At 36.8% G+C, this 144,179-nt stretch overlaps 4 protein-coding genes and 1 long non-coding RNA gene across 13 annotated transcripts in view; 1 reads left to right on the top strand and 4 right to left on the bottom strand.

Annotated features, from left to right (window-relative positions):
• The window catches only part of ca4a (carbonic anhydrase IV a), a 24,103-nt gene extending 14,215 nt beyond the window's left edge, over window positions 1-9,888 (bottom strand). The window contains exon 1 of the mRNA XM_077222916.1: window positions 9,739-9,888. Coding sequence (XP_077079031.1) covers window positions 9,739-9,799 — 61 coding nt within the window. The 5' untranslated portion in view covers window positions 9,800-9,888. The remainder of the gene's footprint in view (window positions 1-9,738) is intronic.
• Window positions 9,889-27,205: 17,317 nt separating this feature from the next.
• On the bottom strand, window positions 27,206-122,018 carry mtmr4 (myotubularin related protein 4). 6 transcript variants are annotated; one of them, XM_077222459.1, is made up of 20 exons: window positions 121,929-122,018; window positions 110,153-110,255; window positions 78,589-78,678; window positions 64,247-64,363; window positions 61,813-61,842; window positions 60,876-60,958; window positions 59,789-59,955; window positions 56,923-57,019; window positions 54,059-54,172; window positions 51,686-51,867; window positions 46,786-46,914; window positions 45,763-45,874; window positions 44,103-44,298; window positions 42,954-43,139; window positions 41,652-41,822; window positions 35,995-36,149; window positions 33,345-34,587; window positions 32,145-32,255; window positions 30,240-30,328; window positions 27,206-29,045 (listed from the first exon to the last, which is right to left on the bottom strand). In XM_077222459.1, the coding sequence occupies exons 2-20, from the start codon at window positions 110,153-110,155 to the stop codon at window positions 28,868-28,870; spliced, it is 3,453 nt and encodes a 1,150-aa protein (XP_077078574.1). In that variant the 5' UTR covers window positions 110,156-110,255; window positions 121,929-122,018; the 3' UTR covers window positions 27,206-28,867. The 6 variants fall into 6 exon arrangements, with proteins under 6 accessions (XP_077078574.1, XP_077078577.1, XP_077078582.1 ...); XM_077222462.1 differs by lacking the exon at window positions 121,929-122,018 and adding an exon at window positions 112,222-112,417; XM_077222467.1 differs by lacking the exon at window positions 61,813-61,842.
• LOC143732404 (uncharacterized) lies at window positions 68,785-72,623 on the bottom strand. Of its 3 annotated transcripts, XR_013201104.1 has the most exons (7): window positions 72,345-72,623; window positions 71,919-72,059; window positions 71,583-71,625; window positions 71,331-71,399; window positions 70,224-70,325; window positions 70,018-70,145; window positions 68,785-68,870 (listed from the first exon to the last, which is right to left on the bottom strand). It is a non-coding gene; the product is annotated as an uncharacterized LOC143732404 (long non-coding RNA). The 3 variants fall into 3 exon arrangements; XR_013201106.1 differs by lacking the exon at window positions 72,345-72,623 and having other exon boundaries at window positions 70,224-70,322; window positions 71,919-72,111; XR_013201105.1 differs by lacking the exons at window positions 70,018-70,145; window positions 72,345-72,623 and having other exon boundaries at window positions 71,919-72,111.
• A 4,571-nt stretch (window positions 122,019-126,589) lies between the features above and the next one.
• On the top strand, window positions 126,590-137,276 carry hpda (4-hydroxyphenylpyruvate dioxygenase a). The gene is made up of 14 exons (XM_077222736.1): window positions 126,590-126,705; window positions 127,094-127,120; window positions 127,401-127,463; window positions 128,332-128,436; window positions 129,401-129,443; window positions 129,700-129,782; window positions 130,708-130,797; window positions 130,884-130,990; window positions 132,453-132,530; window positions 132,626-132,788; window positions 134,131-134,202; window positions 134,289-134,411; window positions 134,508-134,624; window positions 137,038-137,276. Exons 1-14 carry the CDS (start codon window positions 126,703-126,705, stop codon window positions 137,155-137,157), a joined length of 1,194 nt encoding a protein of 397 aa, XP_077078851.1. The 5' UTR covers window positions 126,590-126,702; the 3' UTR covers window positions 137,158-137,276.
• Window positions 137,277-143,518: 6,242 nt separating this feature from the next.
• Window positions 143,519-144,179, bottom strand: part of rnf43 (ring finger protein 43) — a 155,797-nt gene continuing 155,136 nt past the window's right edge. For both annotated transcript variants that reach the window (XM_077222483.1, XM_077222485.1), the window contains exon 9: window positions 143,519-144,179. This exon is cut by the window's right edge and continues 415 nt beyond it. The gene's annotated coding sequence lies outside the window, so the exon portion shown is untranslated.

Here is a 144,179-nt window from a genome sequence, read left to right as displayed (position 1 = left end):
CCGGAGGGGAATGGGCCCTTAGAGCTGACCTGGATCGCCAGCTAAAGTTCCTTCAGGAGATTGCCATAACCTCCCTCCGACCAGACATCGTGATTTGGTCCATCGTTACGAAGACCGTCGTTATGGCTGAACTGACTGTGCCATGGGAGGATGGGCTGGAGGCTGCCTTTGAAAGGAAAAAGGAGAGGTATGCGGAACTAGCAGCTGCATGCGCACAAGCTGGGTGGAGAGCATACACCTACCCAGTGGAAGTTGGTTGCAGGGGCTTCACTGGAACCTCCATCCAGGGACTCCTCAAGACTCTTGGCATCAGAGGTGCCAAACTGGAGAGAGTCCTCAAAGTGCTGGCAGAAGAGACAGAGCAAGGGAGTTTTTGGCTCTGGCTCCGTAGACAGGACAAGGCTTGGGGTAAAGACGGGTCCTAAGGCTGGCTGCAGGGGGCGGCAGGGAGACGTCCCTGCCGCTGCTCCACCACCCGGAGGTGTTCCGGGATTAAAGGAGCGAAACATCAGTGAAGGCCGGCTCCCGGCTGACGACCCTGCAGCCGGTCCAAAGGCACTGGCGGAAGTGCGTCAGGCAGAAATGCCTTGCAGGTGGTCTCACCTGTGCTTTTAACTGGATATTTTTAACATTGATAATAAGAACTATTATTAATGATTGAGCACCAATAATAATTGAGTAAATAGAAAACAGTTATTTTTAATTGTAATAATATTCACAGTATTACCGTTTTTACTGTATTTTGTTAATGCATCATTGGTGAGCAGAAAATACTTCTTTCAAAAACATTTAAAAATCTGAATTATTCCAAGATTTTGTTTATTAGCGTATTAAACAAGACCTTAATTCTAATGACTTCATTCTATTGTCTCGTCCAACAGGAAAAGCTCTCCCGGTCGCTCACAATGAACACAGATTATATTAAACTGTTATGAGAATTGTTAATAATAAGAAAACTATCTTCTATCTTCAACTAGATATAACTAACGGGATGTTTTGAAGTCTATCTGGCGACTGAAAGAAGTTACTCAGTCGTGACTCGTGACCCTACATCTCAATGCGATCCTGTTATTTTAGGAATTAAAGAGAAATGTCACTGATGACCCAAATGTTATTGCTTGGAAATTGCACTTGGTTCTCATTTGTTTAACATTTGAGTCTTAGATGGTGTAGTGATTCTTCTAAAATTTCTTATGGGAGAAATAAAAAGACACAAACGAGTCAATTACTGTCATCCAGTAAGAGTAACCATCAAACACATGTGAAGCGGCTCCGATCATTGGATAAGAAATGTTTGATTTTGAGATCTCTGAGATTTGAAAGCAGACGTTGATAACTTGGCAAATCTGAGCATATTCGAGACATTTTTGAGATCTCTCTGAAATAAAATCTGAAATAGATAAGCATATGAAGCCATCCAAACCTCTTTAAAGACCCTTACAAAAAATAAGTACTTCAAGCTGATTTTATTAAATATACTTAAGTAAAGTTTAAGTATATTTTAAGTGAAGTTTAAGTATATTTTAAATAAAGTCAATGTACTAGTATACTATTTCAATAAGGCTTGGGACTATATTGTCCCCCTTTTTTTCTGTATAAAAGTATACTTTTAAGTGTAAAAATATAACTATAGGCCTACTACAATAGGTATACTGATAGTTTACTAGTTAAATACTTGTTTTTTAGTTTATAAAATTACACTTTTTTAAGTGTACTCTCAGTTTAGTAGTTTTATACTGCAAGTATACTTGTTTTTTTTAAGATAACCTAATAGTTTTACTTTTTATATGTTATTTTTGGACTTTAAGTATACTGCTATGCTCCTATAGGTATTAATTTTTATACTTAAAATATACCTTGAACTGTACTAGCATTTTTGATCATTTTCACAAAGCCTTCATGTCTTATCAAGCTTAATACTTCACGTTTGGCACAAAACTTGTTTTTAGTCACAGTGTCAATCAACTTTATCATTTCATGTTTATTAAACTCGTCCTCGATTGTGAACTTGTTTGGTTTTTCTCCCTCACAAACACAGAGCTGTTCCCATGTCTCCAATGCATTAGCTGTTATTCTCTGCCATTCAATCGCTTCTGATACACAGGAATTGCTTTTCTATTGTTTGAGAGCTGGAAAGACACACATCTCTCTTTCTGTCTCTGTTATCTGCTCATAGCATCGCAAGGGTCACATTCTTCTTATTATTTTATTAATATTTCACAATGGAGACGCACGACTCCACCTTGGTGGTGGAACAAATATTTTCACCCTGTCTCCGAAATCAAATAGTTATGAAAAACACGCACGGCGTTGAAACGAATGGGTCGGGTTGTTATTTCTAAGTTCGGTCCCACAGACTGGAAGGTAAAGGAAGTGCCAGTAAAATGGCACCGCCAGCAGGTCTTTCTAGTTTCTACCATGATGCCGTTTCCTTCTGCGGGCACATGATAATCAGGCTCACAAACAAACCCAACGTGTGAACAGCAGCGAAAGCCAAAGCATCCCAGTTTCTCCACATGAGGCGTCTGGAGCTCAAAGCCAGGAATGTGAGGAGATCAGCGTAAGACTGTGATCATAACAGACCCGTGTTTATCGTCTCCCATTGTGTGACGCAGATGATGTCATTTCCCTCACAGTAGCATCCTCTTGGACAGAGCCGGAGAGTGCAAACTTCCACGCTTCGTCAACTTATAAACAGACTGGCTGATTCTCAACTTTCAAATGTAGAGGACCTGTTACAACTACTAGAATAAATGCAAAAAGTGAGTTTCTTGTTTTATTAACGTTTTTTTTACCAGAACACATTTACAAAGAAGAAAAATGACCTAACAGAACAAGTCCTATTTTCTGGAAAAAATAAAATAAAAAGAAAAAAGCATGGAAATTACGTGAATTTATGCTTTAGACTAGAAAAAAAGTATAAAGATTTAAGGTCAGAAAATAATCTTGTTTTCCCTTTAAGTTAAGTTTATTTTTTTGACCACATTGGCAATTTATTTTTATTTTATTTTAAGTGTAATGCCGGTTTAATATATATTATAATTTTGCCTGAATGTAAATGTTTCTTAATTTAAGAATGTTTAGTGAAAAAGAAGCGCATGGTTGCAAGTTAAAAATACAAATTTGTTGAATTGTTACGATCTGTGAGTGTGTTTTCTTTGTTTGGTCCCTCCCTTGTTGTTCTTGGCGTCGCTCTATCTCTATGGCGCGTGTGCGCGCGCGCGCTCTCTCTCTTAGGTGGACGCACCTGTTCGAGATTTGAGTGGCTGATTGACGGAGCTGACTGATATAAGCGCCAGCGAGGAGGAGAAAGAAAAGGACGACAGATCTTGTGGGCTAACCAGCAAACCAGTGTTTCTTTAGATTTGTATTTTGTTTCTTCTCTGTTAGTTGTTGTCTGTTTATTTAAGTTCGTCCCGTGTTTGGTAGCCTACGTTCGTTATTGTGACGTCTGTTGTGAGTAAATAAATAGATTTGATGGATTTTGTCGTTTACTCGTTCTTGTTTATGTTACATAGTCTATCTTCTCTTAGAGTAGATACTTCGTTATGAGAAGTCGTAACATGAATTAATTCAACCTTTTAAGTTGCAAACCTTATTTTGATGAGTTTTTTACAACTTAAAATTGTGTGTAATTTAAACTTGAATTTTGGCTTCTTTTTTTGTAATCGAGTTGTTGTAACTTAATGAAGTTGTCTTGATAAGTTTAAAAACTGGGTAGTGGATTTCTAGTTCCCAGCATGCATTATTGTATTGCATTTCATTAAGAAAGGGACAGACCTGAGAGTATTTAATGCAGTTGACTTTCTCTAATGGTTTTTTGGGACAAGTTATATCTTATTCAATTGAAATGTTATGCAAGTTATTTTCAGTAAGCTATGCTGTTGATTTTATCTGAGACAATATTAATTGGTTCCAGGGCCACGAATCAGTTTGTGTTAATGCTGTTTCTCCAACTCGGTGTAGTTTGTTAGTTGAATCATTTAATCAACTCATATAGATTGATGCACACTGTTGCATTGAGCCTTGATGAAGTTTGCATCATTGACTCTGTCGTTCTCCAGTTTATCACTATAATGCCGAGTTCAGACTGCACGATTTTGGCCCCGATTTAGGCTCGCCGACAGGTTTTGAGAAATCGCAGACAAATGCCCGAAATCACAGGCAAATCGGTGCTCGTTCACGCAGTGTGAATGAGCAAAGACGCGTCCTGAGAGAGAATCGCCGACGAGTCACCGACGCCTGTGAGATATTTGGCATGCTAAATATCTGGACCTGTCGGTGATTCACAATCCCGCTGTGTGAAAAGTGTTCTGACTGAAAACTACATCGGCGATGACCGACAGCCAATGAAAGAGCACGATACAGCATGCAAGGACAGCAGGCTGTTCGGGGAGGAGTTTTACACCACAATATTAGTATTTTAATACATACGCCTATATTTACAATTATATCAAACAGAAACAAAGCACAAACATTTGCATGACCAGCAGGACATTTGTAAAATTATTTATTTACCCCCACCTCTCTTTGCAAAACACAGTCCTTGCTCCCCTCGTCTTCCCAACCATTTCCTCCTGCATAAACTGTTTATTTTTCTCATTTTCGCTGCAAATCATCGCACAGACAATTTGGATCGCAATCTTCTTGTAGGCTATCATTTTTAAATACAAATTCAGTGTCGCGCGAGAATTCCGGTCTTACGCACGCGTGATCTTCCGTTATTTCCTTATCACTTCTCGCGTTTGTTTGGTTGTGAAACGTAGTTTGCGGACCAGGGAGAAGTTGTCGGCGATTCTTTCTTTTGTAAAGTCATGCAGTGTGAAACCTCCTGTCGCCGATCCATCGTGCTGTGTGAACACACCAGCAACTGAATGTTACCCCAGATAGTCACGCAGTGTGAAAACAACACTAGCCATGTTTCCATCCTCTTGTCAACCGAATTATCTGAAGTTCGGTAAAAAAACCTCATGCGAATAAAGCTGGTGAAAGTGTGTTTCCATCCAACGGCTTTAAAGCGAATAAAAACCTGTACGTAATGACGTCACATGCTGTTTTGCGATCAAATTGGTATATCGAATTGATTTGAGACATTTTAAGGTGTTTCCATTCATTTTCGCACTGAATCGAACAACATTGAAGCAAACTTTTGCGAACAAAGTTTTGCTAGACAAAACGGAGCCTAATAGTGCTTATGTGCCAGCTGATAGCGACATATGTAAGGGAAAATGTATATGCCAGGCGGTTGTTAGCCTGAAGGGGTTGTATTCGCTAACAACCGCCTCGCTATACATTATCCTGCTTATTACATGGCTACCTACCAAATAAATCAATAATTTGACACAAAATATTAACTTAAAAAGGAGTTTATTGATTTAAAACGAGTAGTGCTTCTGCTAAAGAAAATAGTCTGTTCCGTCTCTGAACTGCGTCCATGGCAACGGTGTGTTATACTTAGCAGCTCCGCAGTCTGTTAACAAGAAATAACACACCGCATTCTACATTAGAATTCAACCAAGCCACGTAATAACAAGCAAACCTAACATAAGAAAACAACGACTCTATAAACACATTGCTATGATGATGCAGATGCACGTAAATGCCCACGACAACGGAGGCAGCCTGTGGTGTGGGAACGACAGCGCTCCATCAGTTCTGGGAGATCGTGGTTCAGAGACACTTCACGGAAACCCTTTGGTTGAAGCATTTTTTTGCTTTGTCCACTTACATCTGTCTTTGTTGACATCCGCCATGTGTGCGCAAACAGAGCGGGAATACTGGCCGGAAATGAACTCGTCTTCTTCTATGTTTTGTGGCGTGTTGCAACCATAAAAGGGCCTAAAACTTAATCGTAATTGATTATTTATTCGGCAAATAACGTTTCCATCAGCTTTTATCGCATTTGCCGTATATCGATCAAGATAAAATCCGATGAGACCGAACGTATTTCATTTGAGTCGATATTCATGAAATTTAATCGTATTTTACTGTTTCCAAAGGGCATTTTTCATTCGATATCACTTAATTCGGATAAAAAGGTGTGGATGGAAACATGGCTAGTGACACAATTATTTTGAAAATCATGCAGTCTGAACTCGGCATAAGCTGCATTGAAACAGTCTGTTTAAAGGTGACTGACGTCATTTGGATTGAAATGAGCAGCAGGTGTCATTGGTGTGGGCTATCGTACGCGTACGGTCAGTGGAGATTGAGAACAATGCCTGGCTGATATGAATGAACACACGGCGTTTGATCTTCAGAGCAGCTCGAGAAACAAAGTAGGCCTAAGTGTCACAGTAATATCTCCAAGACAAAGATTCAATGCTGTAGCCGTGGATAAACACAAAGCTAAGAAAATACGGTTTCATGCACGTAAACCAAAACACAAATCCTGCCGTGATATTATCTGCTGTGAGTCACACACACTCCATCAGTGTGTGTGTTTGTGTGCGATGAATTTCATCTGAACACGGAAAAGGTTTTAAAATCTGCAAGTTACACAAAGAGTTTCCTTATTTAGATTGCAAGATTGAGTTTTACCTGATCTGGCATTTTGCCACTTACTGTACAGGCGAATATGTTAAAGTGTCTGTGTTTGGACTTCTGTTTGCTGAGGTTAGCTCATATTTACTGCAGAAAACACCTTCATCATAGTGAACTGCACACTTTAGGCTGCCTAATAACACAGCATCGTGTCTCTGTTGTGGTTAAGACAATCTCATAATGCATTTTGACAGATAAACATTCCCAAAAATGTTTTTATCCATCTATTGTTTATTTTCTATATTTTTAGAATATATATAATATTTTACTTTAATATAATATAATTTTTTATTAAAGTACATTTTGCATAATGTTACTGTTTTTTCGTTTATTATTGTTATATTCCCTTTTACAGCCTTATCCCTATGAATATCTTTCACCAAGACAAATTCCGTGTGTGTGTGTGTGTGTGTGTGTGTGTGTGTGTGTGTCATTCTGATTCTAATTATTATTAGCTTAAGTAAAGCATTTCTTGTGTCAGTCCTGGACTTAATGGGTCAGAAGGTTAGGCTACTTGAAGAATATTTCAGATCAGTCACTTTTCCGTTTAGTTTTTTTAACAGGACTCGTCAATGTCAGAATGAATGAAAGGGCCAATCACATCAAGGAAGGCGGGGCTTTACTGTTCACATGATGCATTAGCTCCGTTTTAGCGGTGAAAGAGTGTGAGGTAAAATCTACGTAAACATTAAAGGGATAGTTTACCCACAAATTTTAATTCTGTTATTTATGAATCTCTTCTGTTGAACACAAAAGAATATATTTTAAAGAATATGGTTAATCAAACATGTTAATGGGCCCAGTTTATTTATTTTTTCCCATACTATGGAAGTCCATCAACTGTTACCCATATTCTTCACAATATCTTCTTTTGTGTTCTATAGAAAAAATACATTCATACAGTTTTGAAACAGCTTGAGGACGAGTAAATGAGTAAATTCAATTTTTTGGGTGAACTGACCCTTTAAATATCTTACAACTGTTTCATGATAGGAATGTTAAACAGCCAACGGTAATATGATGCAAGCTATTTACGTAATTCATGTAGGCTAATTCACAAACTTTAAACAGAGACGTTTTCGCATATTAGGCGTATGATTAGACGCAAAGATTGTGTACTGTATTTTGAAATAAGAATACTGTTTGCAAATAGTCATTTCATTGATTTTATTCTCTTTTTATTTTGGTTCTGGTCCACAATGTTCGAGGCTACTCATGCAGTTCTTCATTCCAGCATGTAAATATTCCTATTGGCTTAATTAGTAGCACTTAAGGTCCCATTTAGTTATCAGATGCTTTAATGAAAAGTCATTTACAGTCCACTTTACCTCAGTTATACTCCACAGGGACTGAAGCTGTGATACAATAGTTAATGAATCAACAATGAAATTTCAGTCCTGGCTCTTTAACCTCTTCACACATTACTAAGTGATTGATAATAAGATAAAAGTGGTGATATGAAGAAGATAAGTGTTCGTTTGCCTGTTCTACGCACTTGTAGTTATGTATCTAATTTTGGCTCTTGTATGGAGACCTTGAGCCTTTTGACTTGTTATTGGCATACATTCATGTGCCCTAGAAAGTATATATGGACACTGAAGTCACACTTATCAGAATGTTATGCAAATTATGTCAGTCAAATGCTGTCCGATCTTTCCTCTTCACCAACCTCATCATTTTCAATGTGTTGTAATCGCATTAATATCAACATGTTCAGCTACAAACAAACAAAGTCACACAATACTGTGTCAATCAATCTTCAATTTCAACACTCCACATTGTTTTAGCATTTTTATTGTCAAAAGCTTTTGAAGAGTCTTTGTCATGTACAGGCTTTCACAATACACTGTTTCAGCGTCAGTGTTTAAAAATGTCTTTAGATCTTATAGTGAGCAGGAAATCTAAAATCCAGGCAAGAGATTATGTTTTAATATCTTTAATCCAGAGGCCTTTGTGTCGATTATTCACAATAATTGACACTTGCTTTGAAATTGAGTTGTTTAACACTGAGACATTTTTTTAAGAGTGTCTTAATTTTCCAAGTAGATTCTTTCTTCATAATTTTTTTGTTTTTTTGTTTCACTAACCACAAACGAACGATGAGCGCGCATTTTCACCTGGCGGGAAATAGACGCGTAATCGAATTCGTCTGTGGGAGGAAACCATAGCATTTTGCTTCTGAAAACCGAACCATAGCTACTGTCATTATCACTTTATTCTTCATTTACATATCATGTCACTAAAAACGTTGCGTTTTGTGAAGCTTACTGTACAATTGGCGCCAGAGGACACTTTGGGTTGCGCGTAATGAACCTCATTTCGATGTTTTTTTTTTTTTTAAGTCTAGCTCTGTGATAGTCATAGAAGGCTGTGATTTGCAGGTGTGAATGTTTCAGTTTCAGAGCTTTACTCGTTGGCAAACAATCCGGAAGCCTCCTGGATTTCACGCGCTCCTCCTACACAAGGAACGGGAACAGACCGAGTGTCCTTGAGCAGAAATAAAGATGCTCCTTCCTCCAGAAAATCAGCCAGCGCGCAGGAATTTTTTTTTATGCCGATGACGGACTTTTCTAGGGATTTCGATGTTTTTCTAAATGTATAAGATAAATAACCAGCTGACAGTCTGCATATAGGTGAGAGAGTGTTTGAATCAACTAAATATTTACTGAGAATTACAAAAAGTTAGACTATTCCAAATAACCAAAGACAAGCTTTGCGCATTAATGAATGGGGTCATCTTTATTTTTGGTTTGGGATGAAATTATGTGGTTATTCTTAGTTGTGGATATTCAAAATAAATTAAATGAAAAACGTTAGAAAGCATCATGCGCGTGTACTTTTGAAAAGCTCGAGGCTTTATTGAAATTAAAAAAGTTATTAATGTTAAATGTTAAGATCAGGTATTAATCAGTGACAGTGTTTTACGCATAAAACAATTGACTAAGGAACTCGATTTGTAAGAAACTGTTTACGAATAGCCTGAATGTAAATCTCCACATGTCAATGTCACACGAGTCAGTTTGCTCACCTTTAAATGATGCACATTACTTTAAATAAATGGACACTAATAAATGCAATATGAGGTTTAAGTTCAATCTGATCAGTGCTTTGTCACGTGAATGTCCTTATTAATATCAAACCCTGTAGATCAGTAAATAAGCTTGAATATGAATGCATTATGATGATGAAACTCACCTGCAGCGCTGCATGAATGCAGAAGCAGTGATAGAAGAAAAGCTGGAAGCAGAGCGCGCATTGTGTCTGTCCTGGGACTCCAGCAGTGAGACTGGACCGAGTGTGTGTCCTGTGCGTGTCCTGGGACTCCAGCAGTGAGACTGGACCAAGTGTGTGACCCTTAGAGAGTCTAATCGGCTCTTATATAGTAATATATCTATCAATGAACGGATGGAGTCCGTTGGCCCCTCCCCCTCCCATCATCACATTCCTCTAATACAGTTATAATGAGAGCATCACCGGAACACTTTACATGCTATCTATCTATCTATCTATCTATCTATCTATCTATCTATCTATCTATCTATCTATCTATCATCTATCTATCTATCTATCTATCTAATCAACCCATCCATCCATCAGAATTGAATTATACAGTGGAATTTAATATTGTAATTATAGTAGTTAATAGTGATGATATTGTATATTAAATGATCAACAATGCATACTATTATATGTGAGAAGATGCTTTCTTATCCAGATTAACTTACAGTTAAAATAACTTATTACAGAGGCAATCCAGCTGCACATCATAGGAATCATTCTCTGATTCATGATTCACTGATCTAGAGGTTTCAACCAACAGTCTCTGAATAGCTGGCCATGATATATTACTACTTTACCACTTCGGTCAGGTCAGTCTTGAGCTTTAAGGTAAACTGTCATTGCAGCACATGAAAAAAACAAGTCATTTAGGTCTCAGGTCATCTTATTCAAACTTTATATTTGCATTATTTCTTATTTTATTACTACTTAAAGTTTTCACTCATCAAAGCACGAATAAGCTAAAAAATTGCACTTGTTATAAGAATATTTCAAGTTAGGGTCAAACCCTTTAATAATGATTCCTTCAGTGTTTCTGTCCCAGCGTGTATTTCGGGGAAAGGGAATTATATCATTAAAAAATTAGGAAAGTTCTGTCAGGAAGTAGGAAGTGTTGAATTATTGTTATTGTTTTACTTTTATTGCCTCCCTTCCCTTATCTTGCCTGTCTTATCTTAAAAAATGTTTACTTTACTGCAATCTTAAGTAGCCTACTGTACACATTATTTGTGATTTTCAGATGAAAATGCACTTCCCATTGTTTTATTGGTTAGTTGTTTTGTGTTGTTCATACACTTTATAGCATGGATATGGGAGATTATTATATCTTGTATAAAGTTCATACGCGTAAACACCTGCTATCCACAAACTACTGCCGTTATAAATAGTTGACCAGTCGAGAGCAAAATAATCATTCATTTGGCTTCGGTGACATCTAATGGCCGGTGAAGACACGACAACACAATTAAATCAAAATGACTCAAAACTGTTCAATAGCCTATTATACCATATTATAATAATACAGCAGTAGGCTATAGCTACAATAAATTTAAAATATGTCTATGTATTTATTGTTAAACGTTTCTTTCTTCTAGCCATCTATCTCATAAACAATGTGCACAATAGCCTACATAACACTATTTATAGCCTACTTATATTAGTTTAGCACACCATAACGCCTATTTACATTCACTTAAATTTCTATATGCTATACCATAGCCTAGGCTACTGTACATACACAGATAATATATGTTTATTATCTGTTTCTTTTCGCTCTCTGTTCTGTGGTAGCTTCTTTCACAAAGATAAATTCATCGTATGTGTAAACAGGCTTGGCAATAAAGCTCATTATGATTCTGATTTATTGGCTATTTTCTATTACATCAAGTTTTGTGAGGGTCCAATTTTTCTTGTTTCCAGATGTACTCTTATCCATTCACTTTTTTTTTCCTTAGGGTTTTTAACGATTCTTTAGTAAAGTGGTGCAGGTATGACATAGGCCTACATTTTGTAGTCCAAAACGCGGAAACGAGTTTGCATTTTAGCACTTTCGGTTCGATGGGTTTTTGGTTAAATGGGTGAAATAAGTCTATGGTGGACACAAGCTCAGTAGGCCTATACTTGTCATATGTATAACTGCTCGACGTAAAATAAATCAGTAATAGGCTACCCCACTCGCGATTTTTTAAGCTGTTATGTTACGTGTCTTGTAAATTGTTGCTAATGCTAACAAGTGTCTAAATGACGTGACATACGGAGGCTGTGAGGAGAGTAAACGTCATCACGCCGAACAGGTAAACGCAGTCCTCATTTACAGCCGTGCTAAGCATATAATTGTGCTCTTATAAACTTATAAAAATGTTGCCTGATTAGTGATGGTGATGTTGAAGACTCCGTGGGACTTTGACTTAAATCAATCACTGTTTCTCCTCGCGGTAATCAAGCTCGTTGTGCATTCGTTGCTTTCTTCCAGTCGGTGTTCACTAAAATTCATCAGTCCGTGGAGAAAATGGGTTGGATATCCGGACGGTTGTTGTGCTCTGTGTTAAATGGTTAGTTCACCCCCCAAAAAATAAATAATAATAATAAAAATTTCGGTCATTAGCGGGCACAACGCAACGCGGGGCTAGTTGTAAACTTAGCATGTGAGTCAATCTCGGTCAGCAATCAACAGAAAAGCGTATCAAAAGTAGGCCTACTGTGCACATACGATTGTTATATTTATCATACAGAACATAAGTCAACGTTTAACATAATCCCAGATTTATGAATGTGTAAATGTATGACCAAACAATTTAAATGTTAATTGTGCAAGAAAACCTTGTGTTTTTGTCATTTGAACCACTTATTGAGACGTATTTTATTCATTTAATGATTCGATTAGGCACACGTACGTTTTAATAAAGACAAATCATCTTTTTGTAAAAAGTAGGCCTAGACATACGACATATAAGACTATTTTTCGACACCTGCTGGCGTATTTATGTAATATGAAGAAATGGTCACTGAACGAATCATTTTTGTGAACGAACTGAAAATGAACGGATCTCTTGAAAGAATCAAAATTTACACCATTAAATACATTTGATTTAAATACTTCCACACATGATGCTAGCATGACGAAACTTAGTGTAGCCTATTCACTAGTTGCCATGTCAACACTATAAAAATTATAGAGAAAAAATTGTGCCAAAATTCAGAAATATTTGGAAGATATCACTGAACATTTATTTAACCATAGCAAAAGTAAATTTCTCACTTATGTTAATTTTTCATCTCTATTTTTTGTTTATTTCAAATGAGATGCATCTGATGTTATTTTAATCTCCAATATGTTATTTAACAGTTGATATAGTTCTTGTATGCTTTGCTTACTGGCAAAAGACACTAGCAGGGTTTAAATTAAAACCCTTAAAAATTAAATTAATTAAATTAAAGGAGTTGTGCATGTTGTCACCGCGTTACAGTGAGCTCCTATTCTAACTATTGCTATTCTATTCGATAAATGTATTAATTCTATTGAGAAAACATGAGAAAAAGGTGAATAAAGACTGAGTCAATGTTCAGAAATTATTAATTATTATTATGTTTTGAAGAATATTGTATAGCTGTGTTTTCTGGTGTGTTCATTGTCAAACTTTATTTTTAATTATTTAAAAATGCCTTATTTAAAAGAAAAAGTTAATAATTGTATTTTGAGAAAATATTTTAGTTTGTGTTGTATAATTTTTTTTTATTAGATCAGATAGCATTTTAAGCTGTCATATGGTCATGTTACAGTGTGCACAACCTATGGGGCATGTTGTCACATTCCACTTTCATTCTTTCGGGGTAAATCAAGAAAAAAGTATACACTGTATTCAGGGGCGCATCTACCCAGTGTTAGAGGGGTATGCAGCAACAATTTTGGCACCCCCCAATACACACACACACACACACACACATTATATATATATATATATATATATATATATTAACAATGTAAACAAATTATAAAAAGTTACAGAATAAACAGTTACAAACATATACACATACATACACACAAACATATATATATATATATATATATATATATATATATATATATATATAAAATAATAATAATCATATTGTGTGTAGCTGTCATTTGTATCAAAATGATCATCCATCAAATCTTCCTTATCCCTAAAAAAATTTCTTTTTTTCTTTGCAAATCCCTGTACTTGTGACAATGACAACAATGATGACATACATTATATCAATGAACAACAACAACAACAACAACAAAAAAACAGAAACAGATTTTGTCCAAGTGGTCAACAAAAGCCTCGTTGCTGTTTGCCACTTGATCAGACATATTATATAGCACAGATCTTTAAAGAGAGAGAGAGATGTGACCCTAAATACAGCTTCCATGTCACCCAGCAGATGTAACTATAGCTTGTATGTCTGATAGCACAGCTAACATGAACAGCTAATGGTAAAACAAAATCTATTTGTTTCCATGATAAACCAGCCTTATTGCATAAGTCATGTTTTCCAGCTTCTAGTCATTTATTGTGCATGCTACCTCATATTTCCCAGTTGTTATTTTACTTTAATAAAATTGAGATATGTCATGCATGGGATTGGTACCATAAGGTTTAACCAAAATCTAAATGTAGATATCAGCAATATTATTTTGCATTAAGTTAGCAAACACTTGCTGTTAACATTAATATTTGTAAGCCTCCGCTTGGCAGCAAATCTACGCATGATTCCGTGGTAAACCAGAGATATTGCATTAGTTGTTACTAGCTAGCTCTGGCTGCTACATTCCCAGAGTTAGCAAACGTTAGTCTGTTAACATGAATATTTGCAAGCCTCCTCCAAGCACAAACATCACATACCTGTTGCATTTCACCATCCACTTATTTAGCTGCTGTCTCATCCCTTGACATGCCATCTCCTTTAACCTCCTTCTTTTTCTATTTTTAGCCCCCGACCGCTTTTTTGCTTCATTCATCTTTTTCGAGTTTCAACGATAACGCACTCCTGTGCTGCTCACGCGCGCGCCCCCGACGCTCGCGATACCCTTCTATGTCAAAATAAATTCTATGATGGAATATTATGAGGGCGCCGGCGCCTACTCTAGCCTGTTAGTCCCCTAAAATTTATATAACTTTTATTTATATTTAACTTGTATAACTTTTATATAAATGTATATAACTTATAAAAAATAGATTTTTTTAACCATCGCTTTGGCGCCCCCATGATGCGGCGCCGCATATAGCGCATACCCACTTTTTGCGCCACTGACTGTATTAATAAAACAAAACCATATAATTGTACTAGACGTGTGAAATGAATGTGGGAAAAAATGAATACTCTGAACCTTAAGTAGATTTACACAAACTGAGAAAGTCAAAAAGCGTTACGTTGTGTCCCGCTCTCCTGTACTCACACTCATGTCGTTCCAAACCCATACGGCTTTCGTTCATTTTCAGAACACAAATGAAGAAACTCTTAATGAAATCTGAAAGATTTTCGTCCCTCCATTGACAGTCTACGCAACCATGGGCGTCGGAAGCAAAAAAAAATGTGGGTGGGTCATCCTCCAGATTTTTTTTTTTTACTGGAATAGATTAGGGGTTGTACTACGGAAGCCCTGAACCGCAACGTAAAAAAAAGACTTTATTATTTCGAGAATAAAGTTGAAATATTTTGAGAATAAAGTTGAAAATCCCCTATTAAGGCTACATAAAAAACGCTTTTATCCAAACCGATTTACAAAAAAGGAACATAAAGCACTTCGTCAAATGTCATAATACAGGTTAGACAATAATTATAAAGGGCTGGGATTATCACAAATAGACACAAGATTTTGACGCAAATCATTCATATTAAATCTTCAACTCTATTCCAACATATTATTGCGGGAGCGCGCTTTATGACATGGAGGCGCCGGAGCGAACACTTGAATTCTGCTATCAACAACAGTGGAAACAACTTAAAATACTACATCATTTCTGGTCATACAGAAAAGAATAATACATCATTCGCATCCACTTTTATTTGTGTAAACTCACAATAACAAGAAAACGTTGTGCTTTTGTAAAATAAAAGAAAACAATCAGGGCGCCATGGTCTCCGTGAACTGAAGCGCATCTGATAAATAAACTGAAAAACAACGTATACTAGCCTATACACTTATATAAAGCTTGAAATGTCCACTTTTAAATGAACAAATTCGAATCGAAAGCAAATACCGTCTGATTATGTAGTAATCCGTATGAAAGGTGCATTTCTCTCTAAAGGCGCATCCGGTTTACAGCGGAGATGGAGATATGTTTGCAGTCGACATTGATTTAGAAAACATTAGTTTATTAATAAACAATTCAAATGCCTCGTTACTTTTTCAAACACATTTATTATCGTTAGCCTGCTTTTGCGGCCAGATTATGCAAGTGCTTTAGCGCGGGATTGGCTATATTCCTCCATGCATCCAGTATTTTAGCAGAAGTTAATATAAACCTGAATAGTCGACTAATTACATAAGTGAATGACTACTAGTACTCATCACTAGAAAAATCTTTAGTCTATGGCAATAATCAATACATTTAGCTTACATTATTTAGGCTACTTAATAATTAGTATCCAGCTCTTTATATTAAATTAGTTGACTGTTTTTAAGGCGACAATCCTTTATACACGTGAAGATTGTACTGTAACTTGAAGATTCTTGTATTGTATATTGGTCATTATGGAAATGTCAATTTGTCTGTCCCTAGCCTTTACAGAAACATTACACTTGAAAAACACTTTAGGGTTACAATTTCTTTATATTTTAAAATAAAACAATGTTATTTGAACAATTACACCTTCGTGAGCCATCGTGGCAATATTTGTTTTTAAAATAATTATATAGAATTCCAAGCTCCACATATGTGCTCGTCCTCACAGTCCCCACCAACGACTTTATTCTCGTAGTGTTTCAACTTTAATCTCGAAATGCTAGAATTTTTTTTTTTTTTTTTACGTTGCTGTTCAGGGCTTCCGTACTTCCGTATGTTCCCGAAGCCAAATAGGCTACCTTTTTTTAAATCGCTATGCAATAATGAGTGAAGTGAATGAGTGGGAGTAAAAATGAAACGAGCGCAAATCCGTCTGTGCATCTCAAATCAGAGCTTGGCAAAAATAGGCTACTACATGTTAGTTCTACGATATGATATCGTATAGGCCTACTATTGTATGTATATTTAAATTATTTTAAGCCTTGTAGCCTACAATATGATAGGCTACTCGAATGAATGGAATAAGCACAGCACGGTCACAAATCAAACAGCGCGTCTATTGCCATCTCTGCGCGTCTCCGTCTCAGCAAACAAATCAGCTCTAATAGCCAATAATCAACTAAGAATTAAAAATTAACAATAAAGTCGCTGGAGAAATCGCCCCAGAAAGGCGGGTCTCTGGAGCAGTTTAGCCAATTGCTGATTTAAGATATAAATGTTTGACATAATCTGTAGCCAATCAGCGAGCTCCAATCAGGTCAGCAATGGGCGATTCTTTTAGCGCCCCAAACTGCGCGCGCATCTCTATCAGACAGCAGCACTATCGGAGCTGTACACTAGAAAGGCCTGGCTAGCTGGATGCGTTCATGCTAATGCCTTATTTTGGTGATTACTTTTTAAAACAACAGTGACAGATCCAGCATGGACAGTTACTAGAGTGAGGGAAGCAGCACCTGTCTGAGAAAGTAAACAGTTTGTGTTAAACTTCAAATGCAAATGGAGAGTTTTTGCAATTTGTTCGTTTTTGTGTAAGAATGCCTCAGCCTTGTAATATGGCATTAAATAATTACTGACCAGTGTTGGGGGTAACTTATTACAAGTAACTTGAGTTACGTAATCAGATTACTTTTTCAAGTAACTAGTAAAGTAACGCATTACTTTTTCAATTTACAACAAAATATCTGAGTTACTTTTTCAAATAAGTAACGCTAGTTACTTTTTCACATTTATTGACTGACAGCTCTCCTGTCCCCATGTTGAGAGAAATAAAGTGAGGTGTTGTGTGCATTTGCATTGAGCATGCATTTACTCATCTCACTTGCACAAAAACATTCAGTATTCCTCAAAATGAATAAAAACAGTCAAATGCAATCTCAGAATTTTGTGCAAAAGTTTTATAATTAACTATGTTAAATTACACAAATATACTTTATGTATTTAATCTCACTTTATTAACCAATGTCTTTGCTGATGACCTACAATGATCTAATTCAACCATACTAATAAGCAAAAATGACTTTAGATTAGGTTTAGAAATAAGAGTGTTGACCTTCCTTCTCCTGTATCCTATTGTTATGTAATCAAGAACAGCAGCAGCTGAAAGGTTTGTTTGAGCGGCGCCCTCTACTGTACAGTAGTAAATATGCATTTCCTTCAGCCTTAGGCTTATTCATTTAAAGGGTTAGTTCACCCAAAAATGAAAATTAAGTCATTAATTACTCACCCCCATGCTGTACCAACCCCGTAAGACCTTCGTTCATCTTCGGAACACAAATGAAGATATTTTTGATTAAATCTGAGAGGTGGATCACTGCTACATAGGCTGCCAGAGGGAATGAAACTTGACGGCCCAGAAAGTCATTAAAGAACATGTTTAAATATTCCATGTGCCTACAGTGGCTCAACTATAAGTTTATCAAGCGACGAGAATACTTTTTCCCCGAAAAAAAAAACATAATAACGACTTTATTCGACTACTCCTTTTCTTCCTTGTGGGCCTGAGACGAGAGTTCAAGAGATTTCCACGACGCATGCGCGAGAACTGAGAAGAGGACGTTCTTCTTCTAATACTTCTTGTTCAGTTCTCGCGCATGCGTCGTGGAAATCTCTTGAACTCTCGTCTCAGGCCCACAAGGAAGAAAAGGAGTAGTCGAATAAAGTCGTTATTATGTTTTTTTTTTCGGGGAAAAAGTATTCTCGTCGCTTGATAAACTTATAGTTGAGCCACTGTAGGCACATGGAATATTTAAACATGTTCTTTAATGACTTTCTGGGCCGTCAAGTTTCATTCCCTCTGGCAGCCTATGTAGCAGTGATCCACCTCTCAGATTTAATCAAAAATATCTTCATTTGTGTTCCGAAGATGAACGAAGGTCTTACGGGGTTGGTACAGCATGGGGGTGAGTAATTAATGACTTAATTTTCATTTTTGGGTGAACTAACCCTTTAACTTTTGCTGTGAAAGGGCCTTAACAATTGGCAAAAATTGATTGTTTTAGCTGTTATTAAAAAACAAACAAACAAGCCCATGCAGGTGAGAAAAAGTAACGCAAAAGTAATGTAACGCATTACTTTCCATAAAAAGTAACTAAGTAACGTACTTAGTTACTTTTTTGGGGAGTAACGCAATATTGTAATGCATTACTTTTAAAAGTAACTTTCCCCAACACTGTTACTGACTTTATCACAAAGCACTGGTATCATGCAGTTTGTGTTAAAATGTGTTTGGGTGGTTATTAATAATAATAATTATTATTATTTGTATTTCTATAGTGTCTTTCCAACACCCAAGGTCGCTTTACAAAGATATGTAAGTTAAAGGCAGTGGTTCTCAAACTGTTGTACGTAACATTACACACGTGAGGTGATAGAAGGGGGTACCAGAACAAAATGCTGAATTTTGCCGTTCTTTTAAGTCGACCTCACCTTAAAATAAGATTTAAACTGAGCATGTTTTTCTATCTGGTAAAATGCTGTAATACATGACATCCTCGTGCAGATTGCTGCCTTGGCAACGCGTGTAAATCAAGGCTGCAGCTAAAACGCGGAATGGAGTTAAATTTATTAGGGCTTTTCTCGAGTGGAATGGATTTGACTGACGGCGCTCTGAAAAGTGAACAGACATATGCGCTGAATTAGAGACGGTAGAAGTGAGTGGGTCCAATATCATTGGTCTTAAAAAGTGGGTGGGTCTTGTCCCCAGGGTGGGAAATTAACTTTTTTGCCCACCAGCCACAGTGGCTGCTGGATGCCCAATTTTACCAGCCACTTGTATTATCTACCAGCCACTTTTTCTGGAATTCAAATTTATGAATGAGAACTGTGACTTTGATAACATTGACGTCCATTACAAATATGTAATTCGTTTTATCCATTTAACAATATGAGTTATGCTGCACTCAGGCACCAATTTATGTTTTCCTCCGTGAATGCTCATGGGCGCAGGCCCTTTTTTAAAAATAAAAAAAAGCACTATTTAGCACAAACAGGGCTACCATAATATGTGAGCAACATTTATGTACATGTTTGTATTTTTGAGAGAATTTTATGCATGGTTATTTTACAGTTTAGTTTTTAATATTAGTTAAGTCTGTATGACCATAAATGGAGTATTTAAATATACTTTGTTGCTATTTGAAAAAAAATCCAGCAAAACGCGCCAGCGCGTTTGTCGACCCCAGAGGCTTAACTCGATAATAAAGCCTTAAAGTAGGCTATCTTTCAACTCAGGACAGCACCACTTCTCACAAATACAGATAGGATTGGAGATGAAAAGTTTAACTGAGACATAATCGAGCTCCGGAGCACCCACGGTATCGGCTCCTATCCTCGCGGCTGCTAAAACTATCGCTAAACTAAAAAAACGATAGCTATCTAGCCATCACAAAACACAACTTCAAGTTAGTAATTTACTTGCACAACCAAACGTAGTCCCGAAACGGTCTGCCCTTTTTGCCGATCGCATGGACGTGTCTGAATAGAATTGGTCATATTCATTATTGACTCTATTTTAAGGTTAGTTGTTCCTCTAATGAACAAATTGTTTGCATTTTCAGACGACGCATAGGTTCGACAGTAAGTACAGTGCATGGACTGTTCGACGGGAAGGTAGGCTAACCATTCCCTCGTTTTCCCTTCGTCATCAATGCGCCACTTGTTCGAAAAGTACCTTCACTTTTTATTTACTTCGCCCTCAATAGTTTGTACATTCATATACTGCTGACTCCGCGGCGGGCCTCTTAACTCCGGGTATATGTCGCCACATTTTTTTAAATTTTCCTTTCGTCTGTTAGGCTACCTCAGCTCAGCTATATGTGTCACGGTCCGTTCAGCGCCGTGTCCGTGCGCTGTGTCCGTGACGCACAGCGCTGAAAACCAATCAAATTAGTTACTCGGCAAACGTGCATTATTTTTACTTAGCAACAGCATTCTTTGACAAAAGATGTCCAATCCGTTACAAGAAATGTTTTAAATAGTAACCAATAAAAATATGTTTTACAATCTACCCGCCACTGTGGCTGGTATACAAGGCAAAGTCCCCCGCCACTTTGAAAAAGTACCAGCCATTGGCTGGTGGCGGGTGCTAATTTCCCACCCTGCTTGTCCCACACATATACAATGGTTCCGACGCCCATGTACGCAACTACCACTTTGACACTTCAAAAAGTTCATAAAGAGATCGTAAAAAAACGAATCCATATGAATTGAGCGGTTCAGTCCAAACTTTCTGAAGAGACTCGATCGCTTTATATGATGATGAACATTTAGAATTTAAGCTTTTATTCACAAATTAACATTGATCAGCGAACATAAACAGAAGCTCAACAACATACTTACCTTAATTCATGAGAACAAGCCTCGTTGGTTAACTGAAGCTCAAACGTGCTGCGTAACATGAGAATTAATTGGTTCCTGCTCCTGTATGGCCCTTTGATAATAAAAAAGGTAAATGTTGTTCTTATAATGTTCATAAAATGCAACACTAAGAATGATGTGTTTTTTAAGTTTACTAGTCGTTCTTTTCTAATACAGTGAGTTCTCCTGCTGATAGTGCTGAATCACTGCTACAACAATGCTAATGAATGAACAATCACATCAAAGAAACATGAGAACTGACAAACGAGGAAACAATGGCATAAATTAGGGAAAACAATAAATAAAAAATATAGGAATAACATCAAAGAAACATGAGAACTGCCAAACAATGAAACATAATGGCATAAATGAGGGAAAACAATAAATAAAAATCACACAAATAACATCAAAGAAACATGTGAACTGCCAAACAGTGGCATACATGAGAGAAAAAAAAAATTCTAAATATTTTTTAAAATGAATATAATAAAGATAGGGTAGGCAATGTTTTTCATTACTTTTTGTTATAGCCTACTGGTTGAAACGCTTCACATCCTGATAGCAATCAATAATAGAAGTGCTCTAAATAAAAAATAACAATGTAGGCCTACATACAGTATATCTTCTGTGAAAGTCTTAGGAGCAAAAAAATGTTCATCCAATCATTGCTCTCGGTCTGAATGCAATGATACAATGTCCTACATCACCTGTCCACATGTTACAAGATAGCAACCTGTGACGTTCTCCCCGGGAGCTGTTCACGTCCTCATAAACGCATGAACCCGAGTCTATGTCAACACTATCAACGGCCAAATGAATCTGCAGCAGTCAGGTGCTGCAAGAGCGAGTTCTGTAAGTTGTTAACTAGGGCTGGGATACATTTTTTATTTTTTAAACGATTAATCTAGCGATTATTTTTTCGATGCATCATTTAATCTAACGATTCATGTTTTCAGTCAGATTCGATTTCGATCCGATTATCTCCCCATTAATTGACTAATAGCAATTTATGCATGTTGATTTACATATCTGAATGAAAAAAAACATGAATTCCTTAACATTGCAATATAGGTTTATTGCCCTTAAAATTCCAAAATAAAAGTCTATACAAGTGCAAAGTAATGCATTCTTATGTCAATAAAACATATAAGCCTTGAAAACACGTATATAGGCCTAGCTTAGGCATAAGAAAAAAATTTGTTTGGTTCCGGTTTCCGACCGACCCTGTCAATTTATGTGCCACCCAAATTTATTTTATGACCTTGGGGAAGAAATAATACAAATTAAATAAATACACAAATAAAAAACTTTGAGGCGAACTATAATTTATGTTTTTGTACAGCACCGTAGTTGTATAGCCTGTCGTCCTCCAGCAATGCTAACAAACGAGGCAGCCACGGGCGTTCACACATCGTTGTTGTCATGTAGATGCACTGCTGCGCTCATGACAGGGCGCGTGAACTGAACGAGCAGAGATAGAGAGAGAGCCCGGTCGCGCGCGCGCGCTCTCTCCGCGGAGCCAGGCGGAAGTATAGGCTTGACCGTCTCAAAACTAAGCACTGTCTTGCTCTCTCTCCCTCGCACATATTAATCAAAATAAATTGACACGATGGCAAGGTCGGAAGACTAAAGTTTAATGTGGAGCATTCGGAGATTTCTTTTTTCCTGAATTACCGCTGGTTGGGAATTGTGCTAAAATACGTTGCCTTATCTTCTCTGAAAAGCGTTCCACACATTCAGCTGACATATAAATCACACTTTAAATAAACGAAAAAACTATCCAGCGATTTAATGTTTTCTGTGATGACACAAATCTTGTGGGATGTCCTAACCGCCGGGATAATCACAAAACGCGCACACGTCCGATAATGACACGTCCAATTCGCGATCTAATGACGCCTTTGAACCGATTCGTTTTAATGAATGGTTAAAACAAATGATCTTTCCAACACTGAACTCAAGAGACGTCTGACGTCCCGTTTGCCCCCGCGCACACATTTAAAATCAGCGTGTGTGTGTGTAACATGCTGGGACACACAAGGTGGTAGAGTACATGTACAGGTAGGCTATGTTATGAAAAAATAGAGTAGGTTTTCCATCGCTATTGTAAATAAAAATTAAAAAAATAATAATAATAATTTCCTTCCTATCCCTTGCTGCCACTGAGCAAAAAAAAAAAAAAAAAAAGTCCCTACCGACCCATGACCTCAACTGACAACCAACAGGAACCAAACTTTTTTTTTATGCATTTACTGAAAAAAGTGCAATCTGTCACGACACATTAAAGAGCCACAGAATAGTAGGCCTATTTATGGTTTAATTTTCTTTGACTGACCAAATTTGAAAGTTGAGATGAAAGATGATTAAATGTTACATTCTTGGTCCTGTCTGTCAGCGCGTTGTCAAGTGTCCTCGTATGTATTTTTCACTAAATTAATAGCTATAAGTGCATACTTGCAGAAGTCTCGCACTTAATGAACAACCTCAATCCATCAAGAAACGCCACATACCTGTAGGTCGCTGCATTTCACTGCGCTTCGTGACATTTTTTCCTTTTGCGCGAAGAAGCCGTTCGGCGGAGATGTTAAAACATTTAAAATCATGCATTCATGATTATTAGGCTCCCGGTATAATCATCCTGGCGGCGAGTCTGAGTGGGTCGTTTACTCTTTAAAATAAAATACTTTATTTTACTCATTTAAGACTGCTCTTATGAGGACACTCGACAAAACGGACAGTTTGGCATAATTTGTGTGTGTTATGGTTCGTTCAAGCCTGAAAGAGAACTCGATACTGATGCACATTTTTCTGTGGGTTGTGTGTGTGTGTGTGTTTGTGTGTACTTTAGAGGAACGAGCCGCCTTGCACTTCTGATAGTCTGAGGAGCCACTCGTGTTTCTACTATTCTCCGGCGCCGCCATCTTTGTTTTGGGTCTGACGAATCGACGCGCATATTTTGCGTCAACGTATTTTTTGCGTCGACGCGTTGTCCCAGCCCTATTGTTAACATTCATTATTATTGTAATTTTATGTCCTTTGAGACACAAGGTAGTTTAACGCCGTCTCGTGACGCTTTGCAGAGTCTGCTGTGTGTGTTTGTGTGTTTTGAAGGAGACGTAGCTTTAGAGACGCTCTGAAGGACGGCGGGATCTCATGCTTTCAAAGCTAGCTCGCTATTGCTAGCCTCTCTGAAATTGCCTACCTTTAATGACGTCATATTACCTCTAGTACCATTTCATTTCCGTTTCTGTCTAATCTTTCTCTTATATTTTACATGTATTATTAGCATACTAAGCAGAAATGTAATTCTAGTAGCTATTAAGGATATCAGGATATCTTTGTTCTTAAAAGTTACAAGTAACTAAAATATAAGTGCTAGTTCTAATCTTTCTTAACAAGTAAAGTATAATTAAATACTAGACACCATTTGAATAAGAACTATCTAATGAATATATAGGCTAGTAGTATCTTTAAAAAGGTACTAGCACCTAAAGAATAAACACTAGTAGCAAATAAATAAGTACTAGTAGCATGAAAATAGATACTAGTACATTTTAAGGATTAAATAAAACGGCTTGCTATAGACGGTTGGGTTTTGGAGTTAGTGTCTGATTATGTAAGCTAGGCAGTGACACGAGTAATGAAAGCTTTAGATAGGTAAAATACTATTAATCCTGTAATTACTAACAGAATGAGAATCTGCACTTTAAATAGAGGCTCTGCAGCAGAAAGATAACTTCATGGGAACTGAGAAACCCCTGAGAAACTGAAGGTGGATGATTTTGGTGATAAGATTAAGTAGTGACTCACTGATGTCTTTAAGCATTACTGCATACATACCAAATATATCCTTTGCTCCGGGTGATTTAAGAGATGCTATTGTTCGCTTGACGTGTAATTCAGTGACAGCCTTTAAAGCAAGAGCTTGTTCCAGACAAACTCCTGTTTACTCAAGAGAAACATTGTGACTAGAATCGCTAAAATAATGATTAAGTGCCTCGGCCACTTCAGCTGAATTATTAGTCATATTATCATCAATTCATGTGGTGTCCTATCTTCTTTTTTTTAATCTACTTTTAATTTATTCAAAAATAGTAAAGTGTCTTTACCACCTTAACAAAATGTTGTCTATCATGACTTAACTTTGATCTATTAGCAGTTTTTAAAGCAAGATCCAGTTCTTTCATCAGTTTTAAAATATCTGAATATATTATCCTTGGGACTGTATGTTTTCTTAATATTTTAATGACTAAATTTGCAACTGAAATCTTTAATAGTGTTCTCAAATTTTTTGGAGAATATTAGATCTTCCTCCTGATCTTTTCCTATTAATAAATCACCACATTTAATCTGATGAACCACACTTCTGAAATCATCTAGTTTGTGTTTTGGGATGCCATAAGAATCATATTTCCTAGCGAATGAATTAAATCTTACTAGATTATTTTGGCCACTAAATCAAATTGTGTTTAGAGAGGCATTTTAACATATTAAAAGATTTTATAATTCTCTGTTAACTCAGTTACTAAAAGTGTCCTTGAGTTAGTTATTATTGTTGGCCCATTAATAAGTTCCTTAGGACTGAAATAATGAGTTACCTGTTATTATTTCTAGCTATTTTGTCATCCCAATTAATATTAAAATCTCACATAATAACCTCTTTGTTAAAATCACACTGATTTAAACACTGATTTTTTAGTTTTTTTAAGTAATAGTTTAACATTTTGGAAAAAACTTCTATTAGAAGAGGAAGATAAATTAAAATGAATACAAAGGACATTTGTGGTGATAGAATAAGATTCAGACCAATACATTCCAAATCTATACAATTTGACCAAGCGATTCACCAGTTTTCACATTAATAATAACTCCACCCCTTTAAAACCAACTCTATCTTTCCTATACGGTTTAAAACCAGGTAATAATGCTGCTGACGGGGAATTTACATCAAGCCACGTGTCAGATAACCAAAGAAAATCTCAATTGAAGTCCAGTAAAAGATGATGAATTTGATCACCTTTTGATATTATTATACTTTGTATGTTCAAATGATCACCTAAGAAACCCTTTGGCTCCACTTTAGGATCCCAAAAAGTTCTTGATTGATTTACGCCCCATTTCCTATTCTTTAAGATGGCTTGATTTATAATGTCCTTTTTACGTTTTGCATAGACTAAGCACATAAGAAGTATAAACCAAAGTTCCCAGAACTGGAAATGATCCGTTTGGGAAATAAAAAGCATGCATCCACTAGACATTGGATTTAATGCAGTACGTCATCTCAAAATCCGTCAATGGTGGGGAAAGAGTTAATGCATTTAATGTTAACAAATGAAACCTTATTGTAAAGTGTTACCTTTTTTTGATCAAATTTTCTATCCTTTAATATTAATAAATGCAGTGAACAGTAAACGGCTGTATTTTTATCAACTAACATTAACACGGATTAATAAATGCTGTAAAGACTGTACAGGTTTTGATGACAGGATTTTCTTGGTTTTAAATGTAAATGTTAAAAATAATTGACTGCGTTTAAAAGAAAAATGCTAATAGCTTATTTTAGTATTCAAGCTCCATACACGGCATGATTCATAATAAAAATACTTCACCGCTGGCAAAATGAGATTTCAAAACTTTGCTGCCAATACAGAAAGGCGAAAACGTTTTTGATATCAGTCCTTCCTGACTAGAGAAAACAGGACTAGTTTCTTCCTTTTTTGCAAATAGAAAGGAAACTTCAACACCCATTATGCACTGGGCCAAAGCCACTCCCACCAGTCTGCTATGGATACTTAGAGTCAAATACTGCCTTTCTTTAGTAGGAAATAACTCTTAAGTTTTCAGACCTGGAGGTGTCAAAAGACTTGACAAATAAACGTTCTCAGAGACGCTCATGGGCCGAGAAATTCATGAGGAAGTCATTTTGCATTTGCATATACTATCAGGATTGAAATAAAAAGCGGTTCTTTAAAGTTACACTTCAACACTGGACACAGATGGCTGATAAAGACGTATCTTTTTATTTAACCCATGGGATTGAACTTGTACAATGCATATCTTTACAACAATTATTCACTAAGTGACAAATTTCAGCCACTATTACAGACCAAATAACTATACATCACATTTCTGGGTTCCTTTTTAATGTTTTAACTCAAAATGTGTCCTTCATTAAACACAATGAAAAAGAAAAATTAAACCATCGGACAAAAGCAAAGCAGTGTTTATCCTGTTTTAACCCAACATCGATTCTCACCAAATCATTTTCTCATTGTTAAGCGTCTAGCTAATGTACCACTGAACATGTTAAAGTTACATAAGAAAAAAACTAAACAAAAACACATGGCACTGTTGAGAGGTTCACCATTAAAAATACACAACCAATGAAGGGAACCAGGGCTGAAGATGCGGAAAACATAAAAGAAAGGGGGAAAAAAATCATAGCACTTATTTTGAATATGTATTTCTATTGTGTGATGTTCACAAGACACATTTTGAGAACAGGAGCGAAAAAAGACGTAACCGTGAAACCCTCGAATGCAAAAGTCCTTTAAATCTCCACCAGTTTCCAATGATCCACCCGTTCCTACTTGTGAGATTAAATTGAAATATTGTAAAATTACTGTCATTGGTTTGTTCAGATGAAGTTGTAGAAAAGAAAGTAGTACACTAGTATTCTGGCTAAAGATTGTGAAATAGAGCAGTGCAACATGGCTATAGTTTTACCGTAACGTACAACAACAACAACAACATACACATTAACGGTGCATAAATGTTCAGCTTGTTCTGTTTTCCTTCTTTCCTTCTGCTACACCAGCCAGATGAACATGATGAAGTCTATATATTACTGACATGTTGGAATTTGAGTTTGGCATTTAAAGTTAGTTGTGTATTTCACATAAAATGTGAGTGAAAAGAACATTTCACAGTTCAGCTAAAGCGCCATTTTGAAGGGAGTGGCTGAAAATAAAATAAAAATAAATGCGTTCTGTGCACTGCCCCGTTAACACCACAAAACTGCAATCAAATCAATGCAAACCGGCAGCTTGTTCAGTAACGGCAGCCCATAAATCTCTACAAAAAAATAGAAATGAAACGAAATTATACATTCAAGCTTCATACAGCCCCATATCAGCAGACAACAGCAAGTAAACAACTGCAGATTTCTCCATTTTGGTCTCGAATCCCCTCCATAGTGCACAAAATAATAAGGATACAAAAGTAGAATTATTTCATTTTTAAATAGTGTAGCAGCTTGATTTTCATCTTAAATAGTGAGCCTCTGGATGGACACGTATGGGGCTTTGAGGGAAGGAGGTGATTGTCCTACGTGTTTGTGTGTGTTTCATAGGGGGCCGTGTGTGTGTGTGTGATAAGATGATTTTTTTAGAAGAAGAAACGCCTCTCTGTGCATCTGAACCCAGATGGGTTCGGTTTATGTCCTCAACCAGAGAAGCTTTCAATCAGTTCACTTTCAAAACGCCCCTCCGTCACAAACCGCGCTCGTTTTTTTAGGACTTCATCCATTCTCTTCCTCAAGTCGATCAGTCTCAGCTGATCTGGACTCAAAATCGCCCTCCTCTTGCGTTTGGGGGGGGAGGAGGAGGCAGAGAGCAGCTCTTCCTCTAAACGACGGGACACGCGAGCTGTGATTGGCCGTCTCAGCTGGACGCAGTGGCGATGGGTTTCTTGAGCTGCTGTGAGCGTAGTTCTCGCGTACGGGACTCCAGCAGGAGGTCGTAGCAGGTGTTGCACACCAGAACCGGGTCGTAAAGCTGCTGGTCTGGGATGGGCAGCTTCAGTTGACAGCAGTCTTTACAAAACACGTTACCACAGTTCCTGCCAGAATATCACACATTCAATCAATCAATCAATCAATCAATCAATCACATTCTATCCAACAACCAAGCGATTCAACTATTTATAGCACATATGATTGATTTTCTTTGTTTATTGTATGAATAGTGTTGCTCTTGTTAACTAAAACTATTATAAACCGTTTTTAGTCATTGAAATAAAAGCGGAAGTAAAATATGAATATATTAGAACTTAAACGTCGTTCAGTTAATAGCCAAGGCAACATGTCTAATTGTATTTTTTGTTGAAGTAATAAAAACGAAGAAAAAAAACTAAATAGAAATATTTAACAAAACTAATAAAAATGACAAAAAGCAAGTAACAAAAATACAAAACCTAAACGAAAATGAAAATATAAAGATAAAAGCTAATTCAAAATATTAAGTCTATGATGAATATAAAAAAAAAAAACACTGGCTATATTCTAAAAATTAACCAACTGATTGCATATAAATCCAATATTCAAATCCAATAAACTAATCAATTACATGCACTATAAATAGTGTTGTTCTTGTTAACTAAAACTATTAAAAAAATGTTTTTGGCAAAAAACAAACATGATCAACTTGCACTGGCAACTAAAATGAAAAACCGAAACTGAAATAAAAGCTAAATAGAAATATTTAAATATTTATTATTAAATATTTAAAAAAACATCAAAAGCAAAAATTTACTAAAACCTAAACAAATTAAAGTATATAAAAATAAGAGCTAGTTTAAAATATTAGTAATACTTCAATAGTATATCAATAAAACTAATAATAAAATTAACCAACCAATCACATGTTAGTCTATAAATTCTATCTTTAATCAAATACAATGCTATTAATCCAATCAAATATTCTAATCAAAGTTTAAAATCAAATCTAATGTACAAGCATCAAAAACAGGACACTTTCATCTTATAAGCACTGATCAAATGAGCTATTTTAATTATATGTGATGAATCAATTGTGAATTCAGTACATTTACTAAATATATAACATGACTTAAAATCTCAGTTAATAAATTTAGGTCTAGGTGACAAGAAGAAGCTTGGCAACCCTTTACAATCAACAAGTCATATTCAGCGGATCCATCCATTTCTACTCTCTACACACGATGCACAGGCGGTCAGTGCAGTTCGGTGTGTGTGAGGTGTGTGAGGTGTGTGAGGGATCTGGAGACGAGACCCACCTGCAGTGATGCCGACGCTTGGCCATCCAGAACTCGCAGTCGCAGTTGAAACAGTGAGAAGCCATGTGATCCGGGACCCATCTGGTGACCTGAGAGACAAGGCTATTAGTTGCACTGAGAACAACTGAGCGGCATTACGCCTGTTTCACACACACTCCGTATGCAGTGTGTATGTGGTGCAGGAGCAGACGCGCTCATGTGCTTTCACATATGCCACGTTTCAGTGCGCAACTGATCCGCTGTATACCACAAACACAACATTTATTCACTATTTATTTCAAATCCAAAAGTTGTTACTAACATTTTTTGTCAGAATTGCAATTCTCTTTTTGTACACAGTACAGTTATACAGTCTTTCATAGGCTTATTCACATTTAAACAACGTATTATTTAATGCATTACTTTTATATATTCATTTGCTCAAGCAAGTTGCAAAAACATTTAAACGTACCTTTCTTGTATTAAAATCACAAATATTAAATTAAAACTTACAATTGACAAAAACAGCTGACTCTCATGCTTATCTCTTTAGCATTTAAATCTATATATAAAAAGACTCGCGGGTCGTACAGAACTTTTGTTTCTCCACTTCAATGATGAGTGTCATCAATTATGCAGCCTTTTTGTTCAGTGTGTTTCTCAGACCACAAGCCTGTCACGTGATTATCACTTTATGCGGAGATACCTCGCCTGCACATAACAAACTGTATTTCACAATAAAAAACATTTTAATTTTGACAGCATCAGTTATTTTTGCTACTCATGGTAAGTGTTTGGCCTTTCTTTGCTTTACCCCAGGCTTAAAGTAAAAATATGACTCTGAAAAATAGTAGTATAATTGAATTAAACGCATTTATGGTGAGATACCAAAAATGTCAAGCAAAAATAGAATCGGTTTCGTTTTAGTTTTATTTATAAAGCACTTTTGCACAACTGACCTTTGAACAAAGTGCTGTACAATATCCAAAACACAAAGACAACCATAAAAAACACAACAATAAAACCACAGTTAAATAACAGCGAAATAAACCCCTTAGTTTTAATAGCCTACACGAACAACTACTATACCCCATTAAATGCTAATGCGAGGAGGTATTCCTTAAGCCTATGTTTAAAAACACTAAATGTGGGTGCCGATCTGAGAGAAAGGGGTCGATCATTCCTATCGCAACAAAAGCTCGATCTCCACTTCTCCGTTTTGTTCTAGGAGTCGTTAAAACCAGCTGGTCAGCTGACCTTAAAGACATTTAAGCTTAAAGATATGTCTCAATCAAATTTAGCAAATATTTAAACTTTTTCTATAATCGATCTGTAGCCATTGTAGAAAACTGAAAACTGGAGTAATATGGTCTCTCTTACGAGTACCTGACAAAAGCCTCGCACCTGCATTTTGGACCAGTTGTAAACGCTTAATGATTTATTTATGCCGACATATAGTGAATTGCAATAATCTAGCCTTGTAAATATAAAAGCATGAGTTTTTCGAGATCACGCGTGGACAAAAATGGTTTCACCTTCGCTATTAATCTCAACAAGTGATAAAAACAAGACTTAACCACGGAATATATCTGTTATAATTCTGTAATATTTATAATATATTAATATTTACATTAATTCTGTAATATTTATTATAGTGTTATAATCACTGTAATATTTCTCAGACTTGAGATCACGGTCAAGAAGAACTCCTTAATTTCGCACTAATGGCTAAAACACCCAGATCTCGGACAGACGGAAACGATCGCTGCACTGCTGTGTACGCACCGCTCCTGGAACGCATTGACGGACCGTATCCGCGTGCAGTGTAAACGCTCTAACCGGTTAACACGGGTGCGGGAACAAGTACGCACTGCAAACGGAGTGTGTGTGAAACGGGCGTTAGTAGGAAAGAGTGTGATCCCTCACCTCGGTGTCCTTTCTCTCGACACGGTCCCAGCTGCCCTCACTGAAGCGATCCTCGCTGTGATTGGACAGAGAGTCTTCCTCATCACTGCCGTCTGACTCGCGCAGGCACGTCTGGAGGGGCGAGAGACAGAAGATACTCAATGCAAACCCCATTCACACCTGGTATTAAGATGCATGTGAGCACCACATTTGCAGTGAAAACACGAATGCATCCTAAAGGAGCAGCTACACATCCGTCAATCAAACACTGCACGGTAATATTTCACAATATTAGTTTTTTTTTTACTGTATTTCTTGAAAAAATGCAGCCTTGGTGACCCGAAAAGACTTTTCAAAACGTTACAAATGCATAAATGTTTGGGTTGTGAAATATGAAAACTTTAGCCGATAACCGATAATCTTTTATATTTGAAAGCCGCTAACCGATATATTGGCAGATAAATCTAAATCACTTAAAAAAAGGAAAATACAGTTAAGTGCAACACAAGTCTGTCAAATAGGCTATATAAAATTATATAGGACATCATTATAATTGTGTGCTTGGGGCATGGCTTTTAATGGTGAGACTTTTGTTTTTGTCAAAAGACTCTCAAAAAATATTAAAAAATTTGGATTTATCGGCCAATAAATCCCAAAAAATTATTTACGTATGAAACTAAAACAACCAGTAGGTGGCGGCAAGTCACTGTTAATGGTCGATTCATTCAATCATTCATTCAACAGATTCATTCAAATGGACTGATTCATTCAGTGATGAAACACTGCCGTGTGTTGCTCAGAGATGAACAACACTTTCTGCTGTGGGTTTGTTTGAAACTATTTTTGTTGGCAAAATAGATCGGATTGTGGACACAATATTGCCTGTTTTTGCTCTGTGTGATTCAAGTGGTCGACCTAGGAGTTCAGAGAGCTGTTAGTGTTATAAATATACAATTTTTATATTATTTTTACTCTGAAACACATTTAATTAAATCATAAAACAATTAGTCGGCTGTTTCTGTTTTTACATTTCCCAAATTTAAGACCTCTTAAAATTATATTTAAGATTTCTGTTATACCATTTAAGATATTTAAGACTTTAATACCCTTAAATTGATAAAACTGAAGAGTCTTCTGGACCCACAGGGACCATGATAAATTCACTTTCATTGAAATCAGTTTGCATGTCCATACACCGGTCTGATAGGAACATAGACTTACGATATCATCCTCATAGTCGACGTCCGGTTCGGAGGGTGGTGTGCAGAACTGTTTGCTCTCTAGTTTGAGCTGGAGCTGTCGAACCTGCCGCCTCAACACCTCCACCTCCTGTTTGTAATTGGATTCGATCTGTCGTAGCCGCTGCTGCACTGCGTCCACAGCCACCGGCAAACCGTCATCGTCCAGGTACGCGGGCGTCTGAGATGGAGCCAGAGATCCGCCTGAGGAGGGTGAAGAATGGGAGGGTAGAAGCTGCCGGAAGGACGGTCCCATTGCTAACGAAGAGGCGGCTGAGGAACAAAGCGCGGCGTAGCTTGAGTTCTTCACGGCGGAAAACCAACCCGACTGGATTGGACTTCCAGGAGTGCGCAAAGGGTCACGACGACAACACGGCCCACCGTTTGCACTTCCACCTTGGGCGCGAAGAAGCTTGTTTGCCAATCGACGGCCATGATAGCTCCCGTGTTGAATGGCGCCACCGCAGGCCGACTGGACAAGGCCCTGGACGCTGTCCCATTGGGAGCCAAGTAGGGAAAGATCAGTCAACTGGCTTTGGGAAATAAGACGCCGTGCTGCTTTGGCGTAGTCGGCAGGGGGTGGCCGATCTCTCACAGAAACAAGCTCTCCATTTCTTAACGCCTCAGTCTTTTTTGCTTCAACAGGGATGTGTGATTCAATACTAGCTGGAGCGATGTCGCTTTGCTCCATTAGCGTCTCCACTGATGCCTCCATTGGAGAAAAGTGTTCGAGCTCGGAGTTCAAAGAGCTGCTAGTGTTTTCTACGTGTGCAAAGCCATTACAAAGAGAAGTTGAATTTGAGGTTGTGGAAGTCATTTCTGCAGTCCTGACTTCCTCTTCCTGCTGTAAAGGTGGGAGGGGACTGATTGGGATTGGAGGCAGGGCTTGATTTAAAACAGGAAGAGGTGGGGCCTGATCTAATGCTAAGGGGTGGGGCAAAGATGGCAGTGGCTGGGTTGTCAAACAAGGCTCCACCCTTACATCATCCTCTTGTTGCTCGCAAGATATCGAAGAACCTTTTTCCTCACACGTCTCCAACTCCTGCTCATCGCTGACCAATCCAGTGATCAACGTGTCCTGGATCGCCAACGGCTGATTGGACTCCAGCGTTGGCCGTCCCTCCTGGCAGTGCTTATTCAGGTTAGGGTCACTTGAGTTGCGAGTGAGCGTCACGCCGTTCTCACAAGCAGACACCAAGTTGTCCATCGACCGTGTTTTGGGGAGCCTGAGTGAATGGAAAAACACACAATGTCAATATGCTTCAGTTTTCCACAAGAGGGCAGAATCTGAACACACAACTCAAAGCAACTCGGTTTATAAAGGTTTATAAAAAAATAAGTTTTTTATAAATAAAGTTTCTATTTCATAATATACAATAAACAAAGAAGTTTAGAAAATAGGTGTTATTTTTAGTCTAGAAAATATTTTGGTAAAACAAAAGGCAAGTAAAGCAAACTAAATGCATTATAAAAAATAAAACTATAAAATTTGATAAAAAATATTTCATGCTTCATAAAATACTTTGCTTTATGTTTAACAAAATTAATGGCTCTTATAAATATTTTGCTAAAAAACATTGAAAATGTCACTAAGGCAAGTAAAGCAAACTTAATATTTTAAATATTATATTTTTAAAAATTATTTAATGCTTCATTAAAAAGTGTTCAAACATAAAAACACTTAAAAATATTTTGTTAAAAAAACACTGAAAAATTGGTCAGAGCAAGTAAAGCAAATATTGCTTTATAAAAAATTAAATGTTAAATGTATAAAAAGTAATACATTAATAGTTTTACATATACAGGTCTATGCTTTATAACGTTATAAAATATACATGTTATAAAGCTTTATTTATATTATTATATGTATATTTATAATGTTATAAAGCATATACATGTAAAACTATTAATTTATTACTTTTTATACATTTAATATTTAATTTTTAATAAAGTAATACATTAATAGTTTTACATGTATATGCTTTATAACATTATAAAATATACATATAATAATATAAATAAAGCTTTATAACATGTATATTTTATAACTTTATATTAATTAATGTATTACTTTTTATACATTTAACATTTAATTTTTTATAAAACAAATGTTTGCTTTACTTGCCCTAGTGGCAAAACAAAAAGAAAACTAAATATTTTATATAAAATTTGTCAGTATTTTTGTTAAACAAAAAGCCTAAATAACTTAAAATGATTTTGTAAAAAAAAAAAAAAGTGTCACCAAGGCAAGTAAAGCAAACAATATTTTATTAAAAAAATGTTTTTTGTTTATGCTTTAATGTATAATAATATAGATTTATAACAGTACTTTGCTTTTTGTTTGATAAAAATAATGACACCTAATATTTTGCATAAAAGCAAAAAACATAAAAAAAATTCACCAGGACAAGTAAAGCAAACTTAATGCTTTGCAAAACAACACAAAATTTAATGCTTTTTAAAAACGATTTAATGCCTTATGAAAATAAAATACTGACACTTGAAAGTCCTGCAATCTGTAAATTTACTGGCAGTAGAAAGTTGGTTGGAACAGATTTATCAAAGCAACATTTGGCCAAGTGTAATTGTCAAGCAGTGTAATGTGCGGTTAGTGAGCTGAACGTGAGCGTCACCTGTCGAGCGAGCGCGAGGTGAACTCCTCTCCTTGTGCTGAAGGGCTCAGGTAGATCTCCATGGCGTCTTCAGCCGCGGTGCACGGTGATGATGTCGGCAGATAAACGGCTGTCCACAACTGAAGAGCCCGCGTGTGACATACGGGCTGCAAAACCTGCAACAGAGGGAATCACAGACATCATGACACACACACACACCAACGTCTTAAATCCAAGACATTTATTGGGCATTACAAATTTTAAACAGTTCTCTTAAAATATCATACAAAGTTATAGAAATTTCTATAGTAAATATAAGTTGTTTAGCTCTAAAATACTTTAAAATATACAGTCAATCCAAAAATGATTTAGACACAAGATATAATTTTTTATATTTTTTTACTAGTGGGGGGAGGACAGAATAGATAATTTATGCAATAAAGTAAACACTGACATAGTCCACTGTATGATGAATTTTTAGGTATAATATTAGTAAAATGTATAACAATTGGGATTAAAAATGATTCAGACACTTTGACCTGATCATGTTCTGATGAAGTGTTTTTTCTTTAATTGCTAATGCAGCTTTTTACACCACAGACTGAACAACATGAAGCATTGCTTGGTAATTGCTTGAGATAAACTGGTATTATCTAATTGTGTAGTTAAATTTAACAGCTGACAGATATTCAACAATTCATTTGTGAGCAGTGTTGGGGGTAACTTATTACAAGTAACTTGAGTTACGTAATCAGATTACTTTTTCAAGTAACTAGTGAAGTAACGCATTACTTTTTCAATTTACAACAAAATATCTGAGTTACTTTTTCAAATAAGTAACGCTAGTTACTTTTTCACATTTATTGACTGACAGCTCTCCTGTCCCCATGTTGAGAGAAATAAAGTGAGGTGTTGTGTGCATTTGCATTGAACATTCATTTACTCATCTCACTTGCACAAAAACATTCAGTATTCCTCAAAATGAATAAAAACAGTCAAATGCAATCTCAGAATTTTGTGCAAAAGTTTTATAATTAACTATGTTAAATTACACAAATATACTTTATGTATTTAATCTCACTTTATTAACCAAAGTCTTTGCTGCTGACCTACAATGATCTAATTCAACCATACTAATAAGCAAAAATGACTTTAGATTAGGTTTAGAAATAAGAGTGTTGAACTTCCTTCTCCTGTAGTTGAAAGGTTTGTTTGAGCGGCGCCCTCTACTGTACAGTAGTAAATATGCATTTCCTTCAGCCTTAGGCTTATTCATTTAACTTTTGATGTGAAAGGGCCTTAACAATTGGCAAAATAGATTGTTTTAGCTGTTATTAAAAAACAAACAAACAAGCCCATGCAGGTGAGAAAAAGTAACGCAAAAGTAATGTAACGCATTACTTTCCATAAAAAGTAGCTAAGTAACGTACTTAGTTACTTTTTTGGGGAGTAACGCAATATTGTAATGCATTACTTTTAAAAGTAACTTTCCCCAACACTGTTTGTGAGTGTTGTTGTATTACAAAGTTACACGAGTTTAGTAGACTGAATTTAGCATTTGAGGTATAAATGGTGATATCAGAGTTTCCAGCAAGAGATTCCTTGCCAATCCTGTTTTCTGTATTTGTCAGATTACGGCTCTCTATCGAGCCTGCCATTCCTGTTTCTCTCTATAGTAAGTAGATTACTGAAACTCTTGGTAGCTTTGGGAGAGTTCTGCAATTCCTGTTTTTGAGTCTCACTGTTTGAATAGTTATGCTGATACCAATTAGGATTGGTAATGCTCTCAGTCTAGTACCGGTTTCCAAAACCTGTATACGACATTTACATGCTTTGTTCCGATTCCCATATTTATACTACAATGTAAAGTTCCCTTTTTTGGACTCGAGACGAGCTTGGAAGACTACAGGGACGCACAGCTTGTGTTCTCAATAAAGAAACCTTCTTAAGATACAACTTAAGAAGAGTCTCCTGGTCTGCGCTTCTGAGTTTTCTACACTTTGGGAGAAAAAGTTCACAACAGAGTCTGACAGAAGGACGGACAAAACCAGTGAAATATCAACTGATTTAATAACAGAGTGGTTGTCATATTTTGTTACCATTTTCGAAACTGTAGCGAATATACTGAAAATATTGAACGTGTCTGAATAAATTTTGGTTTGACTATATACTTTAGCAAATTTATATAACATTTTTTATATATATTTATTTATTTATCCTTTATTTTACCAGGATAGTCCCATTGAGATAAAAATCTCTTCTTCCAGGGAGTCCTGGCCAAAATGGCAGCACAAAAAGTTTCACATATACACAATACAAACATAAAATTCAAAAATCGTACATAAAATGTAACCCAGCACTCATAAAATGGCAACAAAAGTTACTTTACAAAACATGCACACGTTTCCTTTAAATTGGTCAATAAGAGATTTTTTAAAACGTTTAAAGAGGGGAGAGTTCGTATCATTATTATACTCTGCAGCTCATTCCATAACCAGGGAGCATAGGAAGAAAAGGCAGTTTTACCAAGCTCTGAACGTACTCTAGGAACCTTTAAAAGCAGTTTTGCACTAGATCTAGTGCTATAATTACAGATACAATAAGATAATAGACGACAGATATAAATTGGTAATTTGCCTAACAATGCCTTAGCAATAAACATCAACATGTGTATTTTTCTCCTTTGAAACAAAGAAGTCCAACACACCAATTCATATAAAGTACAATGATGAGTGCGTGAGGAGGCACTCGTCACAAAGCGTAAGGCAGCATGGTAAACACAATCCAATGTTTTTAGCGACGATGAACCTGCATGCATATAAATCACATCACCGTAATCCAATACTGAGAGGAAACAGCTTTGAATAATTCTCTTTCTTGTAGGGCTGCTCGATTATGGAAAAAATCATAATCACGATTATTTTGGTCAGTATTGAAATCACGATTATGTAACACGATTATTTCACATGACTTTGGGAACATGTTGCATTTATTAAAAGACACCTTTCAACAACTCTTAAAAAAATCTAAATTTGAACATTTATTGTACTTTTTGAAATATTAAAACAGACCTCTAAACTCACAAGTGGTGAAAAAGAAGACATTTTTACAAAGTAATTAGTTGTAGGGGGTCACCAGGGCGTTATTTGCCTTTATAAAGGACAATTTATTAAACCTTACTAAATATGTTTTATGTCAAATTCTTACATTTTATCAAATTCAGTTTTAATAAAAAGGGTTGTTATCTATTAAATTAATGTACACTGCAAAATTACAACTGTGTAAATATTATGAGATTAATGTTTAAACAAAAAATAAAATAAAAAATAAAATCAATGATGCCTTTGCCTTTAAACAATAAATCAATAGGTGGTGATAAGTGACCGTCTTAATAAATGAATCATTGAGTCATTCATTAAAACGATTCGTTCAAAATAATAAATCACACAGTAACAAAACACAGCGCTTAGTGATGCTTTTCTTTTGTAACTATTTTCGTCGGTGAAATAGAACAAAACCAGTCAATATTCCGTCTAAAATGTAAGTTACTACATATAAACTAGGCTACTTGTTTATAAAACTATAAATTCAGTGTAACATTTGCAATCGTGATATTATAGAACAGCCCTTAGTCGTGTTATGTTACTTAACTATATCATATAGCCTATAATAAATACAAAAAACTCAACATTTCTACCTCAGTATGTTTCTTCTGTGAGTTTTTGTGTGAGCTGTTAGGCTCATTTGTTTTGATTTGTCACTTACTGTATGTCTCTCTCACACAAAGGCAGCGCAGCTTCCAGAAACTACCGATCTCTGTTTACACTGACTGTACAAGATCAAAACCATCTCGCGTTTCGATCGGTCGGGCAAGTAAAACGCTCTTTCACTTGAAACTTAAAAATCCCCTTTTCCCGGACAAACAGACACGTTTTATGTCGCTCCCTGTGTTCATTCTCGAGGTGCTGTAAAGCGGAACAGATGATCAGGCCATGTGCGCGCGCGCTGCCGTTCGCTTGAACTGAGGCGATACAGTGATCGAGCAGAAATGAATGAAATTTTAGATGTTAAAGAGATCTCGACAGCTCGAGAGGCGTCTATGGTCTCACTCCAGTCTATATTAAATTAGCCAATTGTTATTGTGAAGTTTATTGTGCTTGCAGTTTATGAGGCTGAGAGAGTTTAAGGCTTCGGGAGGGACGGATGTGCGCGTGCGCGAGTCATTCAGAACACAAGACAAAATAACATGACAAAATAATCGTTTTTACTCGATTGAACTATTTTGGAGATCGTTGGGAGCTAAAATCGAAATTGAAATCAAAATTCGATTAATTGCACAGCCCTACTTTCTTGCTTCAAAAGGAAAACATTTCTTTAAACGAAAGAGGAAACCCAGTTTTGGTCTAAGCTTTTTCAAGAGATTTTCAATATGTACATTAAAACCTAATTTTTCATCCAACCATATGCCTAAGTATTTATAACAATTTACTCTTTCTATACAGTCCCCCTCTAAACTTAAAATCGAGCGATCTGTGTTGATGGAACAACGGGTGAAAAGAATATAATTCGTTTTTTTCGTGTTTAAAACCAGTTGCAGACTTGACAATGAGAGTTGCAAAGACCGAAAAGAATCTTGCAGAAGCTCTATGGCTTGATTTAATTTTAAAGTTAAAATAGCCTTTCGAGTCTCTATTTAGAAGCTTATAATTATAATCGTTAACTAAAACGATTAAAAACATTTCTGTTAATTGAAAAAAATATGATATAAATTAAGTATAAATATTAGTTAAAAATGTTGCCTGACTGATATAAGTTTAAGTTGAAGCATTACAATTATTAACTGGAAATAATTAAAAACTACAATTGAAATAAAAATAAATTCAACCTAAATAGCAATCTTTAAAAACAACAACAAAAAATAAATGAAATGACTAAAATTTAAACTAAAATTAACATTAAAAGTATAAAAATAAAAAATATTCAAAATATAAAATTATAATAATTAAACTAAAATAACACTACCTGTGAAATGAGATACTAGTAACAAATCAGAAATAAAGCAGCTCTGCAGAAAAGTGTAAAGTAGTTTGTTTCTATATAAAAATGTTGATACAATGTAAAGTATTTGCTCTGGCTATTGTTTTAAATAATTTAGGATTAATCGCTGCCCAGCACTAGTTAGTATGCTTGTTATGGTCAGTTGTTGACGTTGTACAAGCAGAAGTGACGGTTGGTCGGTGTGATATTTGTCCCGCCCCTCCTCCACTGTGATTGGATGGCTTGGTAAAAAGTGACAGTGATGAGCAATACGTTTTACCCAAAGTTGAATACACTTCAACCCTCGGCGACCGGTAAAAAAACACGGAGCGGTTCATTCTGAAAAAGACGCTCTGTGCCTCTTAAAAACGTGGCGCTCCCATTGAAAACAATTGGAAAAATACACCAGCCGCGTGAAAAATTGCTTTAGTGGACACAGGGCCTTAGTGTCACAATTAACATTTTTTGCAGCATTGACTGCTTAAAGCTGATTAGAGACCTTGTTTGCATCATTGATTCTGTTATTTTCCTGTTTACTACTGAATCAATCTGTTCTGTATAAAGCACTGTAGAAATGAAGGTGACATGACTTTGTGTGTTTGTGTGTGTGTGTGTGTGTGTGTGTGTGTGTGTGTGCTGACCATATCATGGCAGGGGATGTAGAGGAAGTTCTGGAAGTTCTTGTTTCCGGTGCGAAGGAGAGACCAGGCGGAGCATGTGCGTTTATAGACGTTACGAGCCTCTCGCTCTTTTGCATTATTGCACAGGAAGGTGCCGTACAGACAGGAGTACGTGTGCTGAACCAGCTTCACCTAGAACAACAACAGAGTTAATCAGTATAAAACTAGAAAACAACATCTGGATGTGACCTACAGATAATATAAACTGATCATTTATCCTTCCTGCATAATCCAGCCAATCAGGCTTCAAACTCTATAAACTGCTTCATTGATTATGATGGGAACCATGTAGTCTGGCTGCATTGAATCACGCGGTTAATTTTTTTTAAAGTCCCCCTGTGGAAAAAATCCAGCTTTTAATGTTGTTTATACGTCTATGTGTTGTTTTTAATATGCTTTAAGAAAAACCATGTGTAAATTCATAAGTCGACAGCATTGCTGAGTATTTTCTCCTTAAAACTGCAGTGAACCAAAGACAGTCTCAAAAACACGGTTTGAAATCGCTGGCGTTTCTGATGTCACAAACTACCTTGTAACCAATCAGATCAACGTGTGATCGTAAACGAGTGGATCTCTGAGCTGAGTGAGTGAGTGGAGGCGGGGCTCATTTGCATATTCATAGAACCACGTATACTAAATGAGGCAAGGGTGTCGAGTTACATTCAGGCTAGTGAAAAAACCTTTAAAAATGCCATTTTGGTGATCAAAGATGAGTTTTAATAAGGGATACAATGATTGACTACAGGGGGGCATTAACTAAACATAAATGTAGCTCAAATTCTGAGGCTTATTTGTTAAATAAATCAATGTTTCGGTCTTTCTCGAGGTATTTCTTTGCCATGTAACACGGGCAACTGATGTGTTGATTGGCTAATTACTTTTGATATTTTTTCAGTTGTTGAACAAATATACAGGTGAAACTCGAAAAATTTGAATATCGTGCAAAAGTTCATGTATTTCAGTAATTCAAATTAAAATGTGAGCTAATACATTTAGTATATATAACTATATACATAAGCGTGATCATACTTTTCAGAGGGCCGACATTTCTATATTTAAAATTCTTTTTTTTGTTGATTTCATGTAATATTCGAATTTTCTGAGATTTTGAATTTGGGTTTTTCATAAGCTGTAAACCATAATCCTCAAAATTGTAAGTTTTGCACGATATTCTAATTTTTCGAATTTCACCTGTACAGTATATACACATGAAATTTGAGTCAATGCCCAGCGCTATTGTAGATAAAAGTGCAGGTTTGGTACCAGAAAGGCCTCGTTGAACTCGAACAGGCAGGGGAACTGCTTCAGGAGCTGATGAACACAGTCCAGCCACTGCAGGAACACCGGACACTGTTCACTCACGTCATCACTGTTCTCCTGATGACCACAGCGGTCCGCAAACTTGTGACCGTAATCCAACCACTCGGTCTCTATCAGCACCTGAAAACCCTGCGGACATAATCCGAAAGATGACTGGAGATCTACCAGATATGTAATATGCAGTTATATTATCGACTTAACTGCACTGACACTATCGGATGAGAACAAAATGAACTGATTACACACTATTTAAAGACAAAAAAAAAAAATCTACTCACAATAGTAATGTACTATAAATGCATTCATTTATAATTTGAATCAAATTTTTATTTATTTACACTATTAAAATAATTAAATTAGATACAAATTTAATTGAATTAAATAAATGTGAATACTATTTCTATTTTTCTGTGTGTGTGTGTTTAAAGAAATTATTGTTTTCCATTTTTATGTATCGGTTTTATAATGTACTTAAAAATACACAACCAGGGACAGGAGTTGAAAATTAGCATTAGCTATAAACTCTATATGCTGCGCATCAGGCTTTGTATTGTAAAAATGTTTGACTGTATGGTCCCTGTTAAATAAACTAAAAAAATAAATGACTGTTTTCTCCAGAGAATAATATATAAATTAACAAAATATATGATTTTTTTTCAGCAAAAATGAATGAACCATCACTGAACTTACATAAGCTGGACTATGCCACTATTTTCTGCTATTTTCAAAACAAACTTTGTTGCATTATTTACTGTTATCTCTGTAAAGCTGCTTTGAAACAATCTGTTTTTTTAAAAAGCGCTGTATAAATAAACGTTACAGGTGACATTTTAATCTAATTGTTTACAGTAGTCAACATTTGAATTGGATCAAAAAAGTTCATCAAAGTTGTCTTAAGAGAAAACGGGTATTGTTCAAAATTAATGTATACCTTTGATGAAAGGTTTGATCCACTCAAATGTTGACTACTGTATTTACTCATTTATTTGAATCTTTTTATTTATTTTTTACCGTTTTCCTCTAGTTTTTTCCACAGAAAAGGTCCCTGGACCCGAGTTTGAGACCCCAGGAGCAGCACTTCTTCACATTTACCTCTATGGTTCTGTAGAAGGGATCCAGGAGGATCTTTGCGAGGGCCACGATCTGCGGGGTCCGATCCCATCCGTCTGAACAGTGGACGAGCACCGGACGTCCCTCGCGCTCCACCGCAGAGCACACCAGAGTAGCAGCTTTCAGCATGACGGACAGATGCTGGAGCCAACGGGTGCTTTCCAGAGCCGAGAGCCAGCTGGAGAGAGCAAACCGCAGACTCGCGTTACAGAAGCAGAAACTAGGGCTGCACGATGTTGAAGAAAAATGCGATATGCAAAAACTCTTTAAATAATGCAATATGTGATGTGATAATGCTTAAAAATGTTAAATAAACTTAAATTATCTTTAAAATATATTTCAAATTATATAACCTACATACGCGTTTAATTCGTTTTGTGACAAGAAAACATCCATACAACTTCTGAAAGTGACCAGCAGTGTTTTACTATAGCATAAGTGTTATTTTAACATCAGTGTAAACAATAATCAATCGTAACACTGAATAATCAAAATGTAAAAATAAAACACTGCTTAGTTTTAACTGTATGCATTAAATATATACGGATTCTTATTAAAGCTACAAAAGTTATTCAGCCAAGAGCAGCGAGTGATTTTCTCCTTGTCTTTTGTTCATGACCCGTTATTGCAAGCCATTGCGATATGCATATCGCAATATATACATATAGATATTTTGATAATTTCTATATATTGTGCAGCCCCTAGTAGACAGTGTTGATGCATTATCAATGAAATGTTTTCAACATGCAATCAACTCGAGTTATTCTTCATTGTTATTATCTCAGATTCACAAGTGACACTTCACTTGAAGTCTTTAGTGTTTTTAATGCATTAATTATGCCATGTAATGCACCTTATAATGCATTGTATAGTCTCCTTAATAATTGTAACCGCAGTTATAATATTTATCTATTCATAGTACCTTTAGAAAGTATAATGCATTTAAACACATGACAAACAACCAATTTAAGATGCAATAAGGCATCTGCAAATATAATGCATTTTAACTTTAATGCATAACTTTTCATAAATAATTGTTAGAATGTACATTGTGAATACCTTTATAATGCATTGTACAAAAAGGCCTTAAGTAAAGTGTTAATGAAAATTGCTATGCATTCGATGCTTTACTCGTCAGCCGCGATAACACAATGTGTTTGAATTATCTTCATTTGGAGGCTTTTATTTTTATTTTCTCAGCTAATGTTTTTTATATATAATTAAATATAAATGTATAAATAGAAAATGTATTATTTAAATTTTAATATACAAACAGCAATTCAAAAGTTTGGGGTCAGTAATTTATTTTTAATTAAGACTTTTTGCATTAAATTGATCAAAATCAGGAAATCATCATATTATACTGATTTCTGAAGGATCATGTGACACTGAAGACTGGAGTAATGATGCTGAAAATTCAGATTTGATCACAGGAATAAATTACACTTTACTATATATTCACATAGAAAACAGCAATTTTAAATTGTAATAATATATCATATTTTTACTGTATGTTAGATCAAATAAATGCAGCCTTGGTGAGCAGAAGCGACTTCTGTCAAAAACATTAAAAAAATCTTACCAACCTCAAACTTTTGAACGAGAGTGTATATTAATTTCAGCACAGCGATGCAACACTTACTTGCCGGGATCTGGGATCTGACTGCAAACCGCTCGAAGTGACTGAAAGCTGTTTCTGATGGAGTGGATGTTGGCCATGCCCATAAACATCACCTCACAGTTGGGATAGTACTCTAAAAACACAAATAAACCAGAGAGAAAACAGACTTCAGTCAACAAACAAACAACAGCTATGTGTCCGTCCAAAGGTGTGAATTTGCATAAACCGCAATATTGCATAAAACATTTAAGAATATATAAATAGAGCAGCATTTCCATCCCATCTATTCAAGAGAACAAAACATAGCTTCATGGGAAATTTGTGCAAAATATAAAAAATAAAAAAAAAGAAATTTGTTGCGATCTGGGAAGAAACTGAGATCCTTTCTTACTCCATGAATGAGTTGGTCATTTGTGTTTGACGAGTCAGTTAACGTAGTGTGATTGCGTAGAGTTACGTCACACGTAGGCTCACTATTGGCCGACGCTGGTCATGTGTGTGATGCGTATGACGTACAACACCGAACCGCTGCGCTGTTACACTAGTGAACTCACTCGAGGCCCACAGAGAAGGAAATGAATAGTTGAAATAAAGTCGTTATTTTTGTTTGTTTTTGTGCACAAGTATTCTCGTCACTTGATAAACTTAAGATTGAGCCACTGTAGTCACTTGGACTATTTTAACAATATCTTTAATAACTTTTCGGGGAACAAGTGTCAATCCCTTAGAAGCCTATGGAGGAGTGATCCAGCTCTCAGATTTAATCACAAATATCTTAATTCGTGTCCCGAAGATGAACGAAGGTCTTACGGGGTTGAACAACATGAGGGAGAGTAAATACTGACAGAATTTCATTTTTGGGTGAACTATCCCTTTAAGCGCATGGGTTTTTTATGCACATTTTTAGAATTCATGCGCATCTTGGCATTTCCATCCAGCGCTTTTTATGCGATATCCAAAAATCGCCATTAAAAATAGGTGGATGGAAACAGCTAGTGATGTCCACCAATGTGAAGAGACGATCATGAGTTGACGCGCACTGACCTTCACACTCGCAGCCTCCTCCTTTGGCACGGTTCGCCACGGCGGCGGTGTATGAACGGGCATCGAGAATCAGCAGCTTCTGGGCCGCGGTGCTGGCGTCAGGAACGGGACATCCCGTCAGAGATGAGTCTGAGGACAAGACAGAGTGGATGAGATTAGAAAGAAATACTGGCATACTGCCTACTACACACTACACAGCATGATCAGCATTCAAGGGTCAGATATTAACAGGTCTAGGGGTAAAAAATGCCATCAAAATGAACAAAAATACCCACCAAATTCAAGATAAGGGGACAAAAACTATAGGTAGCACTTTACAATAAGGTCCCTTTAGTTAACAATAGTTAATGTGTTATTAAAATTAACAACAAGCAATACATTTGATACCGTATTTATAAATCTGTTAATGTTAGTTGATAAAAACACAACTGTAAATTTTTAGTCGATGTTAACAAATGAAACCTAACGATGTTAACTAATGCATTACCGAAATTTCAATATAACAACATCAAGAGCATGATTTTTTTGTCATAATATTGCAGCCCTGGCCTTTAAATGAGTTCCTGTTTTTTATTTTATCATTTTTATACTTTATGTAGGTTATTGCCATCATGCAACTGTTGTGTAAATGCATGTATGCCAACATAAGCAGCATTAAACACTAATAAAGCAAAGGCATGTCAGTCGCAGCATCTGTTCCACCTTTGCCGTATAAAGACAGCTTCTGTTGTTGGTACCAGTCTATAATTGTGAAAGTATTTGACTTAAGACAACACGGATACAATTAAACCTGGTAAAAAATGCAAATATTATACTATCAAAAACAGTGTGTGAAACAGTATGCAATAAACGATTCAAATCGAATCATTGTCAAACTGTCTAAACGGATGTTAATTAAAGTGAACCACTCATTTGGTGGAGCTTCAGTCGTGACACAATTATTATGATTATACTGCGCTGTTCTGAATCGTGACATTTTTACAACACCCGCAGAAATACGTTTTAGTATGGCAGAGAGGAGAAAACAGCAGGAGAGTAAGAATAAGTTGGCTCATGAGACTCAGTTTAATGCGACACAAGTGCAGATATAATTCTTCAGCCTGTCCCGCTGGAAAAATCAATGCTGAGATACTTCTGGCATCACGACAGCACTGATTCTTTCTGCACATGACAGCCAATTCACTTAGAAGCATTAAGATGAGAGAGACTTTACAGAGGCCAGCCAAAGCTGGACCGGAAGAGTCCAGAGATGAGTCTCGACTCAGCAGAAACACTGCGTTCAGAGGAACATCCAATCAAAAAGAGTGAGCGCATAAAGCAATGTGACTCAGCATAAATGATTATTGGAACTGAACCACCCTGCAGTTGTTAATTAACAACTGAATTAATTACATTTTATGTAGAAGATAAGTGGGGCTTACTCATCCAAACCTCCCCTCTGTGCACAATAAAATAAATAAACAGATAACATGGGATAAGAATGGGTTTCGAAGAGTAATGCAGCAAATGCATGCTTTGTAAAGTCTGAAGCTCCTCTTTAATATGCACTACTCTTTTATTAATTTAGCCCTGTTAGAGTTGAATGAGCGAAGGGGTTTAATACAGGGTCTAATGATCTGACAAAAATCATAATTTTGCAGTTTTTACTGTAACAAAATATATTTATGAACCCTTGAATTTCCCATATGGGCCAATACAGTCAATCAGCCCATTTCACTGTGCAGTGTGTTAAAGTTAACATGCAGGCTTCTTACTAGTTGCAATGGACTAAAGAAATCCTCATTTTTTAACATACCAATGCTTTTTAACTTTGCACATATTATTGGCATTCCCGAGCACGTAAACGATGCTTTTAAAGCTCAAATTTGTGCTTTGTGCTATAGGTAATAATGGTCTACCAAAATTATCATTTTAAACAGCTTTTAGTGCACCAATCTTTAAAAAAAAAACACTTTAAAATTCACATAGCTATATAAATAAAATATATAAATAATTTCAAAACCAATAAATGCCATTGAAGGGGTTATAAAAAAGTTTGGTACTACAGTAAAAAATAAATAAATAAAATAAAAAATGTGGATTTCGTTAAACCATTACCTCTAGTAATAGCTTTAATGCAATCTCTACAGTGGCCAAGAAAAGAACGAGAGTTTCCATTGTGTTGTGGCCTGATTCTGCGGTGTTGTTAACCTATATTTGCTTTTTGAATTTTTTGTTGTGTCATGCACTTCTGCCAGCCTTACAAAAACATGGTCCAAAATGGGTAGCGCTTTATTTTACACTCCTGTTCCCCATGTACATACATACTGTACATACTGTACATACATACATGGGTAATAACTAGGTAGTGACCCTGAACCTACCCCCGAACCTAACCTTAACCCATATTGTCACCTTATATTACCCAGTACTTTCTTAGGTAAGTGCAAGTACTGTAAAATAAAAAGCAACCCCAAAATGTGTGTCCCGTCTCCATGTAGCAGGACACTCATTCATGCTTACAAATCAAAGATTTTACACTTCTAAGACACTTTTAGAAGGGAAAAGGGTGACGAGGGAATCAAAACAATAAGTTGAAATGTAAAGTTGGCAGATTTAAGGTCAGTTTTTAAGTTTAAGTTAAGTCTTCTAGAAAAGTGAATTATCACAACACTTCAATTACACCATGGCCATTTGGGAGATTGTGAAACAGAAACAATCTCTGATCTTGCCGTTGTGAGACAATGGAGAAAAAAAATGCAAAATCTGCATTAAAACCAACCTGACATTCTCTAACGCATTTCTGCAGAGCGCTTCATCAGTTCGCGAAGCGTCTGATTGTGAGGATGTTGGCATCGGGTCTCGACTCATTAGATGGTGCGGTCACGACTGTAATTAGAGCGTTAACTCTTCAGCTGCGCAAAAAAACTCCTGCCAAATGCCCTCTCAGACAACAGCCTGCAAACTCATTTCCAGGCGGTTCTGCAGTCGAGTCCGTGGCACCTCTGCCCGTCTCATTCCCAGCACACATTGGCAGTGTAAGAGAGGAAACGTCCGTAATTGAAAAGTTTTCCCATGGCAAAACCCATGATTCTTAGCAATCAGTTTGGCTCGAGCAGTTCATCTGCAGTCCAACATCATAATTGTCTCTAGACGCGTTTACGCTCTTCATTTGTGGGAAAGAACGAGGGTGAGAACGCATTTTAAGACAGAAACTAATTACTAATGACATCCCCTCCCAAAATATATACAGTAATTATCTGACAGAGAAAGGATTCATTGGTCTAAAAGACGATTATTTGGAAGTCTCAGATACAACTAGTGTTTGAGGGCGGGGCACAGAGATGCTGTTCAGCCAATGAAAACCACAGGCTGGCATTATGCAAATTTGTTACATGCAGGAAATAAGACTGGACTCGTTTTAGCAGTTCAGTTTGAGAGACATTAACTTGATTTATCGTTTGTTCTTTGAAACTTTGTAGAGCTTTTACATTCACAAACTGCTGTATTACAAACTGCATTAACACTAGAACGGCCATGACGGTCATATTGACCGTTTTGAATTTTATATCTGCAATAACTTTGTTGAAAAAATAAATAAAATCCTGCTGGTACCTGACTTCTCCTAAAAGTGTCTATTTTCATTTAAAATGTTTTTCATATAAATTACACACAAGGCAAAAAAACAAATGAACAAATTTACCTATTTCGGCCATAGACAGTCATATTGACCGCACTGAATTTCGCGGTATTTTTTGTTACATTTCCTGCGGTTGACCTTTGTTTCTCTCACTGTCAACAGAATATCTAAATGAGATACTTTTAGTTGTTATTATCTTGATCTGAGTTATGTTGAATGGATATGAAAATATAGTCTATCTGTTGTGACTATGTGTCAGGCTACCTTTTCTCTAGCAGCCGTATGTGTGTGCGTAACGGTTCACTAGTTACTCAAGTCCGTGCAAAGATGAGTTAGACGAAGTGTCCTGAGAATACGGCTTTATTGATCTCTTCGGCATGCATCCACATGACTACTCGGTTCATTTCCAATGAATATATCAAGAAAATAAGGAAACATAGCTATATCTCCACTCTATTCAGCGCTGCACACGCGACCATGCGTGTTTTGGACTACACTACCCATAATTCCCTCCCGCTCGAACTACACTATCACGTCCTTACAACATGAAAGGAACAGCTTCCTATTCCTCCTTTCTCCCACAATATATGCGATAATTACGGTAGGGTACTAATGATATTATTATCTATAAATGTATAATTAAACTTGTTTAAATGAACAGTTTGAGTTGTTTTGTTTTTAAAAGATATCCTAATACAATAAATGCATTAATCTCTCAATTGGGTATTTATCATTAAAGATCTAGAGCTTATGTAGCCCCGCCCCTTTTCAGCGCTGCGCTCGTTGTCTTTTGTCTACCGCTCTGTATTTTCACAGCGATCTTGCGTATTTATAAATGAACGGCTCGTTTTAAAATCTTCCCTGTCTAATGACATTTGTTAAGACATCTGATAACTTTCGTTAACATTAAGTAAATCCACTCCAAAAGCTAATTAGTCCTGGACAGCAATGCCATAGAAATATACAGAGCGACCGCAAAAACGGAAGTTCAAAGACAGTATTATAAAGATGGCCGCGCCCTCGTTTCTCTGGCGCATACCTAGACAGCAACATAGTGTCGGCCCAGATCCGGGCCACATCTGGTACATGTGGGTTCAACGAGTATCAGATGTGGTCCGGATCTGGGCGGACAGTATGTTGGTGTCTGGGAAAGGTCTATAGAGTTTAGAATCTAGCAGTCAAAATTTAGTTATGTAATTCTGGAACTTCTAGTGTTAAAGAGAACATGGGAAAAACCTCCTGTAAAGTTAACAAACGGTCCGTGTGTTGTCAGCGTCTCACCGAAGTCACTGTCGCAGGAGTCGGGTCCGTCTCCTCTGGTCCTGCAGATCTGTGGCCCGGCGTCCAGCTGACAGGCCTTCGCTATCGACGTCACCAGATACTCGTCCTCAGTGTTCCTCCAACCCCACCAGCTGATCTCCGGCTGACTGCAGCGAGCGATGACCGCCCCGTTACGCTGGTGCCTGACGGACAGACCCAATCAAAGGGATAGTTCACCCAAAAATTTAAATTAGCCCATGATTTACTCACCCTGAAGTCAAGTGACTTCTACAATCAGAGGTGTATTAAAGAACATCCTGACTCGTGCAAGCTTTTTAAATGGCAGTGGGTTGCAACCATCATATTGAAGCTCAAAAAATATGAAATTATATTTGTTTATAAAAAAATTTACGTAACTTTATAAAACTGAACGTAACTTTTTTAGAAACTATGTCATTACAAAAGAAGAAAAACACAATGAAAAAAAAAAATGAACTCAGTCGCACAAATTTAACAGGCTCTTCAAATATGCTTCATTTTTTTGTTAATGTTTTTCTAAGATTCGTTATTGCAAATCGTGGATTCTGCATGCATTGCCACAGATTTCGGTTACGCTTCGCAGTTTTTCGTTTGCTGTTTTGGGACAAACCTCTCGTGGGGGAGGGGCTTAACAGTGATCTACTGCCCTGAAGGGGAGTAAATAAGTAACCATCCTGATTAAATAATTGGCTAACCCGATTGATCCCAATCACCGCGAGAGCTTTCCAATATGCGCGCCACTGAGTGACGTCTGTGCTTCCAGGTCAGAGAGCACCTGTCCGTCAAAAGCTCACTATCCAATCAGAGTAGATCACTGTTAAGCCCCACCCCCACGAGAGGTTTGTCTCAAAACAGCAACGAAAAACTGCGAAGCGCAAGCGAAATCTGTGGCTAAATCCAGTTATTGTGGGAAAGGTCTATAAAGGCCTTCTAAAGCAAAGCGATGAGTTTGTGTACGAAATAAATTCATATTTAACACGTTACAAAGTAAAATTCCAGCTTTCGAATTCCACTTACGCCTGAAGCGCAACTTGTGACGTCAGAAGTAGCGTAGTGCGTCATGGCGTAGCGCATATATCAGCAGTACGTCGCATTACTCGCATACGTTTTAAATAGTGCTGTCAAACGATTAAAATATTTAATCGCGATTAATCGCATTAATGTCATAGTTAACTCGTGATTAATCGCACATTTTTATCTATTCTAAATGTCTCTTGATTTCTTTTTGTTCATTATTTTTTCTCATTTTAATGCTCTTATCAACATGAAAAAAGTGGATTGCTTGCTTTGTGCACATTTTTTTTATTGAAAACAACATAGGCAATACTGTGTTCAATTTCACAATAACATTCTCACTTGGAGCAAATAATTTCTTTGTAACACAATGTAGCACTGTCCATCAATAAAAGGGTGAAAGAAATACTGACGAGGTACTGATATTGACGAGGGGGCGGAGAATTCGCATCAGCTGTGTGTGTGTGCTTGCTTGGCCATCATCAAGTGGTACTTCAGACTGGACGTGCTGCGATGATGATAGCTCAGTTCATAACGACAAAACACACAGATCACTTTGGTCTAGTCAATGGAACCATTTGCCAACTTTTTAAAAGTAAACTTTCCATTCAGAATCTTATTGGCATCCATTTCGGCGTCTCGCGCTCGCCATCCACTCAAAACGTAACGTTAACCAATTTGGCCGGCTCGCAAGCCCAAACAAGTGTGTGTGCGCGTGCCTGTTGTTTTGTTTCCGGTCTAGCTAGATCCACTTGCGCTTTGGTCGACGAAGCAACAAAACGTCCTCGCACGGCGCAAGCCCTTGAAATGAATGGGTTTCATAGCGCAGCGCCGCGCATGCCGCGTCCTGTTACAAAAGCATGTGAAAAAAAACTACAAAGTTTGCTAGACCAAAAAGACTGTTAATCTCGCGATAAAAAAATTAATCGCGTTAAAATGGTTTTGCGTTAACGCCGTTAATAACGCGTTTAACTGACAGCCCTAGTTTTAAATGAATATTTTTCTTACACAAACGCATCACTTCGCTTCAGAAGTCCTTTATTAACCCCCGGAGCCGTGTGGAGTTCGTTTATGATGGATAGATGCACTTTTTTGAGCTTCAATCTGATGGTTGCAATCCACTGCGATTATAAAGCTCGGAAACGTCAGGGTGTTTATTAATATAACTCTGATTGTATTTGTCTGAAAGAAGCCAGTCATATACACCACTTGAGGGTGAGTAAATCATGGGCTAATTTTCATTTCAAAGTGAACTACTGCTTTAATTTGACAGAAGGAAAAGGGCTGGATAAAGACTGAAATGACTGAGAGGAGTGGACATGGACGAGCTGCTTCTCTCACCTGTAAACCACCACAGGAATCCTCTTCCAGGACCTGAAGGAGGCCACGCTCTCCAGCTCTTTATCTGTGATCCAGACAGGCACCAGCAGTTTCTGAGGGTAACTCGAACACAACCTACAAGACAGAACGACGAGAGTTTGACACTGAAAATGACAGACATGAACACAACCAACAGTCAGAACCAATTTCAATTACACAGCAAAAACTAATTTATTTTTATAATATTTCACACTATATCAGCAGCAAAGGCTATTATCATGGCAAACAGAGTAGTAGAAATTATCCTAACTAGGGATGCACCGAAATTAAAATTTTGGGCCGAAACAGAAAATTCTGGATGCAACGAAAATGACTTAAAAAAAAAAAGATTCATTCATTTCTTATTTTATATTCGTTTTTTGTATAATTGTATTATTATTAGACTTTAGCTAAATTCAATTATTTTACTGAATCTGAATAAATAAATAAAAATACAAGCCAATAAAATAACCACACCTTTGTTTAAAGTAACACAAAAATTGGACAGAAAATAGGCCTATATTAAAATTATATTAAATATCAATTTAATATTTAAGGGACGGGGCAGGATGGCATGTTTTCGGCTTTTTCTTTTCTTTCGGACAAAAATAGAAAATTATCGGCCAAAAATTGCATTTTCGACAGCCAAAATTTCAATGAATCCCTATTTATAACCGTAACAACAATAAAAATGTCAAGAAATAAAGACAATTATATACAATAATTTAACATATTTCTTACAACAAATACAGTCAAAATTATTTTATTATATTAGCGACAGCTGCAAATGTATTTGTTATTTCAGTGACATCGGACTTAAAAAAAACAATTTAAAAAAAAATTCCATTACATTTCTGAATAAAATCATTGCCTAACACAATTTAAAAGGAGCATTTCAATAAAACATGCTTTATATTATTTATTAAATAAATAAACAATACAATAACATTATTGTTTTGTATTGGTATTACATACGAGTAATTCTCCATATTTTACCATGTTTACAAACCCAGATATTAAACATGATTTTTTGTAAAGCTGTTTTAAAACATTGTGTATTGTGAAAAGAGCTATACAAATAAAATTGACTTGACGTGTATCTATGTATTACAAAGTTAAATTAAAACAATGTCATGTAGCTTTAAAGTATTTAACTAAGCATTGCTTATGATTTTAATTATTCAAGTGAGTGATTTTCTCTAATGCCGTTGTTTGAACAATATTAACATCATAACTGACAGCAGCAAGACCAAATGCACAGTATTTTGAGACAATTCTGATTTCTGTCCTATCAGTTTATATTCATTCAACAAACTTAATACCTTTTGACCATGAAGTGCGTTAAACTGCCGTACATGAAAGTATTTGAACATCAAATGTATCATCACACATGAGGATTAAAGTCATTTTCTCTTATTCTGATGTTCATATCAAATCACACACAAACACTCATTTCATCTCTGTCTCTTTCCCACTGTGTATCTCACCCTCAAATGACAAAAATCTGTCCAATTATTTCCTGATGTCCTCGATGACCGACCTTACACACACACACACACACACACACACACACACACACACACACAAACACACACACACAAACACACACACACTCGAGTGTGTCTGACGTGACTCATGTGGCGCAGCAGGTTCAGGCTCGCTTTAATTATCCATCTCTACAGCACTTCTCACACCGCCTACACTTACAGCAAAACACTATATGGTTATATATAGGAAAATATCTGAAATCTGTTTAACAGGTTTCACTTATCAAGGACAATTTAAAGAGGCCGTATTATGTCAATTTTCCAAATGATGATGATGTTTTTGGGGTCTATAAGAGCAGGTTTTCCTGACTGGATGTTTATTATTTCCTCATATTCTCCATTGTTGCGGCTCCTCTCGTCCCAATCTCAGGAACGCTCTGTTTACTTCCTGTCTCTATGAAGCTCCTCGTTCTGAAAAGCACACTGTGCTCTGATTGGCCGGCTGGATCAGTGTGTTGTGATTGGTCGAGCGCTTTGAGTGTGTTTGGGAAATGTCCCGCCTCTCACCATAATCGGCAGTTTAACACACTACTAACTAACTCAACCAGGCCCCGCCCCTTTATTCTGTGCATTAATAATTTAAATGAGGAATATTGTGACGTGTTTTTTCCTGGAAGAAACTCAAGACTACAATGGAGGCATTTCAGGAGTTCAGAAACACATTGTGGTGATGATATAAAGACTTTTTTTGCTATATCGTTTGTGTAGATATTAGGGGTGTAACAATATATTGTGTTACAATACATATTGTCACCGTCAATGATACATATTGTTGCATTTTTGTATTGCAATATATTGTGTATAGTTCACCCAAAAAGTTTTCAAAGTTTTAGTGTCAGTACTACATTAAACTACTATATATAATGTTGAATATAATGTATAATAATGCAATGGGGGAATAGTTATGTAAAAGTGGCATACATTATTTTAAACAGATCTAGTCAGTGACAGATCAAGCATATTCGTCTAAAATAATTCTGTTTTCAGCTTCAGAATCATGAATATTGTTATTCTGGTGTCTCTACTGTCCTGTGTTTGGGTTTCCAGCACCAAGTCCAAACCTGTTCATTTACAACCACAATGTAATATCAAATTTAGCATTTTAATCAACAATTAATTTTCTGTAAACCTTTTATCATTTGTCTTGGAGTATCGCAATAATATTGTATCGTAAGTTAAGTATCGTATCGTGACATGAGGGTATCGTTACACCCCTAGTAAACATATCCACAAAACGCAGTAATACAAAAACATATTTACAGTTTATAGTATTTTGGTCATAAAGGTTATCAATCTTACTTGTAGTTGCTGTTGATATCAGACACTCTCCAGGCGTTTTGCATGTCGAAGCCCATCCGCTTCACCTCCACCTCCATCCTGTGCCGCACATGATCACCTGAGAGAAACAAACACAACATTTCTCAATGATATGCAGGTCTGGATTACATGGCATTTTATAAAGTATCTAGAAATGAGGATGTGTGTTCAATACCGCCTGGGTCAGGGTTATTATAGTTAACTAAAACCTGTACCAGTATCTCTCTGACACTAGGACATCACAGGTGTGTGTACCTGGTCTGACACTAGGACATCACAGGTGTGTGTACCTGGTCTGACACTAGGACATCACAGGTGTGTGTACCTGGTCTGACACTAGGATATCACAGGTGTGTGTACCTGGTCTGACACTAGGATATGACAGGTGTGTGTACCTGGTCTGACACTAGGATATGACAGGTGTGTGTACCTGATCAGACACTAGGACATCACAGGTGTGTGTACCTGGTCAGACACTAGGATAATCACAGGTGTGTGTACCTGGTCTGACACTAGGATATCACAGGTGTGTGTACCTGGTCTGACACTAGAACATCACAGGTGTGTGTACCTGGTCTGACACTAGGACATCACAGGTGTGTGTACCAGGTCTGACACTAGGACATCACAGGTGTGTGTACCTGGTCTGACACTAGGATATGACAGGTGTGTGTACCTGGTCTGACACTAGGATATGACAGGTGTGTGTACCTGATCAGACACTAGGACATCACAGGTGTGTGTACCTGGTCAGACACTAGGATAATCACAGGTGTGTGTACCTGGTCTGACACTAGGACATCACAGGTGTGTGTACCTGGTCTGACACTAGAACATCACAGGTGTGTGTACCTGGTCTGACACTAGGACATCACAGGTGTGTGTACCTGGTCTGACACTAGGACATCTCAGGTGTGTGTACCTGGTCTGACACTAGGACATCACAGGTGTGTGTACCAGGTCTGACACTAGGACATCACAGGTGTGTGTACCTGGTCTGACACTAGGATATGACAGGTGTGTGTACCTGGTCTGACACTAGGATATGACAGGTGTGTGTACCTGGTCTGACACTAGGATATGACAGGTGTGTGTACCTGGTCTGACACTAGGACATCTCAGGTGTGTGTACCTGGTCTGACACTAGGACATCACAGGTGTGTGTACCAGGTCTGACACTAGGACATCACAGGTGTGTGTACCTGGTCTGACACTGGGATATGACAGGTGTGTGTACCTGGTCTGACACTAGGATATCACAGGGGTGTGTACCTGGTCTGACACTAGGATATCACAGGTGTGTGTACCTGGTCTGACACTAGGATATCACAGGTGTGTGTACCTGGTCTGACACTAGGATATCACAGGGGTGTGTACCTGGTCTGACACTAGGACATCACAGGTGTGTGTACCTGGTCTGACACTAGGATATCACAGGTGTGTGTACCTGGTCTGACACTAGGATATCACAGGTGTGTGTACCTGGTCTGACACTAGGACATCACAGGTGTGTGTACCTGGTCTGACACTAGGACATCTCAGGTGTGTGCACGTGGTCTGACACTAGGATATCACAGGTGTGTGTACCTGGTCTGACACTAGGATATGACAGGTGTGTGTACCTGGTCTGACACTAGGATATCACAGGGGTGTGTACCTGGTCTGACACTAGGACATCACAGGTGTGTGTACCTGGTCTGACACTAGGACATCTCAGGTGTGTGTACGTGGTCTGACACTAGGATATCACAGGTGTATGTACGTGGTCTGACACTAGGATATCACAGGTGTGTGTACCTGGTCTGACACTAGGACATCTCAGGTGTGTGTACGTGGTCTGACACTAGGATATGACAGGTGTGTGTACCTGGTCTGACACTAGGATATGACAGGTGTGTGTACCTGGTCAGACACTAGGACATCACAGGTGTGTGTACCTGGTCTGACACTAGGATAATCACAGGTGTGTGTACCTGGTCTGACACTAGGATATCACAGGTGTGTGTACCTGGTCTGACACTAGGACATCACAGGTGTGTGTACCTGGTCTGACACTAGGACATCTCAGGTGTGTGTACGTGGTCTGACACTAGGATATCACAGGTGTGTGTACCTGGTCTGACACTAGGATATGACAGGTGTGTGTACCTGGTCTGACACTAGGATATCACAGGGGTGTGTACCTGGTCTGACACTAGGACATCACAGGTGTGTGTACCTGGTCTGACACTAGGACATCTCAGGTGTGTGTACCTGGTCTGACACTAGGACATCTCAGGTGTGTGTACGTGGTCTGACACTAGGATATCACAGGTGTGTGTACCTGGTCTGACACTAGGATATGACAGGTGTGTGTACCTGGTCTGACACTAGGATATCACAGGGGTGTGTACCTGGTCTGACACTAGGACATCACAGGTGTGTGTACCTGGTCTGACACTAGGACATCTCAGGTGTGTATACGTGGTCTGACACTAGGATATCACAGGTGTATGTACGTGGTCTGACACTAGGATATCACAGGTGTGTGTACCTGGTCTGACACTAGGACATCTCAGGTGTGTGTACGTGGTCTCACACTAGGATATCACAGGTGTGTGTACCTGGTCTGACACTAGGACATCACAGGTGTGTGTACGTGGTCTGACACTAGGATATCACAGGTGTGTGTACCTGGTCTGACACTAGGACATCACAGGTGTCTGTACGTGGTCTGACACTAGGATATCACAGGTGTGTGTACCTGGTCTGACACTAGGACATCACAGGTGTGTGTACCTGGTCTGACACTAGGACATCTCAGGTGTGTGTACGTGGTCTGACACTAGGATATCACAGGTGTATGTACCTGGTCTGCACAGGTGCAGGTGTTGGTCTTCATCATCTGTGTTTCCTCCTAAACACCAGGCGTGATACGCCAGCGCGAACAGCTCCTCCACACGGGCCGGGTGTGTGATCGCTCGGGTCAGGCGCTTCAGCCACTCCTCACACTGCTTGAACGTCGAGAAGTGACACCTGACACACAGAACACGGATTACAGCGGATTCCTCCCACAGACACGCACGTGTGCAGAACACTGAAAGCTGAGAGGGACACTAAGACTTCCCAATAAAGCCTAATTTGTTAACACTAGTTGAGTGAAATGAAAATCGAATCATCATTTACTGATCCTGTGGCTCTAATGAACGCAGTCGAGCACAGAAGGGTTTTGGTAGATAATACATTACATTTCGGTTTTCACCAAACTCTATTATCGTAAACCTCCACAAACACTTGTAGTATACGGTATGTGTCACATGGGATAATTCTGTGATAGTTTTGCGTCTGTTTAAAAAGCTTGATGTCGGTCGCTATTCACTGCCATCATCTGGACGAGCAAGAGCAGGACATTATTAAACAACTCTCCTTTTGTGGTCCATGAAAGAAAGAAGGGCTTACTGTGCGTGTGTGAGAAAGAGTGTATGAGTGTGTGTGAGAGCGTGTGTGTGTGTGTGTGTGTGTGTGTGTGTGTGTGTGTGTGTGCGTGTGTGTGTGTGTGTGTGTCTGTGTGTATGAATGAGAGAGTGTGTGAGTGAGAATGTGTGTGTGAGAGCAAGTGCGTGTGTGTGCGTGTGTGCGTGTGTGTGTGTGTGCGAGTGTGTGTGCGCGAGTGTGTGTGCGCGAGTGTGTGTGTGTGTGTGTGTGTGTGTGTGTGTGTGTGTGGATAAGAGTAGGTCCTCTTCAGTCTGATGTGAGGAATCTGGTCTATTCTAATCAACAGAAAATCTTCAGCTAAATGGCACAAATGTGGTAATGTGATAAGAGGAGAGATGGAAGCATGAAGGTCAGATTAGTTCAATGACACCTGCAGTGAACAGCAGGAGGAAGTCAAAGACTGTCAGACCGTGTGTGTGCGCGTATGTGTATGTGTGTGTGTGTGTGTGTGTGTGTATTACCTCACTACTTTAGAGTCTTTGCAGATGATGTGTAGCTGGAACATGTCTCTGCTCTCAACGCCCTCAATAAGCCTCAGAGGAACCTACACACACACACACACACACACACACACACACACACAATCAACCAATCAGAGAGAAGAAGACTTACTCGCATGACTGCATCAACCAATCATGAGCATCAAACTACAAACACATGCAACAATGTAACAGTTTTAAATGTAACTCTTGCCCATCAGATGCAGAATAAAACATGTAACATTGTAAGCTTTTTAAGATGTCATAAATAATGACTTAAATAGCGATACTGAAAGATATTAATGCCTGTACTGATATAAAAGGCATTAATACTTAAAAGCCTTAATAATGATATCATATTATATATATAATTTAGTGCTGGGCAACGATTAATTGCATTCAAAATAAAAGTTTGTTTACATAATATGTGTGTACTGTGTATAATTATTTTGTTTATATATATATATATATATATATATATATATATATATATATAAATACACACATATGCATGTATAGAATTAAGAAATATTTGCATGTATATATAGTTATTCATAATTAATATTTTATATAAATATAAATTATATATATATATATATATATATATATATATATATACAACACATTTTTCTTAAATATATACATGCATATGTGTGTATTTATATATACAAAATTATTATACACAGTACACACACATATTATGTATACACAAACTTTTATTTTGAATGCGACTAATCGTTGCCCAGCATCGATATAATTCTAAATTATATATGCTACTAAATTATATTCGCTCGAATCCTAATATCCAGACTGCATCAATGTGAGAAACATCAAAACAAACATTAACAGGGGAAACAAAGACATGAAATGCAGGGATGAAGAGGTCAGAGGTCAGAGGTGAGGGGTGCAGATTACTCACAGAAATCTCACTGTCCACACCGGGATACATCTACAACACAGGGATGAGGAAGAGGAGGACAGGAAGAGGAAGAGAGGGTGGGAAAAAAAAGAGGGAGATGAAAAGGTGACTCAGCAAAACGAGCAAACAAAGAGGAGGATATAAATGGAAGGGTTTGAAAAGAGAGAGAGAGAGAGAGAGAGAGAGAGAGAGAGAGAGAGAGAGAGAGAGAGAGAGAGAGAGAGAGAGAGAGAGAGAGAGAGAGAGAGAGAGAGAGAGAGAGAGAGAGAGAGAGAGAGATCTTTGCTGAAGCTGAGCAAAAAGATCAAGAATTGTTTAAAATAAAAAAGGTCTTAGAGCATCACGTGACCCTGAGATTTAAGTGCAAGGGATTCTGGGAAGCATCATAAGGATTTCAGTCTCAAGCTTAAAGGAACCTTCCTTTAGCATAATGTAGATTACGACAACATTTCGTCTCATCACTAATTTTTCAGAAAACACGGACGTCTATGTGGTGCATTGTGTAATATTTAGGAGGATCTGTTGACAAAAATGCAATATCATATCCATAACTATGTTTTCAGTGGTGTATAAAGATCTTACATAATGAACCGTTATGTTTTTATTACCTTAGAATGAGCATTTCTATCTACATTCACACTTACATTGAAATGCGCAGACATGTTTCTACAGTAGCCCTAAAGGGACAAAACGCATTTCGTCACTATGTTGTTCTTTGTGCAAAGATGCTAGCTAAAGTCAGCCAATAAACACTGACACAATCATGAACAAATAACAATAATATTCGCTATGACATTGTTTTACTGAATAATTAAGTAAACCTAATTTCTGAGTTTATCTTTGTAAAGAAAGCTCATTGCGGAACTGGCTACTCTCTGCGGTCTCAGATGACAACATCATTTCCTGTCGGCCACCGTAACTTCTGTTGGGTGCAATTTGTAACCTCACCACTAGATGCCGCTAAAAAAAAAAATCACACACTGCACCTTTAAAGGAACGAATACTATCATAAAGCGGCATGCATTGAACACCCGAGTTAATTTAGTATTATTTATATATAATTAGTATTTATGAATCTTTGATTATTAACAATATCAGCACTGTTGAAATATATAACATCCCTTTAAACATGTCCGCTGGCCATTCAGATGTCAGAGCAACACGATTATCAGCGAGTTTATCGGTTTCCTCTGATCTGGCTGATCATGAACACATGTTCACCAGTGACGGTCAGTGAACAGACAACTGAACAGAAACAGGTCAAAGGTCCACCCTAAAACTCCCTCTCCTTCAGGCATGAAGAGAGTCGACACAGAAACAGAGAGAGATAGTTGAACACACGTATGAGATAAGAGGCTTTTCTCTGCACTGATGATGCGTTTACACTGACACACATCAACCAATCACTGCTGATCCTCGAACACACAGCTGGTCTCCAATCATCTCAATCTCTCGCAACACATCGACACTCATGTTACAAAAATTATATTATAGAATGCATGTATGCGTTTATACATATATACAATTTTTGTATTTATATACTTAAATTATATATATTTTAACTAATACAACATTCTCTCTCTATGTGTGTGTAATACATATATACACTGTATATAAACACACATACGGTATATAAGATAGATATTTAAAACTGAATATATTTATATTTTATATATTTAAATAGTGCATGGCATTTTGATAATGAGGTCTGTATATATTTTAAATAACAGAACATTTTTATACATAAAATAGTATAGTATTTATTTATAGAACTTGTTTTTAAATAAGGTAATAAATTATAATATGTATAAAATATTTATATTTACATATTTAAATATTACATGACATTTTTGATATATATATATATATATATATATATATATATATATATATATACATACACATATTATATATATATATATACACACACACATATATACATACACACACAGAAACACACTTACATAAATACTAATAATATACAGATTTTTTACCCATCATCTAATCGTATCAATTAAAAAAAATTTTTTTTTTAAATCAGTCATAAATTGCTCTGCTAACAGCGCAAAAAAAAAAATACGGCTTCAAAACAGCTTTCCTGAACAGGGCAATTAAACTGACGCAGGAGAAAGTATTTTATATTGAGATTACACTAATCACATTCAACACTGTTGTAAACTTCAACTACACTAATGAAGGAACAGCGGCAGTTTTCCTGCTTGAAGTCGAGGGAGGTTGTGGGTGGAAAGAAAGAGAAAGAGAAAAAGAGTCTGGTGTGCCAACATGAGCTCAGGTCAAAGGTCACGGAGATCAAGCCGTGCCTCTTTCACTGGGACGAGAGACGACGCCAAACACAGACAGACTGTGAAAGGATTGAAGTGTAAATCAGTGAGCGACTCTCTCGCTCTCTCGTTTGTGTTGTCGGTGCTCTTACGTTGATGATGGAGTCTTTGAATTTGATGTGAAGTCTGTAGTTGGAGATGGCGATGATGGCATCGTCCGCTCGGCCCAGAAACTCCACACACTCGCCCTGTAGGACAGGGAACGGGACCTGGAACGGGACACATTTATAGGAGAGAAAGGTTGATTAGCTGGCATAGAAATGAATATCTTTTTAAAAGCAAAATCACTTTGTTTTTATTCCACACATCTGCATCTCTTCAGAATGTGGCTTTCTCAGCTCTTCTAGAGTTTGAAGCCGTTTTCTGTAGCTTTACATCACCTCTGCTTCCAATTTTCCTTTCCCATAATGCCATCTGTGTCGGCGGTTTGTGTAGTTGCCCAGTTAAAGCCCTGCACTGAGCCTGGCACACTGAAACCCTTCAAACCCCAAACACTGGAGCGGTTCAGGCTGGTTTTAAGAGGTTCTTACAACAGTTAACAAGGGAACGTTTGTCTTTCCAGCTTTTTTTGAAGGTGTGTTCAGGGTCTGCATCTACTGCATTAGACAAGTCTACACATGTGCGATTTCTGTCACTAAACAGAATGAATACATACATACACAGACACACATATACATATATAAATGAGTCATTCTAGAATTGGGGGTACATTGAGTCTGCCAGATAAACCGTTTATTTAAAAAAAAAAAAACTTTTTTGAATCAGTTTTGAATAATAACACAAATTATATTATTACACTATCACTAAAAATAATGCTTTATGTATAATTAGGGGGAACAAATATGCGAAATATTACCTTAATGACTCCCACTCCACCTATTATTGACTGTCTCTGCCTCCTGATTCATACATTCAACTTTAATTATCATGAAACCATTAAGTCTAATTTTTAAATATTTTTTTGTGTTTACTCTATTAAGTTATATAAACAATTGCATAGAATATATATTTTCTGTATTTTTTGTAATTTAATTATTAAAAAATAAGATTTGGTGTCTGTCCCTACGTTCTGGTCAACTCTGTTACCTCTGTTATAAAACAAAAAAAAACCTCCAAAGCATTTGTAGAAAAAGCATGTGACTTGCACCAAGTGATGTCACTTCCTCTGGTGGGAAACTCTGGAAAGCAGTGATGTCAGTCATTATTCTTCTCTCATTAATTTGTACAAAATGTTTAGGATACACCAATAGTAGATTAATTATTTGTCAAATCTATTGTTGTGATATTGCAGTGAATCTCTCATTCACTTTTTAAAAAATGTGGATATGGCAAAAACCCATAAAATTCTGTTTTTAGACATGCCATGTGGTATCTGGTTTGAGGTTAGCATTTTGAGCTAAAGCACAAAATGGTGGAAAATGTCAACCCCGTCAGTCAACCCCGTCATCGTCAACCCCGTCATCGTCAACCCCGTCATCGTCAACCCCGCCATCGTCAACCCCGCCATCGTCAACCCCGTCATCGTCAACCCCGTCATCGTCAACCCCGTCATCGTCAAACCCCGTCATCGTCAAACCCGTCATCGTCAACCCCGTCATCGTCAAACCCCGCCATCGTCAAACCCCGTCATCGTCAACCCCGTCATCGTCAACCCCGTCATCGTCAACCCCGTCATCGTCAACCCCGTCATCGTCAACCCCGCCATCGTCAACCCCGTCATCGTCAACCCCGTCATCGTCAACCCCGTCATCGTCAACCCCGTCATCGTCAAACCCCGTCATCGTCAAACCCGTCATCGTCAACCCCGTCATCGTCAAACCCCGCCATCGTCAAACCCCGTCATCGTCAACCCCGTCATCGTCAACCCCGTCATCGTCAACCCCGTCATAGTCAACCCCGCCATCGTCAACCCCGTCATCGTCAACCCCGTCATAGTCAACCCCGCCATCGTCAACCCCGCCATCGTCAACCCCGTCATCGTCAACCCCGTCATCGTCAACCCCGTCATCGTCAAACCCCGTCATCGTCAACCCCGCCATCGTCAACCCCGTCATCGTCAACCCCGTCATCGTCAAACCCCGTCATCGTCAAACCCGTCATCGTCAACCCCGTCATCGTCAAACCCCGTCATCGTCAACCCCGTCATCGTCAACCCCGTCATCGTCAAACCCCGTCATCGCCAACCCCCGTCATCGTCAACCCCGTCATCGTCAAACCCCGCCATCGTCAAACCCCGTCATCGTCAACTCTGTCATCGTCAACCCAATTTGTCTATAACAGAATTGATGGATTTTTCTGTTAGTACATTGATGTTCAGTATTAATATTTTAAATCTTACAAGTTTAAGATCAGCAAATAATGAAAATGTTGAATTTAAAGTGCATTCTATGAAAATAAAAAAGTTTAACAGAAAACTTTCTCTACTTTTCTTTCTCTACTTGAAATGTACCCGCAATTCTGGAATGAGTCATATATATATATATCTCCACACACAGGTGAAAATCGAAAAATTTGAATATCGTGCAAAAGTAATAATTTTGATGATTATGGCTTACAACGTATGAAAAACCCAAATTCAAAATCGCAGAAAATTAGAATATTACATGAAATCAATAAAAAAAAGGAACTAAATACAGAAATGTCAGCTCTCTGAAAGTAAAATCATGCATATGTATATAGTTATAAATACTAAATATATTAGTTTGAATGACACAAAATGTTGAATGACACAAACATCTCTCTACACGTCAGGTTCATTCACAGTCTGTCCTACTCAGGGGACACAGACCGCGAAAGATGACCTTGCCTAGAAAGACATCTGGACAAGATGTACAAATGTGATGCATGCTAATACAGACAGGAAAGACATACTAAAGATGTGAATGCACCTAAAATCAAAGCGCATGCTTATTGCATTTTATTCCATCTTTCATCAAAATACAATAACTTGCTCTCTGAAATGACTTGACCTAGAGAGCCGACATGTCTACAACTACATATTAATAACTCAACGATGCTTTCAATCAAATCCTTGTGAATGAAATCAAGCCTATTATTAAGGTTATGAGTATGCGTGCAATGTCATTCAAACTGCTCTATTTGTGTAAGAATGCGAGTGTCTCGACCTTCAAGAAGATAATAAACGACCATGTGACTGATAACAGCATGTCAGGAGAATATACAGTCATATCACATCCATCTTTCAGTCATTATACTCAGATTTACACCAGCCGCTGATGTAACAGCTCGTATTTAAGAGATATTTATAGGCAATTTTATACTCGTACTCCAGTGTCCACAAGTGGACTTTAGGAATGCTAGAAACATGAAGAATGTGAACGGAGATATAAAGCATGGTGCTATCGGTCAGCGCTGGTGTGTTCTGCTGATAAATGGGAAAATCACATCCCTATTTCATGGAGCTGCACGTCAACCGAGTGACACACAACGAGTCATGAAAGCAGTGTTGCTTCAAAGGGATCAGGCGAGCGCTGGGAGAACGACTCGTACCACAGGTCTTCACAGAGAGAGTCTGACAACCCACGTGACGGAGAACTGCTCCAAACACACATCGCTTAAAGTCCAAATAAACAAAGAAGGGAGGATGCTTGCATTAGCGACAGCTGTATTTTATCTTTTGCCAAAAACAGTCATTGTTCCTCTATCTGGTTGTGGAGGAAGGACACAATATACAACATTTATGAGCACAGATGCATGCCATTGTTATCAGGATGCAACTGGATGCATGTGATCATCTTTAAGGACAGATAATTAAACCCCATTAAAAATCACGCTTGCATTAAAACTGCATGAGAGACTGTAATGTCACCAAATACAGAAACATGTGGGGTCATTTTTCATTCTCTTTTAATTCATTTTTAAATGAGTTGTATACATACTAGGGTTGTGCCGATAGACGATAGTATCGTGTATCGACGATAGTCTGAGATTTCGCCGATGGCAGATGCCTTTGACGATATCGGCTCGTTTTACCATGAACGTATTAAATTATTATTATTATTATTATAAAGCTACACAGTAAAAAACGCAGTGTCAAATTAACACTTAAAGTGTTAATTTTAACACTACTCCGGATCATATATGGTCCCACTCTATCTAGAGTAAAAAGTACACTGTTCGTAGTGTTGAATTTACAGTGTTAATATAGCACCGTACAGTGTAGAAAAATTACACTGCGAGTGTCAAGTGTTACACTTACAATTTTTACACCATGGGGTTTTAACACCCCTGGTGTTGATTTAAATCCATTGGATTACACTATAAGTGTCATTTATAAAGTATTCTGTTCAGTGCAAAAACAATTTACATTATTATAGTGTTAATGTACAAGATCAGACATAAAATCAAGAGTCTTCAGACAGATGTACAAATCCAAAGTTTATTCAACAAATGGGCAAAGTGGCTCCTTTAAAACATATGCCAGATGTGAAAAGGTCAAATTATCACATTCATGAGGAGTTGCAAAGAAAAAGCAAAAAAATAAAAATAAATTAAAAAAGCATAACATCATCTAATTTGCCAAGACATGAACAAATATGACAGGTAGATTTGAACAAGATTGCAGAAAACTACTTGTCGACAGTTGTGTACCATCCATGAATGCAGTAGTAGTATTTGAGTTTATTGCCACCGGCAGCGAGCAGGTATGCTGTGTGGTCGGTTCAATGCAATCAAGGTGTTTTTGTATGCTGGTCTCTGCCAAAGACAAAAATAACAAATCAAAGTCAGCTCTCCAATTGGCCGTCTTTATAGTTTTCCACAATACAGTCAACCCAAATGGCAATATTTTGAGGCAGACAATAAATTCTCTTCTCTTCTATTATATATAAAAAAAAATAAAAAAAAACTGCACTAAAATTAAAATGAGAGGGGTTATAGCACTTACGTATAGAGGGAATGCGCATGACGTCACAGTAAGCGGAAGTCACTGCTGTTCCGCTCACTGAGTGGCAGAAAGACTGAGCGGCAGCATTGGTTTTCAGTGTGAATGCTGCGGAAAAACACACAAAACGCGTCTAAAACGGGAAAGAGCTTTGAGACTGACTGTACAACTAGATTTGACAAGAAATATGAGGTATATTTTTACAGACTACCTAAAGCTACAGAACAGAGAAGCAAATAGATCGGTGCAATTCATAGAAACAACTGGACTCCAGGCAGCGAAAGGTGGATTTGCAGTTATCCTTTTTGTGTCAATATGCTGGATTTAGTGGTAAAATCATTCTCTATATATTGTATTGTTATATATTGCAGTGACAACTCATCAATCAAATATTTACCACTGTATATTCTGTATAATTTGACATTTTTAAATAAACACTGACAAAAAAACTATACAAGTTTTAAGTCTAGACGATATGATGATATATATAACATTGATATAAGTGATCACCTGGATTTAGACCTGCCTATTTTGTATTTATATAAAGCATTCACAGGCAAATTTGCTGCATGTATTTCCCTGGTGTCGAAATCAGGCACATATAAATGTCAGGAAACACGATTCCTGGCTGCATGTCAATATCCATGGCTCACTGGATCTTTAGTAAGTTGTAAGGAACACTATATTGAGTCCAATCTTTAGTTTAAACTGATAATCGTTTGTTTTACTTGCGTTTTCGCAGTTTCCCCTATTAAATCCAGTCACGCAGCTGCTCTTCTGCCACTCAGTCCGGCTGAGGGGGCGTGTTCCGGCGGGAAAGTGACGTTAATGCATTCCCTCTATGTCCTACTGTTAGTTTAACTGCTTCTGTATTGTTCTCATTTGTAAGTCGCTTTGGATAAAAGCGTCTGCTAAATGAATAAATGTAATGTAAATAGTGACAGAAATGCCCAAATTTACCTTTTTGAAGACAACCAGGTGTTTTTCAGCTTGATATGAGCACATCTTTCCAGGTCTCTTGCAGCCTTGTGGTGATGGTGGAATCAAATCAAGGAGGAGACAAATTGATGCAAGATCGCTTCCCCATTCTAAATTACAGATGTGACAACTTCAGCAAAAAATGCATGTGCGCATATAGATAATCTTATTCTGAATTATAGTCTAACCTGAATCATCAGTTTCATCATCTTTCACAACAGATTCTGCAGAGTCAATCAGGTCCTTGAAGCTCTTGGGAGAAGCCTTTCCAGGAACTTAGTTGAGGTCTTCTAACCAAAAATCAAAAAACAAAAAAACATCAACAGTTACATAGCATAATGACAACCCAATCTCTCTCAGTGCCGGGCAGAGTAGTGCCGTTCACACCTGGCATTAACATTCATCTTGGGTGATGCACAAGTGAACAACTCGAAGTACAGGTGTAAACGCCCCCAAGACGCATTGAGATTCGATTGTTCTGATGAGGTCTAGGCCACATTCTTTTAATAGAGGGTTAGTTCACCCAAAAATTTTAATTCTGTAATTTACTCACCCTCATGTCGTTCCAAACCCGCAAGACTTTCTTTTGTCTTTGAAACACAAATGAAGATCTTTTTGATGAAATCTGAGAGCTTTCTGTCCCTCCACTGACAGCTACGCAACTACCACTTTGACGCTTTTAAAAGTTCATAAAGACATCTTAAAACTAATCCATATGAACCAAGCAGTTTAGTCCAAATTTAATTTTTCTTCTGTTTATGTTTTTTGATTAATGTTTATATGTGAATAAAAGTCTAAATTCAATCTATTTATCACAAAGCGATCGAGTCTCTTCAGAAAACTTGGACTAAACCGCTCAATTCATATAGGTTAGTTTTATGAACCATTTATGACCTTTTTGAAGCGTCAAAATGGTAGTTGCGTGGACTGTCAATGGAGGGACAGAAGTCACTCAGATTTAAAATACATTCATTTGAGTTTCGAAGATGAACGAAAGTCTTTCCGGGTTTGGAATGACATGAGGGTGAGAAAAGACAATTTTACACTTTTGGGTCAACTAACCCTTTAACTTTTTGCAGTTTAATATCTTGAATTTACACAATTCATGATGACACATCAATCACTATGCCATTTTGACAATCAAGACAAATCAATCACCAACGACACATGTAAATTCCAGGTCTGAACAAAGGCATTGTGTGGTTGCCCAGTTAGGTTTAGATTTTTCATGTTCATTTGTCATGTATTAAAATTTGTACTGCACATAGAATAAAATATAGGCTAATGATACTCACAATTATGGATTAATCTTAAGCATTCTGTTGCTTTCTTCACTTCTGTTGCAATCTCATAAGAGGAGTTTCCTTCATTCGATTTAAAGACATGTTGTTTAGAATTTATTTGACCCATAATTTGTTAATGTTATTTATAATGTGAACAGAAAATACAGATTCATATTAATAAAATACAGACAGATAAATAGTTAGTACATCATTTATAATAACATGCAGTATGAATTGATAAAGACTGATTTCAAGCTAAAGTACCTGTATGCTCTGCCAGTGCTCACGCAAATACCTGTAAACTGAACTGGAAGACAGACGGATTTATAGATTAGCTCACTTTTACAATGTTTGAATTTAACTGTCATAAAAAAAAAAACTTGATGGTAGGAAGTTTGTGTCTTGACGCAGATATGACGACATGATATTCAGTGCTGCTAAGAACAAGTAACATAGAGATTAAGTTATGTCATTCACACTTAACGTTAAACATTGACTGCGTTAATAATGCGCATGCGTCACGAAAACGGAATGGTTAACGTTTTAATGTATAACACAGCTACTTTTATACACACAAAACAAATATATAAAATGTATTACCATTTTAAGAATTCTCTCATCTGCGCAGAAAAAAAGCCCAAATAGTGCTGCTTCAGACCTCCTCATCAGCTTCAGTGCCAGGCTCGTCGTAAACCCAGGCCTCGGCGCGACTGGAGGCGGGAATGCTTACTTTCATGAAGGCTGTCAACAAACCAAAATGAAAGAAGCTAAATATATATACATAACAAATTGTAAGCACATTCCAACAAATGTATTTTAAAAGTTTGAATTAAATCGGAATGAGAAATGTTTTCTACTTTTTTCTTCTGTACATCTCTGCATCTCATGAACTTGACGAGCTTCCTTAATCCATACAAAAACGCGCAATTACTCATTTCTAAATGTGTTCACCACCATAGTTTACTAAAAATGTTAATAAATGCATTTACTATTTAATTTTAGAAAGAGAAAAGCAATTCAACCTACCGTCTCGGTCGCATGAAGATAAAATGGCGTTGTCGTCTTGCGAGGCAGCAGCAGCAGTCATCGAGGGGCGGAGTCAATATAATTCGGCGCGGTTTTTTGCACTTTCAGTGTAAAAATAAAATTACACTACGTAGCACCCTGTAATTACACTGAAGAGGAGTACTTTTTAACATTGTAGATTGTTAATTTAACTCTTTAGGAATTTATAACTTTTAACACTGGAATTTTTACACTGGCGATTTTACTGTGTAGTATTGTTATTAAATTAATATTAGGAACTACAATTAATTTGCCTTGCCTAAATTCATAACGACATCACTTGCCTAACACTTGCGACAACACCGACACACGCGTATGGACTCCTCTAAGAAAATGTTTTTAAAACAGAATAAAAAACTAGGCCTACATCCCACATCAACATTGAATTGCAAGGTGATCCATTCACAAATTGTCAAGAGTGCTTGTTTTAACGGACGCAGGCATATCTTATAGCCTACAGATCCAAGAAGAAATCGGCATCGTTGATCGTCGTCAGTAGCCTATTTTGTTTCCATAGCACATTAACAAAAAGTTTAAAGACACTAATAAGACAAAAAAAACAATACAATTACTAAATATTAATAATAATAATATCACTAAAATTATATAAGCCAGTCTTTAGTTCACAAACACAGCAAAACTCTGCCATCTGTGAAAATCAAAAGCAGCTTCAAACACTTGTTTAACAAGAAATATTCTTGTAATTTTTTCACTGTCATCATATAGTCCCACAAGATAAATATTAAGCCAGTAAATTAAGATAGTCGCTATACCGTTATATCCCATCGTCGTCTCTGAGAGAACGTGGCGTTAATGCAGCAACAGCCGAAAGCTCAGTCAGTTTTTACTTTCACTTTGTTAATGAGCGCGTTTACAGGCACGCTCTAACACGATTATTCTGAATAAACTGACAATGCATGTGGTCATGTAAACGCATTAACCTGTTTTCCTTTATCAGAGTCGAGTCATAAGTTTAAGTATAAACCGATCGACTTAGCCAGATTTCTGCCCCTTACTCTGATTTCTCCCGCATTTAAAACACACGCGTTCTTCGGGCTTATTGAGGTGCGCATATGTGAAGTGCATCCAGACAGAGAGAGCACTGGTAGGAGGACATAGATCGAAAACTCCGACTCTTTCTTGACCTTAGAAATTATTAAAACGTGCTTTCATCTCGTGCAGAAGTACGGTCAAAATGCTGCATCTGTAACGGCATGAGAGCATCGTGTGTGTCCGTAAATTTCCCGCTGACATGTTGAAATACTCGAGTCAGATACACAAATGATTAGGATCTTTTTTTTACCTCACTGTACCGGGAAATAACCTGATGTAGCCTAGTAATAAACACTCCACCTTTGCTAGCAAAATAGACAAATATTCTCGTATAAAATGAAGTAATAAAACAAGCAAATTAATGAGTAAATAATCAAGTTAATAATCAAATAAGTAAGCCCCGCCCCCTCACGATAATATCGTGTATCGCCGATCTCACAGGCGGACGATTGGACGATATGAAAATGGAGCATATCACCCAACACTAATACATACTTTTCAGTTTTTTATTCGAGTAATTTTTATATCTGAAATTAAATGGCTTGCGAATATAATGGTTTGGACTCTTTTGTCAATTTTAACCTCTAATATTATAGCAATGTAGCAAATGAGAGGGTTTCCGGTAGTTTACAGCATTAGTTGGGAAAGTGTTTTGTTTCCTTCAGGCGAGACACGGCAGGCAAAAACATCGTTTTTTTTTCACTGGTCAATTTTGAGATTTTGGGATATTTGTCTTCAATAACGTCTTCTTTCAGACTTGTGGTGAAAAAAAGTCCAAAATACACATTTAGGTCTTGATTTTACTACGCGTTGTCCGTTTGCGTCTGTAGATTTCTCATAAATTCATCAAAAGTTGTAGTTATAAATCATCCCTCTGCTCCGCGATCGCGATCTGCACCCTGTCATCACACACACCGTTAGAAAGCTATCTCTCTCCTGTACAATACTGCCGGATCCAAATATGGTCATTTCCTTTTTATCAGCAACCAATCGTGAAAGTAAAAGGGGGGATTTTACTCTAAATGTGCAATCTCATTGGCTGATGCTAAATCTTTAAAGCCTGTTTTCTCAAAATGACTGTTCTCTCTCACTCCAAGTCCGAAATCTCCAGTTCAGTAGCACCTATATACACCAAACTTCCCAGTCTTGTACCTAGTTATATTATGCAGACATTTACAGAGGGATTTGTAAATATATTATTCCTAGCCTGATTTATATAGCATTTTAGTCCAAAAAACATGGCGAAAATCACCTTTTTAATGCTATTGGCAGTATATTCTGATTTACAGGATAACAAAAGTATATATCCATAAATCCCTCTGTAATTTTTTCCCCATCTAATATGTAAACACAATGAAAAAATAATCTTGAACCTGGCTTTGTCCAATACTCAGATTTCGTTTTTTAAAATATATGCAAAATAGCGCATATTTAATTAGACAATGCCTCATTTGCATATTTAAACATTAAATTACAGAAAACTTGTAATACATTTTTTTCTAATATTAATGTAGGTAATCAACTGGCAAAGTTTCATGGTGATATCTGATAGTTAAAAAAATTACCCTATTCACCTGTAGTGTCTCGCCTTAAGATAATCAAACTACTGGTATGGGCAGAAATAATTCTGAATAATCGGCAGATATAATACAGAAAATGAAGAAACATGTGGGATCATTTTTCATTCTCTTAATTCATTTTTAAATGCATCTTGACTATCAAAACCACTGATGTTCTGCCTGAAAACTTACAATTACTGACAACTTGCAAACATGTCATAATTTAGCAACAACAAGGGGTTAAAAACAAGACCTAGCCACAAATCGGATTTAAATTGCAAAAAGAAAAAGTACATGTATTGCAGATACTGAATATTCAAGTATTGTTATCGTTTAAGTATAAATCATCAGGGAGACATTAAGCACTGCACATGCAGTGAATCATAAATTATTTGTGTATCTGGGGATATTAACCAGTACAGCACAATCCATTCCCTCCAGCAGGAACAACGGAAATAAGAAAGTGTGTCAGACAAGCTGCTTCAATTTGACCCAAGATATTCATAAAAAAAAACATAAAAAAAATAAAGTCAAACCTGTAGCATGTTTTGGAAGGTTATGAGCCATTTACATTAACATGTGTGTAATGAAGGAATGAGGGACAATATAAATAAATAAAATGATATAAAATAAAAGTGAAAAGTTCCACAATAGTGATTTTGAGCATGTTACTGAAAAACATGGTTTGATACACAAAAATAAATATTTAATAAAATAATTTAAAAATATTATAAAAATCTAAAAGTCCCACCATTGTGATTGAGCACATTACTGGAAAAACTGGTTTGAAAAAATAAAAAATAAATAAATAATAATAATACAAAAAAATATTAAAATAAACTAATATAAATTAAAAAATATTAAAGTCCCACCATTGTGCTTTTGAGCAAGTTATTTTAAGTAAGTGTACTGTAAGAGGTGCAAAACTCATCTCACGACGCTATGGGGTTGAGGGTGATTGCAATGCTGTTGCTAGGGTGTTTTTGATGGTTGCCATGGTCAAAAGATGTCCAGTCCAAAGTCTAAGGGATTGTTTTCCTTACGACAGTCCAAAACTGTGGTAGCAAGTTTTACACGCACAAACATCAACCTTACATTAATGTGCACTGATGAATCGATCACAGAAAGACCAGGAACATATGCCGAGAGTCCTTCATCTGCATTTAGACTGGCAGGTTTGTGCAAAGTCATTGAATAAGAGGCAATGTCAAGTTCTCCAGCTCTTGTTCCCATGTCTCGTCTCTGCTTGTCCCTCCTGCATGGTGTCATTGCTTCGTCCTTTTGATTTATTTCACTCTTTTCACCTCCACCACATGTGTTATTCACCATCTCCCCAACCGTTCTAGAGCTCTCATTTCATTTCCTTTACACTGATATTTCCTTTGTAGTCTGAGGTGTGTTGGCCCACTTATAAGATTATTATATTTATAAATTTAAAAATATATTTATATTTAAATATAAATTATTATCATTATTATTATTATTATAAAGAATAATTATTAGAGATGCACCGATGTATCGGCCGATAATCTGTATAAGCCGATAAAAGAAGCAATTAGAAACCGCTTTTAAATTTTGTCCATTTTATCACAAAATTCATACAATAAATGGTGTTTTGATGCTCTTAAATGTGACATGGCAGATCGCTGTAGTGCCTCAAGTCTTTTGTTCCACTTTATTACAAGTTATAGCATGAACAAACATGCATGAACATCAAAGGGTTTGTTGAAAGATACAGTTTAACTTACAGAAATGTATCATTTCTAATGTAATGTGTTTCAACATTGACACTTAACATTACATTTACCTCAGGAAGGTTCTCCAATGTTCACAGTTCATTAGTTAGCTTATTTACTGTTAATTATACATGTATGTTTGAATAAATTTGTCATGAATACAAGCGTTTATGAAAACTAGCTTATGTGCAACGGAGTTGTATACATAGTTTTCAGTTTTTATTTTAGAGTAATTATTATATCTGAAATCAAATAGCATGCAAATATAATAGTTTGGACTCTTTGTCAATTTTAACCTCTAATATTATAGTAATGTACCAAATGAGAGGGTTTCCTGTGATTTTCTTAAGGAAACAAAACCCTTTCCCAGCTAATGCTGTAAACTAAACTACTGGAATGGGCAGATAAAATTCTGAATAATCGGTAGGGGCAGAAATAACTCTGAATAATCGGTACGGGCAGAAATAACTCTGAATAATCGGCATGGACCGATATAATTCTCAATAATCGGCACGATCTGAATAATTGGCATGGACAGATATAATTCTCAATAATCGGCAAGATCTAAATAATCGGTATGGACAATTATAATTCTGAATAATCGGTATGGACTGATATAATTCTGAATAATCGCCATGGACAGATATAATTCTGAATAATCGGCACGATCTGAATAATTGGCATGGACAGATATAATTCTCAATAATCGGCAAGATCTAAATAATCGGTATGGACAATTATAATTCTGAATAATCGGTATGGACTGATATAATTCTGAATAATCGCCATGGGCAGATATAATTCTGAATAATCGGTATGGACTGATATAATTCTGAATAATCGCCATGGGCAGATATAATTCTGAATAATCGGTATGGGCAGATATAATTCTGAATAATCGGTATGGACTGATATAATTCTGAATAATCGCCATGGGCAAATATAATTCTGAATAATCGCCATGGGCAGATATAATTCTGAATAATCGCCATGGGCAGATATAATTCTGAATAATCGCCATGGGCAGATATAATTCTGAATAATCGGTATGGACTGATATAATTCTGAATAATCGCCATGGGCAGATATAATTCTGAATAATCGCCATGGGCAGATATAATTCTGAATAATCGCCATGGGCAGATATAATTCTGAATAATCGGTATGGACTGATATAATTCTGAATAATCGGTATGGGCAGATATAATTCTGAATAATCGGTATGGACTGATATAATTCTGAATAATCGCCATGGGCAGATATAATTCTGAATAATCGCCATGGGCAGATATAATTCTGAATAATCGGTATGGACTGATATAATTCTGAATAATCGGTATGGACTGATATAATTCTGAATAATCGGTATGGACTGATATAATTCTGAATAATCGGTATGGACTGATATAATTCTGAATAATCGGCATGGACAGATATAATTCTGAATAATCGCCATGGACAGATATAATTCTGAATAATCGGTATGGACTGATATAATTCTGAATAATCGCCATGGGCAGATATAATTCTGAATAATCGGTATGGACTGATATAATTCTGAATAATCGCCATGGACAGATGTAATTCTGAATAATCGGTATGGACTGATATAATTCTGAATAATCGCCATGGGCAGATATAATTCTGAATAATCGGCTATCTGTATCGGCAGAGAAATGTAGTATCTGTACATCTCTAATAATTATTATTAAAATTCATTATTATACCTAACAATTGTATCTAGTTATTATAATCATTATAGAGTGATTTTATTATTATTAATCCTGAATCATTTTTCAAATATATAATTTAGAGAAGGACATGAGGTGAAACTCGTGTCTGGTGAGTGAAACTGACCTGTAGAGCGTCGTCTTCTTTGACCAGCTCTTTCTGGGGGAACAGGTCCCGGGCCTGAATATACTCCAGGCTGGGCGGTCCCTCCTCACCCTGAAAACACACACAACACACACATTAATAGATATCAACTTCATAAAACAAACAGTTTCAAATCACATGAATGCACACAAACGTAATGCATGAATGCAAATGTGCATGAACTGCATGAGATATGAACATAGTGGGTCACATGATGGTGTCATTTAAACATGTCTGTGTCTAACTTGTGTAATGAGATCAACTTCCTCATGCACACATATTGACAGTGGAAACCTGTGTCTCTTATCTGACATTTACAGCAGTGACGTATCCGTTCTGCTCCGGTCAGAAAATACAATCAACCTGAGACGCATGACTGACGGTGCGAGTGCAGGACAAATTACCTATTAGTAAGAGATGACAGACAACCATAACAGCTGTCATCAGAGAAAAACATCAACCATATTCAATGTGTATCAGCGTGAGTTATGAGCAATTACTGAATAATTGTTCATATGACATGTATGAGAAAAATCTATTTTTCTAGTAAAGTCTGCCATTTTGATTTAAAAGGCAAAAAAAGAGCTCCAGATTTACTATGATTGTTTGTACGGAATACAGATGCACAAAAAAATCTGATTATTATTGTTATTCATTATTATTATTAAAACTATTCAGCAAATAAGAAATTACTTGTAAAATATATTTGCAAAAAATATAAAATAAATATTTTTTTATAAAATTCTATATTTTTTTATAAATATATTTATTTTTTATTAAAACTATATTTGCAAATAAGAAATTACAATATTAAAAATAAAATTGAAAAATCAATCAAAAAAACTAAAATTATTTAATAATCAAAAAAAATCTAATTTAACTAGAATTACAAAATCAAAATAATATTTATGTCTTAACATCTTTATTTTCAAATGTTAACCATCAAGCTTTTATTTGGCAGAAAACCACAGCTTCTTTCCTTTTTGGCAACAGCGATACAAACGCTTCTCATAACAAATTATTATTTATTTATTATTATTATAATAAAGATTTTTTATTATAAATTTCAACACATAATACAAAAATCTGTAGTAAATAAAGCACTTGATGCTGTTTATTCGAATGGAAACACACACACACACACACACACAGGACTATGTCCTTCGACTAAACCAGCTCATTTCGCACAATATTCAAGCTTCAGGTGCGTCAGAAATGGCTCTTCACAGAGTACGTGATCACCGGCATCTAGAGTGGATTAAACATTGATCTAAAGACCTTGAGCCGCCGTTAACATCACAGGACGAGGTGAAAGACCATCAGATGCGGGGAAGAAATAAACCCCCACACACACACACACACACACACAACAACAACAACGTGCAACAATCAAAACAAGACTGTTTCCAGAAGAAATTAAGAATGGTCCAGATAACAAATTACAGCGTGAGAAACAACTGAAGACTTTTGCTCTGAACTAGAAAATGCAGGTTAACAGTTTTCTGCAAGTTTCATTTCTGCCGTTTGGGAATAAATTGCCACGCAGGACATGTTACAGTTTACAGCCAAGTGAAATGAGCTTCAGCTGGAGAATGTTTCGAGCACATCAGCGCCTGGTCACTGGACGGAGGAGTTACGAAGAGAAGACAAACATTAGCATTCAGACAACTGCATTTGTACATGATTCAGAAAACTTCAGAACATGCACAATAAGACTAGGAGCTTTATTTAAGAAAGTACTTTAATGCAAAAGTGACTGCCGAGGAGGGCATATGTAAAGTACGATTTAGCAACAAAAAAAGTTACTAAGTTGATTTGAACTGGATTGAAATCTATTTAACATGTCAAACAATTTCATATATTATGTGCGATTCATATATTAAACAGCATCTTAGCCATGACTATTCATAATTTAAATGTCCAGATACTGTCTCAAACATTTTATTTAATTAAATTAAGTACCCACTGTAAAAAATATATATAATTATCTATATTTTAACATTGTGAAATTTAAAATATTATCATTTAATTGACTTTTAAAAACTAGAGGTAGTAGAGAGACTTTCTAATTTGAGTAATTTTGAGGCAAAAATTGTTCTTACTGTTAAAGTAAAGCAACATCCTGAATACTTTCAGCAGATTATATTTACAGTGGTTTGGCATTTGAATTTAGTGACTTTTAGACTAATAATCATAATTTGCATGCAATATTTTTTTGCGTATAATACATTTTTTTTAAATGTCTGTCTGATAGGGATAGTTCCCTAAAAAAATGAATGTTCTGTTACTTACTAACCCGTGCTTTTCAAAGTCACATTAGAATAAAGAAAAATGCTATTTTTACTGTTAGATAATTGAGAAAGGACTGAAGTCACATGACATTACATACTATGAAGTCAACATGAAAGTGTAATTGAGTAAAGCATTATTTTCACCTTGTAAATGTAACAAGACAAGTACAGATTCCTCAAAGTTATACTCCAGTATGGTAGCAAAGTTACACCTTTCATACCTTGTTCCTGAAGTATGATTGCATGTTTCTGGGAAGGTTTTGGTGTGTGTTTAGGTTATCAGAAGGGAGAGACAAAGAGCAAATGACCCAGACACACACTCCGTCTACGACGTCCCGCAGTCACACACCTCGTCTACCACAGACAGATGGACAGAGGACACCTCTGTAAGTGTGTGTGTGTGTGTGTGTGTGTGTGTGAGAGAGAGAGTGAGAGAGAGAAAGAGTCTCTAAATTGTAACCCAACTGGCACAATAGCAGCCGAGCCAGCTGTGCCGTGGCACGCACGCACGCGCGCACCCACACACACACACACACACACACTCAAAATAGAGAGACTGGACAGATTCAATCAGGCTTTTAAACATTACACACAACAGTTTTAGTAACCAATACTTAAACGTTTAAAGTCTGCATGAAACGGAAGTTGCAGTAATCTTTTCATCCCTGTTGTGGCGTATATCAGAGTGAAACAAGAACAAATGTGGGCGGGGCTTGATTTTGTCTAAGGAATTGATTGGATGGTTGGGGATTGCTATTGGCTGATCTCGTGTGAGTGACAGGTTGCACCGCCCTCATCATCAGAGAAGAGATGAGATATTTTGATTAAAGATTGAGGCACATGAATTTAAAACAATGATGTGCACTGATAAATGATTTATAATAAATGCTGCAATATTCACAAAACACATTGATGGCCTAAGACACGAAACTAGCGGTTTGTGTGAAACTAACAGTGTTTATATCGTTTTTACCTCTTGTAACCACAGCCACATCCGAGTGATCTGAGGGCGCGGGCGCTTAGGTCTGCGCAAGCGCCGGAAGTGATCTCTCGCGCGTGTAAGTCACTCATTATTTACACCGAGTGTTACCTATCACTGTGAAGATCTAAACATATTTAGATACACAGGAAATCGCAATGGAAGACGAATGGCAAATTTCGATATGAATAAATATGTTTACATCTTCACAGTGACATACACGCGCGAGAGATCACTTGGACGTGGCTGTGGTTGCAAGAGGTAAAAACGATATAAATTACGTATAAATACGTAAAAACGATATAATATTATATATAAATAATAAATAAATAAATATTATTTTCACACAAACTGCTCGTTTCGTGTCTTAGGCCATCAATGTGTACTTACATTTAAGAGGCATTAAATCATGTTTAATTGAGGTGGTGACCATAGACCTGCATTATATGACTGACAGACAAGAACGGTTTGACCTAAAAATATCAAAATTGAAACTACCGCGGAAACAAAGACACCTACATCTTGGATGCCCTTGAGGTAAGCTAAAACATACCAAAAATTAATTTCAAAGTGAACTATCCCTTTAAGACAAATCAGCCTTAAACCTACAGCAACAACATCTAGTTAAAGGATTGAATGCGTGTCTGTTCCTTACTCCAGTCACATGACTGCATTTATACGCTGTGTGAACTATTGCTCTGAATGATGAAGGCGGAGAGGATGTTCCCGATGTACAGAGTGACAGGAGATGCCAACACCTGTCACACACACACACACACACACACACACACACACACACACACACACACACACACACACGTGATGACGAGATAGAGGAACTGCACACAAAGATCATGATTTAAAGCAACGTTATTCAGCTTCAGCTGCTACAGTTTCAGAATGTTACAAAATAACAACTAGCAGAATCTGACAGCGTTTAAAATGTAACGTTTATGATTTTATATCGTGTTTTCCACGTAAACAAGGCAGAGGTGGGGCTTTTTCCTGACATTTTGCTCATAGAAGTTTCATGTTTCACATTGCTTTGATTTTTGTAATTAACAAATGAGAATGTATCAAGATTATTTAAATGCACATTTAGAAACAAACATGAAAAAGTTGTGTGTGTGTGTGTGTGTGTGTGTGTGTGTGTGTGTGTGTTGAATAAATCTCCTCCTCGCTCCTGCTGAATGTGAATCAGTGCTTGCCTCACACAGCTGTATTAACATGCCACACTCCCAGAATCCCAATGGGTTTACTCCCACAATTCCACGGGGCAGGCGGTGGCATGTTGCTATGGCAGCACTGTTTGATAGTTGTGGTGAAGACACAGAGATCATGATGTTCACACGAGAACTGAACTGCCATCGGTCATCTTACAATATTTCTGTATCTATCTACAGTATATTCAAAGTGAAAAAAATAATACAATTCTTTAGAGCTGTTTCACAAGACAAAGACTGAAGAATTACATATAACATTATATGTATTATTAAAATGATAAAACATTGCATAATAAAAGTCTATCATCTCTATAGATATACTGTATATCTATCGTTCCATTCATCCATCCATCGTTTCATCGATAGATGGATGGAACGGAACAATAGATGGATGGAATTGGAACGATAGATGGATTGTTGTTCCATCCATCTATCATCCCAATTCCATCCATATATCGTTCCAACCATCTATCGTTCCATCCATCTATCGTTCCATCTATAAAGCCATCCATCTATCGTTCCATCCCTCTATCGTTCCATCTATAAAGCCATCCATCTATCGTTCCATCCCTCTATCGTTCCATCTATAAAGCCATCCATCTTTCGTTCCATCTATACAGTCATCCATCTATTGTTCCATCCACCCATCTATCATTCCAATTCCATCCATCTATCGTTCCAACCATTTATACAGCCATCCCTCTATCGTTCCATTGTTCCATTCATCCTTCTATCGTTCCATACAGCCATCCATCTATCGTTCCATCCCTCTATCGTTCCATCCCTCTATCGTTCCATCCCTCTATCGTTCCATCCCTCTATACAGCCATCCCTCTATACAGCCATCCCTCTATCCTTCCATTGTTCCATCCATCCTTCTATCATTCCAATTCCATCCATCTATCGTTCCAACCATTTATACAGCCATCCCTCTATCGTTCCATTGTTCCATTCATCCATCTATCGTTCCATACAGCCATCCCTCTATCGTTCCATCTATAAAGCCATCCATCTATCGTTCCATCCCTCTATCGTTCCATCCCTCTATTGTTCATCCCTCTATACAGCCATCCCTCTATACAGCCATCCCTCTATCCTTCCATTGTTCCATCCATCCTTCTATCATTCCAATTCCATCCATCTATCGTTCCAACCATTTATACAGCCATCCCTCTATCGTTCCATTGTTCCATCCATCCTTCTATCTTTCCAATTCCATCCATCTATCGTTCCAACCATTTATACAGCCATCCCTCTATCGTTCCATCTATAAAGCCATCCATCTATCGTTCCATCCCTCTATCGTTCCATCCCTCTATCGTTCCATCCATCTATTGTTCTATCCATCTATACAGCCATCCCTCTATACAGCCATCCCTCTATACAGCCATCCCTCTATACAGCCATCCCTCTATCGTTCCATCCATCCATCCATCCATCCATCAATCCATCCATCAATCCATGTGTCTGTCTACCTATCCATTTGAAGGAAGTTTACGTTTGGACACAATGTGTAAAAAGAGAGAGAGGAGTAAAAAAAAAAAGGAGAAATGGAAGCAGAACTGCTGGCGACTCAGAAATGGTTCAATGTGCAGATTCCATCTGTGCGTTCCTGCAAAAATCAAGATGACACAGAAAAATGTTCCTCCAGTGAGACTGGAAACCTGCGTATGAACGAGCATTCTGCTGGAAATGTGATGAAAACTACTGAAGGTAAAAAAAAAAATGATTAAGTAAATAGATAGACTTGACTTGTGTCATGTTTAAAGCCTTCAACAAGAAAAACGCTTTAAATGCTCTTCGTTTGCAAGGCATCAAAGTACAGTTTGCACTAATGTCAAAAGCTAATATAATTAGTGACTGTCTGCTGCTAATTCTGTGCTGTATATCCTCATTAGTGTAAGGTGGCTAAAGAAGAGTTGCATGACGAGCGGACACTCAAAATACAAACTCACACAGAACCCATTTCAGACAAAATATCATTAATATTACATATATTAAATAAACTGAAAATATATGTACACTGAAAATAAATGAAGGATTTACTTTAGAAACTGCTAGTAAATTTTACAAATAATTACAAAGAAACTGTAACATTGAATTGCACATGAAATTTGGAATTAAAAAGACTGATATAGTATTTTCTTGTAAAACATACTTGATTTTAATTTACATTTCGAAGAATTGCTTTACAGTGCGAATTAATATTTTGTCTGCAGCTACATTGCTTATAATTACATTTATACCAACATTTCTCTTACTTCGGTCACCATCATGGATGGTTTTTCCAACCAAGCTCATTGCAATGAATTATGGGACTATCTTCTCCAGATACTATACATGCAAAGATGGCAAAATAAGTGATCTTGGAAGAAAGCATAATTACGCGGTCTACTGTTTGAACTATGAGTGCACCTCCGTAGGCAGCATGTTGACATCATAGTACACTAGATTTTGCAACGGAGTCTAAGTGTGTTTTTGGCTGGGATTGAGAATAGATAGGAAAAAGTTCTGTCAGTTAAGAGAAATGAATGACTGCAGAGCTCTTGTATTAGCCAAAGAAATCTCTTCACTCTTCAGCCGCCCCCTTTATCCCATGTAAATTATCCAGCACTTTCTCCATTAAGCGGATGAATGGAAAGCCATTGTTTCCGTGTCCTGAGGCGTGGAGCCAGCAGAAACTCTCTGAGAGTTGCAGTCGACAGGCAACGAGCCAGAGATCGGCCCATAGAAACACCCTTGAAGGTGAAATCATACTGGAACCAACGTGAGGCTGACAGAGGAAGAACGTCATTCATTTATGTTTACATGCACAATTTTTGCTTCTGAATCTGAACCTAGTGAACGCTAATCAAGTGATAAGGTTGATGTGCACGTTTATATGTCACAAGCTTCAAATCGGAAAAGATGACATGCGCACACTGCACGAATGGTTTCCGGCTGTTTGCGCATTATAACCATTCTCCTACATTGGTTCTTTATTTGTTTTAAACAGCAGACTTAAAGGGATAGTTCACCCAAAAATTTAAATTCTGTCAGTAATTACTCTCCCTCATGTTGTTCAACCCCGTAAGACCTTCGTTCATCTTCGGGACACAAATTAAGATATTTTTGATGAAATCTGAGAGCTGGATCACTCCTCCATAGACTTCTAAGGGATTGACACTTGTTCCCCGAAAAATTATTAGAGACATCGTTAAAATAGTCCAAGTGACTACAGTGGCTCAATCTTAAGATTATCAAGCGACGAGAATACTTTTTGCGCAAAACCCCCCAAAAATAACGACTTTACTTCAACTATTCATTTCCTTCTCTGTGGGCCTCGAGTGAGTTCACTAGTGTGAATATTTGACAAGGAACAACAGAAGGGTTAAAATAACTCTATTCAGATGCAGATGGAGTTCATGTTGAGCAGGATAATGAGCTGCTCACGTGTAAATGAACACAGTGCTGCGCTTTACTCTAAAACATGCAACATCTATTTTTTTAACTAAATTGCAGGTTTTGCAATTTGGTAATAGCCATATTGTGATTCATTTTAATTAACGGTGCAGCCCTGACCTAGAGACATGCATTGAAAATCAAAAGTTGCAATGAAATATCCTATAGTTACGTCAACCTGCAGCAAATAAATTCCAAGCTATTGCGGTGACGTTTGGATGTGGAGGCGCCAGACAAGAGCAATAAATTACAGAACTGAAATGAGAAAAGAGAGAGAGAGAGAGAGAGAGAGGGGGGTGATAGATTTAAGATCAATCTTTCTGAAGGGCTTGACTTTTCAATCCATCACTCAGTGAATCCCATGAGCAATTCATCACGTTTTCCATCCTCAACGTATATCTTTTCTTTATCAATAAGCCGACGGATCAGTTCTGCTGCGTTTGCATTCTGGTAAAAGATGGAGACATCATTGTGGTTTAGTCATACACCCATACGTCCTTAAACAGACACAGGACGGCCTTAACGAGAAGATTTTACTCTCCTAAAGAGCCTCGGCTGCAGACGTGCTATAAAAAGCTCAGTGACACAGGGATCTTCAAACGCTGCAGTGAGAAACACAGACTCCTTCTTAAACAAGTTATAGGACAGAAATAGGACCGGGAACGAGGCCAAAACTGAGACGAAAACGCAAGCAGAACCCAAACGTACGAAGTGACGACTAGAGCAGAAAGTAGGAGGAGACGTGATATTTTTAGCATCTGTCTAGAACGTTGAGGCTAGAAAACATTCTAACAACGCAAACCAAACGTTCAGACAACGTATTTCAAGAATGCTGGGTATTTCAGTCCCAGTCAATTGTTAACTAAAACTAGTGAAAATCATAATTTAAAAAAAGCTGAAGTAAAATAAAATATAAATATTAGATGAAAATTGTCTCAACAAAAAAACTAATTGAAACTTTTGCCTAAAAGTACTAAATCTTAAATTGAAAAATAAATAATAAAAAAATTACCAAAATTAAAAAAAAAAAAAAAAAAAGTAAAAAGAAATGCCAATTCAAATAAATATGTATAATGTGACCAGTGTCAATTTAGCATTATTTAATTTATTTATTAAATATTTATGATTTTTTTTATGATTTTTTTTTATTTACTAATTATAGGAATACATTGCAATACTATGGTGCTAACAACCTCTGCAGGTTGTTTAGGTAATAACAACAAACAAGTTAAGAGTTTAATTTAACTTAATTTTAATTACCTCCTCGGCCAGATTCTCTTCAAACTGTTACAACAATGCATTGTACATATGCATTTAATTTTTTCATGCATTTCATTTATCACTTAATTTGTATTTTTATTGTATTCATTAATATATCTTGACAGTAGTCAATGGAAAAGCAAAAACGTGAAATGAAGCTTGTGTAGTGAGATTCACCTACATTCATAAAGTACATTTCTAGAAATAAAAAAGACGGCAAAAACCTGTGGTTAGCATCTCACATAACCAAACATCACCTTTGGGCCGTTTACAGGAAACACAATGTTCTTGTGCAAGAAAAGTGTTTATAAAGCTTCAGACGGGGTCAGGTGACCCTGAGACCAATCATCTCATCACTTCAAGACAAACGCACAGTGGAAAAGTGCTTGTCTGAGGCTCTGACGTCTCCTGTGGTCTCTGGGAACACGATGATTGAGGACGCTGAGTTTTTGCTTCGTCACACTCCTCCTCCCCCATCCCTCGCTTTACCGCACTTGTTTGTTCTAGAGAAACACTGCACTGATACAAATTATTTTGTGGTGAAATAAATGCTACAGAATTTTTTTTTATAATTTACATGAAAAAGTTAGTTTAAAAAAACAAAGTAAATTCTATATTAGCACTCAATTCAAGTGTGTAGAAATGAAAGCGTAAATATCAAGGTTATAATTTTTTTCTGATACTGACAAAACACAACAATGACGGTAACATTTGATGGATCGAAATGTCTCCAAAACTCCAAATGTCACAAAATGGCAATTTACTAATTCTAACAATAAAAGCAATGATAAAACAGTGTAAATGCAGCTGGAAACCAATGAAAAATCAACCTCAATTACTCAAGGCCCAGTGCATGATGGGAATTTTACTTCTACAAAGTATTGAGGTTTCTGCGTTCACATCACGTGTAACTTCTGACATGTAGATATGGTGTCTCACACAATATCTATTATATTACTTACTTAGATGTTTCCAAGTAAAGCGTACACTTTAAACGTGTGGTTTAACTCAATGTTATGTTGTTAGATGAAATGTATTGCAAAGGAATCTTCAAAATAGATATTGCTCGATCTTTTACTAGCCAAGTATTTTCTTTGTTACTTTCACTTAATTTTGTTAAGTAGACTTGACTTAAGTCCATATGTGAAATTTCCTTTAAAGGGGGGGTGAAATGCTGTTTCATGCATAGTGAGTTTTTCACACTGTTAAAGAGTTGGATTCCCATGCTAAACATGGACAAAGTTTCAAAAATGAAGTTGTAAGTATGATGGAGTAATTCTGTTCCAAAAATACTCCTTCCGGTTTGTCACAAGTTTCGGAAAGTTTTTTTCGAATACGGGCCTGTGTGACGTCAGAGTCGCCGGAATTTCCTTATACGGGTCTTAAGGGCACTTCTCCCGGAAGGGCGCGCGCGCATCTGTAGCCTAGTGCGTGCGAGAGTACGCCTATGCCCATCAGAGCGCTGGGCTCGGCTGCGCTGCAATTAAAAAAATGGCACCAAAAAAGTGTTTTTGGTTGCCAGGGCAAGACAACATTGCACAAATTTCCAAAGAACCCAGCGTTAAGGGACCTGTGGATGGATTTTGTTTTTCCAGAGCAGCAACGGAGTTGTGCAAGTGTTTTTGTTTGTTCCCTTCATTTCGACAGTAATAGTTTTATAAACAAGGCCCAGTTCAACGCCGGATTTGCAGATCGCCTAATACTCAAAGATGGAGCAGTCCCAACGATAAAGGTTCACGGTCGTGCGTTGGAACCGCAGGCGGTGAGTAAAACTGCTTCAAATGTCTGTGAGTTGTTAACTATCGGCGTGTAAGCACAGAAAGTAAACAACATGATCACATACAGTTAATGTATCTATGGAGCATGCGATGTATGGTGTGTGTTTAAATACATTTGCTTAGCTGGCCACTGTAGGTGTCAGTTTGTTTATTGTAAAAATAAATCATGTCCTCATAAACCAGTCTGTCTGTTTACAACACACAAATGTTGTAAAACTCGCGCATGACATGGTGTTCTAAAAACACTGCGCTCAAGTTCAAATCATTTCTATTTTTAAAAAAACGCTCGAGACCTTATGTTTTTCACCCATTTCACTGCCCATCTCACGTTTTTGTGAGCAAAAACGCGTTCTGTATGAACGAGCCCTTATATTGTTTAAGTTATAAGTTATACCGTTCCAGTAGGCCTACACACCACATAGAGACGTCCTGCTGTAGTCGTTGCTGCTGCTGCTGCTGGTCGTCTTCAATCTCAGTCTCGGGATCTGATTCTGGATCAAAAATGTATGGCTGAATCTGATTGTTAGCCATGCTTTATTTTCGGATGTCACTCACAGCTTCCAGACGCTCTCAACGCAAAAGCTTCGCGCGCTCGTGTCGTGATTATTTAGCTCCGCCCACACGGTACGCCTCCACCCGCTCGGGTTTTTCCGGAAAGACTCGGTACAGCCTATCTTTCTTTTATAAATATAATAAAACTAAAGACTTTTTGGAGATATGAAGGATGCAATACTACTCTATAGGTACTCAAGATTAACATGAGATTGAGTGAAACTGAGCATTTCACCCCCCCTTTAAAAAATATGCGTGTGAAATTTACTTCATTTTTCTTTGGCAAGTTTTTACACAAATATTTTTAAAGGAAATTTTACTTATTGTTTTTTTCAGTGTAGACTAACACAAGACGCTGCACTAATGCATTAACAAGCATCAGAGCGATTCTACATCACAGTAATGGAATAATCATGATATAGTTACTTTTGCTGAAAATGCAACTCAAAATATTAAAACTTTTAACCATGATATGAGAAAGAATTAAAAAAAGGAAAAAGTTTAAGTAGTGAAACTAAAATACAAATAAAAATGCTATATTAAACAATTATAAAAACAAAAAAATACTAAAACTTAGGCTAATGTATAGATAATGACGAGATAAATGAAAACTAAAGAATAATTAGGGCTGAAATAAAAAAAAGATGATTTTTTTTCTTGCATTAACAAAAAATTAAGTCAAAAGTGTAATTTCAGCAATTTTCAACCCGTTTTGTTTTGTTACAATGTCGGTAGTAAACTCAGAATGTTTACTCGTTCTCCGAGAAATTTATTTTGAAATATAATTTGACAAAAGTCTTTTGACAGCTCCAGGGTTTTCGTGAAAACTACAGATTATACTTCTGCATTTTTGCGTCCCTGCCCACGGACAGCCTGATCATTTTGCGTCGCGGCGTTCTCTTTGAATTTATGATTATTTGCAGACTTTTTTTTCACTGAATCCTTTACTGGAAACCGAAAGTAACTCACTCCCACTGAACGTTTACTCTTTGAATTCTTGCATCCGGGAACAATACAAGTCGATACCATTAAGACTAAAAGTTTGCTGAGAAGTATTTCCTACTAAAGCAAGGCAGTATTTGACTCTGTTAAGCGTATCCATAGCAGACTGATGGGAGTGGCTTTGGACGGCAACATGCCCAGTGCATTATGGGTGTTGAAGTTTTCCTATCTAATTGGCAATAGAGAAGAAAACCGCCATTTTCTACAGCAAGGCGATACATTTTTTTAAATCGGTGCAACCTGACAATCGTATAGGCAGCCCAGTTTTATCGAAAACACATTTTGCCAGCAGTGAAAAAGTCAAGGTACTAAAATTAATAAAACTGAAATAAAAATAAAGGTAATTAGAAACAAAACAAACAAAAAAAGTCAAAAGTCGCGCTTAAGATTACTAACACATACTCATAAAAAAATAAAAGCCAATTCAAAACATGTATAAAAACTACATTAGTATATAAATACTAAAATAACACTGGTGCTTTGTCACTGGATTATTTTCTGTCATACGACCCAGTTCCAGTTCTCTATCGTGTTACAGGACAGACGCGAACATGAATGAAATTACTGAAAGAGGTTTTTGGACGGGACAGCTATTAGTTTAATTCATTAAACACAATCATCATCTATTGTAATCCGGTGGGAAGTGCATGAATTAGATTGACTTTTAGAGATTATTACAGGACAGCTATTCAGATTAAAACTCATTCAAACACTTACAGACATGCATTCATTCATGAATGAGTCTTGCTTCCATGGATACTTCAGGAATTCCAACTCCGGTTTACTTTTCCCACATATCCATGCACAAAGGAGAAGAAAAAGTTAGTTTTTTTCCTCCATAAAGCGCCTGGTCTGGGTTAAATTATCAAGCAATAGGCCACTCATATACAACATACATCTACTCTGTAAATATTGAGATGTGCTGTGGATGCATGTCATATTTATTTGATCATTTCATTGATTTTAATTGAATTGTCTTCCAATGGGATGCCAGAAGTAACACATGGAAATAGATCCATAATGGATGCGACAGGCATATATTCAATAAAATAAATCCGAAGCGTTTTGATACAATATCCACAATTCATATTGAAGTTGAGCAATTAAAACAAATCGGTTTGCAATAACTAAGTACGTCTGCAAAACACAAAATTACCCAACAACCTTACGGTAAAAACGAGTTGTGTTTGAATAGACACATGCATCTAACTTCTATTAAACTAGTGATGCACAAGCTGAACTTTTAAACAAAACAGCAATTTAAAGTATTAATTTAGCCAAAAACCAAAGTGGAAAATTAAGTTTACTTAATCTATAAATTGCACATATGACAGATTAAATATAAACTTTTTAATGATAAAATTATGTTTCTACTCCAATTAATTGTTCAAATATAAACATTTACACAGTGCTGTCATAACTTGTTTTCACGACAGATTTATTCAAACATGCATTAAAAAATGAAGACAACAGGTTAAGTAAAAATATTATGTTTACAAGCTGTTTTATTAAAGTCCCCCGTAGTATATTTTATTCCTTAAAACTTTGATCACCCAAAAAAAACAACCATTTCCTCATGCCTTAAACTAACTTGAACGTAACCGACGCCCATGCCTCATTTATTATGCATGATTATATGAATATGCAAATGAGCCCCGCCTCCACTCACTCTTTTGTGGCGTCAGAAACACCAGCGATTTCAAACCACATAGACATATAAACAACATTATAAGCTGGATTTTCACGGGGGACTTTTGATATCAACCACAGAAATAGGTTTAAGTATCAACATAGATGATCAGTGCAGTTTTGTTCACGCACCAACAGAGAACAGCACAGCCTAAAAGATCTCGTTTCATCATGAATGAAGATTGCTGATAGTTTAACCTGTCGTAGTTTATCCACGTTGTTGCACAAAATTAAACGCCACAGTTTCGGACGAAACGGGTACATTTATTTTTGGGTTGCTGAAATTTCAGTGCATCACTAATTACAATCTGGGTAACAATCAAACCTCAGAGAGGAGAGAAGAAAAGACGAACGAGGAGGAACCGAGTTGAAGAACAAACGCTTCTGAGTTCAGTCTCTCCCGCTGCTACTGAATATTTCAGGAGCAGGAATATTTGAAAAGATCAGAGCGTCAGCAGGAGCGAAACACGCATGAAACACGCGTGATACACAGCGATATCTGGGGCAGAACAGCACACACACTCACAATGTTTCATCTTAATCGAATATATCTGCACGAGAGCTTGACTAATAACCAACATCATGTACCAGAGAACGAACGCCTCGGGAGATCCTACAGTGTCCTTCAAGTTCAACACAGGACAGAGAAACTACAGCCTGCCAGAAGATCCTCTTTACATGCACACACATATATATTATATATTATATACATGCATATACACACACACAGCTGGAACCACATCAGTTTAACTACAGTATATTAATGCAACAAACTCCTTCAGGCAAACATTAACAGCCTAAAGTTAGACTAATTAACTAGCCTAAAATTATATGCCAGAAGATGTTGTTTATTATTATTATTCATCAATTTAAAAATAATTTACAAAGAGTCTTTATTATATTGCTGTCCACTCTGAGCCAACAACACTTCATAATTATTGCTTTAATTGGGGTCACTTCACTACAGCACATATATATATATATATATATATATATATATATATATATATATATATATATATATATATATATCTTGCTCCAAGAATATCACTCTGTCTCTTTTTGGACTTTATATTTTCTGTTTTCACTTTTAATGAAAGTTAATAATTTTGTTTTGTTTGTTCAGCTTTTATTTAAAATATATCTGCAGTTTTTATTAGATTTTATTTATCAGTTTTTGCAAAGTTAAACTAAACGAAAAAGAAAAAGTTGCTCAAATAAAATAAGTTTATATTTTTATATATTTTATTTTATCTTTCAAGTAATTAAAATGTTTGTTTTTTAGTTGATATATATATATATACACATATATATATATATATATATATATATATATATATATATATATATATATATATATATATATATATATATATATATACAGATATACATATACATGTATATATATATATATAAATAAAATATTACAATTTCTCCACACATAAAACTAATATAAGTGAAGGAAAATGCTTATAACCCACATGCTCCTTCATAATTTCCACAGTTCTGTTTCTTAGCCCACTAAAAACAAAATGTAGAGCGCTCAACATAAACACAAAAGTATGTAAATATAATGTATTAAATAGTATGCACAATTAATGAGTTTGGATTGTTAATTATGACTATTCCCTATTTGAGAGTTATATATATGAGATATTACTGGTATATTATTGGTATAGGTATTACCAAAGATCTCTGATTGAGCTATGATTTCCTTGATATATTAAAGTTTGAGGAGAAGCTCTGAGACTGCAGGAGTGTTCGTCACGACTCTTCTTCTGCCCGAGGGTTTACTGCAGCTGATCCGCGGGCCACACGAACACGACGAGCATCGAGCCGACGAGTGTGTGACTCACGGGACACAAGGCTGACGGACACAGCTCTCGTGCGGGACTACTAACATAGATCAAGCGTGCCAGGAAAATACATGCAAAATATGCACATGCATGCGCCTGTAGAGAACACACACACACACACAGCTCATATTACTGCTAAATCAGATGCTGAGAGGACGTCACAGGATGGAACAATCTTTATTCATTTGATAAAAGCCTTTTACTGCTCTCAGCCTCTCCCTGAGAAAACACTTCAATCAGGAGCAAATAGAGGAAAATCTTCAATCTAATGTCGGTGTATGCAATATGACTAATATCTTACATCACGCATGAGTGACTGTTAATTCATAACAGAAATTCAACTAAGGCTACGTTCACACTGCAGGCTGAAACGACCCAATTCCGATTTTTTTTGCCCCATGCGACCTGTATCTGATCTTTTCATGACAGTCTGAACGACACAGATCCAATCTTTTCAAATGTTTGGGTATGTGGTCCAAATCCGATATGTATCCGATCTTTTGAAATGCGACTTCAATCTGAACGGCCAGGTCACATGTATCCGACCCGCACGTCATTGATATGCGACAAACGTCATAATTCTGCATTGAAGTAGGCGGGAATGAGAAGATAAACAGCAACTATGGCGGACGATGCTGAGACCAGTCAATGGAAGGGAAGCAAGGTTTCTGATTTAATTAATATTTGGGGGGACAGCTCTATTCAGGCCATGTTTAGCTACTTCCGCAAACAACAGGTGACGTCGTTGACCGTTGAGTACTCTTCTGCGCATGCGGGTCACTTTTAGGTCATTTCACGTTCATGTTCACACAGGAGATCACAAAAGGTCGCATTTAATTCGAAATGTGAACGGCCTTGCAAAAAAAAAAAATCGGATTTAAAAAAAAAAACGTAATTGAGCATTGTGAACGAGGCCTAATAGAAATTCAACTAATAAAAAGCTTTATATATTAAATTACAAAAGATATTTTTTTAATTATTTGTTATTTTCATATTATAGTTTTATTATATATACACACACACACACACACACACATATACATACCCATTATTTATGTTGTTTTTAAAATGATAAAAAAGAAGTTATTTTTGCTTTTGGATTATTTTAGTTAGTCTAGTATGGTTAACAGTTATAATTTTATATTAGTCTATAAAATATATTTTAAAAAAAGCTTTTTGCTGGATTACAAATATAAAGTCTATATAAATGTAGTTATTTTATATTAGTCTATAAAATATAATTTAAAAAATAGCTATTTTATTTTATTTTAGCTAGATTATAAATAAAAAGACAATAATATAATATATAATTTAAAAAATAGCCTTTGCTGTAAATTTGATGTATAAAATGCGTATACACTAAATACCCTTTACACATGTTATTTTTATAATTAGGTTATTATATATTTATTTGAGCTTATAAAAAATAATTTTACAATAGATACTTTTGCTGGAAATTTCAACTAATAAAATGGTTTATATACCATATATACCAATGCATTAAATATGCTATTTTTATAATTATTTAATTTCATAGTTATTTTATATTATGGTTATATTGTATAATAGTTATTTTTGCTGGAAATCTGTAAAAAATAAAATACATAACACCCATATGTTATTTTTACATTTATTATATAATAGTTTAACAAATATTTTATAACAGTTATTTTTGCTGCAAATTTGACAAAATATACTAAATGTGGAAGTGCATATTTTACATATTCTGGTTAAATAAATTTTGTGTCACGTCCAATTTGGGACACATCCCGTTTCTCTCAGATATAAATAAAACTTAGTGCCAATATGTTCATCCTCATGCTTAGAAGCATGCAAAAATACATATTTTCAAAATCTATAAAAACAATTATTTATTGGCTTGTCAACAAATTGCTCTTAAGAAATCCCCGTATAAGAAAGGCTGATTTTTCATTCTTTTTAATCGATCAATAAATTGGAAAAGTGTCATGTTAATACGTGACATCAACTGCCTAGTCTTTTATGCAAATGAATTCCTGATGGACCAATCAGAAGGTCATCTTCCTCTCTGACCTCTGAATATAAAAACAAAACATCCCTCCATCCACGTCGTCTCCATTTAACACGTCCTCATTAACGTCAGTAACGAGCCGCTGAAGTGCTGAGTGAGCAGGAGAGACTCAACCTTCAGCGCTCCTGCGATAACATCTCTCCGTGTGTCCATCAATCTGCTTTACAACCAGTTACATAGCACTGACTATAGGAGACACACTACACTAGAGTCATGTGATCCTAAACGGAAACTAAAGAGCTCAACATACAGGGTCAAAATACCACAATCAAACAAAACTAGTAAAAGTTAAAGCATGTGTAAATATGGGAATCAAACCAAAATAAATAAATAATAACTACAACTAATAATAATAATAGTAAGAAAGTATAATATCATTATAGGCGACGCACTAGACGAGAGTCATGTGATCTTAAACGGAGCTCAACATACAGTCAAAAATCAGACAGAAAACTAGGAAAGTTAAACCACATGTAAATATGGGAATCAAACCAAAAAATAATAATAATAATAATAATATATTATTTTTTTATTATTATACTAAATAATGATATTCTCATCAATAAATATTAATTCTCTCATTAATAATAAATCTTTGTTATTTATTATACTACATAATAGTAAAAATATTATATAATTCCATTACTAATACTATTATTAGGTTTAATAATGAAAAGCGTAGACCTATATCATAATTAACCCTTTATTTTGTATAATAATAATAATAATAATAATAAATCATTGTTAGTTGTTATTATTATTATTATTACAAAATAATAATAGTAAATTATATAATCTTCATTATTATTAACTAAATAATAAAAAATAATAACGGTGGAAATATATTATTAAAAAAAATTAACGAAAAACAACAATATAATTGGTATATTATACTTATATTTTTTAATTTACTCCCAGTTCTACTACTACTCTTTCAACTACTAATAATAACAACAACACTCTATTATACCAAAGTAATATCAATATTCTCAGTTATACCAAAGTTTTCAAACATCTAGAATAAAGTGAGTCTGTAATGAAAAAGACTGAAGGCGTCCGTATATCCTGGATCTCTTCTTTCTCCTGAACTTCCTCATATTCCCAGCGGAGCAGCGGCTCATGTGCAGATCTGCTCTCTTTATGACAACACTCACTCTCTTCCTCAGTAGAAACGACATCTGGAACTCACGTGCCGTCAATCACTTAACCACAGCTGCAGCACACACACACACACACACGGAGAGCATCACTTACGAAGCAGTTGAGCATTGAGCAGGAGACGCGTTTGGTCCGGCTCATGGCGCGCTTGCCCAGGAGACACACACACACACTCGGATGAGAAACGCTGCAAGACCAGCCGGCAAAACCATCCTTCCCTCAGCGGAGAACAGCGTGTGTTTCGCCACCTCACACACACACACACACAAAGATGCACAATGTCCACACGTAGATGTTCCTGTTGCTCAGAATATTCCAGAAAAATCGTTGGTGAAAAGCAAGACGGGAGAAGAGACAGTGATACCGGCGTCACTGCGCAGACCAGACATGGAGAGAGGGAGAGCGAGCGAGAGAGAGAGCGAGAGAGAGCGAGAGAGATGGAGAGGAAAGAGAGAGAGAATTAGAAAGGGTATTGCCTGAAGCTAAGCTCCACCCTCATGCACTGCACCCTCTCACGTGCTCTCTCTCTCTCTCTCTCTCTCTCTATTCCTGCGTTCACCCTTCACCGAGATCTCATCAGTGCCAGCTTGCAACCTCAGCAAGATGGCAGCGCAGCAGATATTAATGCATTCCTGTTCAAAAATAAGCGTTTCCTCAATTTTCTGTCTGAAATGAATGAGACTGGAAATAAAGACATTTAAGCATTTAAGGCCTTTATCCACATACGCATTAAAGACATCAAGTTTTTATTTAGCAAGTATTTAACCACTGACATCATAGATGGAAAATACCATTTACAGCCAATATAGGCAATTTACCATAGGAAATACATGGTTTTCAAAGCTTTTTGACCGTTATAGCGCCACCTATGATCCGATCTCCATGAAAATGTGGATGCGTGTTAAGGGTGTTATGTCACATATGCTCACCAAGTTTCGTGAAGTTCTGAGTTTAGGATTTATAGGCTTTTGAGAGCATTTTGTCACGCCCCCTTTCTAAATGACCCCGTTACAGCCACCCAAATCAAATATTTCAAGGTCAAAATCTAACATAGCATACAATAGCATACGTCAATCTTGAGCCAAGGATCACAGTGGTGTAAAATCCTTGAATCAAAGTCAAACAGTCTAGGAATTATGAGCGATTTAGTTCTTTTGGTTGCTGTAGCGCCACCTATGGGCCAATCGGGGTCATACTCTGATAGGTTCTCGCCAAATTGAGGCCTACCATCTGGCCGGGTTTCAAGTCTCTAGCACTTATGGTTTGGTCTGCACAAATCCTTACAATTACAATAGGGTTCCTGAACCCCTAACGACTCGTACACTCATAACCAGACACAACCGGCCGCGCCACACTTGATGAACTGATGTTTAACCTACAATTACACAAGCAGGATTTTTGACCAATGAGATTTAACAGTGGACGGCACTGCCGAAACTCAACATGATAACTTGCGTTTGACGAGTCACGCTTCTTCAGAACAAGCTCAAAACACTCATTAAACGCCTTATTAATGAATCACCACAAATCAGCATCAAACGCAAGAGTGATTGATCCAAATCAGTCTGACTCACTTAACGAGCTGAAACTAATCAAGAGCAGAATAACAAAATATAAAAGTTCTGAAGCTTGATTGTGCATGTGCAAATGCGTTTTCTTTTTATAATATTTATATACATTTTAAATAGGGTTATTATATTTGAATAAGATTTTTTTTCAATTTTGTATTAATTTTAATATTAGGATAACAACTTGTACTATTTTATATTATTCCTTATCTTTAATATTATCCCTTACATTTTTTAAAATAATTTTGATAATGTAATTTTATATTATTCCTTCTAAAAAATATATTTTTTAATTTAATACATTTATATTCATGCAGATGCTTTTATCCAAAGTGACTTGTTCGATTCCCAGGGAAATCATAAACTGATAAAATGTAACAAGACCTTGGCGTTTCTAGTCAAATTATTAAATAAAATTACATTATAGTTTACTTTTAAATGCGGCGGCAACTACCTTTTGTCATTATTTACTCACCCTCAAGTTGCTCCAAACCTGTATTAGTTTCTGTCTTCAACTGAACACAAAAGATGATGTTTTAAAGAATGTCAGTAATCATACAGTTGACGGTAGCCATTGACTTACATAGTATTTTTTCCCGAACATGGAAGTCAATAGGGTCCGTTAACTGTTCCATAACCAACATTCATTAAAATATATTTTTTGTGTTCGATTGAAGAAAGAAACTAATACAGGTTAGGAACAACATGAGGGCGAGTAAATAATGAAGAAAAAAAAAAAAATTTAACTCCGTTTAAGATTGCCATTCCTAGCACACAAACACTCTGCATACACACAATAACACAAATTACGTGCGCATCAAGTTAAGTCATCTCGCATGGTCTGTTTTGTCTCTGGATCCGGTGTGATGCTGCAGGCGGGGGGAGGGGATGCATCCGCAAGCAGTCACGATGAGCGAGAGACACTGACACGAGAGAGAGAGAGAGAGAGAGAGAGAGAGAGAGAGAGAGAGACACTGACACGAGAGAGAGAGACACTGACACGAGAGAGAGAGACACTGACACGAGAGAGAGAGAGAGAGAGAGACACACATGACACGAGAGAGAGAGAGAGAGAGAGACACTGACACGAGAGAGAGAGAGAGAGAGAGACACTGACACGAGAGAGAGAGACACTGACACGAGAGAGAGAGAGAGAGAGAGACACACATGACACGAGAGAGAGAGAGAGAGAGAGAGAGACACTGACACGAGAGAGAGAGAGAGAGAGAGACACACATGACACGAGAGAGAGAGAGAGAGAGAGAGAGAGAGAGACACTGACACGAGAGAGAGAGAGACACTGACACGAGAGAGAGAGAGACACTGACACGAGAGAGAGAGAGACACTGACATGAGAGAGAGAGAGACACTGACGAGAGAGAGAGAGAGAGACACTGACATGAGAGAGAGAGAGACACTGACACGAGAGAGAGAGAGACACTGACACGAGAGAGAGAGAGACACTGACACGAGAGAGAGAGAGACACTGACGAGAGAGAGAGAGAGAGAGAGACACTGACACGAGAGAGAGAGAGACACTGACATGAGAGAGAGAGAGACACTGACACGAGAGAGAGAGAGACACTGACATGAGAGAGAGAGAGACACTGACGAGAGAGAGAGAGAGAGAGACACTGACATGAGAGAGAGAGAGACACTGACGAGAGAGAGAGAGAGAGAGAGAGAGAGAGAGAGAGAGACACACTGACACGAGAGAGAGAGAGAGAGACACGAGAGAGAGAGAGACACTGACACGAGAGAGAGAGAGACTGACTCGAGAGAGAGAGAGAGAGACTGACTCGAGAGAGAGAGAGAGAGACTGACTCGAGAGAGAGAGACACTGACACGAGAGAGAGAGAGAGAGAGACACTGACACGAGAGAGAGAGAGAGAGAGACACTGACGAGAGAGAGAGAGAGAGACACTGACGAGAGAGAGAGAGAGAGAGAGAGAGAGAGAGAGAGAGAGAGAGAGAGAGAGAGAGAGAGAGACTGACACGAGAGAGAGAGAGACACTGACACGAGAGAGAGAGAGAGACACTGACACGAGAGAGAGAGAGAGACACTGACACGAGAGAGAGAGAGAGACACTGACACGAGAGAGAGAGAGAGAGAGAGAGAGAGAGAGAGAGAGAGAGAGAGAGAGACACTGACACGAGAGAGAGACACTGACACGAGAGAGAGACACTGACGAGAGAGAGAGAGAGAGAGAGAGAGAGAGAGAGACTGACACGAGAGAGAGAGAGACACTGACACGAGAGAGAGAGAGAGAGAGAGAGACACTGACACGAGAGAGAGAGAGAGAGACACACTGACACGAGAGAGAGAGAGAGACACACTGACACGAGAGAGAGAGAGAGAGAGAGAGAGAGAGAGACACTGACACGAGAGAGAGAGAGAGAGAGAGAGAGAGAGACACTGACACGAGAGAGAGAGAGAGAGAGAGAGAGAGAGAGAGAGACACTGACACGAGAGAGAGAGACAGAGAGAGAGAGACACACTGACACGAGAGAGAGAGAGAGAGAGAGACACACTGACACGAGAGAGAGAGAGAGAGAGAGAGAGAGAGAGAGAGACACTGACACGAGAGAGAGAGAGAGAGAGAGAGAGAGAGAGAGAGAGAGAGAGAGAGAGAGAGAGAGAGAGAGAGAGAGAGAGACACTGACACGAGAGAGAGAGAGAGAGAGAGAGAGAGAGAGAGAGAGAGAGAGAGAGAGAGAGAGAGACGCATCGGCACCAGTGACAAAGCATTCTTCAGCATCTCCCCCTCCTTCCTCCGAACACCATCGTCTGCATTGTGACATGCTGAGGGAGACTCGCTCTGCAATTTCCCAGCATGCATCTGCACTAAAAGGACATGCAGTCCAGTCACTAAGAGAGACTCCAAAACGCTCAGAGCGTGACGAACGTGCCATGATGTGCTGTTCCCGAGGGTCATTATGAGAGGTCACACAGAACATTATGTCCACACATCACATACGTCTCTTTATTTAATTAAACTATTTTTTACAAATAAATCATAAAGATACCCATTTTTTTAACTTCTAAACATGGAAAGTTTCCTTCTTAAAAGGAGCTGTGTAAAAAAAAAAAAAATTGTAATTATTACAATTATAAATTTAAACAAAATTAAAAGGATTACTATAATACATTAATTAAATATTACATTCACAATCTAACATGGAAAATCTTACGAGTAATTTTTCTAACTAGCAACATGCCTCCTTTAAGTCAACATTAGGGTGAATTATTAATTAGTATCCCACTTTTAAACGTCAATTTTTTTTAAAATCTATTTCTAGGATAGCTTTTACTTGATTTTAATATCTTACGAATGTGTTTTGTGTAAGCATCATGAGAAGCTTGCTTTAAAGGCACCATGTAAAAAAAAAAATGAAAATGAAATAATAAATTCAGGTCAGGTTCAATTTGATTACATTTAAATTCAGGCTTCAATTTAAAATCCAGAGCGGACCTTTAATCTGGACGCCGCATTTCCATCTGATATCAGGTGAAAGCCGAGACACTAGCGTGGCCTCTCTTCATCTCTGTTGTCGTGTTCGAGAGGAAGAGCACCGGCGCATGACAATGAATGATTTAAGCTCTTTCAGATAAAAAGTCACGACACAATTACAGATACACCATTTAACTGAGCAACATGGATGTATCCACACACACACACACACACACACATTTCAGAGGGTATGCGCTGGTGCAGACGTGGCCTTCTGACTCCATGACTCCTATTTTTAGGAAAGAGACCCTGTCACAAACAAACTGACCTTTTAGCACAACTCACACACACTCCTCACATCTCACATACACACCGTAAAATAGAACGACTGATAGATAGAAGCATAGAATGAGCGATAGATGGAACGACCGATAAATAGAAGGATAGAATGAGCGATAGATAGAACGAGCGATAGATGGAACGACTGATGAAAGGATATAATGAGCGATAGATGGAACGACCGATAAATAGAAGGATAGAATGAGCGATAGATAGAACGAGCGATAGATGGAACGACTGATGAAAGGATAGAATGAGCGATAGATGGAACGACATAAAAGTATAGAATGAGCGATAGATGGAACGACCGATAAATAGAAGGATAGAATGAGCGATAGATGGAACGACTGATAAAAGTATAGAATGAGCGATAGATGGAACGACCGATAGATAGGATAGAATGAGCGATAGATGGAATGACTGATAAAAATATAGAATGAGCGATAGATGGAACGACCGATAGATAGGATAGAATCAGCGATAGATGGAACGACCGATAGACCAGATGGATGATAGAACATGCATCATGGACCGGTAGATGGTACAATAGATGGAACGACCAATAGAACGACTGATAGAAGGAACAACAGATGGAACGACCGATAAATAGAAGGATAGAATGAGCGATGGATGGAACGACTGATGAAAGGATAGAATGAGCGATAGATGGAACAACCGATAAATAGAAGGATAGAATGAGCGATAGATGGAACGACTGATGAAAGGATAGTGTTACGTGGATCTATATATATATATATATTGAACTACTGAGTGTATTAATTTTGTTATTTGAGTTCGTAGGTGGAGTTAGGGGTTTTCCCCTGATTTACGGAATGAGTGACGTCATGGGAATTCCTGCACTTAAGCCGGCCTGGTGTTGAGGGCGCGGTCTCTCTCCGCTTCTCTTGCTCCTCATTCTTCGCCGCCGTTCCTGATTGTTGTCAGCTGGGGTGGTTCGCCTGATGGCGAGAACGCTCATCGTCTCGTGTCGCACCTCCATGCTGAAGTCTTCGATGATAGTGAACTGAGTTTTTTTTTATTTATTATTTAAAGCCAGGTAGAGGTTATTTCCTTAGTTCACTTTTGTTATTTATTTAGATTGTAGCGTAGCGAAGCAGTGGCCCGGAAGACTCACCTGTTTGTTGTTTCTGTCGGGAGTTAGGTAAGATCTTTCCTGCTACGATAGGCTTAGTTAAGGGATTATGTTTTTTTCTGTTGCCCTACCTGTGTTGTTTATTTGTTTGTTGTTTATTATGGGGTGCTCTGTCCTTTGTCTGTTGTGGACTGGATTAAAAATTATGGCGTGATTAACGTCTGAATACCACTCAATCGTCTGTGATTATTAAATATGTTCGGTCCTTGTCTTATATGTGATTTAACGAGCCAAGCTAGATAAAGGGCCGTAACAATAGAATGAGCGATATATGGAACAACCGATAAATAGAAGGATAGAATGAGCGATAGATGGAACGACTGATGAAAGGATAGAATGAGCGATAGATGGAACGACTGATAAAAGTATAGAATGAGCGATAGATGGAACGACCGATAGATAGAAGTATAGAAGGAGCGTTAGATGGAACGACCGATAAATAGAAGGATAGAATGAGCGATAGATGGAACGACTGATAAAAGTATAGAATGAGCGATAGATGGAACGACCGATAGATAGGATAGAATGAGCGATAGATGGAACAACCGATAGACCAGATGGATGATAGAACATGCATCATGGACCGGTAGATGGAACAATAGATGGAACGACCAATAGAACGACTGATAGAAGGAACAACAGATGGAACGACCGATAAATAGAAGGATAGAATGAGCGATAGATGGAACGACTGATGAAAGGATAGAATGAGCGATAGAGGGAACGACCGATAGATAGAAGGATAGAATGAGCGATGGATGGAACGACTGATGAAAGGATAGAATGAGCGATAGATGGAACGACTGATAAAAGTATAGAATGAGCGATAGATGGAACGACCGATAGATAGAAGTATAGAAGGAGCGTTAGATGGAACGACCGATAAATAGAAGGATAGAATGAGCGATAGATGGAACGACTGATAAAAGTATAGAATGAGCGATAGATGGAACGACCGATAGATAGGATTGAATGAGCGATAGATGGAATGACTGATAAAAGTATAGAATGAGCGATAGATGGAACGACCGATAGATAGGATAGAATGAGCGATAGATGGAACGACCGATAGATAGGATAGAATGAGCGATAGATGGAATGACCGATAGACCAGATGGATGATAGAACATGCATCATGGACCAGTAGATGGAACAATAGAATGACAGATGGAACGACCAATAGAACGACTGATAGAAGGAACGACCGCTAGAAGGAACAATAGAATGACAGATAGAATGAACGACCGATAGAAGAAACTATAGAATGACTGATAGAACAACCGATAGAGAGAATGATAGAACGGCCAATAGGTTGATTGATAGATCTGTTTTTATCTATCAGTCTACAGTACTTTCATTTTCATTGAGAAGTGGCTAGAGAGCGAATGATTAATGTTTGTCTATATTTACTGGTTTCACGTTAACTCCAGAGCAGTGAGAGTCTTAATGGGTTTGTTTGAAGATCCTGGGGCCATAAAACATCTCTGCCTGTGTTTGACCACTGAAACTGAACCCAGTTACTCTGTAATGTTTCCATTCGGTGGGCAGGTGAGCTCATGCGGGGCAGAAGCTCCACCTTCACAGACAAAAACAAGGTAAAAGATCAGTTTTCTCACCTCTTATCACACAAAACCATGCGGAAAATAACCTACACAAATACGTCATCACTCTACACTGATTATATCAGCTCAGATTCTGAATGGAAACAAGTGAAACATATTTTACACAATCAACTTCCTCAACGGAAAACGCTCATGAGAATCAATTTACAATGACAACAAAAAACATGAGCTAATTTTCCAAACGGAGTCTCAAGAGAACAGGCAATAAGAAAAAGTCCAAATGATCACATTCAGAACATCTTCACAGGAACTTTGTTGAGAAAGACAATTAAAGACTAGAGGTGTAACGATACCCTGTCACGGATCCATACATATCACGATACTGAACTCAATACGATATTATTGGGATACTCAAGACATTAGTCAACAAAAGTTAACACATTTTTTTTTTACTGTTAATTAAAATGCTAAATTTGATATTACATTGTGTGTGTAAATGAATATACTTGGTGCTGGAAACCCAAACACAGAACAATAGAGACACCAGAATAAAAATATTCATGATTCTGAAGCTGAAAATACTGAATTATTTTAGACGAATATGCTTGCACAAGATATATTTAAAATAATGTACCACACTTTTTACTGGTAACATAAAATATTTGGGATTATCAGGAATCACAAATATTCCCTGATTGCATTATATAGTAGTTTAATGTAGTACCGACACTAAAACTCTAAAAACAAAGAAACATTTTGATGAAACAATACATATTGATGCATTTTTGTATTGCAACTTTTTTTTTGTATTGTTACACCCCTATTAAAGAGCGCAATGGAAACTGTTGCTGCAACGGGCCAGTGAGAACCATTGACCGACTCCACTTGACCAGAACCGGCACCAGGCCCAGGTTTCCCATATACTCTCACACACACACCCCAATAAGTTATTAGAAAAACTTAAGGGCGACTGGTTCTGGCAGGTTCTGGTTCTGTCGCAATGAGACACCAGCACGGTTTCTACTGAGAGTTTATGAGCAGCTCTTGGCACGAGCTCAGTTCTGGATGGGCCGCAGTGCAGCACACTCTTAACACAGAGGTTTACAACCGGGCTTGAGGAAAATGAGGCACAAGCCTTGCTTTGTTTATGGAGCGCACTAAGTGTTTAATGAGCACCGAGGGGACGCGTTCGCTCGCTCAGAGCGCCACATCATGATGGAAAAAACAACTAGAGAAACTGTGAATAAAGTTAAAATCAGGACCCTGGTTCTGGTGACGCTTCTTAAACGTCCACATTCTACAGAACACCACACAAAAAACACCTTTCCTACACAAGGATTTGAAGCACACAAAAAGTACCTAACCAAATGAACTGTAGGTTTATCCTCAGGTGACCCTTGGGAATTTGCAACAGCTCACAAAAACAGCCCCAAAATGTCATATTACTAACCTAAATCAGAGAAAAAATGTGTTATAGTATTGTGACGCTGCGCAGATTTCATGATGGACACACGTCACCTTGACAAAGGCTACTTGTTGTGCCGAAACGCTGGTAATAAATCTGCTTAACCCTCTTGTGCTCTTCACGTGTGGGTCAGAAATTACAGAATTTGTTGATTTTTTTGTCAATGAAATTAATGTACTATATTTAATATTTTTAGGGGATTTTTTTATACTAAATTATATTTAAGATGCATTTATAATCCATTTATTCACTTTTTGAGCACAGACCTGAATTAAATTTCTAACTTAGGGAGTTTTCACACCTGAAAGTCCGCACCAAGGTTCAAACCAAAGTTCACATTTTGATACATTTTTCTTACCTTCAGAAAGTTTTGGTTTGGTTTCACACTGCAATTATGCGAGCGCACTAAAGAACTTTACGTGAAATATTTGCGTCCTGTCGTCATCATCTATGTGGGCTGCATCTTGACATTGATTGGTTTGTAAATGGACATGCGTCTGACATCAGCGTGTTGTCAATTCGGCGGGTAACTTTGACAACATGAATGAACAACGCATAGCCTATCATTGCAACTGTATTGTTATTTTTTCGTCGTGCGAACATTTTAGCGTCGCCGGCAGGACAGGAGGAGAAGACTGCAAGCAATCATGCGATTATTATTATTATGTCATCAGACAATACTTCAATTAAAAACCTCGTCTCCTCCTCTCCACATGTGCTACCACGGCTCATTTTTCCTGCCACCTTCTGATTTTTCGGCCATGTGGGAACCACCGAAACTTCCTGTAAAAGGTCTGAAAGACCGAACCATACAGAAATGCTTTCACACTAGAAACGAACCAAACCTTTGTTCAGTTTGATCCGGACCGAGACTACCTCTTTTCGTCGGACCAAATTTCATCTGTTTGGTCCGGACCGTGGTCCGAGGGAGGTTTCACACCTGTAATTTTGATTCGGACCAAACTGAAAAGTCCGAAAGTGAAGTCTATTATGGTATTATACAGGAGAATTATGCAAGGTGTCTGCAGGTTTCTGCCTTTTTAAGACCAAAGGGGCTTTCACACCGGAGGAACCTTTTCATAGTTCCCAGAACTATTGGCGAAAGTACCCAGATTTTGTCATGTTTGCACCGCAGAAACCAGGAACGATTTTAGTTCCAGGAACTCTGAAGTAGGAGCTAATTTAGTTCCTCCAACAGAGTCGGGTCTAAACCAGCACTATAAGAACTAACAGTGATCTTAGTGTTCGCTGATTGGCTAAAAAGGGGTAATAAAGGGTATCCAATAAAACTCAGAATATAACATACAAAGTCAACAATCAGCATCAGTCAGCGTTTAACAGCGTTTAATTCTTTGACATTTCTTCAAACACTTGCATGCAAACATCAAAGAAATTCCCAACATCTGTTCACTCCTGCATGGGATTTTATGGGGAAATTTCACTCTGGAAGAGCAGAAAGTGAAAAACAGGAAGAGAACGGAATGCAAGCCATCATGGCCGTTAATAACGCGGGGTCAGACTGTCCAAACACAACATGCAATCTAAAGAGGAAAATCACTACATCCAGCAGACACACATCAGTCTTCACCCCGCTCTGATCTGACAATAAAGGAAGGGTTGTTTCATAAAGGTGACAGATGTTTTGGCTTGAACTTACAGCCTAAAGGCATTTCTTTAGTGTGCACCGAGCCAGAGAGCACCGCTTCCATCTGCCCCGGCCCGCGGAGAACACAGCGCCGAAAACATGCATGGATTTGAAGCACACAAAATGTATCTAACCAAATAAACTAGGTTTATCCTCAGGTGACCCTTGGGTATTTGCAACAGCTCACAAAAACAGCCCCAAAATGTCATATTACTAACCTAAATCAGAGAAAAAATTTGTTATTGCATTGTGGGTCCATCATGAAATAAGCAGTGTGTCACGTCACCTTGACAAAGGCTATTTGTTGTGCCGAAACGCTGGTAATAAATGTGCTTAACCCACTTGTGCTCTTCGCGTGTCAGTCAAAAATGAGCAAATTTGTTTTTTGTCAATGAAGTTAATGTACTATATTTTAGTTTGATAATGTTTATTATTTAAGATTGTGTTTTTAGGTGATTTTTTTAATACTAAATTATATTTACGCTCTATTTATAATCCATTTATTCACTTTTTGAGCATTGACCTGAAAATTGCATTGACCTGAACTGTCATAAATCTGAATGCTTTAGAGCAAAGTAAACACATATATATTTTCAAAATCACGCTTTACTCAAAAACTGCAAGAAAATCAAAGCCATACATCTAAAAAAGTTGTTTCAAATTTGAGCTTGATATCTTAAATGAGCTTCCAAAAAGATTGTTTGATTGCAGTACCAAAAGTGTCCACTAGATTAAATTCGTCTCCCATTCATTTTCAATGCGCTCATTTTTGACCACGAGGAGCACAAGTGTGACTATTATTTACAGGACCATTTAACCTTTCCGAATCATATCCATGATTTATTTTTGTGTTCACACAGCAAGTGCCAAAACCGTTACCAAGTTTCGTACCATTCCAATGAAATAAAAAAAATAATCTTAAAAAACAAACAAAAAAAGGACACTTTTTCAGTCAAAAATGACCAAAGAGTTCTAAAGGAGAGGGTGCAATTATTTTTTCTTTGCATCAAGTTTCTCCCCTTAAATTGCACCTTATAAGGTGTGTGTTTGCTTTGCTGTTCTTTTGAAATTCACATCACTCACCATTTTCTCAGCAGGTGTGCTTGTCTTTAGTCTTGACTGCGTTGTGCCAGCTCTCCTCTCCACGACGGGTCTCGCACCTCACAGCTACAGCTCACGAGACATTCTGAAAGAAAGAGGAGCACAAGTCAAAATGTGGTGGTGACCCATTCAACACAAGAGCAAAATCGTCCCAAAGGTCTTCAATGGGGTTATGATGACAGAAGAACCATAAACATTGTCATTTGTTTTAAAATGTTATTTATTCCTGTGATCAAAGCTGAATTTTCAGCATCATTACTCCAGTCTTCAGTGTCACATGATCCTTCAGAAATCTAATATGCGGATTCCATAACATTTACATGTAAGACCAGTCCATGGGGTCAAAGTTGAGCTTGCAAATATGCAGTTTTACGCATCTCTAGTATAATGCATGCATCTTATTTCTTGGTTATTGCTCATCCGAGCAGAAAGTACACACATCAGTGTTGTACAATATTAGAGATCAGTTCCGTTCCGATCGAAAGTCTCTCAACCCTTTCTCAGGAATGTTCAGCATTTGACGTTTTTCCTGCTCAGAGTCCAAACACTTGCAAAATTCTATAGAAAAAAAAAAATGACAGTTGAACAAACAGGCCTAAACTTGCACATATAGGAAAAGAAACAGGTTATCAGTGCAGGTATACATCTCTGCAGTCTGTCACAGTCACATGGTCTAAACACACACACCTGTGTGACCAAAGACAAAAGTTAAATCATGTGATTTAATCATGTGAGTGCGTGTGTTTGTGTGCGCGTGTGTGCGTGTGTGTGTGTGTGTGTGTGTGTGTGTGTGTGTGTGTGCGCGCGCATGTACACACCCATGGCAACTCATGCTGTGTTGAGTTGCTCACCCGCGCCGCTCTCACCCGCTGACACAACCTTGATCTCCGGCTACAAGCTGACTAATAGGATGAGCTTTGATTTACAGGAAAAGGAAAGTAAAAGACTCCACAGGTGCCCACATGGGAACACACAGATCATACAACCACAGATTCTCTGCTGTTTCCTTCCAAAAAGCTCAAATCCACTAAAAATAAACAATAATAAAAATGAAAGTTCTGTAAAAAAATCATGTTTCAGATCACCATTTAAAAGTAAACCGGAGATATTATTTTGTTAAACTTATTGTGTGTAAATGTGCTTCTGATTGATTTAATGCCGTTTTCTGACCATGCCAAAAAGCCATTCGAAACTTGAGTTGTTGAATATAGCCGTCATGGAGTAGCATTATAGCTATGTATAACTTTCACCTATTTTTGCAAATTAAAAACAGATTTTAAATTACATATTTGTGAAGACAACTTAACATTTTAATGAAAAAAAGGCATATTGGGTAGACATACAGCGGCAAAAAAATGTTTTGTTTACACTTTAATTTTAAGATGACCTTGTTACAGTGTAATTATACATTTAAGTAATAGTCATTAACTACATGTACTTTTACAGGTTTGAGGTTAGGATTTTGTCAGTTCTATGTAATTATGCATGATTTGTATTATATTTTACTATAGGAACTACATGCGACATATGTAACAGGGACACTGTAAAATAAAGTGTTACAAAAAAAATCATGGGGGACAGGGTGGACTCAGTTAAAGTTGACTGGGCAAAAAAGAAAAATGTAGGCTACACTGTCATGAAGCCAAAAAAATCCATGTTGAGCTCTGACTAGTTTCAAACATGACAGCTCTACGTGAATACAAGAGGGCAGCCTTTACTCTCAATGCTGCAGAGATTCATTTAAAACACACCCTCTGACTCCTTCACACACACACACACACAGCACAAACTCTCTTATGAGACACGTAAATGACAGTTCGCGCACTCCCTTCATCTTACTGCACTTTAAAAGAATAGAGAAACTTTTAAACTGCGCGTCTGAAGCGACATTGTATCATTCAACACTGAAACATTGTAGCAGTTTGTTGAACGTTCTAAAACTTCAGAAACCGTTACAAACGTAACAAGCGCAACATTCCACTCGCGCGCAACAGAGTGTCAGTGAGTGAAACGCTCGAGACACGACAAAAGAAAAGAAGTTGAGCTCTTACCTGAGCAAGTCTCTGTGCGTGGACACAAACTCCTTTAGATTTCATGCCACGATCACGCCTATTACTATCACACACACACACACACACACACACAAACAAACACAGAGAGAGAGAGAGAGAGAGAGAAAGCGCGAGACGTGGGCGGGGATTCGGCCGTGAAGGACGTGACAGCGCTGTTCTTCTTGTGCAGATCTCAGCGACAGGCAAGTTTACATCGAATGTGTTCTAAACACACTTTTAAGGCATGTGTGATCAGATTTCAGTGTGTTCTGCTGCGCGCGCATATAAGAGAACACACTTCCATAAGTGTTTTGTTTGCATGTAACGCCCCCATTTCACGATCACGAGAGTCTCCGGACCCCTTCTGAGACCCCGCTCCTGTAACACTTTACAATAGTAGAAAAAATAGTTCATAAGGTAAAAACTACAGAATAAAAATCAACTAATCGTTATATTGACACTCAAGTAGTCAGCATAAGAGATTCATTAAAGTGTAGCCTATTTATTTACAGTACACTTTATCAGTATGGGAAACAAAGTTTTATATTCTCCAAATTATTTCTATCTTTTCCAACCCTAGAAATGTCAATCTTGAAATCTCTGATATTTCAGGCTGTTCCGTGAAATTAACAGACTGACATGCAGAAAGTTGACAAAATCCAAAGAAACTTGCTCAACCTTATATTTATGAATCAGTGATAATCTGAGTTTAATTATTCAGCGTTTATTGCACTTGTTATTTTTCAGTGTTATATACAAACTTCCTCATATTTTCCAAAGCCTCCAGACACACCTCCTTCAAACACGCCACAAAACGCCATTTATGGAAATAACACATACAGTCACTGACAACACTTTATGACGGGCGTCTCACCTGTTACATGATGGAGGAACTGAAAGGAAAGTGTGCGAGAATTTTCCATTTTCTCTGTTACACAAATTCCCTAAAAATTGTCTGGGACTACCCACCATTTTCCGTGGCACTTGAAGAAATCTTGGGGAAAATTTGTGCCAATATATTTCACAGGTTTTCCCACTAACAAGAGGAGAATGCGTGCGTTTTTTTTTTTTTTTTTTTAAAGATTGATTCTTTTACTTCTTAAGTACTAAATCATAAACCTCCCACTACAAATATCAGATGTGAGCTCAAACATCTGAAGTGGAGTTGCTGCCACACACTTCCAGAAAAGCAAAGCCTTTGAGTAAATGGAGAGATCCGCATTCCCAGTGTCACACGCCCACTGTGGAGAAACACGGGTCCAAACACGCCAGTCCTTATCTGACTTCACACACACAAGAATCATGAACCCAACCATTTATCCATGCATTTCAGAAATCTCAAGTGATGGATTGATAGACAAATGTGATTGAATATGGGCATTTATGGCCAACTTTTTAATGCCAAGGACCTTCAAAAGTGACGATGCCCCTAATCCCCAAAATATGAAGGCAGCGATGCAGTTTTAATGTATACAGAACCCATTTATATTGCGTCTGAAAATATAAAATGCAATTAAGACAACATGCAGTTTCCAAAATCCATTAATTAGCTCTTTGTTATCGCACACTAAGGCTAGAAATATGTTTGTTTTTTTTAATAACACTTTTTAAATGTTCCAGAGCAGCTTTACTGAATATAGTGAGCAAGAAAAAAAATAACAAATAAAAGGTTCTTTATTTTCATCGATGGTTTCATGAAGAACTTTTAACATTCATGGAATTTTTTCAAATGCACAAAATGTTTGTTAGATGATTAAATTGTTCTTCACACTAAGAAATAAGACTCTCAGTCCTGAGGTCTTCTATGTGCCATAAAAGCCTGATAAAACATCTGATCTAACCTTTTCATATTAATATCCAGTTGTGAGAAATGGTTACTTTTTTTGGTAAATATTGGTAAAAATTCTTATACATCACTACTTTGGCTTTCGAGGCCCTAAATTCTCAACTTTGATGACTATTTTGAGTGTTTAGGATTTTTCCTTTACAAAGCACTATTGAGAGTGAGGAGTTGTCGTCATTGTACAGAGCCCCTCCCCTCTCCGCCATGTTGGCAGGATTACCGCGGCAAAACAATGAAAACATGATTGTTTACGTGTGTTGTTAACTCGGTAGTAGAGGAGATTCGCGCAAATCCGCACTGTTTTACCCTGCCTGGACGTCACTGCTGCGTTAAAAACTGCTCCAGTACCTCACATGATACATACGGAAAACATAGGAACAATGGAATACAGTTTTTTAGGTTACCGAAATGGACACAGCATCAGGGAAAGCAAGTCTCTGACCTGACGAGACGCTGGATTGCTTGGTTGGCTGATGCCTTTGATAAGATTGTCTGCTGTGCCTTAACGAACATGTGCAAAAGTGTTGTTTGAGTGCCATGTTCATTACTTTTTTTGCTTGGTGTGAGCTTGTTCCTGTAAGGTCCCTTTTCTTTCGCCTTATCTTTTTGCATTGCTTTACCTTCTTCCTTTTTTCCCCTCATATTCGTAGATCCGGCTCTGTCCCGCCAAAATAATAAATGCGTGAAAATAATAAATGCGCGAAAATTAAAGAGCTCTGGAATGTTTAGTAGCGCCTCTGTGAAGTTCTGAAGGCGTTGCCCCTGGTAACCGATAGCATCTCCTACCATCATGGCAGACAGGCTCAGACCCCGCCCAAATCGGCACGTGACTCCTCACTCTCAATACCTGCCCCAATTGAAACATATAACCGTTCCAAAAACAAAAGTAGACTATTATCCGGACCTCCATTGGGAAGGAAATATAGAGACCGGAGCTCTTGGAACTTTAATTGAAAACCCTTGCTTTATAGCCTACGCTTATTTCACGCAGCGGTTATTTTGAAATCGAAAGCGAGGCTCCGGTGGGAAGAATCCCGGAAGTAAAGATAAACAAAAATGCCTTGGACTACCAACCTGAAGCTGCTGCCGCGATTTACACTATTGGATGTTAATATGCAATATAGGATATGTAGATATAGTTCGTTCCTGCTTATTTTTTTACTTTCTGAAAAAAAATATTATAAATGATTTTTACTGTATATAGTCTAAAGTATGAAAGAAATGTATGTACATTTTTAGAATAACTAATTTCTACATTAAACACAACAATACGCCATCGCATTCGCGACTCTCCTATGATTACAGGCGACACTTCCGGTTTTCTTCCCACCGGAGGCGATATTTTTTTTCACAGGATGGTAGGGGAAGACTCATGAATATTCATTAGGGAACTCATGCCTGATTGGTCTGATGACCTACCCCCTAAACCTACCCGTCACTGGGGATCTGATGACCTACCCCTAACCCCGCCCCTAAACCTACCAGTCACTGGGGTTAAGACCAATCAGGGATGAGTTCCCTAATGAATATTCATGAGTCTTCCCCTACCATCCTGTGAAAAAAAATATCGCCCACCGGAGCCTCGCTTTCGAGTTCAAAATAAGCTGCGTGAAATAAGCGTATATTAACCCCTTGTAGAGTAGCCTACAGAGTAGAAGATTTAAAACATGTCGGTAATACTTGGCCCTGTTTACACCTGGTATTAAGATGCGTTTTGCTAGATCGGATCACAAGTAGACGAGAGAGTAGAGCTGGGCGGTATATCAAGTTTGTACAATATATAGATATAATTTTTTTGTAACGATATGTAATGAGGCAATACCGTTTATATCGATACAGTAACGTTAGCCTAGTTTGATACGAGCACATCTGAAAAATAGCGGAGGACGCAGCGTGAGCTCCTGTAGTGAAAGAACATAGTACAATTTGTCCTAAACATGACACAAGCTTATATTAAGGGCTTCAAAATAACTGGTATGATATAGTTGACAAGTTTAAAGCGGTTTGCCCTGTCAGATACTGTTGCTGACTGACAGATAGCTAATACTTGCGCTGTTTAATGCGTTTGAGATGTGGTGCTTTCCTCAGTGCTTAACTTACATTTCACAGGTATATTCTCCATCTGTAAATGTTTGTAAGTCAAACAAATATGTCCATTTCACTGTCATGAGAGGACGAGCTTCTGCAAGTGAATCTCCGCTAAAATTCAAGCGTCCGTTAATGAGCGCCGCCGCGCGCATGCGCGCCAAACAGACGAGCGCAATATAGAAGAGTAGCGCAATAATTCTGACTAAAATATTTGCCGTTTGAGACAATAAATGTGCCATATGTGGAATTTAAACCTACAAGTATATTTTTATGAAAGTGACCATTATAATGGGGTAATCAAATGCAGGCTAATATAATTAGTTTTTGCTTTTGTTTTTATTTTTAGTTTATTCTTTAGTCATTTTAAAAACAAAAGCATTATTTTTGTTTGTAGATTGTAATGTTACAATGTTAGAATTTAATGTGATTTTAGCCACCTTTTTGCACATAATACATTATTATTACATTCACTATTTGTTTCTATATCCTTCAATATCAACATTGTTTGGATATCATTGAGCAGGATATGAAATATTTTTTAAAAAAATAAATACAGATTTTCTTTATCCAAATAGAAAAATATATATATATATCGTATATCGCCATTTAACCAAAAAATACAGAGATATGATTTTTTGGCCATATTGTCTAGCCCTACGAGGGAGACACATTCACGTTTACTCCTGGTGTTTTAATCCGTCTCTTCTGTCCACTTTCAACCACTTCTGTCCTGATTTCTTCGAGGGGAGGGTCTATGGACGGGTAAATATTGGGTTTTTTCAGATCTTTCAATCTAATGGATGAAATAAGCTTGTGGAATTTAGCTTCAGTTTCTGCTCTGACAGCCACAAGACCAGCCGAACACTATGAGTGTGTGTTAGAAATCAGGAATGGAGAGAGAACATTGCGCTTGGTACGTTTCTCATCTTCAAACCAAACTTGGGTCTCCAGCCGACAAAGTTTAAATCGCGTCTGGCTAGAGCGCTTCCCATGGTGTGTACATTAGGTCAGTAGGCGGAGAGAAGACAGTGTTTTGTGGCTGTTCGAACACATTCGACTACATGAGGGTCTACACCACGAAAGCAATCCGGACGAATGTGTTTTAAACTACCTCTGGAAGTGAAAGTGGACAAGCTCAAAACGTTTTAAAACCCGTTTACGCCTGTATATAACGTCGTCCACTAGTGCTCCGATCGACCAAAACGCATCTTAATACCAGTTGTAAACAGATCCTAAAAGCAGCAATGTTTAGATTTATACAAGTAAACATACAGCAACAGATTGTGGAACAAAAATGCTTGCATCCTCAACATAATTTAGCAAATAACTTACTACTTCACTAGACGGTGCAGGACGAAACTATAACCGCCTTTGAAGCACATGGAGGAGTTCAGAACAATATTAAAATGGCCAAAGTGAAAAATGTTTGCCTGAATAGCCTCTCAATCAATGAGAACATTTGGCAACAAAACAAAGCTGTTTTATTCCTGCTGATGCATTTATCCAGCGGTCAGCTCTGCGAAACGGAGAAAACTACGCCAACTTCCACACAGCGCTGTTCATCAAAACGCATACAATATACAATCTGTTTCGGCCAAAACTAACGCATTAAGGATTTCGCATCTGACTCAACCACCTCGCTGACCTCAAGAGACTTTATCAAGCTGGATCTCAACTCAAAACACAGATACAAACACGGTTGTCATCAACTGAGCTAATTCAGTTTACTGAAATCACCTGACAGGGAAAAATCTATTTCATGAGCCTGTGTTTAGCATAGATGACAATCTGATCTAATTTATTTTCCTTCAGATGAAAACTGCATCTGTGCAGATCTTATGAACACAAACTGGTGAGAGGAAAGCACAGCAGGGCCAACGTAAATACTGTAAAAACTCTTAAGTATTAGCTAAACTCAAGCACGCAATGAACCACATTAATGATTCCTTAATTCTTAGTTCGTTACTAGTATTTTTCTAAGCAATTGGACTTTGGATTTTCTCCTGGCAGATAATAAAACAAGTTAAACTGTAGTGAAAATAAGTTATTTTTAGCGGGTCTTTTTTATGCATTTGGTCGTTTATTTACACAACAGCATTTTGAAGACCTGAAAAAAAAATTTAAAAACGGGTTTTAAAGCGCAGGTTTATTAAAGCTATACCGTTATGGTCTCTGTGTAAACTACAAAAACGTGAATTTGTGAAAATGGTGACGTCATGCACATGTGTATTATGTGTTGTGTTAGAAACAGTGTTTCTGTACAAAGTGACATCGCCAACTACTGGCCTGACTGCAGAATACAGCGATTTTAGTCATTTTTGTGGGTCGGTGTACAAAAAAAACAACTTTTTGTGTGTGTGTGTGTGTGTGTGTGTGTTCTTGTCTCTAGGCAGAATTAAATTTAAATTATTCTGCTTGTGACCTCAGTATCACTTCTCTATACCAAAAAAAGAAAGTTTCACTTCTAAATTCTCTTGGAATTTTTTTCTGAGTTTCATCTAAAACACCTAAAACTCAATTATCAATTTTTTCAATTTGAAAAACAAAAACAGAAGATATAAACAAGCTTGTCTACATCATATAACCATTTTATAACCCCTGGGTTCAAAGTTATACAAGCACAAAACTGAAAGAGTTTCAATCATCATCATCATCATTTTAGTTCACTTTATCATTCCAGAGATATGAGGGAGTTACACACAAACACAACATGTCAAAGTGCAAACACATTCAAAATATCCAATAAAACAAGCATCCGAGACTCGCTCACGTTTATTTAAAGACATTAATTACAAATAGGTTTAAAACAATAATAAAAATAATGGTAACACTTTACAATAAGGTTCATTAGTTAACAACTAATATTAATTTCAACACTTACTAATACGTTATTGAAATTAAAGGTTGTATTTGTTAACATTAGTTAATGCACTGTGAACTAACATGAAGAGTATTTTTATTATCTAACATTAATAAAGATTAATAAGTATTGTAATAAATGTATTGCTCATGGTTAGTTCATGTTAGTTAATGCATTAAAGGGATAGTTCACCCAAAAATGTAAATTCTGTCAGTATTTACTCTCCCTCATGTTGTTCAACCCCGTAAGACCTTGGTTCATCTTCCGAACACGAATGAAGATATTTGTGATTAAATCTGAGAGCTGGATCACTCCTCCATAGGCTTCTAAGAGATTGATACTTGTTCCCTGAAAAGTTATTAAAGACATCGTTAAAATAGTCCAAGTGACTACAGTGGCTCAATCTTAAGTTTATCAAGCGACGAGAATACTTTTTGTGCGCAAAAACAAAACAAAAATAACGACTTTATTTCAACTCTTCATTTCCTTCTCTGTGGGCCTCGAGTCAGTTCACTAGTGTAACAGCGCAGCGCTTCTGTTGTTATACGTCACACACATGACCAGCGTCGGCCAATAGTGAGCCTACGTGTGACGTAGCTCTACGCAATCACACTACGCTAACTGACTCGAGGCCCACAGAGAAGGAAATGAATAGTTGAAATAAAGTCGTTATTTTTGTTTGTTTTTGCGCACAAAAAGTATTCTCGTCGCTTGATAAACTTAAGATTGAGCCACTGTAGTCACTTGGACTATTTTAACGATGTCTTTAATAACTTTTCAGGGAACAAGTATCAATCTCTTAGAAGTCTATAGAGAAGTGATCCAGCTCTCAGATTTAATCACAAATATCGTAATTCGTGTTCCGAAGATGAATGAAGGTCTTACGGGGTTGAACAACATGAGGGAGAGTAAATACTGACAGAATTTACATTTTTGGGTGAACTATCCCTTTAAGCGCATGTTAACAAATGAACCTTCTTGTAAAGTGTTACCAACATAATAACTTCCAATATAGAAACAGTGAGGTTTGACAGTTGAACTTAACCATGGGAAATGTATTTACAAAACTAACACCCTCACAAACACATGGTTTTGCGCGTTTCATGTCCATTTGTGGGATTTAAAGGAACCTGTCAGCCTGTTAAACACACTTTATCAGCACAAATCATCCCTATCTCTGTCTGTAGAGGGTGAGTGCACGCATTTTCAAGACTTTTTAACCAGCTTACGGTTAACCGTTTCCCTGCCACTTGGTCACTCGTAGCTAAAACTTCAAGCTTTCTGACAGGAGAAGTATTATTAACAGCTAGATCATAAACATACGGTCACAGCAGGCTTCAGGAGCTGGATTCAGAGCGCTACACGAGTCGAGTAGTCATGGGTCTATTTAAAGAGCAGACTGACCTGTAACACGAGCAGGAGCCATCAATTACACATTTCACCTAAAGCAGGGAGACGGGCCACTGATCCCGAGGAATGAGAACGGGATACGCTGGGTTTGAATGGGTCAATCACTGATGCTCACTGGGAGATTTCTCAGATTAGAAACGAACAAATGCTTTTGCAAACATTCTTCGATTAGCGGCAAGCCACAAAACTGTTGAACATGGACAAATACAGCCAATACAAACCATATGGAAAAAGCCACAGCAAACGTTTATCAGGCGCTCGTATCCAGAAAGAGCTTAAACTTTACATACCAGACTTGAGTGATCAACAGATGTCAAACAAGCACTTTACAAAGACATCTGCTAGAAAAATGTGATTTCTTAAACTCGCACTCATAAAACGCACAAATAATCATAATGCTGATATAAAAAACCTTGAAGTTCACCCTTATATTAAATGAATATAGTGAATAACTATAAAATGCCAATATTATACCATATAATGCATGAAACCTACACTGACAGGAGCGTTTTAAAGAGATAGTTCACCCAAAAATGAAATTTACTGACCCTCGTGTTGTTTCAAACCTGTATGAGCTTCTCTTCTTTCTTCTGTTGAACACAAAAAATATATATTTTAAACAATGTTGGTGACCAGACAGTTGACGGTAGCCATCGGCGTCCATAATATTGGTTTCCTATTGATGTCAATGGCTTTTGTCGACTGTTTGATTACCAACATTCCTCAAAATATATATTTTTTTGTCTTCAACAGAAGAAAGAAACTCATACAGGTTTGAAACAACATGAGGGTCAGTGAGTCATTGTTGGGTGAAGTATCCCTTTAAATAGTACAAATAATCATAATACAGATATAACAAACCTTGAGGTTAGAACTTAAATTAAATGAAATATAGTGTATAACTATAAAATGTTAATATTATACAACGGAATGCATGCAATTTTAACAAATTGACACTTTTTTACAAGAACATTTAAAAGAATAAATGTAATACGGTTAAAATATTTTAAATTTTTAAAGGTTACTGAATCATGCATAATTGCGCTGAAATTCCAATATTAAAATGTAATGCAAATGTATCCCTTTTTTTTACAGAAAAGTCTTATATTCAGGAAATCAAGGCAAAAGCACTTTATTACACAACGCTCTTGCATTAGTTGGAAAAATGCTTGTATGTGTATATACTGAAATACTCAATAATGAAATACAGTTTATCAACATACTCTTCAAATGTAGCTAAGTTCCTATCAGTTCCCCCCAGCCAGTGACCTCTGGTGTGTGTGTGTGTGTGTGTGTTTAGTATGGGTGGAGGATTTTACTGCCTGTAAAACATCCCAGCTGGCCAATGCATCCACATACAAACACATGGCTGGCAAATCCCAGATAAAAACCTCACTAAACCATGCGTATTTAGTTTATACACTATTCAGCCTAACGTAACCGCGAACACACAAAAGAAGAATCAAGTTAAACACACAGAAAATGAAATATGATCAAGATACTCACAGTGAAAGAATCAGCTGACACAACGGTGACTCAGTAGAGCGCACTACTTCCGCATTCACTTGCGATCGCCTATGCGTCAACCAATCAAGATAGACTATGTCTGTACAGTTGACCAATGGCGTGGCGGAATACATCGCGTACTAGACACTCAACGGCCAATGGAGGGCTACGGTAAGTTAACGGCTCTAACAACAGGACGCCTGAATGCTGAGAACACACCCACACACGAGCCAATCAGGGTGAGGCTGAGGCGGGAGGAGGGGTGAAGTATAAGCCAATAGAAAATCACAGCGCGGCACTAGGGGACCACGTGGTTTACTGCGTGCGTGCAGGACTTGTTAAAGCGACGGAGCGCCCATTGTGTTCAACAAAAAAAAGTTTAAACCATGAACATATGTTAATTTCACGATGAAATTGTCAGGATTGAACAGAAAGTTTTGAGAAATAGAAAATGTTTATGTCTTTAGTAGCTAATGCATGTGTACATGCGTGTAAAGCACATCACATGTAGTGTAAAAATATATTGCTATATATTGCTAAATATATGCATAATTCACTGCAGACTGACTCAGCTCTGATTCTGAAGTGCTCAGTTTGTCCACCTGAAGGCTCTGGATTTAATCGATCTGCTCAAGAGGTTTCAAGAGCTTCGTTTATGTCACACCATCACAGCAATAGAAAAACAGAATATAATCTTTAATGTCACAGGACTAAAGCCAGAGAAAATTAGAGATAGGCTAACCGTGGAAGATGCAATACAAATAACTACAGACATATATGCATTGGTTTTGTACTTGTATTATATTGTTTATGATTGTGCATTACAGTAATTAATTCTTGCATATTATTGGCACACAATAATTCATGCTTGCACAATTGGAAATTGAAACACTGTCACATGTCTTATATTTGGGTGCATTTTGTACCTATACAGCAGTTTCCACCATCTCAGTCGTGTGACAATAAAGATTAAATTCTATTCTATTCGATTCCAGGGGTCTTCAAAAGTCTTCAAAATTTTGAATCTTCAAAATTGATTGTTTGATCTCAAACTATTTTCGTGGCAATTACATTTTTTTAATGATAAATGTTTCCTTGTCCCTCTTATTTTAATATTTATTTCTTAATATTATACTTAATATTATATGTAGCCTATATAACTACAGAATAGAATAGAATACTTTATTGTCATTGCATAACTGTACAATGAATTTTCCTGCATCTCCTTTACATACAGACAAATAGTGACAAAAAGAGCATAAAAAGTGAAATCTGATTGGTTAATTGGAAAGTTGTTCCAGCATCAACAAAGATGTTGATCCAGGAACATGTGGTACTTGGTGAAATCACGTTCACCATATATAGACACGCTCACACTGTAAAAAAAAAAGTTTCTGCCTTACAAGCCCCACAATCAACTTGGATATTTAGGTAATTTCAAATTAAATTGCATTAAACTAACTTGAAAAAATGTATCTTGATTAACCAGAAGTTGAAAATTGCTTAACTTGTTTTGATGAAGCAACACACACACACACACACACACACACACACACACACACACACACTGACACACACACTTACGCACACACACAAAATTATTTCACAACCCTGTATAATCTACAGTTACCTAGAGTCAATATATGCTAATCTTAATGTCTTTATAATGCAATAATAAAACATGTAAATAATATGATGCTGATCTTGGCAAGTCTTACTGTATAAAGAGTTCAGCTGATCATTTACTGTGAGCAAACACATCTGAAGACAAGAGCTCAGAGATTATCAGTCTCATTAACTTCAAGACTTGAGTTGGGTTGATGATGCAGTATCATGAGTGTTACCTGACCTAACCTAACCAACGCTGCCATGTGTTTATGCTGTTACAGATCTGGGCTATTTCTGCTCCGGCTTCAGTCTTTAATCGCAGATTGGCAGTCTGACATCAAATGCCTCCATGCAGAAGTCAACACGAACCCAGACTCCTTCAGTTCCTCAGATTTCATTCAAATAAAAAATCGATTCAAACAAAAGTAATAATTTAAAAGTAGACTACATCCGTAAAATGATCCCATGATAGGAACTATATGAAGCACCTGATAGAAGTGATATCTATCTCTATCTAAGAGTGTAAGAAACCTAATTTCATTCAAGCGTAGGCTATCATAACTTGTGTCGTTAATGTAGTAAGGAATGCTGGTTGTTGATTGGCTCAGCAGAGTCCCGCCCACGACTACGTCAGCATTTCCGGGTTGCTATCAGTCATATGACTTTTCACCTCTTTTTTTCATATTGTCGTGATGGTGAAATGTAAGCTTTACTGGGTCAAGGCAGTTTAGTCTTTCAGTGCCCTTAAATACGAGGTCAAAAACACTTTCTTATTCCGTCTCTCTTTTTGGCATTAGGCCTATTCTAGGTAACATTTCCTTTTTGGTCACCAAACCATCTAAACAATGAGAAAGTGCCTGAATGCTGTTTAATGAGCTCGGGTTTCTTCATCTCATATCTTCCCTTTGCTTTACGTTATTTGATGATCATTTCTAAAGACGGATGCTTTTAATGGATTTTTTTTTTAATGACCAAATGAAATTGGAAAGGGAATCCGTGTAATTCTCTACTGTGATCAGTGTCAGAACGGCAACGATAAAAACCAATATCAAAAATGAGCAATTTTGTCAAAATGTCAATGTCAGACGTCTAGAATTTCTAGAAGCTTCGTTGCAGGGAAACATGTAATGATCCAACGTCGCCCTCTAATGTACAAATGAAGGTACTTTGACAATCCCAGAATCAGTTTCCATGTATTCTCCAATATGTAAATCATATTGGAGTTTATATTACTTGTTTGCAACCCACATTTTCTACTGCGCTCATAAAGGCCCTCTCCGTGTCATACAGAGCCTGGAAGCGACATGCAGAAGGAGAAATATGTGAGATGGGAGGAATTATCTTATTATATCGCAAAGCATTGCACTGGAGAAAGACAGCATGTTTTTGGACATGCATCAGAGTAATAAAACAGTATTGAATGCAGTAACGAAGTAAAAACCTCTGTATATGAATATGGTAATTTGGGTACTATATATGAATATATAAAGTGCTATTTTAAGTATTGTATATATAAAGTGCTATTTTAAGTGTTGTATATGAAATATAAAGTGCTATTTTCAGTATTGTATATGATATATAAAGTGCTATTTTAAGTGTTGTATATGAAATATAAAGTGCTATTTTCAGTATTGTATATGATATATAAAGTGCTATTTTAAGTGTTGTATATGATATAAAGTGCTATTTTAAGTGTTGTATATGATATAAAGTGTTATTTTCAGTATTGTATATGATGTGCTATTTTCAGTATTGTATATGATATATAAAGTGCTATTTTAAGTGTTGTATATGATATATAAAGTGTTATTTTCAGTATTGTATATGATATAAAGTGTTATTTTCAGTATTGTATATGATATAAAGTGTTATTTTCAGTATTGTATATGATATAAAGTTCTATTTTCAGTATTGTATATGATATAAAGTGTTATTTTCAGTATTGTATATGATATAAAGTGTTATTTTCAGTATTGTATATGATATAAAGTGTTATTTTCAGTATTGTATATGATATAAAGTGTTATTTTCAGTATTGTATATGATATAAAGTGTTATTTTCAGTATTGTATATGATGTGCTATTTTCAGTATTGTATATGATATATAAAGTGTTATTTTCAGTATTGTATATGATATAAAGTGTTATTTTCAGTATTGTATATGATATAATGTGTTATTTTCAGTATTGTATATGATGTGCTATTTTCAGTATTGTATATGATATATAAAGTGTTATTTTCAGTATTGTATATGATGTGCTATTTTCAGTATTGTATATGATATAAAGTTCTATTTTCAGTATTGTATATGATATAAAGTTCTATTTTCAGTATTGTATATGATATATAAAGTGTTATTTTCAGTATTGTATATGATATATAAAGTGTTATTTTCAGTATTGTATATGATATATAAAGTGTTATTTTCAGTATTGTATATGATATATAGTGTTATTTTCAGTATGTATTATATGACATATAAAGTATATTTTTAGTATTCTATATGAAATATAAAGTGTTATTTTACTGTATATGATATATAAAGTGCTATTTTCAGTAGTATATATGATGTATAATTGCAATTTCAGTGTTATATATGACATATAAAGTACTATTTCAGTGCTTTTTATGATATAGTGTTATTTTCAGTGTTATATGATAAATAAATTTATCATATTTCACTGCTATGTATGATATATAATTGCTATTTTCAGTATATATATATATATAAAGTGCAATTTTCAGTGCTATATATGAAATGTCATTTCACTGCTATATATGAAATATAAGTGCTGTTTTCAGTACTATATATGATGTAAAATTGCAATTTCAGTGCTATATATGATATATAAGCAGTTTTTTCCAGTAAGGTACTTTACAAGGGGAAGTTTGATTATTATTGGATATTACAGTAAAAGTGTCACAATACATTTGCGCTATTTTCAGATAAAATGCATCAAATGACTGTCTTCCTTTAAGCGATAGAGATGTGTGTGTCGGCCTGAGAGGGTGTGTGTGCAGACGCTCTTCTGGCTGGATGAGATTGAAGGTTTGTTGAACCTGAGGTCCAGTGACTGACACACATAAAACAGCAGGGGTGTGTGTGTGTGTGTGTGTGTGTGTACAACAGCTCTTCTGACACACAAACCCCACGAGAACTTCGACATGGTGAGTCCCGTGCACTGCATTTACATCAAACAGATTAAGATTCAATATTTTCATTCATTTATGGTCATAAAATTGTGATGCAGAAATGTGTGCTAATGGTTACATTAGCATTTCAGTGAACAATTCTTAAAATAACAAAATTTTTGTTAAAATATCTAAAGAACCGTTTCTTGCTATAGTAAAGAAGCTTTATGTAATAGAAAGATTACATGAATGTTAAAGATTCTTCATGGAATCCTCAATGCCAATAAAAATGCATATTGTCTTGTCATAAAGTCTTCTGAAGTTAAATTTCTGAATGTTTTTATTTAAAAATGTCTATTTCAGAATGTTTGTATGAATGTATAATTGTTTGATTAATATTAAATGATGTCTGTTCTCTCTTTAGACTTCATACACTGACAAAGGAGAGAAGGTAACATGACTATGACTTTAAACTATAACACATCGGGTCTTTATTTTAGGGTCCGATTCTCGCTATTAATAGCTGTTTATTATTATTATGCATATTACTAGGATATTGGCTGTTTATTAGTACTTATAAAGCACATGTTAATGCCTTATTCTGTATGATCTTATTCTACATTCCTTAATCCTATAATACTGAAACTTAACAATGAAGTGTGACCAATATAATAGCCTATTTTGGTAAATATATTATATTTTATGGATTTTTATTTTATTTTTTGTTGCAGCCAGAGAGAGGGAAATTTTTAAAGTTTCACCATGTGAAGTTCTGGGTGGGAAACGCCAAACAGGTGAGATTTCTGACAAATCCGAGTTATTATAGTTATAACAATAAAACCGTAAATAGTATAAAAAATATTTATAAAATTAAGACCATAAATAAATAAAATAACTAAAATTGAAATAAAAAATAATATAAACCATAGACATTAAAAAAAACAGTATCTCAATGTTACTAAAATATCATCAATCTGTTTGAATACAGAAGTTATGACTGTATTTTGATGGTTTACTGAAATTAAAACCTGATAATTTGGCTCATTTTTATCAGAAATTTTTAATCTTGACTAAAAAAAGGTTTTCAGGAATTATAGTTTTGTATTAGTAAAGATTATTTGATGCAAAGTTTAAGGTTTAAATGAAAGCGTTTAAGATTATTGCACTGAATATACATTTGTTGGCACAATTTAACTGTTATAAAGTAGCTTTCACTTGTTTTAAAGTGGCTTGAAATATGAGGAACGCTTCTCTGAAGATGTGATCAATAATGTGATGTTAATCTCAGAGTGATGCAATAGTTCATCTCGTCTGATCTCCACAGTGCAACAGGTTTACATATTAACCAATAGTTTGTGCTCATTTTGCACCCTAATAGAATATTTTTGTCCTGTTACTTTCATAAGGAAATGTTCTATATAGAATCTTATAGGGGTTCCGTCATGTGATCCTTTTATGGATTCAGTTTTAATTCATTTTTTTATGACTTAAAATAAAAATAACCCGTTAAGCATGACAGTATCAAAACTAGAACCAAGCCAAGAACCCTAGAATTCTATTTTTGTCTGCTTGTTTAGACTGAATTAATTTCATATGTTGTTTTCTACAGATATTTTAGATTTGATTATCCTGTCCGATAAGCATCTTATCTTGTTGATCTAGGCCGCGGCGTTCTACTGCGATAAGTTTGGCTTCGAGCCGCTGGCGTATAAAGGTCTGGAGACGGGCAGCAGGGAACTGGTGTCTCATGCCATCAGACAGGACAAGGTGTGTGTGTGTCGAGGATCAACACACACATGACATCATCTACACACACATCATACAATCACTCATGTCATGCCCTAAAATGATTAGAAATAAATACAATTTGGATTTTAGGTTGATAATATTTTTTGGTTACACTATATATTTTACAGTTACAGTGTAATTATACATTTAAGTAATGAGCAATATTAATTAAGTACATGTAAACTATAGGGTTAGGACTACGCTTAGGTTTGCTTTAGGGTTAGTTACATGTAATTATGCATAATTTATATAGTTATTACTATTTGTGTAACAAGGACACTGTAAAATAAAGTGTTAACTGTTTTTTATTTAACATTTTGTATCTTTAGGGGATTTTATGCGTTTACATTATATTTAGGCAGTAGTTATAATCCATTTATTGAGTTTTTTAGCATAGACTTGAAAATTAAATTTCTATTTTAAACTGTCATAAATCTTGAATGCTTTGGAGTTCAGACTTCAGTTTGGTCTCAAGACACCGAGAGGAAGAGTAATAAAAAGAAAGTTATAGAGGTTTAAGTTTGTTATGAAAATTGCACTAAAATACAATTTTTAATTTTTAAATGAAATATATTTTTCAAAACATGTTTTACTCAAAAACAAAACTGCGTGAAAATCAAAGCAATAAATGTTTTAAGTTGAAATGTCGCAAAAATTCTGAAGATTTGTTTGGGTGCAGTACCAAACATTTCCACTATGAAATTCATTTTCAATGTGCTAATTTTTGATGGCGCACAAGTTTTTTTTCAGGATCATTTAACCTGTTTTGTGTTCACATAACAAGTGCTAAAACTTTTACCAAGTTTCATTCCATTCCGATGAAGTAAAAATTAAAAAATGTAAAAAATGTTTCGACCGTAGAGCATCAGAGAGTTTCAAAACCCATCAGGCATATTTGTTTCAAAATCCCTCACAGAGTTAAAAGTATTTGTTCTTTTCACAGATAATATTCGTCTTCGAGTCTGCTCTGAACCCTGGAAATGAGGGTATGAACCATTTCATTTATTTTATAAACACTGTAGTTTTAAAAGATCTAATTCCAGGTCATGTAAAACATATGAAAACGGTCATGGTAAAAAAAAACCTTTGTGGGTTAAAATGAGTTTAACTGTCATGAAAAGCATATGACAGTATTCACACATGGGAAAAGATAATGAAGGATTCTGTTACTCTATTTATTCTGTGTTAAAATGATCCTGGTTTGAGAAAAGACCAAGTGCTCACTAGTCTCTCGCTCCACAGAAATGGGGGAGCATCTGATGAAACATGGAGACGGAGTGAAAGACGTCGCTTTTCAAGTGGAGGACTGTGACTTTTTAGTCAAGGTTTGTTACATTATTGACATAATAATATTCATAATGCTGCATAAATAACTCAGTGAGGGTGTCAAGTTAACATCAGAGTAGTATGATTGTCTATATTCTCATATCATACACTCTAAAAAATGGTGCGTTGTTTCAACTCAACTTTGGGTCAAATATGGACTAACTCAGCCGTTGGGTTAAAAATTTAAGTTACATTTTTAACCCAACATTTGGGTTTGTCCATATTTGACCCAAAACTGGGTTAAAACAACCCAGCATTTTTTATAGTGTATCACTCTTACTATTCCTGCAGACCTATAGCTAATATTTACTGATGTTTGTGCTGTTATTTTCCCTCCAAAAATGATGTCACTTCTTGATGATGTCATTAAGGAACGGCCTTTTCCTTAAAAGGGATTTTTACAAAAGGCTAAAAGGATTGAAAGTTATCATTGAGAAAGCAGGAAAAAGCTATAAATTCACAATCAAATAAAGACAAGTTAAGACATGAAAAATATTTATTTCCAAAATGATTACTGAACGCCACTCATAATGCAGTAGTATGCATTATGCTAGCAAACATTTTCAAAACAAGTTGCATGTATCCTTAATGCATATACTATTGCACTTAAGTAGACATTATTTTCATGACAATTAATCACATTTATTGCCAAACAGGAGGAGTTTCTGCATTACAATAATGACAATTTGAGGGTTAAAATGGGGTTAAATGTGAAATAAATATCACAATGCAAATTTTTTTAAATCTCAAAAGCATATAATAAGATAAAAACAAAAGTATCTTTGCGAAATGCATGTGTGTTCTGCACAGTATATTCAGTTAACAGTAAGTTAGTAACACAACCATCACCTAAAACATAACTGCATGGCGTAAACAGATTTACCTTGAAGGGACTTTGGAATAAATGTGTGTTTGCGTTCGCAGAAAGCCAAAGAGAGAGGAGCAGTGATCGTCCGAGAGCCGTGGGTGGAGCAGGACACAGGAGGAAAAGTCAAATACACTGTCATTCAAACTGTACGCCAACATGTGTTTACAGACATACACTTACTTTAAAGCCTGCAAAACGAACAGTATGACTTATCTGATGTTGTGTTTTGCAGTACGGAGACACGACACACACGTTTGTTGAGTACATGGGGCCGTATAAAGGTTTGTTTCTGCCAGGATACCAGGAGCCGTTGTTCAGAGACCCTCTGTTACCAAAACTGTGAGTGATTTTACAGGGAACGTTCTCAGAACAAACATTCTTACAGTAACGATAAGAAAACGTTCTTTAGAGAAAGAAAATCTGGTCTTTAATAATGTTCTCAAAACGTTATTGCAAAAACATTATTTATACAACATTCATTGAAAGTTGTTTTTTTCTTGAATGTTTTAGTTGCATTTTTTAAAAGATCTTTTAAAAAATGTTTGGGAATGTTCAGAAAACATTTAAAAGTAACGTTCCCATAATGATTACAAAATGGAATGTTCCCTTAACGTTCAGATATAATGTTAGGGATAGTTCACTCAAAAAAAATATATGTTCTGTCAATCATTTGCTGATATGTTCTAAACCTCTATAAGAATGTTGATAACCAAACAATTGCTGGGCCCATATGACTTCCATAGTATGAAAACACACACACACACACACACACACACACACACACACACACACACACACACACACACACACACACACACACACACACACACACACACACACACACTAACTCTACCCCTAAACCTACCCATCACAGAAAACTTTCTGCATTTTTACATTTTCAAAAAACATCACTTAGTATGATTTATAAGCTGTTTTCCTCATGGGGACCAAAAAATGTCCCCACACGAACAAGGATTTCAGATATTGCCATCCTTATGGGGACATTTTGTCCCCATAATGTAGGGTTTACCAGGCCACACACACACACACACACACACACACACACACACACACACACACACACACACACACACACACACACACACACACACACACACACACACACACACACACACTCTCTCTCTCTCTCTCTCTCTCTCTCTCTCTCTCTCACACACACACACACACACACACACACACACACACACACACACACACACACACACACACACACACACACACACACACACTCTCTCTCACACACACACACACACACACACACACACACACACACACACACACACACACACACACACACACACACACACACACTCTCTCTCTCTCTCTCTCTCTCTCTCTCACACACACACACACACACACACACACACACACACACACACACACACACACACACACACACACACACACACACACACACACACTCTCTCTCTCTCTCTCTCTCTCTCTCACACACACACACACACACACACACACACACACACACACACACACACACACACACACACACACACACACACACACACACACACACACACACACTCTCTCTCTCTCTCTCTCTCTCTCTCTCTCTCTCTCACACACACACACACACACACACACACACACACACACACACACACACACAATAATGTGAGCATACAAATATAGTTTCTTAGGCCAGAAACATGCATGACACATTTCAGAATACAAAAATGCATGAAACTGTGATAGCTAGAACTTCAAAAACATGAAACTTCTCGAAAACGTTTTTCCCCTTGTGGTTCTCCTTCTCTGGCAACAGGCCACCAGGACATTTAAGCTTCATCGATCACATTGTTGGAAACCAGCCAGATGATAAAATGGTTCCAGTATCGGACTGGTGAGGGTCACACACCCAACAAACAAATCAATAAGACAAATTCGTGGAAATGTAATTGGCAAAAAAAACACGTTTTCTCTGTCTTGTTTCTGCAGGTATCAGAAGTGTCTGCTGTTCCACAGGTTCTGGTCCATCGATGATAAACAGATCCACACCGAGTACAGCGCTCTCAGATCCATCGTAGTTACCAATTATGAGGAAACCATCAAGATGCCCATTAATGAACCAGCAACCGGGAAAAAGAAATCACAAATCCAGGTTCTTCCAGCAGATACCTAGAAATCATCAAAGTTCTTGCATATATTTCATATATGTTTTTATTGACTTAATTACGACAGACATTCCCAAACATTTTTGTCAGCCGAACCCCTTCATATTTAGTTGAAGTCCCCCTGAGATTTGAAGTTAATTAATAATTACAATAATTTAACAATTTTCATGGTTCTCTGATTTTGTTTAATGTTCAAATGACATGCAGGTAAACATAATCTTTTTTAAAGTATTTATATATAGGGCTGCACAACTTGACCAGAATATTATTATTATTATTAGTTGTAAAACTAACAATAAAATTCTGAAATATATTACTATACACTGAAAAATTGAAATAAGTTACTGTTTAAATTAATCCTGTAGCAAATTGCGCTACAGGACCAGTTTACAGCAAACACTGAACCAGATTATTTAAATGTTGAGCAAGCAATCTCATTGGCTGCAGGATCAGCAGAGGCCAATCAGCTCGTGCCATGCGGCAATGATGTGATTGCTTGTAGATTGCATGTAAAGGATCGATCAGCCTGTGCCATCTAGTTTAATTTCATAATTTTTGGATGTTAATACATATATAGAGACAGTATTTGGGGAAATCTGATTGTAAACTGTCGCATCCAACAATCAGATTATCTTTAGCGGTTTCCATCCACCTATTTTTATGTGAATTATGGGATATCGCATTAAAAAATGCAGGACGGGAACGCCAAGATGCGCATAGATTCTGAAAATGCATGCGCTCAAATGAGTCAGATAATTGTTTTAAATTGTGCATAAACTGATGAATTCATTGATGTGCATCAACAAAAGTCATGTGACTTTGCGAGATGGGACGGCATAACTGGACCAACCAGCGGATTGATCTCGTTTAACCGAATCTGAAATGCCTGAGCAAAGTCTATCGTCAAAGTGGTTCGGTAAAAATACTCTTACATGGCTCTGTTCCCAAACAGCATGCGTGATTATTGCGTTTCGTAAGTCATTTATTATATAAAGTGGCTTCTCCTACTGCAGCAACTTACATTTTTTTCTGATATTTAGCGCCACTTTATCTGGAAATCACGATTTTGTTCTCTTCGGCTCACTGGATGGAAACGGTGCTTTATTTGCAAATGTTTTATACAATATTCCAATTTTGCACATAAGTTAAATTCGCAAGCTTTTGCTAATTCCACACTAGTGAAGTGCCACAATAATATTTTTTTGTGCAATTCTGCTTGCTACCACTAGTGGTACACACTTCACCTTTAACTGAAACATTTAACAATTTGAAATCTATAGTATGTGTCCATATTACTGCTATAATTCCCTTTTTTTTGCGTTTGTAAAGGAGTATATTGACTACAACGGAGGACCCGGAGTGCAGCATATAGCCCTGAACACGTCCAACATCATCCAAGCTGTACGGCTCCTCTCAATATGACTTCATTCCTATTAGAACAAAATAAAGTAAAACACAAAACATGAAACTCTGTCCTTATGAATCAGGTTGTGAACCTTCGAGCTCGAGGGATGGAGTTCCTGTCTGCTCCTGATAACTACTATGAAATCCTACGACAGAACCTGAAGACGGCCAAGATCAAGGTGGAGGAGGACCTTAAAACACTGCAGGTCAGAGAAACCAAGATTCCCGTTGGGATATGATGCTGTGTTTTGTTCGATAAACGAATGTATTTGAATGTTTTTTTGTTTTTTCATCCAATGCAGGAGTTAAAAATCTTAGTAGACTTTGACGATAAGGGTTACCTGCTCCAGATCTTCACCAAACCCGTGCAGGACAGACCGACGCTCTTCCTGGAGGTCATCCAGAGGAACAACCACTCTGTGAGTCTGACATTAACATGCATTTACATGTATTCATTTGGAAGATGCGTCTTTAAAGTGAATTTAATGGAGCAGAAATTCACCTGAAATTTGACGCTTCAAAACGTTTAGAAAAAGATTGTTAAATAAATCCATATGTATGGACCTGATTAATCCAATTCTTCTGAAGAGACAGAATTTGAAGACAAACAGATTCAATTTAGGCTTTTATTCACATATAAATAGAACAATTGAACTTTATTGGTTCACTGATCAATGTTTATATGCGAATAAAAGGCTCAATTATAGTGCTGTATGTAGAATTGAGAAACTCTTGTTTTTAGCGACACCGGTGGACGTTAAGTGAACTGCAGCAGCACTTATTGCTCTCGCACTCGTGTTTACGTAACGTTCAAGAGACCGAACGTGATTCAAGATCAGGATTTTCTCACAGTGAAGTTTATTTTTGTTCTTTGTTTAAAATAAAAAGAAGTTGGAAATCAAAAGTTGCATTGATTTACTGTTAACGAATATCCCGACGCCGTCCACTGCTGAGAGCAACGTTTAGATGAATATGTGAATATTTGCTGCTCTTTCCTCTCAATAATACAATAAACACACAACAGAAATGATAAACATCAGTTCAGAAAGCCTCTGATCATAGAGATGTGGAGATGTTTGCAGCAGCGACAGATGAGCTCATTAAAATTAAACTGTTATGATAGTTTGATTATAAAGTATATTTGAGACTATAGACTATATAGATCTGACTATGTGAGACTATAGTTTGAATGAATCTCTTTTCTTCGCACAACACATTGACATTACAGTCCAGAAAGGCTCTGTCAACATTATCCTGAACATTGTATAAGCATTAGTTTCATGTGTCATTGAACAGAAGAGAGGCCCTCAGTGTAAAACACACATCCTGCGATTTTCCCGCCAAAAACGTCAGAGTCCTAAACATAAAAATCAGTCGACAGGCTTTCAGAGAAAAAATAGGAAGTCGGGGAAGGACTCGTTGTTTAAGTTTCATTACAAGCTATTCACACATCGTCAATAAAAAAGCAATTAATACATGAAAATCTTGCATATAGGCTCTTTAAATCTGTTTATCACGTAAAGCGATTGTGTCTTTTCACAAGACTGGATTAAACCACTCGATTCTTATGGATTTATTATACAATCTCTTTATGAAAGTTTTGAAGCATCAGAGTTTTGGATGAATAGATTTTCAGTGGAGGCGATAGAAATCTTTCACATTTCATTATAAATATCTTCATTTGTGTTCTGAAGATGAATGAAAGTATTAAAAGTTTGGAACGACAAAAGGGTGAGTAATTAATGACTGAATTTTCATTTTTGGGTGAACTATCCCTTTAGGCCCCACAGATGCAACAATAAACCACAATAAATAACATACAAATAAATACTGCAAATATCCACAACAAATGAATACCATGGAGATGACATAAAAAGTGTTTATGGGAACAACAAACGTGAATATTCGGGAAAGTTTTGACATGCGCAGTGCAGTTGATCGTGTGTCATTAGATGAAATATACTGAATGAGAAGAAATGTGTTGTCTGTATTTACGTACAGTAAACACAGTTACAGTATTGAGTTTGTGTCTGAGCTCTGACAACCTGTATGAACAGGCCCTGTTTTATTAGGGGTATTTTTAAAGCTTGTGAAGTGAAGGAAATGCCTAAAGATAAGACATTTCTATCTAAACCACACTAAAGGGGCTGCACTGTCTTTTGTGGTGCTTAAAAAGTTCAAACAGAGCAAGAAAAAGAACTCAATGACACCAACAATTAGAGTTAACCAACAATTAGTATGGATGCACCGATATGAACATTTTAGCCGATACCGATAACCGATAATTCTTTACATTTGAAAGTCTATAACCGATATATTGGCCGATAAATATAAATCCAAGCTTTTGGATTTACTGAGTCTCACCATTAAAAGACATGTCCCAAGCACACAATTATAATGATTTTCTCATAATTTTATGTAGCCGATATGACAGACTTGCATGTTGCATTTAACTGTATTTTCCTTTTTTGAAGTGATTTCAATCATATTTCAAGCAATTAAAAACCATCATGATGAACGGTGCGCATCTGAAGTGTCTCAGCTGAAGGAAATAATACATTATTTATCGGCTTTAATATATCGGCCAATTTTTTTGTTTGTTTTACAAGCAAAGTTAACATATATCGGTCGATACCGATATGGTGGCAGACATATCGTGCATTCCTAAAAAAATTAGTTTTCAAAGTTTTACAAGAAAATACTGTTTCAGTTTTTCTACTTCAGAACTTTGTTTAATTCAACAGCTGATTACATATTTCATCTGAGTCCAATTTTTCCCATCATAAAAACGTATGCATTAAACCTGTGATTCTCTGTCTTCTTATCCTCAAGGGTTTTGGGGCTGGAAACTTCAAATCTCTGTTCGAGGCCATTGAGAAGGACCAGGACGCCAGAGGAAACCTCACGGTTCTCACACTGGAGAGCCAGGGCATCCCGAAGAAGTTTCACTGACACACACATCTGCAGAAACATGGTTAACTCACAAGCCCTTGTGCTGGAGTGAAAGAATAATACGAGACCATCAGTTAACACTGAACGTGCAGGGCAACAATAAAGAATGTAACGTATAATGTATCTGTATCATTTTTTTAAAAATTCATCAGCTACATCCACGAGTCAAATGGGTTAATCATTTTTTTCTAAGACATGTGAGGGTTGTTATAGTTAACTAAATCTAAAATGAAAAAAAAAACAATAAAAAAAATAATTGCTTGAAATAAAATTAATGTTAGAATTAAAATAAAATGTACAAAAAGGGGCTATATGTAAGAATTTTCATGTATTAATAATTTTTTATTTTGTGAACAACTTGAAACGAAACAAAAAAACGAGTCCTTCCCCGACTTCCTAGTTTGTCTCTGAAAGCCTGTCGACTGATTTTTATGTGAAGGACTCGGGACGTTTTTGGCGGGAAAATCGCAGATGTGTGTTTTACACCGAGAGCTTCTCTTCTGTTCAATGACACATACAACTAATGCTTATACAATGTTCAGGATAATGCTCAAAGAGCCGTTCTGGACTGTAATGTCAATGTGTCGTGCAAAGAAAAGAGATTCATTCAAACTATAGTCTCACATAGTCAGATCTACAGGTCCTTCTAAAAAAAATTAGCATATTGTGATAAAGTTAATTATTTTCCATAATGTAATGATAAAAATTTAACTTTCATATATTTTAGATTCATTGCACACCAACTGAAATATTTCAGGTCTTTTATTGTTTTAATACTGATGATTTTGGCATACAGCTCATGAAAACCCAAAATTCCTGTCTCAAAAAATTAGCATATCATGAAAAGGGTCTCTAAACAAGCTATTAACCTAATCATCTGAATCAACTAATTAATTATAAACACCTGCAAAAGATTCCTGAGGCTTTTAAAAACTCCCAGCCTGTTTCATTACTCAAAACCGCAATCATGGGTAAGACTGCCGACCTGACTGCTGTCCAGAAGGCCATCATTGACACCCTCAAGCAAGAGGGTAAGACACAGAAAGAAATTTCTGAACAAATAGGCTGTTCCCAGAGTGCTGTATCAAGGCACCTCAGTGGGAAGTCTGTGGGAAGGAAAAAGTGTGGCAAAAAACGCTGCACAACGAGAAGAGGTGACCGGACCCTGAGGAAGATTGTGGAGAAGGACCGATTCCAGACCTTGGGGGACCTGCGGAAGCAGTGGACTGAGTCTGGAGTAGAGACATCCAGAGCCACCGTGCACAGGCGTATGCAGGAAATGGGCTACAGGTGCCGCATTCCCCAGGTCAAGCCACTTTTGAACCAGAAACAGCGGCAGAAGCGCCTGACCTGGGCTACAGAGAAGCAGCACTGGACTGTTGCTCAGTTTTGCATGTCATTCGGAAATCAAGGTGCCAGAGTCTGGAGGAAGACTGGGGAGAAGGAAATGCCAAAATGCCTGAAGTCCAGTGTCAAGTACCCACAGTCAGTGATGGTCTGGGGTGCCATGTCAGCTGCTGGTGTTGGTCCACTGTGTTTTATCAAGGGCAGGGTCAATGCAGCTAGCTATCAGGAGATTTTGGAGCACTTCATGCTTCCATCTGCTGAAAAGCTTTATGGAGATGAAGATTTCATTTTTCAGCACGACCTGGCACCTGCTCACAGTGCTAAAACCACTGGTAAATGGTTTACTGACCATGGTATTACTGTGCTCAATTGGCCTGCCAACTCTCCTGACCTGAACCCCATAGAGAATCTGTGGGATATTGTGAAGAGAAAGTTGAGAGACGCAAGACCCAACACTCTGGATGAGCTTAAGGCCGCTATCGAAGCATCCTGGGCCTCCATAACACCTCAGCAGTGCCACAGGCTGATTGCCTCCATGCCACGCCGCATTGAAGCAGTCATTTCTGCAAAAGGATTCCCGACCAAGTATTGAGTGCATAACTGAACATAATTATTTGAAGGTTGACTTTATTTTATTTTATTAAAAACACTTATTTTATTGGTCGGATGAAATATGCTAATTTTTTGAGACAGGAATTTTGGGTTTTCATGAGCTGTATGCCAAAATCATCAGTATTAAAACAATAAAACACCTGAAATATTTCAGTTGGTGTGCAATGAATCTAAAATATATGAAAGTTTAATTTTTATCATTACATTATGGAAAATAATGAACTTTATCACAATATTCAAATTTTTTGAGAAGGACCTGTATATAGTCTATATATAGTCTCAAATATACTTTGTAAGCTATATAAGCTCAATAGCCCAACAAAAGTTACTATTAACAATAAAAATTCCTATTAAAACTTTAAATAAAATGTATAAACCAAGGACCTTAATGTTGATCATCACCCCCCCCCGAAATAAATAAATAGATAAATAAATAAAACAAACACCACATTCTCTGTATTTTTATTTCAAAATAATTTATTTGTATATAATCGGAATGATGCCAGGTTTATACATCTATAATGGCAGCTGTACGTTTCATAAAGAATATCATTCCAAAAGTGAGAAAATAACATTTTAAACATTTTCTCAGACCTGGACAAAAATGGATAAATATATTAGTAAATAAATATATTAGTGACATACCATTGAAATGTTCTATTATATATAAAATACAACACTTTATCTTATAACTGTTTTGTCTTTCTTTTTTTTTTTACACAAAATATTGAACATATACTGGCATATCCCTTTATTTCTGAAGGGATTTAGCTCTGTTTAAAAAAGGCAGTTTTAATTGATTCTCTGTGGAAAAGAGAGCGTATGAACAATACAACCAACACAAAGGACCAAAGATAGAGAAAAAAAAAAAAAACATCCTCAACGTTTAGTGACATTTCATTGATTTTCTATAACTGGCAGTTACATAGTGCTTCGATTGTTTCGCTTTGAATCACATGCAGATTTTCTTCCAAGGCAAAGTGTTGTTTGCATCCTTTCTAGATAAAGCCAAGAGCTTTGCATGTTAATCTGTGTGAAAATTCACTGCCACTTAATGAGAATATTGGATCATTCTTATCTTTGGTTGATAAAAAGTTACTGTCATTATGGTACAGTGTAACTCAACCGGGTTGCAACTACTCATGGAAAACTTGGAAATACAAGGGCATTTTAAAATAACGATTTCCATCACTGGAAAAGCTATGGAAAACAAAGCATGTCAATAGTAGTAGCTCTAAAATGTGTAGCCTGTTAACTGTCAGTGTCCCGCTGCTGTGCTGTTGCCTTTTTTCCCTATAGATGCTAACAGTATAGCATCATCAAAAATTAAGTATGTTTCGAAAGCTTTACACTCAAAATTCATCCTGTGAAATCCATTGTAAAATTGGACATTGTGTTACAATGGAATTTTTTTTTACAACCTTTTTTGTTAAGGATGCATGATATATCGGCAACCATATCGGTATCTGCCGATATATGCTCATTTATAATGTTATCGTTATCGGACCGATAAGAAATTTTGGCCGATATATAATGGATTATTTCCTTCAGCTGAGACTCTTCAGATGCGCACTGTTCAACATGATGGTTTTGAATTCCTTGAAATATGATTGAAATCACTTCAAAAAAGGAAAATAGAGTTAAGTGCAACATGTGCAACACAAGTGTCATATAGGCTACATAAAATTATAATGAGAACATTCTTATAATTGTGTGCTTGGGACATGGATTTTAATGGTGAGACTTTTGTTTTTGTAATCAGGTTGGATTTAGATTTATCAGCCAATATATATATATATATATATATATATATATATATATATATATCTAAATATATATCGGTTATCAGCTTTCAAATATAAAGAATTATCGGTTATCGGTACTGGCCAAAATTTTCATATCGGTGCATCCCTACATTTTGTGATATCTTCAAACTTGGTTAGATATATTGGTTAGTCTTCATGGTTGAAGTGCTTTCTGTAATAATATTTAATAAGAGATTCATGAATTACAATAATTTAAGTTAAGATATATGCTAAAAAAGGGGGTTGACAGTTAACAGGTAAATAAATTGCTCTTTAAAAGTGCAATAATCTCAAAAAATCTGTAACACAAACAACCGGAAGAGTCATTGAAACTCATTGGTCATAAGGTGTGTGAACCCGATATACTGGGATTCACTATATTTTGTCTTATTTATATTTTTAATTTGGGATTCAGCCTTATTTTGATGAAAAGCAGCATTTGTGAGCGTATGAAGCTAAAAAGATGTGAGAGACACAGGTGTGTTTGTGACCTTTGACCAAAGTGACCATTTACTGACAGAAAATAAAAAACATTCAGGTTGTTTGTCATGGCAAGATTTCCAGTGTTTCCTTTTCTTTACTTAAAAGAATGTTTCAGGTTCAAAACCCGTATATTTCCAGCACGTCACAGTACTGTTGCTAGTTTTAATTCGTTTTGAACCCGGACCATTGCTTTAAAGGGTTGCTTTTAAAATATATGACAACAGAGATTTCAGGGTAACAGATTAAAGATAAGTGTTGATACATCATTGGCTGGTATTGCCACGAACATGACAGCAGGCTACATTAACGTGTAAAGTAAACTTCATGAAGTGTTCATTTCATGGGATACAGAGGCACTTTTGGTAAGCTTGTATGCTGGTTACTTTCTATGAAATGCGAGTGTCCCTTTAAGGGACTATGAGTCATAATAGGTGAAAGCAAAGCATTCTGGGAAATGTAGTCCTTCTCAGCCTAAACACAGACCAAAATAATGAAGCAAAACAGAAAACAAAACAAAATCTTCACAACTTTGCCCAAATATATTCAGTCAATTCATTTAGTTTTGACAAGCAAAATTAATAAATGAAGACACAAACATTTGTAAATAACAGCTGCCATTTTTGAATTAACAAAACCGAGACCCTGAACCCTCAATGAAATGCTTCTTTCCAAGGACAGATGATATGAAGTGAAGCTCTCTATTGCTCCTCTGAGTTTATATCTGTCAGAGGTAACGAGAGGTCGACGGACGTACACGTACCTTTGAAGTACCGTCTCGCTAACAGGCCTTTTCTGATTGGTTATCTGAGGTAGTGCAGGAAAACCAGGCCTGATGTTTGAACGCAGCCCAACACGTCACAGTTAAAGGCCTACGTCTGGCTTTTGAGAAGTAAAATGGAAGGGGCGTGTGGCATTGCAATAACTAAATAGTTAATAATCAGCCAGTAGGTGCGGTGAGCTAATGAATGCATGCAAGGTATTAAACGCTAAAGCCTGAAACCAACTCTACGCAGGGACGCAAACACTGAAGGAAATGCACAGCCAGTGCATTGCAAACACCCAGTTTCATTGCTTGTGCTTAGTACTTGCGGAAAAATGTGAAATTAAATAGAAAGTAGGAAGACTGAAATTGTATTTTCTTGTCAAATGTAGGCCTTTATGAATGAAAAATATCAACAGTTTGATTGAAGGCTGGAATACACTACACGACTTTTAAAATCTGAACAGATTTTAAAACACTATAGGCATCATTTACTTGCCGACTTTCAAATCGTTCCGAACACAACAAACTGGCACAGAAACATGTGCCTCATTTCAAGGAGACGACGCATGACAGTTCAAACCATAGATATGTATAAGTAGATGCGACATTCGAGCGTTCCAGACAAGTCAACTCTTGGAACGATCAACACTTTCGATGCTATCGTCACTCAAAGTAAAAATCAATGAGTTTTCCAAGATGCAACAACATTGTGCTGCCTCTGGTTGTAAAAACCACCGAAATTTAAATTCCCCAAGAAACAGGATAATCTTTCACGGGTGTGAATGTGTTGGTTTGAATTTTTATATGTATTAAAGGCATAGTTCACTCAAAAATTTAAATTCTATCATCATTTACTCACCCACATGATATTTTAAACAATGTCCATAACCAAACAGTTGATGGACTCCCATTGACTTCCATAGTATTTTTTTCCATACTATGTTGCTCATCAATCGTTTGGTTACCGACAGTATCCCTTTAACTCAATATTACAGGTTTTTAAACTATGGTGACTTTAAATGTTGTGTTAGCTAAAGACTTCGTCTAGTCTTTCATCTGCTGAAGTCTTTTGCAGATACAGATATTCATACATGGGTATAACTACTGTTGCAGATGCACAGACGACTTGCTCTTGAGTGTTTTTTTGACTGTTCCAATATGGTGGATGCCTGCGCATAGCGGCCCATAGAACAGCAGCTAATGAGGCATCTATGTTTAAATAAATAAATATATATATATATATATATATATATATATATATTTGTATAGATGGTTGAAACAAACATAGATGTGCAGGAGATGACAGTAGTAGTTGTTGCAGCGTCGCAAAAGAACACAATTGACAAACGCATTTGGATGTGGTCTTTGGTGGGTAGACGTGATCCGTTGTTTATCTGTGCTGATGTCAAATATTAAGGCTAATTTGTTATGTGTGTTCTGTTAATTTACTATTGTATAGAGGACATCTTCAGTTTCAGTAGCAACACGTCATACTCTACAACACGTGCTCTTAAATCTGCTCAAAGTATCAAACATGTTTTGATATCCTGGATGGAATCAGTCCGAAGCTAAAAAAAAATCGGACTCCGTTCCTATCATTTCGACTCATTTAGACTGCAAATCGGGGCAAAAATCTGAGCAAAAGTCTTGAAATACATCCCAGCCTTAAATTTAACTTGATTCTCGCATGATAGTAGTTAACCTGAAAGAGAAATCTGACTGTAGAACAAGACTGATTACACTAATTGTTGCAGTATGAATTGCAATCTGACACATTTTAGAGCACAACATACAAGTTTGCGTAGCTAGAAGTGTCTGCGTTCTTGCATAGAGTACATACGTCAGGCCTAATACTCAATGGAATATGGGAAGACGTGTTTATACCTTTAAGGGTTTGAACAAAGATCACCAAGGAATTCTCAGACTAGAGAAAGTACTAAATGAATCCTGTTTCAAATCAAAGGAAAGGAAGAAATCGAGATTGAGCACACTCTAATTCTTATGCGCATCTC

Source organism: Siphateles boraxobius, unplaced genomic scaffold (genome assembly GCF_051911475.1).
Source record: "Siphateles boraxobius isolate OS27281-9 unplaced genomic scaffold, OSU_SipBor_1 120, whole genome shotgun sequence".
NCBI classification, from domain to species: domain Eukaryota; kingdom Metazoa; phylum Chordata; class Actinopteri; order Cypriniformes; family Leuciscidae; genus Siphateles; species Siphateles boraxobius.
Note: the sequence above shows the minus strand (reverse complement) of the source record. Positions and strands in the feature narration are given on the sequence as shown.

What these genes read in the sequence shown, in the direction of transcription:
- hpda (XM_077222736.1), top strand. An exon ending in ACACTGACAAAGGAGAGAAG is followed by an intron (nt 127,121 to 127,400) that starts GTAACATGACTA and finishes TTTTTGTTGCAG; the next exon opens with CCAGAGAGAGGGAAATTTTT. An exon ending in CGTCCAACATCATCCAAGCT is followed by an intron (nt 134,203 to 134,288) that starts GTACGGCTCCTC and finishes CTTATGAATCAG; the next exon opens with GTTGTGAACCTTCGAGCTCG.
- mtmr4 (XM_077222452.1), bottom strand. Translation starts at nt 98,026, where the DNA reads ATGAGCCGGACCAAACGCGTCTCCTGCTCAATGCTCAACTGCTTC. An exon ending in GTGTGGACAGTGAGATTTCT is followed by an intron (nt 60,959 to 61,812) that starts GTGAGTAATCTG and finishes GTGTGTGTGTAG; the next exon opens with GTTCCTCTGAGGCTTATTGA. An exon ending in CAGATCCCAGATCCCGGCAA is followed by an intron (nt 44,299 to 45,762) that starts GTAAGTGTTGCA and finishes TGCTCTCTCCAG; the next exon opens with CTGGCTCTCGGCTCTGGAAA.